At 41.1% G+C, this 138,445-nt stretch overlaps 13 protein-coding genes and 2 non-coding genes across 20 annotated transcripts in view; 7 read left to right on the top strand and 8 right to left on the bottom strand.

The window, feature by feature from the left end:
• The window catches only part of zgc:64106 (uncharacterized protein LOC393348 homolog), a 12,729-nt gene extending 11,982 nt beyond the window's left edge, over nt 1-747 (top strand). Inside the window, exon 6 of the mRNA XM_055022125.1 lies at nt 175-747. Within this exon, the coding sequence (XP_054878100.1) occupies nt 175-354 (180 nt within the window). The 3' untranslated portion in view covers nt 355-747. The remainder of the gene's footprint in view (nt 1-174) is intronic.
• On the bottom strand, nt 575-4,020 carry mlnl (motilin-like). 2 transcript variants are annotated; one of them, XM_055022140.1, is made up of 5 exons: nt 3,788-4,020; nt 3,108-3,238; nt 989-1,087; nt 796-901; nt 575-704 (listed from the first exon to the last, which is right to left on the bottom strand). In XM_055022140.1, exons 2-5 carry the CDS (start codon nt 3,225-3,227, stop codon nt 697-699), a joined length of 333 nt encoding a protein of 110 aa, XP_054878115.1. In that variant the 5' UTR covers nt 3,228-3,238; nt 3,788-4,020; the 3' UTR covers nt 575-696. The 2 variants fall into 2 exon arrangements, with proteins under 2 accessions (XP_054878115.1, XP_054878109.1); XM_055022134.1 differs by having other exon boundaries at nt 575-901; nt 3,788-4,004.
• A 1,391-nt stretch (nt 4,021-5,411) lies between these two features.
• Nucleotides 5,412-13,065, top strand: nop56 (NOP56 ribonucleoprotein homolog). Its single transcript, XM_055022113.1, has 12 exons — nt 5,412-5,511; nt 6,124-6,213; nt 6,304-6,418; nt 7,460-7,624; nt 7,819-8,017; nt 9,027-9,214; nt 9,931-10,082; nt 10,285-10,385; nt 11,159-11,307; nt 11,500-11,621; nt 11,950-12,069; nt 12,327-13,065. The coding sequence occupies exons 1-12, from the start codon at nt 5,509-5,511 to the stop codon at nt 12,522-12,524; spliced, it is 1,602 nt and encodes a 533-aa protein (XP_054878088.1). The 5' UTR covers nt 5,412-5,508; the 3' UTR covers nt 12,525-13,065.
• Nucleotides 9,730-9,849, top strand: LOC129358560 (small nucleolar RNA SNORA26). Its single transcript, XR_008605816.1, has one exon. It is a non-coding gene; the product is annotated as a small nucleolar RNA SNORA26 (small nucleolar RNA).
• Nucleotides 11,804-11,872, top strand: LOC129358558 (small nucleolar RNA SNORD57). The gene has a single exon (XR_008605815.1). It is a non-coding gene; the product is annotated as a small nucleolar RNA SNORD57 (small nucleolar RNA).
• A 1,274-nt stretch (nt 13,066-14,339) lies between the features above and the next one.
• On the bottom strand, nt 14,340-30,568 carry ubap2a (ubiquitin associated protein 2a). Of its 3 annotated transcripts, none has more exons than XM_055022087.1 (27): nt 30,481-30,568; nt 27,757-27,894; nt 27,437-27,514; nt 26,486-26,596; nt 25,332-25,494; nt 25,147-25,227; nt 25,003-25,066; nt 24,743-24,852; nt 24,505-24,563; nt 23,794-23,864; nt 23,265-23,427; nt 22,869-23,139; nt 21,949-22,253; nt 21,624-21,850; nt 20,987-21,272; nt 20,851-20,890; nt 20,585-20,756; nt 20,396-20,447; nt 19,216-19,528; nt 19,041-19,132; nt 17,790-17,840; nt 17,349-17,442; nt 16,836-17,246; nt 16,636-16,740; nt 16,495-16,562; nt 16,212-16,403; nt 14,340-15,182 (listed from the first exon to the last, which is right to left on the bottom strand). In XM_055022087.1, the coding sequence occupies exons 2-27, from the start codon at nt 27,850-27,852 to the stop codon at nt 15,087-15,089; spliced, it is 3,771 nt and encodes a 1,256-aa protein (XP_054878062.1). In that variant the 5' UTR covers nt 27,853-27,894; nt 30,481-30,568; the 3' UTR covers nt 14,340-15,086. The 3 variants fall into 3 exon arrangements, with proteins under 3 accessions (XP_054878062.1, XP_054878079.1, XP_054878070.1); XM_055022104.1 differs by having other exon boundaries at nt 17,790-17,837; XM_055022095.1 differs by having other exon boundaries at nt 27,757-27,871; nt 30,481-30,526.
• Nucleotides 30,569-32,144: 1,576 nt separating this feature from the next.
• dcaf12 (DDB1 and CUL4 associated factor 12) lies at nt 32,145-41,501 on the bottom strand. Its single transcript, XM_055027596.1, has 9 exons — nt 41,091-41,501; nt 39,483-39,773; nt 39,107-39,385; nt 37,621-37,681; nt 37,280-37,473; nt 35,736-35,801; nt 35,356-35,518; nt 34,067-34,245; nt 32,145-33,960 (listed from the first exon to the last, which is right to left on the bottom strand). Exons 1-9 carry the CDS (start codon nt 41,148-41,150, stop codon nt 33,802-33,804), a joined length of 1,452 nt encoding a protein of 483 aa, XP_054883571.1. The 5' UTR covers nt 41,151-41,501; the 3' UTR covers nt 32,145-33,801.
• A 1,406-nt stretch (nt 41,502-42,907) lies between these two features.
• ubap1 (ubiquitin associated protein 1) lies at nt 42,908-53,426 on the bottom strand. 3 transcript variants are annotated; one of them, XM_055027599.1, is made up of 8 exons: nt 53,338-53,426; nt 52,445-52,549; nt 50,754-50,800; nt 49,558-49,682; nt 48,554-49,330; nt 48,312-48,470; nt 47,168-47,269; nt 42,908-47,051 (listed from the first exon to the last, which is right to left on the bottom strand). In XM_055027599.1, the coding sequence occupies exons 3-8, from the start codon at nt 50,791-50,793 to the stop codon at nt 46,911-46,913; spliced, it is 1,344 nt and encodes a 447-aa protein (XP_054883574.1). In that variant the 5' UTR covers nt 50,794-50,800; nt 52,445-52,549; nt 53,338-53,426; the 3' UTR covers nt 42,908-46,910. The 3 variants fall into 3 exon arrangements, with proteins under 3 accessions (XP_054883574.1, XP_054883572.1, XP_054883573.1); XM_055027597.1 differs by having other exon boundaries at nt 52,341-52,549; nt 53,338-53,425; XM_055027598.1 differs by lacking the exons at nt 52,445-52,549; nt 53,338-53,426 and adding an exon at nt 51,151-51,485 and having other exon boundaries at nt 50,754-50,803.
• ube2r2 (ubiquitin-conjugating enzyme E2R 2) lies at nt 51,585-65,200 on the top strand. Its single transcript, XM_055027600.1, is given in 7 exon segments — nt 51,585-51,730; nt 54,243-54,462; nt 57,452-57,538; nt 58,720-58,747; nt 58,750-58,816; nt 59,312-59,446; nt 60,381-65,200. Coding segments are annotated over 7 exon segments (885 nt in total). The 5' UTR covers nt 51,585-51,668; the 3' UTR covers nt 60,667-65,200.
• Nucleotides 64,832-66,850, bottom strand: nudt2 (nudix (nucleoside diphosphate linked moiety X)-type motif 2). Its single transcript, XM_055027602.1, has one exon. It carries the CDS (start codon nt 66,711-66,713, stop codon nt 66,270-66,272), a length of 444 nt encoding a protein of 147 aa, XP_054883577.1. The 5' UTR covers nt 66,714-66,850; the 3' UTR covers nt 64,832-66,269.
• A 1,298-nt stretch (nt 66,851-68,148) lies between these two features.
• On the top strand, nt 68,149-71,917 carry rfesd (Rieske (Fe-S) domain containing). The gene is made up of 4 exons (XM_055027601.1): nt 68,149-68,282; nt 69,612-69,781; nt 70,528-70,562; nt 70,813-71,917. The coding sequence occupies exons 2-4, from the start codon at nt 69,628-69,630 to the stop codon at nt 71,125-71,127; spliced, it is 504 nt and encodes a 167-aa protein (XP_054883576.1). The 5' UTR covers nt 68,149-68,282; nt 69,612-69,627; the 3' UTR covers nt 71,128-71,917.
• A 1,550-nt stretch (nt 71,918-73,467) lies between these two features.
• Nucleotides 73,468-108,148, top strand: rhobtb3 (Rho related BTB domain containing 3). The gene is made up of 13 exons (XM_055027111.1): nt 73,468-74,361; nt 74,645-74,876; nt 76,286-76,478; nt 80,159-80,316; nt 80,473-80,581; nt 83,631-83,826; nt 83,935-84,131; nt 94,869-94,978; nt 98,047-98,152; nt 98,699-98,872; nt 103,166-103,332; nt 103,419-103,515; nt 105,348-108,148. Coding segments are annotated over exons 1-13 (1,860 nt in total). The 5' UTR covers nt 73,468-74,359; the 3' UTR covers nt 105,467-108,148.
• Nucleotides 105,074-110,243, bottom strand: glrx (glutaredoxin (thioltransferase)). Its single transcript, XM_055027112.1, has 3 exons — nt 109,962-110,243; nt 109,173-109,297; nt 105,074-105,487 (listed from the first exon to the last, which is right to left on the bottom strand). The coding sequence occupies exons 1-2, from the start codon at nt 110,166-110,168 to the stop codon at nt 109,184-109,186; spliced, it is 321 nt and encodes a 106-aa protein (XP_054883087.1). The 5' UTR covers nt 110,169-110,243; the 3' UTR covers nt 105,074-105,487; nt 109,173-109,183.
• A 2,831-nt stretch (nt 110,244-113,074) lies between these two features.
• On the bottom strand, nt 113,075-127,808 carry ell2 (elongation factor for RNA polymerase II 2). Its single transcript, XM_055027318.1, has 12 exons — nt 127,611-127,808; nt 123,743-123,790; nt 123,134-123,255; nt 122,857-123,020; nt 120,017-120,276; nt 119,478-119,602; nt 118,798-118,870; nt 118,052-118,700; nt 116,687-116,750; nt 116,286-116,457; nt 115,983-116,027; nt 113,075-115,403 (listed from the first exon to the last, which is right to left on the bottom strand). Exons 1-12 carry the CDS (start codon nt 127,782-127,784, stop codon nt 115,287-115,289), a joined length of 2,013 nt encoding a protein of 670 aa, XP_054883293.1. The 5' UTR covers nt 127,785-127,808; the 3' UTR covers nt 113,075-115,286.
• A 6,075-nt stretch (nt 127,809-133,883) lies between these two features.
• Nucleotides 133,884-138,201, bottom strand: LOC129352540 (globoside alpha-1,3-N-acetylgalactosaminyltransferase 1-like). Its single transcript, XM_055021584.1, has 3 exons — nt 137,953-138,201; nt 136,077-136,139; nt 133,884-135,770 (listed from the first exon to the last, which is right to left on the bottom strand). The coding sequence occupies exons 1-3, from the start codon at nt 137,984-137,986 to the stop codon at nt 134,812-134,814; spliced, it is 1,056 nt and encodes a 351-aa protein (XP_054877559.1). The 5' UTR covers nt 137,987-138,201; the 3' UTR covers nt 133,884-134,811.
• Between the last annotated feature and the right edge of the window lie 244 nt (nt 138,202-138,445).

Raw genomic sequence — 138,445 nt, 5'->3', positions numbered from 1 at the left:
TTCAACAAGCTAAACCTCCTGCTCCTCGGTCTGTCGAATTGCAACATGGCGAAAATTTCACACCTAGCTCCACATTCACACCTGTGGCTCCTCAGAAGTCTACCTGCCCTGAGGGTTTGGGGGAGATTATTTGCTGCACACATAACTCTCTTCCTTCATTGTCTCCCTCCACAGTCACCAGAAGAGGGCGCTGTCAGCCCGATCTACTGCGCAGTGTCCGAGGAGCTGGAAGGGGTGACCGGGAAGTACTTTGACAGCGACTGCTCCCTGGTGCTTCCTGCGCCTTTAGCTCGAGACGCCGCGCTCGCCGTCAAGGACTTTGACTTCTGCGAGAAGCTGACCTCGAAGCTCTAAAGCAGCAGCCTGACCGGGACTGAAAGCCAGACAAACTAAAAGTGAACTTTTTTGTTTTCCATCAGTTTGTCCACCACTTCCTGCCAAATGAACCGCCATGTTTGTTTTATTGAGACGTTAAGTGGCCCAGGTTTTCCACGAGGTCACCTTCTCGTGCCGTGACACCTTTTGGCACATTTTTAAAACACATCTCTCAAGAATGACTCCAGAACCTCTAAGGCACGATACAATCACTTCCCTTTATTCTTTTGATTCATTTAGACACAATGAAACATCGACAGCATTCAGTGCTTTCCTTGACAATTTACACGACTTTTCCTCCCTGCGGCGCCCGAGGCCTCGCTATTTGTCTGCAGAGACACGGATGTAAGAGAGGAAAGGTGGTCACACACACACACACACTTTTCTAAATCGAGGACAATTCAAGATGGCGCCAGTCACCTCTCCGACTCTGCTCCACTATTTCATGGATGATCTCCTCGAGCACCGGGGCCACGTGATCCACCTGTCTGGGTAAAAGGCGGGCAGCTACCTCCAACTTCTCGTCCTGGAAACGACGCACACACACAAAGCGTTAGAAAATAACTGACGTTGGTCACACGGACTTTGAGGATGAGGCGGGCCGCGTGCTCACAGGAAGTCCGTCGTGTTCCATCAGAGGGGCGTGCTGGACGGTGACCTCTTCCAACTGGCCGTTCTCTGACCGAGTCTCCATGTCTTTCTTACCGTTCTGCTGCTGACGCACAAGTGCACACAAAAATAATAATAAATAAAACAAATGAAGATTAAAAGTGGTGTTGGAATAAAAAAAAAAGAGAGAGTGAAATCTTAATTTGTTTTACGAATAAATTCTTCACTTTGTTTATTTAGTTAACCAAACAGTTAAAAATACAAGTTCCAAGTGGGACACATATTTGTACCAAGGTTTTAAAACCAATAGATGTTTCCTTTCAAATAAAAGGTCACCCGACGACATCAAATCGGCTGCAACACAGCTAATAAGAGTTTGTCTTGGTAGTTGAACACAAATTCTTAAGAATCCTGCTCACACCCCAGGTGTAGCAGAAACGTTACTTTCCACATTTTGAACACACTGACTCCATTCTGAGGCCTGGTGGTGGCAGCATCATCCTGTGGGGATACTTTTCTTACAGCGTAAACAGAGATGCTTGTTAGATGGAGCAAAAAAGTTAGTTTATTTTTTAAAATAAATAACTGTGAGAGGTTGAAGTACATATCTGACTGAGGCAGAGGTTCACCTTCCAGGCTGACAAAATATCTTCATGTGTTAGAATAGCCTAGTCAAAGTTCAGAGCATGGACATCCACAGATAGACACTAAGAGGTTGCTAAAGCACCTGATTTTTTTTACTTCAAAAAAAGTGCCCTTCTGAATTTTTGTTGGGTTTTTTTTTCTGCAGTGTATACAGAAACAAAAACGTGTTTTTACGCCGGGCTGAACCAGAATTTTAACGTATCAATACAAATTTTACCGTATTCAAAAGTTCTGGCAACTACTGCTGTCTGTATTTCACTATAAGTTAAAGTTTTTTTTCGTTTTTTTTTTTTTTTACAGTGTAGAATATTAAAAATTAGCTTAAAGCCAATATTACCAATGTCACATGCAAACCCTCACACACAAATAGATGCTACGCCAATGTGTATCAATTACTTAAAGAAAAATATTAATTCAAATGTGTCTTGTAGTCATGACATTTGTTAAAATGGTCCTTGATGAATTCTGCTTGCCCTCATGTCTTATTTTACTGCAAATACAGGAAACAAGTCACCTCTGTCTCACAATACACGACTAAGGCAAAATGAGCTGGGTAACATCATAATTTTGACACTACAAAAATAGCTTTCATCAAGCTGTGTTCAGTTAAAGTGGGCTGCGTTGATTAAGTCGGATTGTCTATGCGTAAAGATGATGATGATGATGATGATGATGATGTGATCATCAGCAGAAAAATCTTTTCAACAGCACTCAGGGCTTGTGGTTAATCTCACTAATCCTCATTCTCTAAGAATAATATCTGCCAGCACCTGCCCTCCCAAAATGTCTGGGAGGTACCAATGGTTCAGAACTAAATCCATTTGAGAAGTGACAGCTACTTTCACACACTCTTTCACACACTGCACTCTATGTTAGAGTGCAGTTGACACTAAATACATCTTGTAATAACTCTGTGTGCTATTCAATGATGCCGTGTTTGTTATTGTCCACATGTTGTCTGTTGTTGTGGTTTCTCGGTTCGGTTCTGCTTTTTTCCCTCTGTAGAAACAGACGGGGTTGTTCTCTGGTTTTCTCTCTATCTATCCTCTCCACTATTCTTGCCTCTTTTTAACACTCAATTTTTTTCTGCCACATTTCTCCATGTCTGTTTCATCTTTTTTTTTCATCCATTACATTTGGAATAAACCAAAAACAATTTCTGGGAAAGTTTTTGTTTTCCTGTTACTTTTTCTTTTGAACTACTTTGTATATGTTTGTACTGTCTGTCGCTTCTTTCTCTACATTTGCAATAAGAGTAAATCAGTTTACAAAATGGCACTGGATAACATATAAACAGAAAGAAATGAGTGGCGTGTGGGAAAAAGAAAGTGTTACATTAAATCCCTTGAAAATGTTCTGTTTCGAACCTAAATGTACACATTTCCAGACCATTTTGTCAGAAATTGTAGCAGTCAGTAGCTTTTATAAAAAAAGCTACTGACTGACGTTCTGTAATCAGTTTGACCCGAGCTGAGTACCTTCATCTTCAATATCTCCTTGGGACTGAAGAAGGTGATGTGTCCCTCTGTCCTCTCCACCACCAGAGCCAGGAGGCACACCAGCACCACGCAACCCGCCACCGCTCCACGCATGCTCATCCTCCTCTCGCCTGCACACATGTACACGCGCACACCTTTATGCTGCGCATCGATTCGCTCGTTGGCGCACAGCGCATCGCCAGGGACTGACAAAAGAGCCGGAGCCCGGGTGGCCCCTGGAGGGGGAGGGTGCCAGCCAGGCTGCAAGCAGAACTTGGTGAGTGCTTGAGAGAACGATGTGACAGCAAAAGCAGGTCAGCAATTGACAAGAGGTGCAAGGAAAACTAAAACTGATAAAAGCAGGGAGAAGGACGCAAGAGGATCCCCCTGCTTATGTAAGGGAAACGTTGGCCGACAGATAAAGGAGATAAAAGGCAGGGAGAGCGGACAGAGATGAGAAGGTCTTTCTGTGGGGGCAGAACAACAAATGGCTCAGCAGATAAGACGGACAAGAAGCAGAAGGGAGTAACGGATACTCACAACAGCGACGGAGATATCTGCACTGAACATGAGCGGACGAGAAGGGGCCAAAGAGCAAAAGAGCCAGGTGTCAGAAGAAAGGAGCGTGAGGGGAAGCCCTTAGAGAGAGAGGGAAGCAGAGGAAGCCATAAGTTACTCACGTGCCGTGTCAAACTTGGTCAGTTGTTTGGGGAAGTGTTGGTTAAGATGAGCAGGGCTCCACCAGTCTGAGCCTCAACCTGTCCCGGTCAGCCTTTATATCCAGACTTCTCCAGATCCCAAACGCTTTGCTGCTGTCCTCCCTCACATCCGCTCCTCAACGAGCTTCTTCAAGGACTCTCCTCCTGGCTCCTGGAAACACAGACATTGCTCGAGGATCTGGCTTTTTGTTTTATTAGGGTAATAACTTCACCGGGCTGTTTGTCAGAATGACAAATCAGCACATGGATATTATCAGCACGGGCTTAAGATTGGTTTACGTCCCTCTCCACTGTGCATTATTTCACTTGAAACACACAAACAAGTTCAAGATTTCTCAAATTCATTTATTATCGCTTGTCCATTACATCAATGAACCACATACTAATGTGTCTTACAGTTTCTTTTGGGTCAAATAGCTGAAAGAAATTGAAAGCCACGGGACAATCTGTCCAAGGAGGTCAGTCATAAATTATCTTCTCCAAGTTATTATCAGACACCGAGTGGCATTTATAACCCTCCTGCACCCGGTGCTTGCGCACATACAGACCCCGGTATATCCGTTGCTGGGGAGTTTCAGGACTCTGGAGAGCTTTATTGATGTTTTCCGAAATATGATACTCGACTGTTTTCCTGCATGGCTGCAAAATGGTACTGAGGGTCTGCAGGAAGGAGGAACGTCCAGTTGAAAATAGTTTTGTTGTTGCATTTGGCGAGTCAAGAGCACAGCTTTATGCGTCTTCTTTTGTTCTTTTTATGACGGCGGCAACAGGACTGAGAAATCATTGTGACATTCCTGCATCTCTCGGCATCAGAATTTTGTGTTATTTTGTGTTTATTTGTGTTTTCCTGACAGTATTTTTTCATTTTGAATTAATTTCAAATTTGTAAACATTTGAAAATATTGTTAAATTCAGTTACTGTGAGCAGTTTGGCCCTGATGCCCTGAAGAAACCTATTTCAAAATGGATGTTTTTTCAGGAGGACAATTTGTGTTGTACCTTTTTTTTATTAACAGTTTTATTGTTATCATAATAAATAAAACCTTATATGTTGTGATAAGATTTTAAGATCATATCGTCCATCACTTCTGCCAGATGTAAAAAAGTTCCAGAAACTCAGCAGAAATGATTAGCTGGAGAAGCAGAAGAGTTTATTTTTTGACAGTCTTCAGTCTTTTAAACCCAAGAGCACGGTATCAGTTATTTACACACAGGTTGATGTTTTCAAGCCTTTATTACTGTTAACTGTGATTATTTTTCTTATCTAAAAAAAAAGAAAGAAAATTATATATATAGAATATCACATCAAACCAAAAAATCAAAATATAATGCAGAAATGAGACCCCAAATAAGATTCTGCCTTTGTCCTCATATAGTATTGGACCAGGTCTGCCTCTAAGGCATGAACAATTTTATTTTATTGAAATTTATGAAACAATATTGTTTTACCCCAAAAAGAAAATATCCATGATTAGATTAAAAAATATCCATGATCATCTTGTTTTTACAGTACTATTACTGTTGAATCTTGCAGAAGATGCGGGGATCTCGCGGTGCTGTGCAGATCTCGCGGTGTTTCGTGCACGTTGCAGCGTGCTGAAACTTCTCCGCTGTCTCTTTCCTCAGAGGTGAACAAGCAGAGCGGACGCGCACTGCGTGGTTCTGCCAAGACCGTGATAAAAATGGTAGGTTCAGGGTGATAAATCTGCTGGCAGTCAGACAACAGCTAAATCAATCGTTGGATATCTTCAATTGTTTATGTTTCGCGGGAATGTTTGCCTATTTTTGTGCGTTTATCGCAGCGCAGTTGTAGGCCTTTAGTAGCGGTGAGGCGCGGTTAGCCACCGCTGTTTAATATTAGCTACTGAACTTATTTCCTCGTTACCAAGACATGTCTGAGAAATATATGTGTAACTTTATTAGTAGCACCGCTTCAGACAAAAGTAAGTATGTGCTCTCAACTTAACATTTTGAGCTTTAGTTGGGTTGTTAGCAGAAGCTAGCAAGTAGCATCTTCCAGAGGGCCGAGACCAGCACGTGGGTTGGTGATGAGAAGTATTGGGTTACATAGATCGATATGCTGTTCAGTCTATTAGACATTTAAAGTGTGCATAAGTTAATCGGCGTTCTGTTAAGAGTTATTCTTTAATTATTAAATTGAATATACCCAAACTAAGTCTTTTCATATCAGCATGTTAACCACGTGTGGACACCATGCTGATATGGTGTCCACACGTGTCAACTCAATTGTCGAAGTCGGGTTTAGTCGTTCAGTCTCGTGAATTTCCGATCTACAGGTTTTGCTCCATGTGTTGTTCGAGCATGCGGCCGGCTACGCTCTGTTCGCCGTCAAAGAGGCGGAGGAGATCGGCATGCTGCTGCCTCAGGTGAGTGAGTGTCTGTGTGTGTTTTTCTGTGGCGCCACGTTGCTTCTATACTAGCTGGACTCACTCAGTGTGTGTGTGTGTGTTTGACAGGTGGAGGAGAGCGTGTTGAGTCTGGCGAAGTTCAACAGCATGGTGAGCCTGGCCGCCTTCTTCCCCTTCAAGTCTGCTCAGGCTGCCCTGGAGAACATGAACGCCATCTCTGAAGGTTTGTGTGTTGCAGCTGCTGCCGGAGAACGAAGGATGCCCTCTGCAGAGCTGCACCAATTAGGCTCTGATCGCAGCTGATTTTTGTCAGTTGGACCTGCCGAGGCAGTTTCCCTTTAAAAACTCACCCACATCTGACCTTTTATTCGCTGATGTTTTCCTGCGAGTTCCATAATAAACTGAATTCTTTAAAGATGAAGCGAGAAGCTTAATTATGAAATGGATTCCCTCATTTCTGAAATCTCACCCCTGCTAGCAGTTTGATGTAAAATGTACTTTTTTCTTAGCTCTATATCTTATGTTATTCCCTCATAATATAAAACATCTCAAATGTTGCCTTGTTTGAGAAATCCTTTAATCTCCCTCGGCAAACATTCAGCTGTGCAAGATGTTTGTTGGACCTAGCGCCGCCTTTGAGACTCGGGTCTAATTTAGAGGTGTGGTTTCCAAGCTTCTCATCTAATTGGAAGCTCCTTCAGACTATCCAGCAACAATCAGCAGATACCTGGTGGAACGGCACATCTTCTGTGCTCATATAAGCAACTTGTCAGTGTAATGCTGGTTGATAACATTGTTAAAGGGTTAATAGAAGAGCCATGTTGTGTCTTTCTGAAGGTGAAGTTTCATAAAGAGCATTAGTGTTTAGAGAGACTAAGGGTCAATTTTAAGGCGTTAATTCACAAAGTAAAATTTCTCATGTCACGTTTGATATATGCAACATTTTTATAACAATTGAAAGTAACATAGTTACTTGAGTATGGTATAAAATGGCACCTGGAAAAAAACAATAAAAAAGCAGCAGCATGGTCTGCTGGTGTAAAAATGTGTCAATAACAAGTCTGTCTTGGTTCATCTCTGCTCCTCAGCTGTAATGATGCTCTTTAATCTGTCAATCCACTGAATTGTGATGACAGCCAAATGTTAACACTGAACATCTGAGGAAAGCAGCTCTGTTCTTTTTTTTTTTTTTTTTTTTGTTATGTGGGTAATGTTTGTCGGGATTCGATTGGCTCAAGAATCTTATGTTTTTGTTCGTGTACAGGTGTGGTTCACGCAGACCTCAAGCTGTTCTTGGAGACAAACCTTCCTCTGTCTGGAAAGAAGAAGGTAGTTTTGGGGGTTTCCGATGCCAAAATCGGAGCTGCTCTTCAGGAGGAATTCAGTATTTCCTTACAGACTGGAGGTGTAGTGGCTGAGATAATCAGAGGTGAGAACGCAACCAAAAAATGGCAAGTTTGGAACAAAGGTGAAAGAAGATTTTTATTTTTGTGTGGCCTGTTGTGATGCATCCTTATCCTGAAACTCATGAAGGTTTATACTGAAAATCTGAACAGCCACAAGACCATATCACTTTGTCTTAGCTGCCAGTGAAACGTCTCAACTCGTCCTTCATCCCGACAGGTGTGCGCCTGCACTTCCACTCCCTGGTGAAGGGTCTGACGGCGCAGGCCGCCTCCAAGGCCCAGCTGGGTCTGGGTCACAGCTACTCCAGAGCCAAGGTCAAGTTTAACGTCAATCGGGCCGACAACATGATCATCCAGTCCATCGCTCTGCTGGACCAGCTCGACAAAGACATCAACACGTTCTCCATGCGAGTCCGGTGGGTGAAAACCCACCAATCGATTAATCACGATGAAGTGGTTGTTGAAATAATTCGTCAACTATTTTAGTAATTGGTTAATTGTTTACTGGAGAGACTCAGAAAAAGTAATTTCTAAAAGAAAAACACACACCAGTAATTAAACCCAAACTGTACAAGCAAAATATACAGTCAAGTTTTCCCTTAGAAACTTTCTAAGCCTGGTGGTTGGGCGCCAGCAGCCCGTCGTGTTTTTGAGTTAAAAAATGTTTAAAGTTGACAGGAAATTTTAAAATGTCATTTGATGATTATATGCTATTGAAATATTTGGATTAATACCTGAACGCCAACTATAAAGTCTTTTAAAAATGCAGACATTTAAAAAAGATTTGAATAACTAAGCAATGCTTAGCCTGGTGTCCCGCCAGGCTTATAGTACACTGGGAAAAGCCTGTACATTTTTACATATAAGATGAAAAAAATATATATTTTGGAAATATGTTCTACTCAGAACTCTTCCAGTTTCATAGAAAGTGTTTTGCATTTTGGGAAATTAAAAATGCAATAACACATTTACTTTTTAAAAAGTAAATTTTTACATTTAATGGAATTTTACTGTATAAAAAAGGCTTAAGTAGTTAAAGAGAAAAAACTACAGTGTAACTTCACTTCATAACTTCACATTAATCGTTGGAATAACTGATTCATTAAAATCATGCTTAGTCGCAGCCCTGGTTTTGATCAAGTTTGTGTTTCCTGAGCTTTTCACAGAACTGCATAATCGTGATCTTTTGTTGGATTCAATGATCAGCTTTCACACCTAGTCCTCCTCACACTTACCACAGACTGTGCATTAAAGGACCGTCTGTATTAACAGGAGGTACATAAATCTCTTCCAACATTGCTGCAGTGCTGGCTAAGGTCTTTGTTGGTCGAGACATTGTGCATGAAGGTGTAGCTGGTTACTCATAGGTTTATTTATACTGTGGTACTGGATGCTTTTTGCTTATATTTGTTTGTTTTTTGGCAGTGAGTGGTACGGCTACCACTTCCCGGAGCTCATCAAAATCGTGACGGAGAACTCGATGTACTGCCGCCTGGCCCAGCTCATCGGCAACAGGAAGGAGCTGTCGGAGGAGAGCCTGGAGAGTCTGGAGGAGGTGGTGATGGACAGCGCCAAGGCTCAGGCCATCCTGGACGCATCCCGCTCCTCAATGGGTGAGCGAACTGCCCCCCCGAATCTGAGGCTTGAACCTCTAATCTCCCGGTGAGGCTGTAGCAACAAATGGTGCGCGGTTTGCGACTTTCCCAAAATTCTTACATTTAAAAAAATAATAATTTCAAAATGGAAATGCATAAATAAAATTAGTATCTGAGGGATTTTAGTTACCTTCTGGTAACGAAGTACCAGGTAATCAGTTTTTTTCTTTTGTTTGTTTAAGAATTTGAAATAAGTAAAGATTAAACTCCACAACTTGAGGAATTTACTCTCATTTCCAGACAGATGATTGTTTCAATAATTGTCAGCCCAGAGCCAAGACTGGAGACACAACCTTATGAGGATGAGCTGAAAGCTCAGCTTCTAGTATTGAGTGTGGGGTCTGAGTAAATGTGCATGCCGCACCTTTCAGTTTCGAAAAAGGTTAAAAAATGTTTACCTTTTTTATTTTTAGTATGGTGTGTAAGATTCGAGTAGACGGGACAAAACGTGTTCAAGTTATCAAGCCCCTTTTTTGCCCACCTTGGACCCCCAGTCGTCCTTGGTGCCGAACACAGGGGGGCAGAGAGAGTCTCTCATAAACCTGTAGTGAAGGCTCCAGTCCTCACTGCGGATCCTGTCGGGAGAAACAACCTCAGCGTAAAGACGGTATTACTGCTGAAAACGTCGTTTTTCCTCTTCCCATCTCCTGACCGCCTTCCCTCATCCTCCTCAGGTATGGACATTTCACCCATCGACCTGATCAACATCGAGAGGTTCTCAAACCGCGTGGTGTCCCTGGCCGCCTACAGGCTGGAGCTGCAGGAGTACCTCCGCTCTAAGATGAGCCAGGTGGCGCCTAACCTGGCCGCCCTGATCGGAGAAGTGGTGAGCACGAGACGAAATCCGCCCCCAGTGGCGCGTTGGGACCGATGATGTTCTACCAAAATCTGTCAATCCCCTGAATCTGTATGATTAGAAATAAATCTGGTGCTGATGGTCCTAAAAATAAAAGCAGAGCTTGACTTCACTCTCAAACTTTTAGCTTTTCAGCAAAGTCAAAATCTTCTCGCCTTTCTGTTTTCTCTAGGTTGGAGCCCGGCTGATCTCCCACGCCGGGAGTTTAACCAACCTGGCCAAGTACCCGGCCTCCACCGTTCAGATCCTGGGAGCGGAGAAGGCCCTGTTCAGGTACTGGGGCGCCCCCTCCCTGCTGGGGGAAGACGTGGCTGCGGTGATGGCAGGGTGGGGCTGCAGCAGAGCAGGGTGACCGGAGGAGCTCGTCCCCCCCGGAGTGATCCCGCTCCCTCTAACGCAGCCCCGCAGTCTGAGCAGCCACCGCAGCGCCGAGGTAGAACCCCGACCAGCTCTGAAGAAGATAGTTGCTTCTGCTGTAAAGAGCGTTATAAAAAACAGATGCTCACAGAAAATGTCATTTTGTAGCTTCTACTCTTTAAATGCAGTTTAAAGGTCTCATCTCGTCACAGTTAACTATTCAAAGACGAACACTTGGCTGAGTCAAAAGATTCATGTTTTACTTTATCATATTTTTAGACATTTAAAATGTTAAAATCAAACCAATTAATATAAATTAATTGCACAGGAAGTTCTGGAAGTCTAATTTTACCTGAATGTTATGGCAGATTTGTCCAATTGCTGATCATTAATAAGGACCGGTTGATAAAACTTTTTGGAGCCGTTATAAAACCTTTGAGAGGTTATTATTTTATAATGTGTTGACTGTCCACAAGAGGGCGTTGCTCAGCTGCTGAGAAGCTTTTTCATTTTAGCTCTAAAGTGATCTCTGCTCTGAGTAGGCAGAACATTGAAAGGGTTAAACTCCAGAGAGCTCCTAATAGCAATACCAGAGTTTTTTTCTTTCTTTCTCATATTGCATATTTTCCAGTAAGCAGCTCACATGGTTTCTGCCAGTCGTGTCAAAAAGCGCCTGCGTCTTCCCACAGAGCTCTGAAGACACGAGGCAACACGCCCAAATACGGCCTCATCTTCCACTCCACCTTCATCGGCCGCGCCGCTGCCAAGAACAAAGGCCGCATCTCCAGATACCTGGCCAACAAATGCACCATCGCTTCGCGCATCGACTGCTTCTCCGGTGAGCGACTGCGCCGCGCCGCCCTGCCGTCAACGCAGCGGCGACCGCAATGATGCTTTCATTTTTCGTCAACAGCATTCATCCGTCAGGTTGATGTTGAGATGTGACTTTCTGAGCTGGGCTGCGTGCGCTCTGCAGAAAGTTGGACCTGCTTCTCTCCCTGCGCTGACTGTTTCTCTTGCTGCCTCCCAGAGCTCCCGACCAGCGTGTTTGGAGACAAACTGCGCGAGCAGGTGGAGGAACGTCTGTCCTTCTACGAGACCGGAGAGGTTCCGCGGAAAAACGTGGACGTCATGAAGGAGGCTGTGAAGGAGGTGGGTTTCCTCCTGTGAAGGAGGTGGGTTTCCTCCTGTGAAGGAGGTGGGTTTGGTGAGAACCCACCTCCTTCTCACCAAGTTTATAAATCTCACCAAGTTTATAAATCTCACCAAGTTTATAAATCCTTGGAGACTAGCGTAGCTTTGATTTTGAAGCTGCCTTCACATCTAAACGATGCTGTAAATGATGATCAATTGTTCCCCTGACATCACGGTGAGGGCGAAAACTGATTTAATGAGCCTGATGCAGCGTTTCAAACGCATTCGGAGACGAGCCGAAGCGGCGTTGCTGATTTGAACAGTTCCTGTTCCTCCCCCTCCTCAGGCCACCGACGTAGCGGCTGAAATCAAGCGGAAACTGGAGAAGAAGGAAAAGAAACGGAAGAAGCGTGAAAAGAAGCTGCAGGAAGTCGGAGAAAACGGGGAAACGAACGGCGAAGCTGAGGTGAGCCGTTTTTAGCCTTCTCTCTCCCTTGCTGCATGTTTCGATTTGAGACTCGACCCGCGTTTGTGGTCCGTTCTCAGTGTACGACATGCAACATCAAGTTGTGACTCCGAACCATTGGCTGGTCCTCATTAATGGGCTCGATCACTGAAGAGAGTCAAACAATTGCAATTAATCAGAACAGAAAATAGAGTAACATCAGAACGAAAAGTGCATTTTCACAATCACTAAAACTTTGCATTTTCTTTCCTTTTAAGGAGGAGAATGGAGACATTGACACGCCTGTAGCAAAGAAGAAAAAGAAAAGACAAGCCGAAGAGGCTGAGGCCGTGGAGACTGCAGTCAAGAAAAAGAAACGAAAGAGCGAAACGTTGGCGGCGGAGGAAACTGAAGAACTTCCAGAAGCAGTAATGACAGAGAAGAAGAAAAAGAAGAAGAAGAAAGAGGCGGATTAGTGACAAAGACTTTCTATTGTTGTGTACAGTTTTATTTTGTACTTAACCGAGGTTAGTTTATGGAGAAAAAATGCTTATGAATGTCATAATTCCATGTGTAAATATATTTTGTATCAAAGTGAGGAAACATTTGGCGCCCCAGCCTTAAGAACCAAGATATACCTGCTGATTTGTGAGGTTGTGCGACTCTTAGGATTTTGAACTTGAGCTATGTGGAATATCCCGATGCCATGTAATCCAACAGCACTCATCCAAACATTTCCAGTAAAGCACATGCCCGACACGTAAAGCTTTCACCGGTTTACTCTGTACGACGACGTAACAGAATCAGTAGCTTTTGTAGTTTTGTTTCCAGAAAGTTGTCTGATTTCTGATTAATTGCCAGCAAATGAACTACCAGTATTGTGTCCAGGAATTCCCTGATCTGTGCCGTTATGAGCAACTTTTCAGAGAATCTGGTTTGAAAATCCCTCCAAGTTGCGCTTTGTCAAGATGCCTTGAATTTTTGTGATATTTTTGTAATAAAATGTACGTCAAAGCCCGTGTGTGTTAAAGTGTCACTGAGAATATAAGGATCACTTATATTTAAAATAACCCACAGCCTGGTGGGAGGAAAATAAAGCCTGGAGGCCCGCCAGGCTGATAAAGCTCTGGGAGAAACTGATTTCTGTCTCGGGCTCTCGTTGCAAGCAGGAACTACATCGCCATCTCTGAATAGGAACGTTCAGTGTTTATATGTAGGCAAATCAAAATCAAATAAACAAATATGTTACTTTCAAACTCCAAATGCACCTTTCGCTTTACGCTGACCCAGCAGACGGGATGTTGAATATAGTCATTCATTTTGCAACATTTCTCTGTTGGATAAATTAAGGAACAAAATAAAATAAAAAAAAATCTGAAGAGTTGTTTTAGAGCCGAAAGAGCCGACTCTTCTTAGTGATCCGAGCCAAAGAGTCGGTTCTCTAAAACGAGCCAGAATTCCCACTCGGACAGGTGGTCAGTCCCACAGTGACCTGATTCAGAAAAGCTCACCTGCACAGAGACCCCAACCTTCAGGGACAAAAACTGAAACCGATCTTAAGAGCTTCCGATTCCCAGACGAAAGACTGATTTATACTGACCTCCATTGTTATGGACAGTTGGTTTTCCCTGATGTGCATTTTTATGTAGTTTTTTCTGTCTAGTCCCAGAAATTCAAGGTTGATACCTGTGTGCGCGACAGCATCGTTAACGTTTGGCATTACTGTCTTTAAATAAAGGTACAGCCAAGAAAATAATTCGATGCATAGGTCAGACAATAGTTTCGCAGTTTTCCCGCGTGTAGTTTTGCTCACCGTGCTGATTAAAGAAATCTGAACTGAACTGAATCACGCATGCGCAAAGCTGCTTCTCGTCAGACGTTCCTACCGCAGCACGGATGGACAGAGCACTATCGGTGTTAGTGCGCAGGTAGGATGTTTTGATAAGAAATCTGCTGAGTAAGCAGTATAACATCTATGTAACTATTTGAACTATTTAAAAACAAAACAAACAACAACAAAAATCTGTTGAAATCGATTGCAGTCACGAATATGACAACGCTGATGAACGAGCCTTCCACCAGCGCCTGAACGCACCACAACAGCTGCGCTTGCAGTTTTTGAGGCCTTTTCGAGAAAGCCTTAAAACAAAATGGACCCAAGATGCGATGTCGCGTCATTTTACGTCTTTTGCAATAAATGTCCCCGTTTTTCCACGAACGCCATTTGAACCCAGTGTGCGTGAAGGTCCAGTTCAACGAAGCTCGTAAATATTAATGCCAGATCACTAAAGAACTGTTAATAACTTTTAATTTGGACAACAAGGATTAAAATGACATCAAATCCAAGGCTTGGCCGACCAAACCAGCCAACAAGTGAGAAGTCAGGAATGAGAGACAAATGGAAAGAAACTGGGAGAAAGAAGAGAAGTCAAGCTATTAAAAGTCGCCCTCAGTATGAGGATTCACAGATGCGGGCGACCAAATGTTACAAAAACATAGTTTTTTTTGTTTCCCCAAAATAATAATAATAATAATAATGATAATAAAAAAAGGCCTTTTGCTTTGAAAATGATGCGTATAATCTATGTACACCATTCTCAGTTTATGGTTGCAAACAAAGAAAAATCACATCACAAGATGCTTGTGTTCAAGTATATTCACCAACTTTATCTCCATGGTTTAGCATTCTCATCGTTCCACTTTCTTTTTTCTCTTTTTTTTTTTTTGAAATAAAATGTCCTTCAAAATAAAAACAATGCAGAAAACCACATTTTATGTCCTACCAATACATATATACTGTATAAATACATAAATATATTTTACATACAACAGCCATAAATTTGAAAAGGGGGATATACAGAGCAAAGGGGGGGAGGACGGGGGGATGGTAGTGTGTGTGTGTGTGTTTTAGCTTGTGTTGTAAAAACGCTTCTGTCCCTCTACGATTGCGCGGCATCGACCCGTGTGTGTGTGTATGTCCGCACACACACACACACGCACACACACACACACACTCTCTCTCTACAGAAGCAACCGTCTCAGTTGGCCCAGTAAGGGGAGCTGCCGTAGCTCGACTTGTTGACTTGGCTCTTCTGCTGCAGGCTGCTGGACTGACCACGCTGGCTCGGCCCGCCCTGGGAACGAAACGTCTGACCGTTAACCCAAACAATAATAACCTAAAAGGACATTTTTCTGTTTGTTTCGCTGGAATATCTATATCAATTTGACAGCAAAAATACTTCTTTTTTTTTTTTCTTTAAGTGGTTTGAATGTATTTGAACATTTTCTGATTCTACTGTGTGTGTGTTTGGTGCTTTTTCCAACGACCCAGGATTTATTTTATTTGTTTTTTCCCTCTCCACAAATCCCAATCAAGTTGAATCTTTACAGGCCAAGGAGCCTTTTTTTTTTTTTTTTTTTTTTTGCTTTAACTTCTGGTATTTTTCTTTTTTATCCCCTCACAAATTATGCCCTTATATTTGTTAATACCTGCCATATAAAATTAGTTGTTTTATGTTCAAATTAAAGAAGCGACATTTTAATGACTATAGTAAAACTAATTGCAGAAAATAGAATAGAATGTTAAAAATTTGTGGAATATTTAAGGTGAAAAATAAAAAAACAAACTCCAACCAGTTTTTACACTGCATGTATACAGTATTGTGATATAATGTGTCAACATGAAGTTGTGCCATCTCGACTCCTGTGTGAAAATTAACCACTTTAATATTATTACTAATTCTACTACAACATTAGAGATTTGTATATTTTTTAACTTTTTCATCACTGCTTTTGTAACCGTCACACAGTGTAAAACATTATCTGGCCAATCTGAACTGTAGAAACACAAGTAGTGCATTGGTGGGAAAAAAAAAAAATCCACATTTTCCAAAAGTTAAGTCTACAAAACCTAAAAATTCAGTCGATCTATATTGATTTTTGAGCTCAACCCTGATTATTGCCTTGTGTGACATCACCAGAGGTTTGTGGGCCTGAAAACTCGCTGGGAGAGCAGAATACAACTGAATTCAATTATTATTTGCAACAGAATGACAAAATAAATAGCAAAACAAGGTCTATATTTCATCTGGAGTGAGGTTAGTCGATTTTACAGAAAGCTTGTAAAACCTTAATGATTGGAAAATCGCCCATCAAAAGCTCACCTGTCCGTCCTGAGCGAGGTGGTGGTGCAGCAGTTGTGAGTGTGGTTGCTGGTGAGGCAGGATGTGGAGGAACGGGGGGGGTGCATAGCCTCCAGGAGCTGCTCCGGGGTTCAGCGGTCCGGGACCCCCGAGGGCCGACGGCAAGCTGAACGGAGGGGGGGTCCCTGCATGGAAAGCCTGCTTATCGAAAGACTGCGGACGGATTAAAGGAAGGCGGTGGTTAGGAAAATTTTTTTTTAAAAACTGGGTGACGGCAAAATGATGATGATTCATGCGGCCTGACCTGGGTCTTATTGTAAACACTTCCACTGATGTCTGGCACGCCGGAGTTACTGGATGTCACTGAGACTCCTGGAGTGAACACAGGAGAGGCACTCGCATCTCAGGAACTGAATGGAGGTGATCGCTTTTCATTCCATCTTACCTTTTCCAGGCCCTGCAGCAGCAGATTTGGCTTGTGCCTGTGAAGAGGAGTTGTAACCTTTACTGTACTCTACTCCCGCTGGCCCTGCTGTCAGCTCCTCATAACCTGTAGACGAAGACGTGCGTCGAGAATGACAAAAACGGTCCGGCTTCAAAGTTCTTCCTGTAGGACGGGGGAACTCTGTGAAACGCGACACGAACCTGAGCTGAAGGCGTGCTGGCCGTAACCGCTGGGCTGCTGCTGCGCCTGCTGCTGAAAGGGGCTGGCCGAGGGGTTGCCCAGGCCCAGGCTCATGCTGTGCTGCTTCGCCGAGGCCGGCCCGGGGCCTCCGGGCGGGACGAACATGGTGGGGCCGTACTGGAAGGCGGCGGCGCTGGGCACGGCGCCGGGCACGCCGGGGTAGTACGGCAGGCCCGTGTAGCTGTAGCCCGGCGGCAGAAAGGCCTGCTGGCTGCTGTGGTGCTGTGGCTGGGCAGGGGGCTGCGCCTGGGGGGGCTGAGGCTGCGCCTGGCTCTGACCTTGGCTTTGGGCCTGGGGAGGCTGGGGGGCTGCCAGGCTGGTAGGGGGCGCTGGGGAGGTGGAGTCGTTCCGGGGAAACTTTGTGATGTCACCTGACCACGGGGGGAGGGAGGAGAGATTTTACGTGAGCAGACATAAAATCGGTTTGAGCGATTATGGAAGAAATCAAACAAGAGAACCAGGAGGAGCTTCACCTGAATAGGGGTTGTTGGTTAGACTCCCGTCTCTGCCAGAGAGAGCTGCTGTGGGTCCAGGGAATGTGATTCCATAGTAATCCTGCAGAGAGGGCTAAAGGAGCAGGGGACACACACACACACACACACACACACACACACACACACACACACACACACACACACACACACACACACACAGTTGTGGAACTGTCAAAAAAACATTAGTTGACTATTGACCACATGCTTCTTTAAAAGCCCAGCACTGGATTGTTTAATTGATGTTCGCTTAAATTATTACAAGCAGTTACATCTTACAACTTATGCTAAAGTCAAATGAGTTTCCATTCTGGAAAACACACTAAAATGGACCTCTGATTGTACACACTGAGTTTTTATAACAGTCAACATCATATGTTCTGTCTCCAATCGCAAACCGTCACTTTAAGATGCGTGTCTTACCATTGGCAGTCTAGACTGGAGCATATGGAGGTCTTCATAGCCGTAAATCTGCTGTGAAAAGAAAAAAAAACAAACAAACACTGTCAGTTCCACGACCTACAAAACGGACGACAAAACTTCTGAAAATATGAATTATTTCTATGTAAGCACTATCAAACTCGAGGTTGCGGCGCAAAATTTGATCGATGGTTTGAAATTGAGTGTGTTCATTTCTGAAATTATACCATCATTGTTGATGCAATGTGAAAATATCCGGTTGTACCTACATTATTGAACCCAGACATCTAATTTGTTTTACCTGTATGATATAAAATCTAACAAATGGTTGTAAAAAAAAAAAAGCCACCTTTTGAGTAGCTCAACAGAGCTAATATGGTGAATGTAGGGCGGCGTCTCCAAATTAAATCCAAAATGCCACTTTCAGTGACTGCCAGGCCTTTTAGCTTTTACAACCTGCTGAAAACATGTTTACTACCCAGAGCCCAACTTCTCGCCACAGCCCTCCAATAATATCCTCAGAGTTTCACAAGACTTCCTGGCTGTTGATTTAATCCACCAGCTTCAGGTTTCCAAAGCGAAGCTGACAGAGCATCAGCAAGAGAGCGCCATGCTTCACTACAGCCGTGGGGCTCTTTTATGTTTTATTCCTCCTAATCCACAGGCAACAGAATTTCAAAGCTGCTTTGGCTTGTTTATGTAGGTGTGAACTGTTTTGGCCTTCGCTTCAGAAGAGCCCTTCAGGGAAACTGAAACATTTCCCACCAAGACTTCCTGCAGCTGTTTTCCCTTCAGTCGAGAGTATCTGACCACCTGCCTCAGCAGGAAGCTGTTGGCAGTTGATGGCTTCCTGTTTTTGCCGCCAGGTGAGGAACGCACTCTTCATTTAACTTTAAACTTTAGAAGTACACTTCCAAATGCAGGCCCACTCTTCTCATTTTTTATAATCCTCCTCTTTTCTCTTCTGTGGAAGTTTGGATTGACCAAGAGGTGTTTAACATGAGATTTTTATACAAAAGATGAACTTTGTAAAGCTAAAAATATGCCTCTTGTGGAGTTTTAGGTTGAACATATTTACAGATGAAGCCTTTTCTCTTTGCTACAAAATGTGATATTTTGCGCAGTGGTGACTTAATTACTTCTCTGACTCCATTCCTCTCCAGGCAATTGGCCTTTTTTGGGTCTGTACGCTCCAGTTAACGATTAATCAATGATACCCGTTCATTTCAGCCCGACTTCTGATGATCCACTTACCGGGTAAGCGGGCAGCAGGCCTCCTGGTCCCATTATATACTGGTTTGGTAGTAGAGGAGGCACTCCCTGGGAAAGGTTGGGAGGAGTTTTGCCTGTCAACACACAGACACAGAAATGACGCGTCCAGCTGGAAAGCGACTCAAAATTTCCCGCCGTTTCAGCGGCGTCCGTCTACCGGTGGAGGAGAGCAGCGCCGTGGTCCTCGGTGCGGAGAGGTTGGACGCGGCTGTGGCTCCGTTGGAGCCGAGTCCCAGCGCCGTGCTGGTGGCGATGGCGGCGGCCGAGTGGAACCCGCTGGTGCCTGTGATGCCGCCGACCGTGCTGCTCATGTTGCTGCCCATGCTGGGCATGTTGGCCAGGTGGCTGATGCTGCTACTGTTGCTGCTGTTGTGGGCCGAGTGGAGCGATGAGTTTGTGGGCTGCGAAGATGTGTAGGAGCTGGACGAGGGAGTGAGGGAGCTCACGTTGCTGCTGTCCACACTCGTATACTGTCCAACATAAAAAAAAAATTAAAAAAAGCACAGAGAACATTTAAAGTGAGGCAAGTGATCCATCCTGTGTGTGAACGTCATCCATGTTGTGTTCCACGGCTTTGTGAGATTTTATATGTATGTTTCTTCATTCAGTTTGGCTTGTTTTTAAAGTATAAATTAAAAAGTTCCCAATGACTTTAGAGGAGTGGTCTGGCTTGGAATGTGGAATTACTAGAAAGAGATTGATGGATTAAAGAAAAGATGGAGGGAAGCTGGAAAAATAGACGTTAGGAACGAACAGATTAATGGATAAACAGATGTGAAGACATAGAAAGATGGAGGGTAGGCCCATCACAATAATGTGTCGTCTCAAGGATCAATAAACGTTTATTTTGTACAGAGCACTTAACTCTGGAACTGGAAGATGTTTTAAATATCCAAAATGAAAACACGACAACCCAAAACAATAATTAAAACGGAAGTATTAATAATAACCACTTAGAAGCAAAACCATAAATAAAATGGATTATGATGTCACTCTGAACCAAAATGCCTGTCAAAACATGTTCATAATCAGAATGGAAATTGCTGAGCTCATTTGAACTTTATTATGTGATTAGTTGCGAAAGGCTCACTGGAGGAATGAAACAGAAACACAGACAGAGGAATGGAGCAATAACTGGATGAAAGGACACGACCTTCAGACTATGAAACATATAAAATGAAGAGACTTTTTTTCCCCCTTTCCTCCTTCCACAAATGTCTTCTTCCATCGTGATCCAGATCTGGAAAATATCTAAATCTAATTCCCGTCAGGGCCGGAACCCTGACGGGTCATTTTGCGCTGATATTAGCGTCGATGCAGCCCCAGCAGGTACTCACAGTGAGAGAACTTGATCCCAGAGCTGAAACCGAGGAATGGCTGCTGACATGGCTGTTGGGAGTAAAAAAAAAAAAAAAAAAAGTTGAACTCAGGATGCGATTATGCAACGTCCACAAGTCTATAACAAAAAACACAAAGTTGGCAGAGCTCTTCTAAAGTTACGACACTTCAGGCGAGACTTGAACGACCTGTTGAGCGAGTTCAGCTGGTTGGCTGACGCCAGGTCCTGTGTCAGGCTGGAGAGCGTGGTGGAGCTGTGAGGCGGCAGCGTGGGGGTTAGGTGGGAGGACGCTGAGGGACCGTTGGCGTTGATGTTCACAGACGGCGACTCTGGCTTTGGTGTGGAAGAAGCCGATGACGCTGAGAAACACAGAAAGAACTTGTGTGCCGCTAACTGATAAATGCACCTCTTCTACCCAAACAGCTAAAAATAAAGCAGTGGTGAGTAACTCACTGTCTAGAGCAGCTGAAGTTCTCACACCATTCAGACCATTCTGACAAAAAAATTGCAGTTTTAGGTTAGTTGATAGTTAATTGGTAAGAACAATGACGGCATCCTTTAAAAAGGGAAGATAAGCTGGCCTGCTTACCATCACCGGCCCCGTTGGCTCCTTGCTCTGGGAAAAAGCGAGCCGTGTGTGAGGGGGCATTGTGCCTTCGTAACTCCCCCCTACTGAGGAGAAGTGGGAGGAGGTAGGAGGTGCAGAAGATGAGGTGGTTGAGGTCGCTGAGGTGGACGACGGAGGGTTAGCGGGGCTGTTTGTCCCCAACGATGGCGTGAGGCTGGGCATGGCCGCGCTGGAGGAGTGATACACCGGTTCCGACGACGAGAGGGGCGAAGGGAGGGCGACTGAGAGAGAGCTGCCCAGCGACTCACTGAAAAACACACACATGGCAAGATTGAGAAACGGGGAGGGGAGAAAAGAAATGCTTGATTAAAACAGTAAATGCTTCTCTGGCAGTATATTTGCATCCAATACTTCTGATATTGTGTAAAAGGCTTATGTGGCTACATTAAAAAACTAGCAGAATGTGCCAATTTTTTTCTTTAATAGTCAGAATAATCAGTTGTTAAAATAATCATAACCATCACAACTCTTCAACTTGCCAATCTCAGCAGTAATACACCTAATCAACATCAAGAACGAAGATCGCCTCTTGTACAAAATGTGAACTATTTTGAAAAATGATTTTAAAAAGATGCATTTAGTCAGAAGGCAGCAGTACCTGAGAGGTTTTGAGTACAGACTTGTGTGGCTTTGGGTCCCTGGTCCTGATGCAGGTGATGCTGGGGCGGGCGCCGGCGTGGACTCCCGGGACACTGCGCTCACACAGTTGTCCACGACCCCAAACTCTGGCAGTGCCGACTCTGAACCAAAGTCCAGAGCTCCAAACTGGAGGTTTAACCCTGGAACATCAGCTGAGCCCGGCATTTCTACTGCTGTGGATGGGATCTGCCAGAAAGGAGCCAACACATTCATACATGTCACCGCCTCCTTCGAGCTTTAACTGCAGGCCCTTTTGTCTCCCGGTGCATCACCGTCACTCCTACCTTCGATGTAGGAGGTATCCTTCGTTTCGGGCCTTTGAGTTGCCCCCGCTGTTGCTGCGGCGTGCTGCTCCCGTGGGAGTCCAGCCCCGGACTGGGAGCGCCAGGCTTAGTGCCAGCAGCAGCCGTCACCGGGCCGACCTGTGCTGGCGTGCTGATGTGTTGGGGAGCAGGCGAGGCTGAAGCAGGGGCTGCTTGCTGCTGCATGGGTGGACTGGACTGGCGCGCCAGAGGCAGGGAGGGCCCACTGTGCCTCTGAACCAGCTGGCTCAGAACAAGAGAAGGCTCCGGCTGCAGCCCAAATTCACCTGCAAACAAAAGCAGGGAAGAAGGAACAACAAAAGGCATATTTACTTTAGGACTGAAACAATCATTTGTGATTAATCGATTATTTAATTAATCGTTAATGACTTTGACGATTGTTTAATTGTTAACTGGAGAATACAGATTAAAAAAAAGGCCAAAAGCTGGAATAACAACACATTCAGGACAATAAATATATGCATTATCGCTTTATATTTATATATAGATAGATATATATAGATATATATTTTAGGCAATAAAATTTATTGTTCTTATTTTAAAAAAAGAACTTAAAGTATTATATGCATCTCTAAATATATTTCTGACATTTTATATCAAAGGCTTAAATGGAAAATCCGCAGAATGTTGCAACAATCTCATCGATTAATCGTTAGATTGACTGTCTGAATAGTCTGTAACTAAAATAATCCGATTAATCGATTACTTGTCAGAATAAGGAATAATTAAAATAATCGTTTTCAGATTAACTGATTAATCGACAAAAAATCATTAGTTGCAGCCATAGTTTACACACAGACTGCGAAACTGTCCGGGGCGTACGCCACCTCTCGCGCAGCATCGGTAGATGTATACGCCACGAAAACATCTCGACCACTTACGACTGAACTGCGAGGACAAGGATGTGCTGTTGGACTCTGAAGCTTTCATGTCCCAGCTCGAGGATGATGGCGGCGGTACCGGGGCTCCCAGACCCGGCAGTCGACCTGTGGAGGTGTTGCTTCCTTGGGTGCTGACAGGAGGGGCAGCCTGGGATGAGGGCAGCTGGCCCAAACCGGGACCCTTGAGCTGTTCCAGGATCTGAGCACCAGGACTCGGCTGAGGCTTCTTGGCTTGGCCCAAGTCCCCAAAACCAGCCCCCAGAACCGAAGACTAGTGAAAAAAACAACAACAGTGAAGTTCTGAATGATTATTTTTGGTTTCATAATGACTGTGAACAACAAACAAAAGGAAAACACGAATAAGAACGCAGTGTTCTTTTTTATTTTCAGTTTTACCAGCGCAGCGTGGGCGTAGCTCGTGCTGCTGGTCGTGCTGCGGCTGGGTGGCGGTTGCTGATGGTGGTGGGAGTTGGTGAACACCAGACTCGGTGTGGAAGAAGAGGAAGGTGGCTCTCTTCCTCCTACTCCAGGCTTTTGCAGCAGAGAAGCCAGGTCCAGACTAACACACACACACGCACAAGTTTTTGTAAATACATATATTTTTCCACTACATAGATCCAATCTCTAAGAGGTATTAGGACTGCTCAAAAAAGAAACATTTTTCAAATACGTCACATTATAGCTCTTGCTACGTGTCTGTATTTGTTTCCCTGCTAGAAGCTGAGCCTCCACTTCAGTCCAATAATTCCCAGAGTCTCAACAGGTCAGAAGTTGCACTTGATTTTTTTGGGTGGAGTATTAGAGTGAAGGGAACTGAATTAAAATGTGCAACATTTTTCAGATTTTCATGTGTTAAAAAAGGCTTCAATTTGAAATCGTGGCATCACAGATGTTCCAGAGGTGGGACTAATTTTGCTAGACTAACCTTTGCCCAGGGGTGATATGGTTCTCAACATCAGGTGCACTTGAGGAGGTGAAAACCTTGGTCTCTGAAAGCTGTATGGACACAGAAACACACAGTGTGTATTTTATATATATATATATATATATATATATATATATATATATATATATATATATATATATATATATATATATATATATATATATATATATATAATCAATACATAAAATCCTACTTTGAGTTTTATGTCAAATCAACACAAATTAAATGACAGCTATCACACATGACATTTTGTACCTTTAAAATGACATGCAATGTCACAACCAGTTACAATAAATTAAATAATGAAATAGATAAATTACATTATCTAATATAAATGAATAAGACAAAAAAATGTTCCTTTTCTGCAAAACCAAATATAGAAAGCCACACAATTAACATTTAAACAAAGCAGATGTATAACAAAAACAAAATTTATTGCAGCAGTATTACACCATTAGTTCAATTGATTCAAGCCAAGTCAATGGAACAGTCACAAAATGTCACCAGAATCTCCCTGTCCCACTACAGTATTTCAGAAAATTTTACAAATGTACTGAATCGTAGCAAAGAGTGTCGTTTGCTAAATATCGTATTGTGAGCGAAATATTGTGTATTGTGAGATTAGTGTATCGCTGCAGCCCTAATAAATAAATACACACACAGACAGAGACAATCAAACTTTTTACTCACACTGACATCTTCATTCCACTCCTCGGCTGTCCAGTCTTCCATGGTATTTCTCCAGGCAACTGGAAGAACGAAGACACACACACACATATATATATTTTATTTTTATATATATATATATATATATATATATATATATATATATATATATATATATATATATATATATATATATATATATATTGCTTTCCCACACTGACAGATCACAGTGAAACTGCAACACACTCTCTCCAGGGCTCACCTGTCCCATCTGTGCTGCTGCTGTTGTTGTTGCTGTTGGCTGTGTCCCAAACCTCGGTCTGTGTGGTCCCGGTCCCAGACTCTGAGGTGTAGTCCGCTGGGTTGAAAGTCCTGATCAAAAAGATGAGCAAAGTCCGACAAAGGTTAAAACTCGCCTTGGTCGGTTCTTTCTCAAATCTCGCAAGTTAACTTCACATGTTAAAAACAGAACAGTAGGCAATGGTCTGAAGCAATAAACGTAGTTGTGTGTTGCCACTGTACCCCATTCCCTGTGCTGAGAACCTGCTTCCAGGCGGCGCTCTGCCTCGACCCCGACCTCCTGACCCTGCAGAACATCCAAACAAAAGTCAGACCCATTCACTTATTACGCATCATTCTTACAGTGCTACAATTTCATCCTCCTACCTCTGCTTCCCCTGGCTCTTCGACCTCGATCCGAACCTTTGTCCAGTGGAGTCGCCTCCACACCGTTCTCCTCTGGACGTGCTGTTAACAAAATAAATAAAAATCTATCAGCAACAACTACAGGATTCAACAGGAATCCTGCTCTGAACTAGATTTAACCTCATTGTTAAGCCCTGGGTCCTCACCCTGCCGGTTCCGACTGGCCCCCTTCCCTTTGCGGTTGGCTGAGGCGCGGCCCTTGCTGGCCTCCCGCTCCCCTTTCTTCTCCCGGTTCTCCTTGTTCTCTTTGCTCTCTGATGGGCTCTCCTTCACCAGAGGCTTCTTCTTCCCCACCGTCTCCCATGAGGTCTGAATGCAAAAGAGGAGAAGACACAAAAACAAAATAAATTAAAACATTTTTAAAAGTCAATATGCATCACAATACATAGAGGACCGCTTAGAAAACTGCAGTATTTGGTAGGTGAATATGTTTCAAGTGAAATAAATTAATGCTCTGTGTCAGGGGTGTGCGAACTCTTTGTCACGTGGGCCAAAATGTTCAGCTCAAAAGGACTCGCAGGGCAAAAGTTAAAAACTAAAATCACCAAAAATAATATCTTTTTACCTGCTCAATAACAAACTGAACATTTTGATGAAAAAAAATTATATTTTTTTGTAGGAACAGAATTGTAGATTCAAATCCTCAAATGCTATTTTTGCCCGTTTCTCTTGTTAAATGAAAGACAACCAGTTTGCTTTTTAGTAATTTGGGCCTGATTGAGAAAAAAAAAGAAAAAAGAATTAATTTGTTAACATTTTTTTCTCCAGCAATTAAAAGTAAATTTAGGTGCATAAATGTACTATATGGTAGAAACCATGACAGTAGAATGAAACCAGAAAGCTTGACACTTCACATTTGTTTACTAAAATTTTACTTAAAAGTTGTAGTTTTGTCCCAATTTAATTTAATTTAATCTTGAACTGTGGTCTAAGTGATGCACAAAAATTGTCTGGGGACCACAATTGGCCCCCGAACCGCACTTTGCACACCCTCTATCGCTATACATACACTATGTTTGGCCTGTTGAATAGTCTCCAACTATCGTTAATGCCCAAACCTGACACAGATTTCATCTGATGAAATGCTAAAGCTCACAGTAACATCTTCTGTGCAAATGAATAACAGCACAAGTTTAAAGATACGGTACTAATCCAGAAACTGATGTTAGTTATCAAGGATTTAACGCATTTTTCTACAACCAGCCACTCGGTTCCCAGGTATTCTGAGCATTTATTGAATTGAAACGAAACCCTTGAATAAGCAAATCCCCATTACCAGATGAAAGGAGCTTCCACTTACCATGTCCGAAGTGCTCTCCAGGAGGAAGTTGATGGCTCTGCTAACGTCCTCATTGCAGTCATGAAGAGCTACCATGCACTCGTCTTGATTCTTCCCAGTCACCTCCATCAGCTGGAAAAAGAACAACACACACTTTACGCATGTCTGCTTGTGACAGAGATGAAAAAACACAGCACTCCCACTGGGCACCAACTTAAGACTCTGTCAACAAAAATGTTGACAGAGTTGCAGCATCTTCCACACCAACTGGCACCCCAGATAAAGATGTGTAGAAGAAAATTCAACTGTTGATTGCGACGCATTTATTGTACTGACGGGAGAAAATATACTATTAGACGCTACCTACACGCTAAGCAGTTGTTCAGAAAAGCTTTGCTATGGAAGAGAAAGCCTTTTTTGCCCTACCATTACAAACAAATATCTAGAGCATGCTAGACTCCACTGCAACTGTGTCCCATTTTTATGTATAGTGGTCAATTTTTGATTATGGGAGCCTGTTTCTCTTCGAAAGTCTCTAGGAATCTCGTTGAATGCATGTCACACAAACTCTTTGAAATACCAGGAAATTTTTACAACAAACCTCTTAGAATCTTCCAGGAAAACTAAAAATGATCAATTATTCCCGGGTATTCCAATAGGAAACTGGTCACAATGTGTGGTCCAGTCGGAAATAAATGGCTCACCTACACACAAAATCAATATTTATTATCGGTAATCTCCAATATATGCGGAAATCTATTCAACATCTATGTGGCGAGTTAAAAAGTTTCCCCAAAAGAAAATTTGCACTTGGATAGATTTTTTTTTCCCCCTTAAACATTTAGTGAGCATCTGATGCTAACGTTCAAGAAATGTTTGCTTTTGTTCTGACAAGTCCTACACATCTTTACCAGGGGTGCCAATAAGTGTGGAGGGCACCTTAAGCCACCGAAACGTCCAAGTGTTTCACACCTGGTTAACTTTGTCCTCAAAGTCAGCATCATTCTTGTCGTAGATCATCTGAGCAAGCCGGATCTGCTCAGCAGTAGCCTGTATCGCAGACACATTAGACATTGAAAAGGGATGCAGTTCTTTTGTGGTAGCTGTTAAATTGGTTGGCGTGTTTTTAAAAATTAATGACGAAGAAATAAATGGGAAATAACCACTTCCTATTGACCCATTAGGATAATGTCTACTTTGCAGATGCAATCAAACCAAATTCAAACTTTAGTGCTTCTTATCTAGTGCTCAGAGGAGAGCGCTTCCACACTTTGGCGTTCGGGGACGCTCACCTGTATTTGCTTCTGTGGCTGTGGTGTGTGAGGGGCCGCTGGCAGCGCTTTTTCCCGAGGACCCCGGGCCTTGTCGCCGCCCAGCAAGCTCATCATATACAGTATATACAAAACTCTGTATGTACAAAATAGAAAAACCTGCAGAAATCAAAAAGTAAAACCCACATAAGAGAATGAGCAAAAGCTACCAGCAGTAATGCTAACTAATAACTCCCGCAAGGCAGTTTACGACCCAGCTGCAGCGTTCCCCTTGTTTGATGCCACAGAACTTCCTGAGCATCCAACGCCAGAAGATGCTTTGAGCACAGTAAAGCCTCACTCTCGAGTAATGAATAGTGGCCTTGTGAAGGCTGTAAGACGCACAGTTGGCCTGGTGACGCAACAGCTTTGCTGAAAATCTGGGTCAAGGAGGAAGAGCGACCCAGTGTCCTTTTACAAACACCAGACTACACAACGTGGACAAACAACACACCCCAGACTCCATATCCTGTCTCATTGTGGAAAAAAAGAGTTTTTATTTAGACCCTAAACACAAAACTGATGCACTGAAATGATCTAATCGACACGAGGATCCTAATCAGTATTGCAGAAATCTGCAAAGTCAGTGTGATCCTTTATCACACCGCTGTTATTAGTTCCATAATAGTCTTGATATGCACTCAGAATTGGCAGACATTAAGATTCATTTCTGCTCTCATTGTGGACTGACTGGTCAATAACTGAAAATATGACTTGTTTTCTGATCAGTAAGGATGCAGGTTGCGATGACAACACTCTTCTGTGTGGAAGTCGTCACTGAGAAAAGATGACTCAAAGGCTTTCACACGGGGAAAAAAAATAAAAACAAGTGTAACATATGACTCTAAAGTTACTTTGCTTTACCTTTTTATAAGAGCTGAACTATATCTTTCATTTCACGTTGATTACAAAATCTTGGCAGTCGAGGGAATCCCACGATGAGATTCTACTTCTCGATGGAGAATGCAGTCAGATTGTTGTTGGGCAATTCTAAGAACTAGAATAGGCTGCTATGTCAAATCGTACGATGTTGTTTTTGTTTTAAAATGACACTGAGATTCTGTTCCAAGTGCTGAGCAGTACTTCCTCTGCTTTTAACACAATAAATTAATTATTACTCTGGTCAGAGAAGGCTTTCTAAAGCTCTTTTACACCTGCAATAAATTAATGAATCATTAAATCTAACAACAGCACATCTGTTTCTTTCCTCCTCAGACCTTAAGTTGAACGTAGCTGATTAATCTGAGTAGCTCTTAGTTTTTCACCGGAAAATAAATCAGGTAAAAAAGTAAAAATAAACATATATACAAGCTCTAATTTTTTCCCCCCTTGTTTTATTTATGCAGATACCCCCTATAGCAGAACCTGGGAGAATTCACTATGCATATATATGAGGCTTTAAATTTGGAATGAGTTGAGAAACTAGTGTTTTGCAACAAATACTTTTAAAACTAGCATATCCAAAAAGCAGAAAAATAACATTTGTAATCTACAAGCTCTACAAAAAAAAATCAGTGAATTGGAATTCAGCCACTAGATCTCAGATCTGTGCAACTTTAAAAAAACAACAACACGTAACTAGATGTGTAAACTGAAAACAAAACATAGTGTACAAGCTTAGATTTCCCTTCTGACCCATTTGTTTTGTGTCAGAGAACAATGGCAGTCCGGCTATACGTGCTGTGCGTGACGGTGGCAAACACACAGCTTCTCATTGGCTGCACCATTGAACAAAGCTAAAACAAGAGCAGGCTTTTTTCCCCCACAATTTCAGCAGATTTGAGTCTCTTTAGAACAATTCAAAAAAATTTGTCACGGACAATTTAGTATGCAACGCCACCGATATCGCAATGAGGATAAATTACTTAATGCCTCTTTAAAGCAAGAGTTTAAATATTCATTAGGATATGCAAAAATTAAAAAATAAAAAACAACGACAAATGTCTGAAATTGCACAAAGATGTTTACTGTTTTTTGTGGCCTGTTTTTTTTTTTTTTTCCAGCCAGGGAGACAATTAACTCTGTAGCATTGTATTTGTTTTGAGTCAACGCCGATTTTCGCTGGCTGCCGCCGTGCTGCTCGTTTCTAACATCTAAAACGTGGACGCGTTCAGCGTCCTCTGCGAACGCAAAAGACTTCGAGACGCAACCATCAGCTCGACAAAGACTGCTGTGCTGTTGACACCGCCGTCCCCTTTGTCCTCGCTAGCTCGCCGTTAGCCGCTTCGCGCTACCGTTGACACTAGCATCGAGCAAACGCCGCGGCTAACGATGCTATCGAAACCTCGTACAAGTTGAGCCGTCAAGCTGCCGTGGGGGAGTCCTGCGCGTGTTTCTGGGGCCGCACAACGACACGCACGGAGACGGTTAAAAAAAAAATGTTCCCGTCACACAACCAAGACGAAGCCGAAAGCCTGGCAGCGACAAAGGTGTATCGAATCTACAGGAGGAGAGAGTAGAGGAAAGAAAAGAAAGAAAGGGGAAAAAAGGCCTCGCAGAGCACAATCCAATCCCGACATTGCTCGCCGGGATTCAAGACAACAGGAAAAATAGCGAGGAGACATCCTCTCAAAGCCCGGCGACCGCGCACAAAGGAGCCGGCCACTCGCCGCTCCGACGAGCCACGAATTAAGTTCGACGCGAACCGAGCGCGAAACGTTAACGGCGAAGTTGAATAGGACGAAGAAAAATGTGTGTTTTTATTACCTGCTAACACGCTTCACTCGGCCAGCAGCAGACAAGGTGGTCACGTGACGCGCGCTGCCGAGGTGGATGCTCCCCTCTGATCCAGCTCTCCCCACGGCGCTCGCTGTTACCACCAACCAGCGTCCACGGACCAGACGGGTTTATCGCACTTGCACAGATTCATTTAGCGCATTTTGTTGCTTCGCTCCCGATTCACGCATTTGTTGCGGCGCTGCGCTGAATGGTCAGAGGGTTATTTGTGTTGACTTAAGTTCAAATGAACTTAATAGGCCCTTCGATTGGAAAATATGCAAACTATTACCATATAATCAACATAAAACACTGTTTATGATTATACATATATATATATATATATAAATGTTTGCTCTCAAACATTTATAATAGTGACATCACAATAGTGATAACTGTTGGGTTATCACTACCTTACAGCAAAATGGCTTCAACTTGCTGCAACTAAAGAACCTGACTTCCGGGTTATCAAGAACTTCAAGGTGAAAGGTTGACATGTAGAGAGGAAGTCCACAGGCTATTCAGGAAAACCGGGGAACGCCTAAACGGTTTCCTGTAAAGGATGTCGAGATGCACAGTGTTGCCACCAGCGCAGAGCTTGCGCAACGATGGCGGCAGAAGAGGCCTGGGAGCCTCTGCACTGCATGCAGAGAAAGCGGCCGGGAATTACTTGAACTCAGAAATCCCATTTTCAGATTCCAGTTGACAAAAATTATTTGGAGAAACAACTCCCAAATAAGTCATAATTTAACACTTGTGATCATTTTAAGTCAATAGCAGAGACGACAAAGAGAACATTTCCCTACTCTTTATTAACCCTTACAACAGAAAGCTTTATCATCCACCTGTATTTCTTCTAGCAGTTTGCAAATCTCACTAGTTTCCCAACTTGAAGAGCACGCTCAGTGGGGCGTGACATGGGTCACCGGCAGACTTTTGATTATCAGACACATGACACGAAGCGCAACAAAGAAGACGTACTCTGTCCAAGAAAGACATTAGCTGCAGTTCTGCAGAAAGGATGGGCTTAAGGCTGATGCCAAGTTATTTTATACGATGAATCCTGGTTCCATTTTGAACACGGACGAGATTGCTTCCTATGGTCAAAATGTGTACCCGAAACAACTTTATCCAACAAATGTGCATAATGGACGATGGGGCGTCGTGTTACAAAGGCCAAAGCAGCTACAAAGTTATTCTAAGGTCATAAAAATTGGGAACCAATACAAACTGGATCCCAATTTGTATTGGGATACAAAGAAAAGTGGATCGCTTTTCTCTGAAAAGTTACAAAATCAAGAGTAACTAATGAGACCAGAGGTTCCTAAAACATTTCATCTTCTGAGCCCCAACGTAGTGAAAGAGCCTTGAGTAGCTCCAAGTTAAGTATACAGGCATTATTTTGTAAGTCAAACGTGAAAGAAAACATTAATTTTGATAACTTTTAGCTGTACTTTTACATTTTTTTTGTGAGATTAAAGGCATAAACAGGGTCTTCCAAAAAATAAGAGGTGGGAGTTAAATTGGGGGTCCTGACCACAACATTGACAACCTCTGGACTATCACATTTCTGTTGAAAGAACTGCTTACATAATTTCTATCAAGTTGACGCCTCAAAACCAAAAAAAAAAAAAAAAGCCAAACAACAAAACAGATACATTAATATACATTTTATTGTATTATTTACTCCTTTTTAAAGAATTAGATTTATATCCCCAAGTGTTTATATCTTACAATATCCTGTTTCAGTCATTTGTAAAAACATTCACGAGGCTTGTATATAAAAAAAGTGTCACCAAGGAGACGGATCAATCCACACAATTTCTCAGGCGTACAACAGAAAATGTCCGCAACTGTCCTTAATGCATTTTTTTCTTTTTCTTTTACGAACACACATATACACATTTATATATTTATATAAAATACACCTTAAAGTGTTGGATGTTTAGTCAGTACTTGGTCAGAATTGTTTTATTTCATGTAGAAAAGGAAACTGATGATTAACTCTGTGGCTGTCTTTCACAGAAAGATTTCAGGAAGGCAAAGACGTAGCTGAAGCCAACCCTGATTCTACCTATAACAAGGGGAAGCACAGCCACTCACGGCTTGTTAAAAGAGAGGGCGAGTGGCTATGAGAGAAAATATACATTTATAAATATGTATGCGCCAGGAGAATTTCCAAACATAATGAGCTTTCTTTGCATCGCTTCTGAGAAACTGTTCCCGATGGACCATATGTGATCATGCAATCAAAACCATCATCCTTTAGAAGAAGCAAGATGAACAAAACGAAGACGACAAGGTAAAAAGGTGGTAAAATAAATACAAATGAAGTAAATCAGATCATCAGCATGGGATCGATCGCCCGTTGGATCAAAGTGGAGAAAAACAAAACAAAAAAAAAAATTTCTATATTACGTCCTAGCAGAGCAATAACACTGCGCTTATCAATTCTAACACAATTTTTCTCCTTTACATCATCTCGGTGAAGATAAGAGGAAGAGGAAGAAAAAAAATAATAAATCTCTCACTTGATCCGGTTCTTTGTTTTACTTCTGAGAGCAGAGGGAAGAAGTACTTTGCGAGTGTTGATCGTTCTCAGATGTCAACCTGCACTCGTGCTCGGTCCATCTACAGGAATGGCATCAGTAATCCTTCAGTCATTATTGCTGTCCATTTATGCGAAAGAAGGAAAAACTATTTCGAGTGAATGCTGTTCTTTTTGTTTTGTTATTTTTTTGTTGTCGTTTTTTTTTACAAATGCACTTATTTATCACAGAGAAAGCAGCAGTTAACACTATCCTTGAGTACAAAAATAAGCGAGCAAAAGACCACAGCGTAATCCCTGCAGGTTGGATGTGAATGTATTAATGATGCTAAAATGAATATTTTTATTCTTAATGTTTTTCAAAACTCTGAGTTTCTCAGTGGCAGACTTAGTAGCTTTTTAAATTATTAGTTAATTGTACATTTTATATACATATCTATATTTATATATATATAACTACATATATATATATATATAAATAAAATAAAAAAAGGAGGGGTGGGCAGGGTCAAAACAAATAAAAGGTGAAAGGGGTTATTTGGGGAAGATGAGAACATAAAAGTGGATACAAATATACACAGCAACAACATTAAATTATGAAACACCATGCTCCTGAGTCCAAGTGTGAGCAAAACAGATGATCGGCTGATCAAAACAGATCCCAATGAAGGTGATGTGGATGAACTTAAGCGAGTAAGATGGAGGGACTTCTGTAGAACGATGGAGACGTAGGGAAGGAGCTGATTGACGAGGAGAGGAAGAGGCTAACTCCACAGTCCTGCGTAGTTTCCGTGCAGGCCAGAGCAGAGCGGTCCGCCGGCTACAAACAGCTTGGTACCAGAGTCGTCATAGCAGTGGGTGTACACAGCGTTGGGGAAGGAGTGAATGTCTGAGAAGTAACTCCTCCATGTTTCATCATGATTCTGAAAGCAGCCCAGAACAGGAAGGCAAGGTTTGGAGATTAAACATCCTATTTCTGTCATCTTTCGGTAAAGAAGTTCTAAAAGAAAAACAAAGAAAAACGCTTACCAGCCAGCCTTTCCCTGTGGTTAGCTTAAGGATGCCATCTGGGGCACTTTTCCGATACCCACTGGATGGATTGAACGGGTTCTCCAGGAACCTATGAGCCCGGATGTCGTAGAAGAGAAGAGAACCTTGACCGGTACCCACAGTCACAATGTGCTCATAGAAACTCACGGATCGGATCCCTGCACAAAGACATAGCTAAGCATTAATGACAGGAAGACAAAAGATACAGAGTAGGGATGCAAAGCATTAATCGACTTACAATTGTCAATTAATAGTTTATTACATTAAAATTAGTTTAAATTCTTTAACTAATAATGTCCGCTTACACCTTCTTTCGGTATTGTAGTTTGGCCGCCATGCAGCAGAAGGCGCCGCTGGTCATCCTTAAGCGGAGCCAGATACAGAAATAAAGACGGCGGAGCCACAACATAACAAGAAAGAGTCCAAACAGAATCCGGTTCGGGACGTTAAATGCACTTCACGCGGTTCTGTTTTGAAATACAAACACTTAACAAGCTCTAGCAGCCATCTTTTTCATAGTGCTCATTCGGTTGTGCTGGATGTCACCGCATTGTACGATGATGGAAAAAAAAAACAACCTTTGCTTCAATTAAACAGGTTTATTTTGAGGGCCGTCGCCATCGAGGGAAGGTCTCACTTTCCTTCGAGAGCAACCACCAACGGTACCTCCGTATGAATATTAAGTCATTTATTCTTTTCGTCTTTTCAGCAATATGATAAGTTCATGTTTGGTTATATTTTATAAATATGTTTAATAATGTGACGGGAAAAAGCTTTGTCGGTCAATTCAGATAGTATTTAATACAGCTGACAAAATAATTTATAAATGCAGTTTTTTCTCTATTAAGCATATAATGAAAAATCTAGTCCTTCATGTTATAAAAGACAGTTGGCCAAGAAAAAAACGTAAGATTTTTTTTTTAAGAAAATGGTCGCTTAACAGATAATGTAAATCAACTTTAGATCGACTAATTGATGACTACTATAAAGGATATAAAGTTTAAAGTATCAAACGCCAAACCATGAACTTAGTCAAGCTAAAATATTTTTAAACAATATGTAGCTAATATTAAAATAAATGTAATTGTAAGAGTTAATCTCGTCAAAAAACGAGCTTGAGTTCCTCCAGGATGATGTGACTTCATCATTTAGTCACACAAAATCTTTTTTTTTTTTTTTTAAGTTTATTAGTGAGCACTAAGTATTTCACAAGAGTCAAATCCAACGATGTAAAATCTCTGGATTTTACATCTTCTTTGGAAACTTACCGCTTCCTCTCTCTCGAGAACTAACAGACTTGATGTTGTGGGTAGGCTGGCGTGGATCCAGAAAGGAAACATGGGCCTGAGAACCCACAGCGTACACGGACCAGTCCTGTCCATATGCTAAACACACATTCTCTTTGCAGTGAGGCAGCTTGGTGGACAGTATCTGTAGAGACGATGCGGAAATGGCAAGAATTTTAAGTTAAATTTGATATGAAAAGCACATATTTTCTACAAAATTATATTCTCATGCTCCATAGATGTAGAAAACTGCAGCAGAAAATAAAAGACACGTGCAATCTCAGTCTACTTCCTGCAAAGGTGAGCACATAGAAACGCACGATAAATCACAGAATAGACCAAATGATCATTTAGTCATGTACCTTGCACAAATTATGCTCTGCTTTCCAGAGGTGAAAATAACCATCCAAGGACACAGCGCCCAGCTCCTGAAAAAAGAAAAACCGCACAGAAAGTCAAGACATAAACCACTAAAATATGGGGCATGAGAAATGAAAAAAAAAAAAAAAAGTTTCTGCTGTTTCCAAGTATCTTTTTGGTCTCTTTTTAACAGAATGAGAATTGACTGCACCAGGTTTAACCGCAGAGACAGGAAGGACGAAGAAGTAATTATTAGTGAAACTGTGAAGTATTCAGACAGTTTTCCATTTAAAAATAAGTTCTTAATCCCAAAAGAAAGCTTACATTATCTCCAAAGTGTCATTATAGATCGGTCTATGGTTTATGTTATTGGTCAAATTAGATGTGATAAATTCTACATATAAAATTAAAGCAAGATTACAAAAAAGTTGCAGCTTTAAAATGAACAAAAATGTCCATCAGAGCATCTCTGTGGATTAAAGTGGTTTTGATAACATGGAAAGTGACAGCGATCTAAAGACATTAGAACGACGCACTTCTGTCCCTCCCCCGTCTGTTTCTGTCCAACGTTAATCAGTTGGTCTGTTAAATCTTTTCAAGGTTACTCTAATTATGACACCACTGCTGAAGGTTACAGTAGAGATATAGATCAGGATCACTCCACATTTTCCTGATTTCCTCATGTTTTTCATGACTATGTCCCAAACTTTGAGAATCTCAACCAATTAAAAATAATCAACTTTTGTACACAATGAAAATTGTGTACAATAGTTCTGACACACCTTGTTCTGACACACAGAAAAGGTTCATGCAACAAGCCGAAAATATTACATGCATGGTGATTTTCCATCATACAAAAATTGTAGCATAAAAAAAAATGTCTTAATGTTTATAGCTAAATTAATTGGATCACATTTTAAAGTGTCATTTGTAACATGTGGTTATTATACCAACTTGTGCCTAGTTTCATGAAAGACTAACCAGTTAAAAACAATTTCATTCCATTAAAGTTTTTATTCAACAACCCTTAATGCAAATGTTTACTAAGTCCATTAATCCATCCACTCCTAAAGTTGCTACATAAAGATGTATTCCATTGTATTCCCACATGAACAAAAAGCAGCATCTCAAGATGAGCTTACTAATTCAACAAATACAAACAGATTTTTTGAGGAAATTTAAATTTAAAAAAATCTTTTAAAAAAAGTTAAAAGTTCAGACAACAAATTTTGGGGGGATTTTGTTCAACAGTCATAACTAGCACAAGGGAACATTAATCATGACAAAGAAATGGGAAAGTTTCTTCACATTAATTTAGTTGTGTGATAGATCAGAGTTAATTACAAATTTTATGAGCTTGACTGCTCATTTTCATCAACGGTTTTTTCTATTATGACTTACGTAATAACTTAAGCTGTTTTATACAGAGTTATAGAAACAAGTATCAGCATTTATCTCTTAAAGATGAAAAATTCGTCTCATCTGTGCTACTAAAAACAGAAAAAAACTAAGGGGATTCAAACTGCGGGAGATCCAGAGGTCTTACTTTATGGGTGTTATTGAAGGCCAGAGCACGAACTTTACAGTTGTATGGGTTGGTATACTCCTTGGGAATGTCCTTCAGGGCACGGTGGGAGATGTGCGCGTAAGATGGAACCGTGTCGTCACTCGGACTCCTCTCAGACTGACCGATTACTTCCTCTGTGATCTCCCACAGACCCATGGAGCCGTCCCTGGACCCTGCAGATGAAAGCCCGCACAGCGGATAAACAGCCAAACCAGTAAGTAGGTGAAAGGTGAGGATTTTGTAAAACGGTCACAGAAATAATTGCTAAACCTGCTGGTTTTACCGACTGGCCAGAGGCCACACAATTCATGCTTACTCACCAGAAACAGCCATGGTGTCATTGATCCACGCTATGGAGAAAATCCAGTCATTGTGACCATTCTGGAAAACAAAATGGTTTTGATGTGAAACATCATAATATCCAAAAGTTACAGAATATTTTTTTAGTTTAGTTGCTCCTATTTAACAACTTAAGAACCTTGACGTGTGGATTTAGAATAAAACTCCCAAACTGACTCACTGTCTCATGAAACGCTGTAGGAAACAATTCATTTTTCACAGAATCCAAAACTCATCTTTTGTATTTTCCTAATTTATCCTGTTTAAATGGGTTGAGCGGTTTTAAAAGACCTATCACTACCAAAATAAATCTGTGAACTTTTAAGTGATAGAAAATTGAATTTTCTCATTGTACTGAAACACATTATCTAGCCTGTTCTACTAGATAATGTGCTGCAGCATTCCAGGAGTTACTGCACAGTGCTGCAGAATATTCCACTGTACTCGACACAATAGACGGGGCAAGCTGCACACGTTTACTGTGGACTGCTTTGACCCCTTTAATTGACCGTGCTCTAGACAATATGGCATTTTGAACGCTTTTGTGTGTGTGTGTGTGTGGGGGGGGGGGGGGGAGGGGGTTCGGCAAAGCCCACGTGAAAACAACGGCTTTAACTATAACAGAATGAGAACTCCACTTTCATTTGTTAAAATAAAATATAAAAACAGGGTTTCTCTGACTTTTAAGATCATATATAGAGTATCTTATCAACTGCAAGCTTTATTGTATATTAATGGAATTTTAATGTATAACACTAACACGAAGTAATGCATCAAATCTTCTACCAAAACACACCAAGCTACCCAAACTATAAGGCTGGGAAATGAAAGCATTAATAAGAGCAGCAGCAAAGAGGCCCATAGAAGCTACGGAGAAGCTGCAGAAATCCACAGCTCAGAAATCCACAGCTCAGGTGGGAGAATCACATGTTTCGGCAAAGCCCACGTGATTCAGCCAATCAGTTGGCTGAATCTGACCTGGTTAGAAGTGTTTAGAAGAGGCCAGGGAGGTGTTTCACTTTTAGATGGAAGGTAAAAAATTTTGCCAAAGGGAGGAGGTGTTTCCCCAAACCAGGGAGAACCTGTATAAGTTGCAGTGTGCAAACATATTAATTACTTTCACCTGACTTATGTTTTGAATTTCCTTATATTAATTGGCGTAGTTGAAGTATTGATTGATTGTAACAATTATGTGCAAGTCTAAGTGCTTTAGATCAAATAAACTAAAAAAGATAAATCAAACTGACTCGTGAAAAGGTTATGACGATTCCCTTTAGCAAATTCTCGGCGAACAACAACAAAACGTTTTTAGAAATAAAATTTAAACCTTTGAATTTTGACTTTTATTTTAAATCAGGTTCTGGCCCATACATTATTAGCAAATTACAGAAAGTCGAGGCACTATTTCACTAATTATGCTTGCATGTCTGAACAACATATAAAAATGACCACACAAGAAACACTTACATCTCCAACACAAACAGGGTCCAGTGTTGGCAGCTGGTAGATGGCTAAGCTATTGGGGTTATCTCCTCCAGTGGCAAGCAGAGTTTTTGAGGGGTTGAGTTCAATTGCATGTATGCCACAGCCCTGCTGGTCCAACCGGGCATGAGAGCCCCCTGTTGGGAGATATTGCCGCCCTGTCGTCATAGCACCCACTGTCCCAGCGCCTGCGTCACTACACTCCCTGTCCTTCAGCATTGGAATGCGTGTTATTTTCCCCGTCAGGACATCAACGACAAAAAGCTGCAAACAAAAGAAGAATACGTAGCCGGTTAAGTACAACATATGCACGAGGAACATCAAAACACAAAGACGGGCGCCAAAAACTGGATTAGCTCACCGTGTTGCACTTGGTCCCACACACCACCTGTCTGTGGTTGAGCCACTGCGAAGCAAACACCTTGTTCAGCCGTCCCAGAGAGAACTCCCTCTCCTTGAGGATCCCAGGGAGCCTGCCGGCCGCGAAGCCACGCAGGCTCCGTTGGAGCCGCAACTCATGCTGCTGCTGGGGCCTGAACTCGCGTCCACGGAGAGCGCACACGACGGAGCGCCGACTGCCGCACCACTGCTGGGCATGCCGCGACGAACAAGAAATACGGATCCGCTTCTGTGGCGCTTGACACCAGCCTAGCTGTGGAAGAAGGCAGAGGAAAAGGGAGAGTTTTTATTACAAGCGAGAAAAGGCTACCCTGCATTCTCAGGAGTAATAAAGTCGTTAAGCAATATTTATTTCCGCTAAGAATCAAAACTGATAAGAGCATAACGAAACGGTTCAAACTGTAAAAAGAAATTGTAAAAATAAAGACATTCTTAGTGTTTGACTCAACTAAAATGAAAACTTATTTAAAGTACAAAAAAACTCAAAGGTGCAAAACAGCGACCTGTGGAGACGATACAGTGCAGTTCTCATACCTGTTGAAATGTTTCAAATGTGATGAAATCGCAGTTTATTGCTGGGATTGATGAGATAGACTTTATCTAAGTTATTTGTAATCAGAAGAAAGAAAATCATTCATGAGTTCAAATGCCTTTACAAACGAGACAAGCATTTTATTGATGCCAATGCTTTGTAGAACCTTTGAGATGGCAAGGTTGGAATATGTCTGCATCTGCTTTTTAAATGCAAATTATGGGACTTTTTAGGGCGTCCTGTTGCCCCTTTATTTAGGGGCATCAGAGTCAAGGAGACTCAATAGAAATGCATGCTATCCTTTGCGGATTTTCCTACAAAGAATGTACAAAAAGTAACATATAATCAAAAAGGCATACATTGGAGTTTGTGATTATAAACAAAACGTGAAAAATTATACACTTTTGCAAGGCACATTATCAAACAAATATTATTTCGACTTATTGCTCACAAATTACCACTACCAATAATGTGTATCTTCTCCCCAGGTGACCCATTTTTATGAATGTACACCCATTCCGATGACAAACTTAAGCCAGCACACGAGCACGTATGACGTCTCAGCTAACGCTGACGTTGGTAAAATGCTTCTCAGTCAGATTCCAAAATGGAAATCTCGTTCCCAGTCGAAATTCAGTTCAGTTCTTGCTGGGGACGAAAAGTTGGTTTGACCCGCAGGGTCACGCTACGGGGTGTGGCCTTTAAAAGAGCACCTGCGACCACGTAATTGCAAAGCTACGCAGCAGCTGAAACGTCAGCCTTTATCGGAGCCGAGCAAACACTGAGCTAACGTTAGCCCTTGTATTGTAACGGACTGCCGTTGGCGAACGTCGGGCTAACATTAGCGGATGTTGATCCTCGAATGGAAACAATGTCGAACCCTTCTTTTGAAAAGTCTCCCGTGTGTGCGTTCCGGCTCCTTGTGCGGCCGTATAGAGCGGTAGTTACTCGGGTGAGCTGCCGCACGGACGCACCTGTCAGCTAACACTGGCTAGCACATATTTAGTTAGCATGCTAACACAACCGGTTTCCGCCTACCTGTTGTTGGTCCTTCGGCTCTCCTGCCTTCCTTTTCCTGCTAACTGTTTTTCTCGCCATAATCTGACACACACAGTTCCTTCACCCACATGGAGGGTACAAGTAACACTGGATACTGGGTCATATAATGGCGATATGCTATTTTGTTCCTCGGCCCTCGCTGGCAGTGCCCGTCGATGAGGTAGGGCGATCACATAAGGGTAAGGTTGGTCAGAGCGAAGCTAAGATTAAGGTAAATATGCAGCTCCGCCTCCTGAATAATATGACCGTGAGGCCGCAGAAACTATCCCGTTTCCACTCAGTCTTTTCCAGTCCGTGTTTCTTTGTTGTTTTTTTTCTTTCCCCTGCCTAGCTGTGTGCGAAGCGGCGGCAACGGCGAAAGCGTTGGGCAGTGCGCAGCCGCACTCAAATTAAACAACAACAACAATTTCGTACGGAACCGAGAGCGTAATACGTACTCACTGACGTCACTGGCGTCCAGGAGACGCTTTTTTTTGTCTGTTTATCCGCTAGAAAGACATAGACACACTCACACATGTCAGTTAGTCAAGTATTTTTGAATTCAAATTAATTTAATAAGCAGACAGATGATTACAAGGATTTAGAAGCTTTGCAAAAATCCGCCCAAGCTTTTCTGCGTGAAAGATTGGTCTGACGTCAGACCAATCTTCTGATGTCATTAAATACTTTAATTCAAAACATATCAAGTTTGAATTCATAACTATTTTGGCCATTATTCTGGAAGCAATTGTGTTGAACTCCCAGCCTTAAATGTGGTTCCTTGACAGTGAGATGTAAACATGTTCATGATTTGAACATGTTTGCAACAGGCTTTTGATTTCATAAATATAATTTTTTTTTTGACTTGAAACAATTTGGTTGACTGTTGTGATGAAAATAAAACCTTTCTTTTTTTTCTTTACACAATGATTTTTCTTGTACATTGTTTTTTTGTTGTAATATCTAATATCTTATTTCAGAAACAAAATTGTTTCTTTTCCAAATCTACTAGTTATTAAGATTTATCACTTTTTAGGAGTAGCACAATTGTCTGTCGTGTGCCACGGGGCAGGAAAATCTCTCAGTGAAGCAAAACGGTGCTTTGTTCCCACGATATTTTTTCTGAATTTAGCACGAGAAATCAGAATTTTTATTTTTGCATTTGAGAACTGGCAGTGTTGAAAGATCCTACTGAACGTAGGTTTTTGCAAAGCCGTATTTGCATTTTCTGGTTGTCTCCTTTATTCCTGAATGGTCGCACAAGTCAGTGTGACTCAACAAACGTTTTGTTTCCATGTCTCAAAACATCCAACCTCTGAAAATGCGACCAGCATCCATAGAATAACTTTTTACATCTAAAGGTGAAAGTCACCTCTCCTTTGTTGAAAGGTAAATATGAAAAAATCAAGATGACTCCAGACGGCTGTTCAGGATTGCATTAAGATTGTGCTTTATGAGGACCAAATGTGTATAATCTTAAAACAAGAAAATCACACGTCTTGAAAATCATTTCTTATAACAGCAGGTCAGTTGGACTGAAACAACTATTGCTTTCTCTGATTTTTAGTTGCAGGCAAGTTGCATGGGCCCCTGAACTACTGCATGCTGCTCTTCTTTATATTTTTTCTGCTGACCAACAGGTCACAGTTGGATTTTTCCAGTTATTGTACACAATAACTTGTCTTTTCAGCCGGACATTTAAAAAGAGAGGCACAAAACCAGGAAAAGGATGTGTTGTTCTTTGAAAGGTCAATATCTCACATTTAAAAACCTGGGCTGAAACATGAAGCTCTAGGATTAAAAAACAAACAGAGAAATGCAATGCCGAAAAGATGAGCATGTTTAATTAGTTGGATTTTCTAAATAATCTCACAGAAAATTAAACATTTTGTCGAAACGCATCAATGAATCTGTAAAACGACACTGAGCTCACCAACCTTACCGTTAACGTTAAATCTAATCAGAACTGATTAGATTTGCTTTGTGGTAATGCGGAAACTGACATTTTATTTATTTATTTTTTTTACACAAATATGTTTTTACCCAAAACCTATAATCCAAATAAAACAAACAAACAAAAATATCTGAACAGGAACAGCCAAAGATGCACAGCTTTAATTAATATCTGTGTGGATAACAAAAATTTAACAAGTCAAGTGTGAAGACAATAATACCACTTATGTGTTTTCTGTTCTTTTTTAAATCATAGAAACTTAAATAATAAAAAAAAATTAAAAAAAGGAAGAAGCAGCTGTCAGTCATGTCAAACCTATTTAACTTAAAGTGCTTCCTATAGGAACTCGAATGAATTATTACGACATGGAAATTCCAACTCTGCAAGGAATTACGAGTCAGGGAGCGATCCATGTGTTGTAAAAAGTCTCAAGTCTTGTCGTCTGGAAGGTATTTTAGACTCGACAAATATGTTGTCATATCCCAAAAGTGTGATTGCAAGCATAATTTCACTGGTTTTAGTGTCTGGATAAGGCATGGGCCAGTCACGCGTCTCAAGAAACACTCAAGTGTTTAGAGTTACGGTCTCAAAAAACCGCAACACTTTTCATTCGTCCTTTTAATGAGAGGCCAGAGTGAGGGTCGCCGGTTGTATTGGTGAAGTAACAGTGCTGCAAATAAGCACCGGTGTTTATTCTTTATTTCTCCAAGTTTACAGTGCTGAGAAAAATTATTAGCCCTTACAGTTTATTCTAGGGTTTTCTTGTTTTTACATTTTAACGTTCCAGATCATCAAATTGCAACACAGGACAAACATAACCTTCGTAAATACAAAATATTTCTCTTTTCATTTATTAAGTGAATTACAAGTTATCAAAATAACCTAACCCTGTGGTGAAAAATGAATAGCCCCCTTTATAGTTTGTTGTATCACCGTTGTATCGTCGCTTACTGCAAATGTTACGTTTTTGCAGTAACTTGAAGTGAGTCTTCGACTGAAATGGAGGAATTTTAGCTCAATCTCCTTTGCAGAACCATTTTTATGCAACCTCGCTGGTAAACGTTTGACGCCACACCATCGATTTAAATCCATCCAAACTTCAGTCCAAAATCTTTTTTTTTTTAGAGTTATTGCTGCGGTTTGAGTCCAAGTGTGCTTGGGCCCAAGGTCACAAGTTAATGGTTGAACGTTCTCTTGCAAGATTTCCAGATAGAGGGCGAAATGAATGGTTTCATCAAGCACAACGTGTCCAGTTACTTAGACCACCGCACACTACCCCATTATGTTTGACTGTGGGTATAATTTTCTTTCTCTGGATGCTATTAGCTTGACGCACTTATAAGTTTACAGAACATTTCCCAACAGCTCTTGGAACTCATCAGTATTTATAGTGGAAAATGAAAGACAACCTTCAGGGTCTTTTTGGTCAGCAGTGGCTCAGACACTGACCCCTTCCCATTGATCACTGTGGACGTCTTCATTGTTTTTCACCCCAACCTCTTCAAATCTAACAAAACTGGTGCGAAACGTTACACAAATGAAAATCTTTGCAGTACAAACCGGCACAAACGTAGTCGAGTTGATTAATCCCATTTTTGTCTGATTTGAAGAAGGTGGGAGGTCTGGATGACATTTCAGGCTCTGTGGAAACATTTATTGATATCTTTAAGATGATAGTGGCACAATTTTTGCTGCACTAACCAATTTTGTTAGATAATGATTTGTTAGGGAGCCAATTTCACTCAGGTCTTTCCTACTGCTTAAATCAAGAACACTGACTTTAACTGAGGGAAATGGGGCCCGTAGTGCATTAGATGTTTGTTTTTTTTTCGCAACTTCCTGGATGACTCATCACTTTGCTATTTGAATTATTTTTGTTGGCATGTGTTTTATGGGAAGGTTCACCACTGTTCCGTGTTTTAATAGTGGTTCTCAGTGATGGTCCAAAACCCTGAGCAAGGGCTTTTTTAACCCTTCCCAATGTCGAACTCTCATTTCCTCTAAGATTTCTTCAGATTAGAGCATGATGTGCTGTTTTAGCCTACTTCATGTTGAATGACGGGTTCTATTTAAGTAATCCAATGAGTCTACAAGTCTGGCAGGAGTTGGACCTTGTTGTGGCTGATGAAACTAGAACCCAAAAGAAAAAGTTAACAATGGCCAATTTATTATTTAACAGTCGGGGCAGGTTGGTTTGTATCTCATGAGAACTGCATTTTCTAAATCACCTTATAATTTTGGCAAAAATATTTTGTTACTTTTCAGAGTGGGTCAATATAAAATGTTTTAGTCTAGTAACATGAATAACTATTGCTCATCTTTTGTTTTTAATAAAAGCAATTAGATTGTTATACACATCTGCTACATTTCTTGGCAGGGAAAAATGGTAGTATCTTTTTTTTTTTTTGAAGATTATCACAATCTCATACCGGCCCATGCCTTGTCAGGGCTTGCCTTTGAATAATACATGAAAATACTCAACCTGCCTGAGGTATGGAGAAAAAAAAAAAAAGTACATAGGGATCAGGGGAGGAAAACAAGAGTCCAACCTCAGCCTTGATTAAATTTTGTCATATTAAATTCAGTGACAGAAAACAAATGACAGAACTCAATAAAACAGAAACTTTCATCCACATTTCCAGTAAGGCTTTAAAGACCATTCCTTTTAACATTTATGGAGGCTCAAAGTGCAAGTCAACAGCCATACAACATGAAATGTGTCTATTGCACTGTAATTTGGCTGCAGAAAAACAAACAACCCTCACTTATATTATTATTTTTTTGTTGTTGTTGCCTCTCACTGCTTCAGTCTGCAAACAAACGCTCAGGACAGTTCTATAGAGTTGCATTTGTACGTTAACATATCTTACATAATCCCACCGAGCTCCAAATAAATCTTAAATCAAAGTGTCAGTGTACTCTTTTAAATAACATCTGAATAAATGAAACGTGTGTGCGCCTGTGCGTTGTATGATCAGTGACAATTGGGGCAAGAGACATATTATGTTTCTTTTAGGGAGAAAAAAAGTTTCCCACTGAAGCAGGTTTCTTTCCAGTGCAGGTGGAAGAGTGCAACAGGGCACTCTTTCATTTTCAGAGTTTTCATGACTAATGATCTATAATGCAATTCCTAAAACAGAAAGCAAATAAATGCAACCTTTAAACAGACAAAAATGATGTCCAAAATGAACAGAAAAACAAACAAACAAAAAAAAAAAAGACATGAATGTAAGAAAAGCATAAAGAAGAACAGAAATAGGTCCTGGGCACGACAGCTCAGAGGGCACTTCTTGAGAGTCAGCTCTGTTCTGTGATTGTGCCTTTCACTGTAAGCTGGTTCAATTAGAAAAGAGGGCCGTCTCTCGACCTCTCCACTCCCATCACCTTTTTAAAAAGTCTGCAGCAAGCAGGAGAACATGGCAGCTGTCTTATCAAAGAGTTTAAGTTCCCACAAGTCTTCCCATGAGGTGCACACCGCTAGCTCCTCCTCCCCCCGTTTAATTGCGCAGTTTCTCCTGCATTCATCGAAAGACTTCCAAGAGGAAGCAAATTAGAGTGGCATCGAGATGCCACAGCCCACGTTTCCCAGCATCAAGTCATTTACTCCAATAACACAGCAGTACCTGAAATGAGCATTTAGTATAGGTACATGTTAACTCAATCCAATCTAGGCACACAAACTTTCAGAAGTGCTGAGGCATGGTATGTTTTAGCACAGACAGAAATCGCCTCCGGGGTGTCCTTTCCACAGCCAAGGCAAAAAGGGCAGGGCGTAGTGAGATAAGGTAGGCAGAGGGAAAGGGGCTTCAGGTTGGGAGTGGAGACAGATGCCTGGAGTAGAGCTTTGGCTTCCCCGCCGGCTTGGCTCAGCTCGCAGCGGCGCGCGCCATCAGATCCTCCAGAGCCTTGTCCTGATCGTTGTTGTGGACTAGCAGGACCTCTTTGATCGCGTCTCTCTCGAACCCCATTTCACCAAATCTGGACATGAGTTCAAGATACTGCAAGGCCTGGAAACAAACGGTGAAAAGAAAATGCTCAGTCAGTGTAATCTGCAATGAAATCTTTATTAAAGAGGCCAATAGAGTGTTTTCCTTTCTATTAAGAGCAAGAGGAAAGTACAAACCTTTTCTTCTGAGCACTGGTACATTTCTAAGCACTCTTCCACAGCGCTGGCATCAAAGCCTCTCTCGCACAGACGACCATGAAGAAACAGATAGTCCAATACCTTGGACAGAAGATAGATGAAGGTCAACCATTGTTTCTACTAACTTCCCTTTTGTAGAATCAACAAAAACTTGCTTCCTCTTTGACATACACTTCTTTTAAAGTCTAAATGGGAGCAATGAAGTAAAACGTCATATTAGAAGGTCTTAAAAACTCTATTAGTGCAAAAAAGTTTGAGGTTCATACCAAAGCATGGTGGCATTTCTAAATTGATAGTTCATTCTTATTTTTTAAAGTTGATCACAGTCTCTGAGAACTTTAGATCATTTATCCATAGTTTCCTGCTTTTCTAGACTCTCAATGACATGATACATATGAGCAATGCTCTTAAAGTTGGGAAAGAGAGGAGAACATGTATCTCCAGTATAGCTGGGTTCATGCTGTTCCAATTACTGGAGGTCTTGGACAAGATGTTCTGGTTGGAAGAATTGGAAGAAAATCTCTATCTCCCAACTTGAATTATTGCTCTGTGGCCAACACCAAAGACAACCAACCACAAACATCAAGCAGCGACAGAAATGTTCTGGAATAATTGTGCAATGGAATTTCTCTCAAAACAGATAAGCATTTATTCTCTCTTTCTTTCTAGTAAGCGACTGCCTGTTGTTCATTTTACCCTTGAGCACCCCATTCTCCTCCTGTAACTTGCATTTATTATTGGACCAATAAAGAGAATTTGCCAGCACCAGCAAATTCTGGTTCTTCCACAGCACAATGTAACAGGAGCTACAACCAAGAATTGATAATATCTAGCTTGCATAGTGTTAAAAGTGTGTTGCAGGCTAAATGGAAAGAGCTGCTTGCCTAAAACATATCCTTATACAAGACAAAGCAACAATTAAAATGTTTACAATAAGTAGAAATGTGACAAGAGTGGAGATTCTTTAGCAGTGTACCCTTTCTGCACAGCAAGCTCACTTAACTGTCATATTTTTAGTCACTTGCGTGTTAGGAGCCTCCGTTTTGTATTAATGCTCAGCAATTCAAAGTAAGTTATTTAATTGGCTGCATGTAGATATGCATTCAATGTTTGGGTAACCAACCTGCTCCACATTCTGGCCCTGTCTCTGCATGGCCCGTAAAACTTCCTCATAAGAGTAACCCATTCCCACAAGCGTCTCCACACACTGACGTTCACTGGGCGTCATGCTGAGGAGAGCGCCACCGCACGGTAAACCAGTAGGTCCTGTTCCAGGGTTGGCCTAGTTAAAGGACAAAAACAGAGTGAATATCAAAGAGTTGCCTGAACCTCAAGCAGACGTGCAGAGTGCTCTTTAACACTCACCGGCTTTGGTGTTCCACTCTTGTGGTTGGGTGACTCGGGGGCAACAATGACTTGTGTTTTTGGTAATGCTGGCGGGCTTCCGTTGGTTAGGGTCCGTCTGGGAGAAGGAACGGGAACGGGTGCAGCACTGTACTTTATCGACTCCGGTTCACCAGAATCGGAGAGCTTGGGGAACGTCAGAGAGCGGATGTTACAAGGCCGATCGTCCGTGTCAAAGCCCGCTCTGCCGGGATGCCCCACTTTGTCCATGTCCAGCAAAGCAACCAAGCCGTTTGGCTTGTGGGCAAAGCCTGGCTTAGAGGAGATGCTGGTGTTGGTGCTGGGTGGAGAAGGGCTATCTCCACGAGATACTGAACCTTGCTGAGGTGGAGACACAGAGGGCGGAGGCTGAGGTTGGCTCTGCAGAATGTTCCTCAGCTCTTCCTTATCATCCAGGGTTTTCAGTTCCAGCTTGTCAAACGGGTCTTCCTCCCGCTCGAAGTCGGCTAGGTTGAGGTTTTGCGGCTGTGGAGTGCTGTCCTGGGATTTTCTGGGGCCGAGTCTGGGGGCCGGCAGTGGAGTGAGGATGGCGTTGTGACTGAGTCCAGCAAGGACCGGGTTCATGGCTGGTGGTAGAAGGTCCTGGTCGTCCGCTGCTCCATCAGCATCCCGAGACAGAGACTCTATGCTCTCAGCCTCCTGCTTGGCTGCTGCCTCCTCCGCTCTGGCTGCTGCTGCTCTGGCGTCAGCAAGTTCTATCCCCCAGCGAACACTTCGCCTCTCCAATGTAAAATCATACTGTTCAGAAGAGAAAAGGAAGGAGAAGGAAGATGGAAAAGTAATTACATCAGTCACAATAGCCAGGTGGTGTTAAAATTCCAGTTACGGAAATATCTTTTGCTTGGCTACACCTTAAATATTTACTTACGTAGATCTGAATGTATTGAAATCCTCTTTCTCAATTATCATTTTACACAACTTGTAACTGAAAAATAGAAAAAAATATATCTCTATGCCCTCTGTACCTTTGTGTCTGCAAGTACAGCTCCATAATCTGGCAAAAGGAAACCAACAGGTAACCCCACTTTAGCTGGACGCCGGAATTTGTCGTTGATCTTGAAGGGAACATCATCAAGGTAGCTGATGGGTCCTGTGCAGAGGAAAGAAAGGATACAGTCAAGGTTGCACAAAATATTTCAAATATATCATCATCACTATATCTGTATGCAATAGTGTTGTGAACTTGCATTTTTTATGCTAATGTAATACTTAGCCAGTTGAACAGAGGCCAAAATGACATTACAACAAAATGATAAGAGTGATGGAAGCACAGATGAGAAAGCGGGGACAGAAGATAAAAGGCATAAATTGCATGTGATATTGTTATTGCGATATATATATATATATAAATGTTATCTTCATTGCAAGATTTTATATAGTGCAGCCCTAAATACTTAAAGCACAGACATAGACACCATATGTCTATGTGTCTATGTCTCCTGCTTGGCTGCTGCTGCTGCTGCTCTGGCGTCAGCAAGTTCCATCTCCCAGCGAACATTTCGCTGGGGGATAGAAAAATACGACCTTAAAGTAGAAATGAATCAAAAAATTGGCCCGTCAGAAATTCTAACTTTTTTCTGATTGGTGATCACATTATAACTATGCAAACAAGTCACCACACAAACTCTCTGGTGAGGAAGTTGCAACTGAAATGAGAGAATAGAAAACAGAATTGAATATCCTTTATTCTTCCTCAACGCAGCGACTCAGGTCGGGGTAACAGCAGTGAAGATACAGGCAAATGGAAGCACACAGATTTACAGAGGTGAAAAAAAGGACTGCAAATACATGTACATATCATACCTTAATCATTATTCAAATCCTGTTAATGTTTATCTATTTACACTAAATATTATGTGTGAGCGCGAATAAACCGAAGTCAAGACCCTTGCTTGTGAACACAATCTTGGCCCTTAAAGCTGTACTGATTGCTTAAAAGTATAGGAACAAAACATACAGAGTTGAGGCCGTACAGTAAGAGCAAATTTATAGTATGTGAAAAATACTGTACAGTTAAAATAGCATACTCTAATTAAAAGAAATAAATAGATTCAACTAACTTTGTAAAGAAGCTATTTAAGTGAAAGGTTTACAAAAACTGATGAACATTAAGCATCTGTGCTACACATTCTTTAACCCTCTGAGCAAAATAAGGTCTTACCATTGTTATACACGTCTGATCCAGACTTCCTCGCAGCCATTTAGTCCCTGAAAAAAGAAAGAAAAAACAGTGCACGAGTTCAATGTTTTTAGTGAGATTGTAGTTTAAAATAAAGCAGGAAAACTGGCAAGTCATTAATCCTTGCAAACACACACAGAATGACGCAAACTTAATTACTAGAATAAGATACTAAGATAATACTTTAATTTATTTATTGGGTTTAAATGTATAAATGACTGTGGCATTAGGTTCAAAAACTACTTAAATTAGACCACAGGTGTGTAAAGCCACAAACCATACACTCCACATTATTATTGCGCATAAACTAAATACAAAGTGAAATAGAAACGTTTCAGAGACTATACTGCACACAGCCACCAAAAAAAGGCCTTTCCTGGTTAATGCAGATGTTTGTTTTTCTTTGAGGTTTGATTTTTATCGAAGTCCAAAGGCAGCTTCAAAGAGCTCTGATGAATCCTTTTCTGGTTTAAAAATGGGATTAATCCTTAGTTTAGAAAGCCTCCCTGGCCCCATCCTGCCTCAAAGATTGACAGGATTTCATTGATCAGAACTCCCCTACTTCTCCAAAACAGACGCATAAAAACTAGTTTGAATCTGAGATTAATTCCATTTTTTTTTTTTGTCACATAGCAACAGAGCCTGGTTGTAACGAAAACAAGAACCTCTGGAGCAAATCCGTCACCGCACAGAACTTTGAACCGATGAGACAAAGTAATCACCAAATTATTGACGCAGTTAATCAAGTACTAATCACAGACATAAAGTACGTATTTGCCAGCAAAAACTGCGACTTTAAATGAAACCCTAATGTTCCTTTGGTGTGCATAGATGTCAATCCGCCATGGTCCACTCATGACCCGCTGGATCTGGTGATCAAGGCAGCGCTGCGTGTCCATGTCGGATTTCCCATGTATTAACTTCAAGCATGAAGTCCTCAACAGAGCAGTCATCCCACAGTGAGTCGCTTAATAGTACTCGGGGATAAAGTTATATAATACAATGCCTTCAAAAGTTGCTGTTCCGCTTTGCTGTTCAACAGCTTAGCATGTCACGGAAACAGGGTGCGTTGAGACAGTTCAGAGATAAGTGATAACTGCAAGGATATTTTAGCTAACTTACACGACAGGAGTCGAGTGAGTGAAATTCCCTACATCCTAATGCTAACGTGACTAAAACTGGGCCATTGTAAGCCGTCAAGAGTCAAATGCAGCTCATAGTAAGCTGTCAGACCGTTAAGTTGTACACATTTGAGTACATTTGGAGTCTTTTAGCCACAGCTGGAATAACACGTACTTCTAGGATAACGCGATGGCCGCTGTCAAAATGCTTAAGTTTCAAAGCTCGACGTAGCTTACTTTAGTCGCCATTTGGAAAAAGAAGAGGCAAACTGAGAGTGCACACTGCCAAACACAGCCAGAGCGAGCGTCATGGTCCTCGGCGTACGCCACAGTTCATGCTAATACGCTTAGCTTCGGCTGTGGCCTGACTTGTAAACGTTACGTGCTGCCACCGCCCCTCACACAGCTCAACAACTGCCCCGCAAATTTAAAATCAGCGCTTTCTCACCGGTATTGACTCCGTCTCTTCCTTACGAAATCCAAACGACGCCCAATCACGTTGGCACTCCGTTAAAAACTGCTTTGAAAAATCAGTTTTACTTCAAGTCGAACCTCTTTCCTGCTTCGCCGTAGGTCGCCATCTTGGTTTGTCAAGCTCCCTCTGCTGGTTCCTGTATGACGTCACTCGGCTCCACGACGTCAGACCCAGATGACCAGCTGAACAAGGACAGTCCAGAAGTGCATCTGAGTGACTAACATTATGATCGGGAAATTGATTTGTTTCATTTATTCGATCTAGTTGAATTCAAGTGAAACTCATAAGACGTGAATTCATTACACATATTGGACATATTTCAAGAATAGTTTTTTACAGTTCTATCACAAACTCAATTAAAAACCAATAACCTGGAGCAATGCAATTATTCACTATACTCATTTGAATCATATTTGATCATTCAGACAAAAAACATTTTTTGGTTCTGATCCCTGAAGTGTACTGAAGTTTTTGGGATGTAACTAAAAACAGATTTTTAAAGATTATTCTAAAACTTTTTTCCAGGGTGACATATAGAAGGTGCAAAAAAAAAAAAAAAAAAAAAAAAAATTACAGCAAGTTTTTTAATCTAAGGGCTTGAAATTAATCGTAAAGCTCATGGTAGATGAAATGTAAAATACTTTATTTAACATCACCTGGATATTCTATTCACTTTCTTAAGCTTGTAGATAGTGTGCATTAATTATTTAAGACCAATACACATTTCCTAGCTATAAGATGCTGAAAAACATGTTTTTCAAAAATAAATACAACCTCGTTTAAAGATAAAAAAACTGCTTTATGATTTAAAAACGGCCACGTGAACAAGCTCTTGTTCCTAAGAGCTCATGTTTTCAGTTTTATTACGATATTTATTATTATTATTATTATATATAAAAAATAATAATTAGCGCTTTCTGAAACTTCATGAAATTTAGAACAAGCTGTCATTGTTTTTTTGATACATTACCTTGGGTGCGCGCACGTCACCGTGTACGCGCGTTACGTACTGCAGACACGCGCAATGATAGCCGGAAGCATCGATGGGAGGAAAATAAAAAATCGATAAAAGCCAGTGTAATTCGCGAGTGTTAGAAAAAAAAAAAAAAAAAAAAAAAAAAACTCCTACTTGCTGTCCTCTCTCTGACCACGGGCTCGAGTTCCTGCGTGTTTTTATCTCGCCGCGGCGCCGGAGGGGACGACAGTACGGCGGAAAACCCGCTCGGTTTGTACGAAGTTGCTCGGTGGGGGTTTATAGCTGACGTGTGGAGAAGTTGAGACTGCTGGAGCGCGGATAAACAAACATAAACAAGCGGGGGTCAGTTGAGAGCCTGTTCGAACCGAACCAGTAGCTCGGGGAGATGGCAGGGACGGCCAAACCCCGGTTCTGAGCCCGGGAATGATCCGCAGGAGACGGTGACTTCCAACCGAGACTCGCGTCTTCATGTCAACTGTCAACACTGGCAACACAAAAGAATTTGGAAAAACACGAGGAGCAGCCACGGGCTTCAGGAGGAAATCCACCGCTCCGCTTACTGTTGTGCTCGCACGGCGACGTTAGCATGGCCGGCCAATGAGTTCACCTTTCAGGTTTCTGCTGCGAGCAAACACAAACGTTTAGTTCAAGGAGGCAGAGGTAAACACTTTTTTTTTTTTTTAAAGAAACTTTGCAGTTCTACCTTTAAGGGCCTCAGAGGAAGCCTAGCTTGACAGGCCACATAGCATGTTTGTATTTTAAATCTTGATGTAGCACTTTGGTTTCTCTGTCTGTTTACACCAAGTTAAGAGAGACTGAGATGTCTCCAAGCTGTTGACTCGGTTTGGTGCCTTCAAATGGATCCGTCCGTCTCATGATCTCTCTTGTCTTGTCTCCAGGTTTGCTGATCTGTGGCCCCTGGGTGTCACAAGTGGAATGAACATGGCCCACCAGGCAACCCCTAGTTCTCAGAAGGCCCTGATGATGGAGCTGAAGTCCCTGCAGGAGCAGCCAGTGGAGGGCTTCCGCATCACCCTGGTAGAAGAGTCTGACCTCTACAACTGGGAAGTGGCCATCTTCGGACCGCCCAATACGCTGTATGAAGGAGGCTATTTCAAGGTGGGAGAAATCTGCACAAATGGTCACATTGCACTCATGGTTGCTAAGAACTGCTTGGATGCATTCAGTGTTAACTTATTATGCTGTAGGGTACAGAAGCGGTGGAAACATCTTGATGATAACGAGTGAAAAGAGGAGAAGTTTGGTTTATCGCAAGCAATATTGCCTTTCGAGTGTTGAACAAAAGCGCAACTGCAAGAATTGTCCAAAGGATGTATTCAGAAACGCCAAAGTTTTGTATGATCCCCCAAATTAACGTTTACATTAAATAAAGGTGTCCCGAAAATGTCTCTGTGACATTAGGAAAACAATAAAATTTGAACTCATTGCTCAGTTTTGCGGTAACGATATTGGTTGCGTTAGACCTCAATTTCTTTGCTTTCCTTTTTCTCTTCCATCATCTCGATGTCCTTAAAACTTGAGCTCAGCATCTTGATGGCAATAGAACACATTTGCATGCAGAGCAGGAATGCAAGGCTCTTAAAATATATTCATCCAAGTTAATATCGCGTTGACCATTTGAATTTATTTGCTCAAACCCAGAGAGTCCCACCATCCTACAGATCTAAAAAGTATTTACGTCTTCATGCTGCTTCCGACCTCTTCTGCGAGTCGTTTTTGTTTTGTTTTTTTCACTCATTAATTCTGACTCCATTCTCAGTCTCCGCTCCTCATCACTGTACGGTGGTTGTAATTCAGAAAGCTATTTTTGGCTTGGTGACCGCTATAAATGGCACTTCAGCACAGAGAGCGAGCGGGAGGCGAGGGCAAGATTAGACTCCTCATCTGTCTTTCTCCAAAAAAAAAAAAAAAAGACAGATGAAAGACAGAAGATGCAGGTCAGACACGGGTTTGTGTGAGGTTGTGTTCTTGCAGGTGTAGCTGGAGTTTACGACGGGTGTACAAAATAGGTCAAATAATTAGTTGGGTTTTTTTTTGCTCTGCCTTTTTTTTAAACTTCGTACAATACTTCCTCATCCTCATATATAGCTCACATGCAGACAAAAATAAGAGAAGTGTTAGAAAAAGGCTCAGGGTCCAGATTTATAGAAGCTAAATATGGATACTGTGGTCGAAAGTAAATATTTCAGTAAGTAGAAGGCTAGCAAATATATTTACTTGCTATTTAGAGCTCTCGCTATGCAGTAGAATTATTGTTCTATAATAACAAATATCAATAACCTCAAGTCAAAATACAATTCGGACATATTCCAGTAAAGATTCGTCTTTGTTTAAACAAATTGAAATTAATCTTCCTTTGGGTTCAGTAAGGTATTTTTGATATGAAAATGTGTTGCTTGATTTAATTTAATGCTTGAACTCGGGGCACTCAAGCTCTTTGTCTGGCATCTCGTTTCTGGATTTTAAAGTGTGGGAGGGGTGTGATGGAAAATCTTAGGGGCTTTATGACCCTAAACCTTGATGTCTGCTGATGCAGGCCGCTTGCTCGTGTTTGCTTACATCTTTTGTGGTTGGATGACCCCTTCACACATAAAAACATGTGGAACCTCAGAAAAAGAAGTGGCAAGCCACTCACATGTCGACAAAGGTGTAATTCTGTTACTGTTTGAGGTATTCTTAGGTCCTGATATACCTGACTTGATATTTTCCTGATCTTTTAAATTGAATCATGACTAACGTGTCTCTGCAGAATGTGATGGCAGGCTGTTGAGGTAATGTGCTGGAACAGGGACACATCTAAAACATGCAGGGCAATGTACTCCCAAGATCAAGGTTAGGAAACACTTATCCTACCTGCATATTTATTTTATTTTCATTGACATATTTATTTAACTAACACAAATAAAAACATTTTTCCCCCCCTCATGAATGTCCTTCATTGCAAATAATTTCGGCGGTTCCTGAACAATTAGAAGTTTAATCAAGTTTTTTTTTTTTTTTTGTCAAATATGTACTAAATGCAAATACATGGGGTTGTAAAAAGGACATACAGATCGTCGTTTTAAAATAAGATAAAAACGTGGTTTTTATTTTAATGCTTTGTGCTCGTCTTCAGTTTTCAAGCAAATAAAATAACCCAACTCTAGCTGTAAAACTCATACTAATCTCGGGCAATATTTATATTCATGCTAAAACATGGCCATTCAGTGATTGGCTGTGGATTGACGATAGTCTTATCTGACTGGCATGCAGCTAATTTGAGGCTGCTGGGTGCACACCCAGGCTCCCCTGCATAATACTTAATAACTTGACAGTGATAAACTGAGGGGGAAAAAAACTGAACTAGAATTACAGTGAATAGCAAAACTATTTGTAACCCTTGAACTTTTCTACGTTTTGCCGACACTCCTATGTATGTTATTGGTATTTTTTGTGGTAAACTAGGACCAGGAAGTGCATCACCGTTCAGAGGAAGAAAAGCAATATGAGCTTTTTTTTTAAATAATTTTTTACAAATCCTGAAAAGCACTTTACTGTGATACCCTTACATAAATAAAAAACAAATTGACTTGAAGATGACTTATTTAGTAAACAGCACATTTATTGCAGCACTAAAGAAAGTCATTATTGAAGAGCAAGCCAAACACTGCACATCATCCTCAAAGTTAGGCACGGTAGTGGCAGCGCTGTGCTGCGGGGATGTTTTTCTTCGGTAGGGACAGAATTGATGAAAACGGGACAGAAAGGGATCTATTTTGTGAAGTTTACTCCAAGTCAACATTTGAAGTATAAGATTTTACTCAAAAATTACCGTCTTGTAAAGAAGCATTTTAGTTCAACTTGCAACGTGAACAGTTTGCTGAATTGTCACAATTCAGTTGTATTAAAGTCTTCCTTTATTCTACATTTTTTATACTGTAGAATAAAGTAGTTACTTTACCAATAGAAGTGATTTTATTTTTTACTCCGCTGGACTACATTTAGTTTAAGGATAAAGTCGCCTGTCATTTGACTCTGTACAGCTGAGGTCCCAGCAAAGGCTCAAAAGTACATATTCTACATGAACTCTCTCTGTTTATTCTTCCAGGCTCACATCAAGTTCCCAGTTGACTACCCATACTCCCCTCCCACGTTTCGCTTCCTCACCAAAATGTGGCACCCAAATATTTACGAGGTGAGAGCTTTCAGCTGATCTGGATGTAATGCTCACTTTTGATGCTCATATGGCTTTTAAAGTTTCTATTGCACTGAACTTGTTGTTTACTTCATGAGTAGCGTTTCAGTGACAGCCTGTACACGCGTTAGGCAACGAGAGTGTTTTGGTTCATAACATTTGTTTCAATAAATATCTGATTTTTTTTTGTCTTACTGTTTCTCCTCAAACAGATTTCAGATGGGATAAATAAGAGGGTTGCATTTATGTCTGATTCACGTTTTGGGCTCCAAATATGTGACTCAAGCCGTCAAAAATGAAGACTTATTCCAGCTTACACTCGTCATTTGCGGCAAAAACAAGGTTCATGCTAAGTGCTTAAGGACTCAAATTGATGAGATTTTGTTTTCTTGCTCCACAAAAGGTGCATGCAAACTTTGCAACGACCTAGGATAGAAAGAGATTTTGTTGTTCAAATTTTGCTACTTTGGTTTTGTTCCAGTCCGTTGCATTACGTTCAATGCAAGTTTATATTCCTTTCTGAGAAGTATATTGGGTGAAAAAACTGTGTCCCACAGAAGACCATCACACAGCCAGGCTGAAACACTAACTCACACCTGTGCTTCAGTAAAATGGTTGTTGTCATCGGCCCTCAGAGCGCAGATTGAATTTTTTATCGTAAAAAGAGAGTAAAATAAAACCTTCTTTCTTTTTTCCTAAGCACACCTCATTCATCTTGTCGGGAAACACCATGAGGATAATCCCGCAGCCTCACTCGAATTTACTAAGGACTTAGGAAAAGTAAACTGTGCTGCAATGAAAATCCAATAATCACGTAACAGAAACAGGTTGTACGTTGAGCTTCAAAATGCAAAACAAAGAAGCAGGAGCAAGAGAGAAAGACAAAAAAAAAAAAAGAAGGTAAAAGATTAAGACTTGTATTTGAACTCAAACAGCCTGCTCACTGAATCAAAACCTAAAGACGTCTGCCTTTAAAAAGTCGAAATAAGCACACAAATGTGACTTTGGTGCCATTTTTGCGCCAATCATTAACACCGCCGTGAGCCCAAGAGGGATTAAGAGGAAGGCAAGAACAATGAAGCAATATCTGTCCTATTTTGATGACATGTCAGTAAAATCTCTTACTGATTTTATTTTTTTAAGCATTTCTCGTGTGTGTGTGCCGTTTGTTGCTTCTCCAGAACGGAGATGTGTGCATCTCCATTTTGCACCCCCGGTCGACGACCCCCAGAGCGGGGAGCTTCCGTCTGAGAGGTGGAACCCCACCCAGAACGTCAGGTACTCCCTCTGCAACACGCCTCGTTCTGCAACACTGGACGACTGGTGTTTTTTTTTTTTTTTTTTGTTGCCTTGGATCACAACTTGAAAGCAGCGTAATCCCTAAAGAAATACCTGTTTATTTTGTACATCTTATAAAGAGCAAAAATGAAACAGAGGCCCCACTTGTCTCTTCAATCTCTCATGGATTTTGTTACAGTTTGATGCTAATTTAGAAAACATAAGGTTTTGTTCTAAATAAAAAAAGGAGGTGGGGTGGAGGGGGAACACACTGAGAGCGCAGCTTTGTTGAATAACTGCTAAATTTAGCCCGTCAGCAGGATTCACATCACTGAGGGAAACTGCTGAGTCCGTGTTTGGGAACTTGAGCAGAGTGGAGGTAGCGTGTAATTGAGCCACCTGGGGGACGCGGGCTGAGCATAATGTTTCTGACCGCGCCGATGCGATCCAATATCTGACTGTGTGTACATGTTGCTGTGCTCTCTCCGCCGTCAGGACGATCCTGCTCAGTGTGATCTCTCTGCTCAACGAGCCCAACACCTTCTCTCCGGCCAATGTAGACGCCTCGGTCATGTTTCGCAAGTGGAGGGACAGCAAAGGCAAAGATAAAGAGTATGCAGAGATTATAAGGTAACGCAGCGCAGTGGCTGTGAACGGGCGCCTCTGCTGCATGCAGTTAATTTACTTTAGTGATTCATTTCGAAACATTGACCTCAGGTGTTATTTAGATTCATTACACACAGAATGATCTATTTAAGGTGGGCTTTTTTCCCTGTTTATTTAGAAAAAAAACAAGCTTTACCCTCCGGAAAATGCAAATGTTGCATCAGGCCAATAAATGAAAAGCCAGTAGTGTCCAAGCTTTTCGCCACCTGGGCCAAAATAAAAAGTCAAGTAAATAAAGTAATTTGATTTCTTTTTTTGTAGGAAAAGGTTATTTTTCATTGTAGATCCAAAACGTAAAGAGGATTTTACATAATTGTTTTGGAGTTTCAAGGCTGTGTTAAAGGAAAGACGTGGAGTTTACTAATTCTAATTTAGAAATTTGTTCTGTTCTAAGACCAGGACTTGGTCACTTTCCTTCAAATGCGTGGTATGTTTAGCCAGGTTTAATAAATCAAATAAAAGCTGATTTAGACACACCAAGTCATATTAAATGAGCTTGGTTGTGAAAAGTCAAATACTTTGTGTTGTACTTAACAGTTTTCATTGTAAGAAAATGATGTTGGTAGTTTTATCCTGATAAAGAAATAGTCTCCATTCACATCAGTCGCCTGTGCTGGACCGACCAGATTTACATCATTCTTGAACAGCGACTGGATGAAACATTATATCTGCATCTCCAAAGTTTCACCTTTTTGTCACGTTTCTCCAGAAGGAAACATTTTTGAAGTCTGCCATATTTAGTGATGTCCTGTTTCAGTGAGATGCAGTTTAAACCTAACAGTTTTAAGAGAAGCGGTTTTTTAAGCCTAACACTAAGCTCCACATTTTTTCAAATTCTTAGTTGTTTATTTTTTTTTGGTCTTTTTTTCTCCCCTCCCCCCCGCCATCTTGGCTGCAGGAAGCAGGTGTTGTCAACGGCGGCGGAGGCTGAGCGGGACGGTGTGAAGGTGCCGACCACGCTGGCCGAGTACTGCGTTCAGACCCGGGTCCCCTCTCAGGACAGCAGCTCCGACCTGCTCTACGACGACCTCTACGACGACGACATGGAGGAGGAGGACGAGGACGAAGACGAGAGCGAGATGGAGTCCGTGGGCGAGGCCGGGGCCATCAGCTGCCTGGAGGACGGTGGGACATCCACCAGGCACTATGACAACCAGGACGACTCTGGCAACGAAGACTCATGATGATCTGGAAGATAAATCCTCCCTGCCAATTTAGTCCTGCAGTCGTCTTTCATTTTTCAGAGTATGTGGATGTGTGTGTGTGTGTGTGTGTGCGCGTGTGCATGTGTTTGCACAAACAGTGGGGTCAAAAGTCTACTGCCAAAACGTTTAATGATTTGTTAAACTGATACAAGTTTGATTGAGTCAATGTTTTCACATGCTGTCAAAAAAAAAAGAAAAAAAAGAAACAACAACTTTGCAACAGATGGTTGTTGGAACTCTTTCCACTTAAAGTCAGAGTTTGGTGTTCTCACCGTTTGCCTTAACAACACCTTGCACTCTGTCTAATGTTTAGTAAACAAATTATTCCAGCCCGGTGTAGGAGATTCTTAAAAATATTACTAAAACCCATATTTTAGATTTATCAAGCATTCAGTCATTTTTCAGCATGCGAACGTCAAACTGGACGACCGTCCTCTTGAATATTTACATCACCAATCCAGTTTAATTTCTATGTTATACCAGTCCCTGTCATATTTTTATTACACTCACGAAACTTTGATTACTCTTCATCCTTGCTGTGTCGCTTGGCTTTGTGTCAGCGTGCTTCCTGGACGCCATCTGGAGTCTGACTGGCCCAGGTTTGAAATGACAGAAGAAACTTTGTGCAATCTTTGTCTTGACAATGCCACTATTGTTGAAAAACTAATGAATAGGTTTATTTTAGTACATGAGTACTTCGTTAGTGAAAATGTGCTCATTAAAAAAATGAAACGAAGCGCTGTCGTTTGAGTTTGACAGGCTGCTGTTGCTGATAAATGATGACAATAAGTTGCGTTTTCTGCCTGGAGTTGAGAGAGATTGGATTCATGGTGCGTTTTCTTGCAGCCGTTTTCCCATTTACCCAGTTGAGACTATGTGTTCTCTGACTCGTCTCTTATATTTCCTGCTGCGTCTCAGGCGGTCTGGTGAGTGGGACCCTTGGCCCTTTGGCTCATTAGGCGATCAATGAGCTGGGCAGCTTGTCCTCTCAACTCTCAAAGTTCTCCGTTTGACTTTCACTTGATTGTCTTCCAGTGTTTTGGAAAAATGTCCGATGCCCCATCGCCGATACCACACTGCAACCATAAACCCCAGTAATGTATTGGGATCTAATGTGATGGAGCAAAACAGTCCAGCGTCATCTTGCAAAGAATCTTAACGTATGTCTGAACTTTGTCTGTCATTCGAACACGTGTATTTTATGGATGCAAAGTGATTTTGTTGGGTTTTTTTGTTTTGTTTTTTTAAAAAAAAAAAAGATTCAAGGGGCGTTGAATACTTTTTTCAAGGTATTGTAACTCAATTTCTCTGTCGTATCTCAACCATTCAAACTTGTTTCCTTTTTGGAGAACAGACGATCGGTGACGATCCTCGGAACCAAACGACTCCTCTTTACGTTCTTTTCTTGCTCATTGTCAGACCACGTTGCTCTGTTGGCTTCCGATCCACATGTGAGCGTTCACACACCTCCGAATGTTGCATTCGGTCCAGGTCGGGCTGCTTTGTCTTGGGTTTTCTTCTCGCTTTGTGAAGAGAATCAGAATTACTCTATAGGGACTTCTCCTTTAGACAAGCCAGACATTGAGATGCAGTTGATGAGAAGAAGTTAAAAAAAATAATAAATGTTGCTGTGACTCAAACTTGTGCTTTAATGCTACTTCATTAGTATTGAAAATGTATTTCTGTTTTAAACAACAGAAAAAAATTGTTTAAATAAGACACTGATTGTCTGTTACCTGCGCGTGTGTGTGAGAGCATTTACTTTTAGCATTTTTTTTTTTGTTCTTTATGATGTCAAGTTTTTAATCTTCACCCAAACGTCCCTTCATTGGAATACAGTCAGACTCTCGTCACCTGAGCAATGAATGAAACTTCCACCCCGAGAGAGAGAAAGAGAAAGAGAGAGAGAGAGAGAGAGAACTCGTCTCTTATTTCCTGCTTGTCCGCCGGCCTGGATTGGCTGGAGATTTGAGGGATTGAGGAAAAATAACAGACCTTCTTAGTATTAAGCTTTATGAACATGCTGACCAGCACAACGTGACCGACTCAAAACACAGGAATCTCACACAAACTTTGCGTTCTAAGAGTCTCTCGTCCCGTTGAGCGCTCGCTTCAAACGGATGGATCTTTACGCCACGGACACAAACAACCCCACGAGGCCTCATCTGAAAAGCATGCTGAGGATTTACATGTTTTGTTTGGGTTTTTTTTTTCACACTCATTATAGGATACCCATTGAATTTTAATGTGAAGCTGAAGGAGTTTTCAGCTGTTTCTCCTGGGCCTGTTCTTTGGGGAAGAAAGTGGACCTGTAACATAATTCGGAAAGATGCCCACAGATCTCTGGTTGTCTCTAAATATTGCCTCCTTCTGCTCCCCCCACACCCACTCAGTCCCAATCATGCACAAACGTAAACCCCTGCTAACGATTCGAAAGCACCAACCTTGTCTATCTCCGAGATGAATTGTTAAACATGATGTGATGTGCACAGATCAGCTATAATATCATGAAGTGAAAATCACCCTAGCCATTCTGACCCCCTTTCAGGCAGTAATTAATTTCTTTAACATTTAAGGAGTCACTTTAAGTGGGTTTAATTGGACTGCTGGGTCATGGCATCTCCACTAAAGTGATGCGGCTATCAGGTTTTCGCTGGCCAAACCTAATTTCTAGTTTTCTTCCCGTTCAGACTTGCCAAATCCCAATTTTCATTTTATTCCTAAGCATTATTAGTGCAGATGGAACAATAAGAATGAACAACTTCTGGATTTCTATAAGGACCGCTCTGATAATTCAAATTTTGACAGATTCCATGTTTTTTTTTGTTTTATTTTTTTCCCCAACAAGCTTTTAACATTAAAAAAACAAAATTGTGGAAGTGTTATGCCAGATGTAGTTTCGAGTCCGACATAAAAAAATAAGATATTCTACTTTCCCCCCTAGTTATGCATCACAGCATATAAATTAGTTTATTTATTATTATTAAACTCAAAAACAACAATGCACGCTCTCAGTTAATTTGACCGAGGTCTGAAAATGTTCTTAATCTTAATGCATTTTCTAAACTTGCAGATATAACAGCCACTCAAATGTAAATTTGAGTGAAAAATTCAAACTAACATGCACCTACCAAAAAAAAAATCAACAAAAAACTGGAAAACGTGCTGCACAGTCATTGATGGAGGTCGTGGTTTTGAATCCAACAAAAAGTGAATAATTACTATTGTTCATTCATCATAGACCTGTGTGTCTTTATAACATTCAGTGTGGAATGAAGGGTTGAAATGTTTTTGGCTTATCAGTGATTCTGTGGTTCTGCTGCTGAGTTTGAATTGATTTTGAAAAAGGGAAAACAACTGTCTGCATTATGATCCGCAACCTTTACAGACCCACAGAGCTTCCCTGTGCCTCCTTGCAACATAAAAACGTGCCCATTAGAAAAAAGTGACATTTCTTCGCTGCTGTATGGTACAGCTGAAGGATCAGAGTTACCATTTCCTGGAAAATCCTCCCATGCGACTGAAAAACGCACTAGTGAACTTCCAAGAGTCCAAACTTTAAAATCTAAATCCAAGTAACCAAAGCAAAGAAATTGGGGGAAATCCTGTATATTTAGCTGTAGCTGGTTAGCTTATTTAGCATTTAGAGAAAAAAAACAACAAGTCTGGCTCAGGGGCTCTGTCCAGCAGTAATAAGGGGTACTAATGAGCACCTTTGGGGAAATAAAAACACAGTTTGTGCTTTTACTTGGACTCGGTTTCTGTGCTGGACTACACTCTGAGCAGGAGACGTGACCTCAGACGTGACCTCACACTGAAATGGGTTAATTGTGCCCCTGATTTCCACTTGTACTAAGCGAGCTAACTTGGTGAAGTAGCTCGTGTATTTACCACACATACCAAAGAGCTGTATCGGTTTTCTCGAGGATGTGAAATAAATTTCCACATCTGCTCAAGAGCCCAGTGTCAGTTCCTGGCAAAGCTTCAGATCTGAGGTTCAGGCCCGGTAGGAGCGACAGCATCACCCAGTTACAAACCAAATGTTGGCCTTGGTTTTTATAAGGCAGAACGGAGGAAGGCAAGAGCTATTATTAAAAAAAACAACTGCAAAATCCCTACATATAGCCCCACAAAAAAAACCTGAAATCTTTTAGTTAATTTAATGTGTCTTGTGTAAACAAATCCCTTCCAAAAACTCCACAATGTCACTACTGAAAGATAGACGCATCCACAATGTCCATCCTGTTGATGCTGATCCATGTTTGGTATCATTCGATTTATTTATTTTTTCTTCTGTTGCAAGGGTGCAGATTTTTCCGTTTTTGCAAACCCCCCTTCGGTGTTGGGTTTGATTGTAAAATGACTGGCTATCCCTCGCCGAGCCTAAATATCATCAAACACGAAACCTTGAAGAAAGCAGGTCTTCAGGCTAAAGCTGAAAAGTATGCAGGAGTAAAATTAATTGTGTTCAAGTTGTAAAGTCATTAAGAAATAAATAAAAGTTGGTCCTTGATCGGTGACTGTCGCTTCTTTCCGCCACGTTTGTACTTTGGCTTTTGTGGTTGGTGTATGGCTCCAAAGCACTCAATCATTTTTACAGCTTTTGTTTCATGCTGTCCATCAGCTAAAGAGCATTTCAAGAAGAAAAAGTGCCAACGAAGAAATCTATTTTCACCTCATTCAGTTGCAGGGAAGAACAGAAGGAAGCATTACTCCTTCAGGTCCAGTTTTACTAATCTACACTCAGGAATAGTTTTAAAGCTATTCAACAGAAAACTGTTGTTTTTATCTGAGCCGTCCAGCCTGAATATATAAAAAAAATGTTTTTGATGAGATGAAACCCCTGTGTGAAATAAAAACACGCGTGCTTTCAACGAGGCCACCATTTCTTACATGTTCATAGTAATGAAGCTGCACGCTCATCTTCTGTGCAGCATTAATTTTTTTAATCGTCAACAATATTCTTTAAGCTTCGTGGCGTTGTGTTTGTCTCCCCCTGGTGGTACAGTCTAGTGTCTACAAATGACAATGCAGTCGGATGAAGAGCCTGAGCTGTTCCAACAATCATCAAAGGTCAAAGGGTGAGCATGAGGCGATGTCATAACATAAAAAGTTTCTTCTTTCATTAAAATGTCTTTATTTAAGGATCTTCATGTGACTGAAGCCAATTGAGTACCTGTCCATAAAGTATATCATCACAGACGCATAAACGTGTTTCCAAAGGCAACCCGGATAGGTCAGATCAAAGGAACTTTTGTTCCAGATTAAGAGATGATTTTTAACAGTAAACATACGAATTATTTTTTAAGACAGTTTAACTTATGAAAAGAAAGAAAAGTTGGCGTTAAAACTCATCGCCGGTCACCCGAAGTGTTTCATTTCAGCTGCTTGTTTAGTTCAAAGATGCTTGAAATCATTTGACATCTGCGTCTTATATTCATTCCTTTCGTTTTCACTTCTCGGTAGATTGAAGTGCAGAATCTATAGATGCAGAGGGAGAAGAATATTTAACTTAACCCCCCCCCCCCCCCAAAAAAAAAAACAACCACAAAAAAATGTATTTGAACGCTCCTCGCTCAGTTTCAGTCCAGCTGAGCCTCCAAGTGTCTCTGAGCGGCCCTCAGTGTCTCCTGCAGGTCTCTGTACCCCGCCAGCCCGCAGGCTTCCTCCAGCCGGGCCCAGCGGTAGTCCCGGTGCTCGTCGGACAGCGTCACCGCCGCCTCCGGGTTCCTCAGCTCGGCCAGCCAGTACAGCACCTCCTTGGGTCTGCCGCGGACCTCGTAGCGCAGCTCCTGCACGAAGCCGTCGATGACCTTCAGATGCTCCGCCCCCAGCCCTGCTTCCTCCTGGGTCTCCCGCAGAGCCGTGGTGAGGTCATCCTCACCCGGGTCAACGTGACCTTTGGGTGGGGTCCAGTGGTGCTCCCCGTAGGAAGTCTGCAAGAGGAGATACTCGATGTCCCCCGCAGGGGAGTTGAGGCCGGCGAGGCGACGGAACACTATAAACCCACAAGCCCGCAGAGCCATCTTCTCTTATGTTTTGGAAAGTTTCATCCACAGAGACTGCTAGGAATGATAAAGTAGACGCCTTACTGTTTTGTTTTCAGAGATATTTCCACTCAGAGCCCCAGTGAGCCAGATGCGCTTCAGGTAAATTCGTCCGACTGCAGATCAAGACCGACACATTAGTTCCGCTCAAGGTTTGCGCTGTTGTTGCACTGGGCTCCAGTGGGAAACAGTCTGTCTCACCTCACCTGCTAATGTTAATAACCAGAAGGTCTAAATACATTTCCCGGCTATGAAAAGGTTCAATACGAGGCTAAATAAAAAGAGTAGAGGGAAAAAAAAAAAAAAAAAAAAAAAGAACAAAATTAATATTTTTGCAGAAGAGGGACATTGTGTATTATTGAACAATTTGAACAATAGGCTGAATAAACTAAAATTAATAAGGCAAAAAGAAGAAAACAAAGAAAGAATAACATCGAGATAAAATACATCAACAAACACGACATGGAAACACTTTAACACTACATCTTTTCCCCAGCTTTCACTGCAATTTAAGCTCAAAAAGACACAACAGAGCAAGTTTGACATAATCTGATCAGTGTTTTTATTATCCGATTGTTCTCTATCAGATTAAAGATGCTGGACTTGAAAATGCTGGCAGCTGTTAAGGGGAGAACCAACAGCCTTGTTGGAATAGACAAAGATTGTTCTAGTATGATGACTGTATAAAGCAATTGTATCAATTGCAGTTTAAAATGTTAACTTCATAATCATTTTGTTTTTGTAAAAAAAAAAAAATCAATAAAATCAATTTCAGGGCTACTGCTTTGTTACACTCTCAGTGTGACTTAGTCTCTACCAACATAAACAGTGAAATCTTTTTGAAAAAGGTTTTCCAAAATGTTGTTATGGCTTCTTATATTGTAGAACTTAAAGTTTTTTTTTTTTAAATACACATTAAAATGTATGACTTGTTTGTGAAAGTATACACACCACTGGATAGTGTCTTCAACAATGGTTTCCAGTCTTAGAAGCCTGCATAGCCATCAAACCTTCCAACAGACCCATCCCTCCATGACAAATTCAGAACCTGGAAAAGAAGACGCCTTAGCCATGCAAAGCTCTCCTTCTGGACCGCTCTTTCACAAATAATCACAGACCGCAAAGAACCACCCAGAGTCAAATCACTTCTCAAAGCAAGAGCTTTAGACATTTCACAATTTTACATCCCCGTTTATCCCATTTCTTGTCCGCACTCGACATGTCTACGAGTGTCTCGTGAAGCGGCTGATGATTCTCTGCAATAAATGTAAAACAAATGGGCTAAATAATTAAGAAGAAGCACTTCTGCTCCATCAAACAGACTGTGTGGGAGAGGCAGAAGGCTAAGACCCTCAGATGTCATCAGAATTAATAGAGTGTGCTTCATGTGTGAGGCTGGTTAGATAAGGAACAGACCCAGAGGAGGCTGGACCAACTGAAGGCAGCCTGTGCAAGGAGATAATAGAAACGAGCCCTCCCTTCACCCCTGAGCTGTCAGCAGAGCAGTCCTTCATTTTGACGAAGGAGTCACAGCTGCTGGGTTTCAAGGTAAGTCAGAGTGAGAGCTAAATCGTCTTTTGTCATTTTTAAGAAAAAAAAAACAAAACAGTAGATATATATATATTTTTCATGTTTACATCTCTTTAAATCAAAGTGACATTGAAAAGTTCACTCAGTTCAAGACTGGGAACTTGTATGCGCTGCTGGTTTTGGTACGCGCTCGACGTATTTGGAGTATTTGTTTTTGTCAAGCTTGATGACTTTGGCTTATGGATAGTGACAATCTACAGTTTTCAGTTAAAACGATACTTGAAATACAGAAATGCGGACCTGTGCAAATGTCTGATCGTCGTTTGCCTGAGTTGATTCGTCTGCGCTGCGTTGGCTCTTTGAGTGAGTTAGGATCACTTTTAACTTTGACTTTAACCTCGTTGGCTCAGATGATTGTCATCTTTCACTTGAGAAGACATTGTTGATTCTCTAGAGATTTCAGGAGGCCCAACCTCAGCAGAAGATGGCACGCTTGTCTTAAGTCATCACTAACTTTGGAAAGTTCATGCTGGACTTCAAGTAATTTTAGTTCTGGGTCTATTCCTTCCTCCAGCAGGCTTTGGGATGATCATCCAAATGTGAAGCAATTCATTTTTCATAACACAACATTTCAGTGTTATGAAATTATCATTGTATAATAGTTTCTTTTCTTTTTTTCGACTTTCTTCCTCTTCTTTATTTTGGCCAGGGGCTACAAGAGATGTTACTTTTGATGCTAATAAAGAGCTTTTTTCAGCCTGTGACACAGCAGAGCTCATTATTCCACTTTTCTGTACATGGAGCAGATTTTTATCTAACATTTCTGAAATGTGCTGCCTCTTTGGGGGTTGCACATGTTCACGATGCAGCACCGTGGCCTCTGGAGGCAGTAATATTGGAAAATCTAGCTGGATCCGTCGTTTCATAGATCCCATTTCTATATAGGTCGTTTATTTAATGCGGTTTCGCATCAGGACCTGTTCTTTTTATTTCTTTTTTTAAAAAAGGCTTTCTCTTCCTATTTCTGACAAAGACATCTGGTGGATGTTTAGTAAACGATGACGAGGCAGATATTAGGGATTAATGGTTTTCAAAGTGCGGGGAGAAAAGATGATCAGTGCTGAGGACGTTCTCGCTTAAATGTTCTGGAGGTGTTGTGGGCTTAATCTAAGCTGACAACTGAGACGTGAGGTGCCAACACAATAATCCCACTGACAATTTATTATAAAAATAAAATTAAAAACAACATTAAAAAAAATCACCAAATCTTTCCACAAGTCGCTCAGGATGTAGTGAAAGTTCTCAAATTAACACAAATCAGAGAAACTTTGTTGCATCTTGAAACAGACTCACCCAGGGAGCCATGGAGGAGAAGGAGCAGTCTGGACGACTTCACTTCGTCGGCAAGAAGGAGGAACTGATTAAAGCAAAGCGCTCTTTCCGGACTTTGGAGGGTCGAGATGTTCTGATTATCTACCATCAGGGAGTCTTCTATGCTTTGGACTGCTACTGTTACCGTGAGTAGCAGTTTTCTAGTGGCAATTCAGAAATTTGTTTCTTGCATATCAGAGAATTTCATTACCAGGCATCAGACTTTAATGAGCAGAACAATTTGTTCTGTCCTGTGATGGAAGATTGTCATTACTTGATCAGTTAAAGCAAATAAGAATCAAACTTTCTGGAAGATTTGTCACTATTAATGTTGATTTGACTTATAGATAATAATGATAATTACTGTCATGGCACTCTGGGAACCCTACTGGCCTCCACAGAGAATCGCGTTCATGTCAAAGGAAGGCATACAGAGTCAACTTCTTCAATACAGGGATAAAACCTGATAAATTAATAAGTAAATAAATACAACATATATTAATATGTAAATAAATAAAATTAATTGTATTTACTTTTTACAATTTTTCTTTGCTGTTCCCGACTGATTTTTTTTTTTCCTGGCCTGATTTGGCCAGCCTTATGAACATTGCCACCACTGACCCTATAGGGTCGTATTTTTAAGATTTGATGTTTACAATGTATTGAAACACATTTTCAACTCCCTACAGTCTTAATAATTTGCATTAAATAGCAAGTAAATTTTCAGAAAACTGGGTTTATGTTGGATTACAGGATTCCTTTTTGCAGAACAGTGTATAAAAGTCTGCATTTATCCATGTGCAGAACGTCAGTTCTCAATGCATGTAGAAGGATACAGCCATATTGTTTGTCTTCTGTTAAAAAAAAAGGAAAACTTGTGTTCTTCATGCAGATGCCGGAGGAACATTGGAGAATGGAGACATAGAGGTGAGTTTCCATTTGACTTCGCGTCAGATTAGCCTATAATATTGTGTAGGTCAGGTCGGAGCGCTGCATTTTAAGTCTTTATTTTCACCCAGAGTTTGCTCTCACATGTTAATCCATCTGTACCCTAATCACCTACCAGCTCCTGCTGGGCCGAGACGCAGAGAATTACTGTAATTACCATGTCAAATTTGCATTGCATTAACATATTACCCACCTGCTTTGTTTCCAAACAAACACGCTTTACACACAGGACATCAACGGCAAGCTGTGCATAATTTGTCCAAAGCACAAGTACAAGATCACTCTGGCCGAGGGCGAGGGCTTGTACAGGGGCCGTAACCCCCAGGAGAAGCCGCCGGTGTTCAGATGGTACTCCAAGGGGGTGAAGCAGAGGGTCCACACTGTCACAGAGGAAAACGGGGAAGTCTTTGTCAAGCTCGTCATGATCCCAAACTGGGTCGATTCGGACTACTACCAGGGAGAAAAAGGCAAGGTGGAAAGAGCCAGGGCCGAGGAGTCTGAGGGGGACATGCCTGTGATGAAAGACGATGAGGAGGATGAGTGAAGTTTCTCCCGCTGATCTCAGAATGAACTGTGACTTTTGCAAGGATGTTCATTGATACAAGCCAAGATACAACCTCCTTTAGTGTAGAAGTTTAAAATATATATGTTTGATAAATTAATCATTTCAGTCCCACGAGGTAGCCGCATGTTTCCATACTCTCTTTGCCTCCATCTCTCCCTCATGAATTATGCAGCTGGATCGATGTGATAAAAAAGCTTTATAGTGATCAATACAGTCCTGGTGTGGAGAATCATTTGCATTAAAAAATAACAGCATCATGCAACATAAGTGGCTAGTTTTTTTAATTATTAAAGTAGTAGGTGACACAAAACAAACATTTTGTGGAATTAATTGCCTTATGTTGTACCATCACATGCCTTTCAATCATACTCATGCTCCTTGAATTGTTTTTTTTCTTTCATTTTTCTTCACTATAAAACCACAAAGTAGCAACATATTTCACTGGATATTTCTGCTAATGGCCACTGTGTTTGCAACACTAACATTCTCCCAGACAGCTGTGGGTTCCTCAAGCTTCTGAGGAGCTTGAGGAAGCTTGAGGAACTTGTTCTCCTTGCTGGCTCTGTGAGTTTAGTTGGAAAGCAATGCCTTAGTTGGGTTGCAGAGCTGTTATGCATTATTCTTTCCATTTTGCACAGAGTAAAGGGCCAAGGCACACTTTTCAGATTTTTATTTGTAAGAAATTTTGATTGTCATAGGTCATTGTTCTTCCTCTTCACAATAAAGGTCAGGTTCATCTGTTTTGACACATAAAAATCCCCACAAAATACATTGATGTTTATGGTTTTCATTTGTCAGAATGGGGGAAAAGTGAATATTTTTGCAAGTGACTGTATTGTGGCCTTTCAACCTTTGTGGCTGTAATTAACGCCAGGATAGTGTAGTGTTTTAAATTTTTTTGGTAAAAAAAAAGCATTACTTAACAGCTTACTGTACACACAGCGCAGAACAACGTGGCTTCGAAGACAACTGTAAGCCTCAAACACGACCTCTGTTACTATCTCACAGGCTTTTTCCATTCTATTGACACTTCAAATACGATTGATAAGTGAGATGGGGCTGCGAAGTTGCAAAGGATTAAATATTAACATATTATTATGCTGTCAAACTGACACAATCCTGGAGCTACTATCTGCTGAAGGTCATTTCTAATGGGTCAGCTGAGAGTTGTTTGTCAAGATAAAGAGCCCAGAGTGTGAGAAAACTGCTAAGCAGGGGTTACCTGAGGGACGGCAGCGGCCTGCAAGCGGCATGGTTTGCAGGGAATTTAAAATCTAAAGCTTGATCACATTACACGGCTGTGAATGAGACAAGATGCTCTGATTAAAAATGTATATGTCCTCAGGCTTGTCTACCTCTACAAAACAGCAGTAGAAGACCTTGAGTTTGTCCAACAGAGATGGCCAGATCTAATTTATCTCCTGTTATAGACCCCCACAACAAAACAGCCTTGAAGACCGTTCGGTATCTTGCAGTCGTGCTTCTGAAAAGAAAAAAAAAAAAACATCGAGTAGCTTAATTTAATGTATGATTGACAAGTAAAAAGAAAAACTCAATAAGATAGTAAAGGGGTTGTTTATTTTTCACACATAGTCGCTGATTACAGGGTTTCCTGCATCGTTTTCAGGTCCATATGCATCAATGCTCCATCTGCAATTCACAGATTAAAACTATAGGTGCACCAAGTAGAGGACAATTCAGACCCAGGACCTTCTTGCTGCAGAGTAAAAGTGCAAGACAAAGCACCACACATATTTCACAACAAGCACACACAAAAACGTCAGCTGTCTAAAACAAAAAAGAAATAAAGGAAAAAAGGAAAGCTACGCCCGAAACCATTCAGCCAAATATTATTCACATCATTAGCACATTAGTGTAGCCTTTTAATTTTACCTGATTAGTTAATCTAACAGAAAATGCTATTAGTTTTCTTTGAAAGTGGCTCATCTGGAGACATAACTTGAATCTGATGGAGAATCTGTGAAAGTAGTTAGAGATTAAGGTGATGGCAAAGAGGCCTTCTGATATGGAAGATGTGAAATTCACAAGTAGGAAGCTGGTCGGGTTTTTTTAAAATTTTTTATTAAATGCAGTTTTTCAAAACGGGTGCTCCTTTTCCATTGTCACATTATTCCAAAACTTCTTGTAGTAAGAATAACTTAGAAGACTTTAGCTGTACATGGACAAACTGTTCAGTAAATGTGGTTTTCTGGTTAAGACCTAAATTTTATGGTTTTATGGAAATGATCTGAACTGTAATGTGTGTGTCAGATTAACATGAAGAGCTTTTTCAACTGAACACTGGCTTGACATTCTAGATTTGTTGACATTTTTCTAATGCAATGAAACTTGAAAACATCGCTGCCCTCGTGTTGGATAGGGGGCTAAAGATGATGCCGGATTACAAATCACAGTTTTTCCCTTTATTCATCAGGACCAACTCTGGAATTTTCCCGAACATTTCGGTGTCCAATGTTTAATTCTCTGCGAGGACAAGCAGGACAGCAGCAATTGGTCCACTGAAGACAAAGCTCACCTTCGTTAAGGAATAGAAAAAGGAGAACATATGAAGCAAACTACAGCGAAGCAGTAGCTCTGCGTCCTGGACGTCGGCAGCCTCGTTGTGCTAGTGTGAGTTGGCGCGCGCTTTGGCGTATGTGTCCGCGTGCGCGTTGCTGAGTCAGGCGCGGACCCTCTCGTCTCGGTTCCCCTCCGCCGCTCCTCTCTCCCCGCCTCTCCGAACATCTGCCCGTGACTTTCTGCTCCCGCCGCCGAGGGGATTCTCATGTCTGGACTCTGCGCCGCGGAGCTGCTGCCCCTCTCGCCGCCGTGAATCTGCTCGGCAACTTGTTCGCCTGGCCGCCCATGGGCGCTGCTGCTGCTCTCACCCACTCCGCTGCTCCACCGGCTCGGGGCTGTCCGGTGCGCCTCTGCGGTCGCTCGCTCGGTTGGTTCGGGACGGTGCCGAGCTCCGCTTTTATGAATGACTAAAGAGACGGAGGTGGAGGTGGAGGTGGGGCAGAGGGGGGGAGGAAATGCGAGTAAGCGCTAAACCCCCGTGCAGCAGCCCGGGCTCCCGGGGGGCCAGCCACCGATGAGAGACGGATTATCGGCGGCTCATTGCGGAAAAGCGAGCCTGACTGCAGACTGGCGTGGAAACGCGCCGTGACCACATAGCGTAGAACATCGGAACACAGCCGCGGCGACCACAATGTAAGTTCATCTGCAACTCACTGGCACACACACACAGAGAAACGATGCTCCTGTTTGCATGCCTTATTTATTCCGAATCCATTCATCACTGCACGGTGAGCACTGAAAGCAGTTGTCCGACTCTTTGATTCGCTGAACCACATGCCCTCTCAGGTGTCGGAAAGGCCTCGGTGAGCTCCATCTCTTGTCATTTTCAGTGACATAACAGGTGACGCGCTGTCTCCGTGATGCACATGAGTAATAAGCTCCCACTTAGTCTTTTACCCAGCTGTCTTGCCGGCAGGTCCATCCACATTGTTGCTTTGGGCAGTGAGTGTCCCGGAGGAGTCGGGCCCGGGGAGGAGCTCATGGGCCAGGGCCAGCTGCAGGGAGGCTTGCTGTGGAGCTACCTGGGTCACGGAGCGCTGGTGGGACCCTGCGACCTGGAGGGCAGCTTGCACAACCCGGCCTTCATGGAGTACACCTCACGCGTGTTTGGAGACGTCACGGTGGTGGTTCGGGATTGCCCCAGTTGGGTAAGAAAACAACCGCGCTAAGAGACAGAGCGATCAGCTCCTTGATAGATTATTTCTTCGTTAAACTGCTTGCAGTTTGGGACAAGGTGAAGCTTTGAGCATCTCACAGAGCTCCGGACAGTCCGATGCTCCCACATGGGAAGAGTACGACTCAAATGCAAGCCTGCCAAGACGTTGCCTTCCACCTACACCAGAGCCAGTAGACCCTTTGTACCAATGGTGGAGCGCCACCAACCTTGAAGAGTACACAGAAAACATAAAGCATATCAGTAGAGATTCTCTGACACAAAATACCAAAATGAAACCTAGAGCTAAATATCGGGTAATACTGGGAGATAACCTTTTAGAGGCTGCGTTGGTTGGTCCAGTCAAAGTCCGGTTCGACTTGAAAGTTGGTTTTTAACCGACTTTCTTCGTTCATTGTGATTAAGCTTTAGATATTGCAAAGAAGAATAGGAAAACATTTTATCATCTAGAAGTGGAAAGCTGGCAATGACATACCCTAAAAGACCTGCAGTGCAGCTTCAGTGAGAAGTGGTTCTGCAAAGTGTTGACTCGGGGGAGCTAAATAGGAAATCCCATATGACTAAAACGTTTTTAAAACCTTTCTTCTCCTTCTTCACACAAAATAGTCAACAAGTGTGTTGACTTTTGTCTCGCAACAGACCCACCTGAGTCATTATCGCAGCTTCTAAATCACAACTTATTGAAGGCGGGACGTTTAACGATGCCAAACATGTCGTAAAATAGTGGTGCACATTTTCATTCTGAGCATTGTCTTTATGACAGAGTGTGTGTTTCTTCGCTGACATGCTGTTTTGCCTACTGTTCCATCTTCTTCAGCTTCTCAGAAGACGTGCAGCACATTATTTTCATATTCCCAGACCTCCCTAACACTGATTGCAGGTTTTATAAAACATCCCTATTCTTGGAGGACACTATTTTAACATGCAATTCACAAGAAAACCCAGATGAAAGACCTTTTGTTCTAAGTAGCACATGAATTTGAAATGAAAGCTCTGCTGTTGTGGTTTTGTAGCGACTCGGCACACGTCCTATTGTAATTCTGTCAGTCCAAATCAGGAGTAATTGTGTCGGTTTAATTTTCTGCGTCCTTTAGTCCAAATTATGTTCCAATGGGCCGCAGCTCTGTGTGTGTGTGTTTTCGCCTGTTTATTAAGTTGAATCAGGTTGGTTTAGAGCTGCTAGATTTATGCGGGTCCTTTGGGGGTAAAGTCCCAGGAGCTAACCACACAGAGGCATTTAGACTTTAGAGGGGAAAGGTTGATGCTCTCTGAGGGGAGATTTATATTGCCTGTTGAGTACACACATATAACTCTTTGCTGCTTTTAATGTGTCAGCTTTTAATCTCCTTCTTATCCTTGTTGTCCATTTTTCTGACTGTCCAGGACTTGTTGGACAGCGACTGGTCCAGTGTGCGGAAAGTTCTCGAGCAGGCCGACATCCTCGTCATTAAATACGCCGTCACGGACAAGCTCGCCTTCCAGCAGGTCAGGAATGGCTACGCCCCGAGGCTCCGCCCTCTCCTGAGGCACTGGGGTGTGCCAGTCATCCTTGTTGCTGTTGGAGCACGACTGAATGGTGAGCATGCGCTTTGCCTTTTTTTTGTGCTTTTTGTCCGGATAGGATCAAGTTCAGATTTTTCGCCATCATTGTATGCATCACTGGTGCGTAGGAATTTGAGAGGACCCAAACACAAAGTCCTCTGCTCTCTCAGTGATTTGGTATTGCTGCACAGGGTCTTAATAAACACTTGGTGGTTCAACTTTAAGAAAACAACCCTAAACATGTTGCAAGAACAACAATTGAATGGTTTATATTAGAGGTAATTACTCGACATGCAAATAATTGTCATTTAATGGTTTATTAGATTAAAATGAGTTCCAATCAACTGATTAATTACTTCAGCTCAGACCTGCTTTCAGTGTGGCAGTTTGACCTCCAGCCAGAAGAGGATGCTGCTGGTCATCCTCAAGCGGAGTCAGCTGATACAGAAACAAAGATGGCGGAGACAGGAAAGAGAAAGGACCAAACGGATATAGATACTTGAGATGTTCATGAAGTTCTCACGTTAATGCAGCTGACTTAAAATTTTTTTAAAATATATTGGTTTGTTTCTTAAAAAAAAAATTATAGTATGAAAAACGTAGCCCTTTACATCATGTAAAGATGGAACTACTCGTTAGTCGATTGATGAGGTCAGTCACCTTTAGATGAACTCATTAACGGATAACATGCATCCCTTGTTTACATCAAAACACGTTCATGTTAAAATGGCCCAGTCAAAGTCACAATCAAAACAAGACGAAACTCCCAAAACAATACATTTAAGTTTGGAGTGTTTAGCGCATCAGAACGGGAAACATTTGATGTAACACGAATACTTTCACAAGGCATTGTAGTACTTTGGGGTCAGCTTGCTTCTGCTTCAGCGCTTGATTTTGTTTTCAGGACAATATCAGGCTTTTCTGGACGGGTGAATGCACTCGCCGTCTGAGTCTCGTGTCCTCCAGCGTGTCCTCCCCGCAACGAGGAGGATGCTCATGATTAAGCCTGCTCTCCGTTGCCTTCAGGCAGTTGGCTCACATGTCTCCCCGAAGGAAAGTCTCCAAAGCAAAACATCCAGTTTGTAGTTTCTTTTTTCTTTCTTTCTCTCTTTTTTTTTTTTTTTTGGTCGAGGTTTTGCAAGCAAGGCAAGAATACATATTCACAGCTCAAAAGTGCAACAGCAGCCAAGTGTTCCTCACAGTAAGGAGATTAAAGCCTTTGGGTGCAGCCTGACCGGATGCCATTCGATACATTAGGCATTAATATTAAGTGAACTCCGGCCACGTTAGCGGGTCTGCGTGTGGTTTTTCCCGCAGACACACCGACCCACTGTTGAATCCAGATCCCATAAACAAGCGCATCAAACACAGCAGGTTGTATTTTTAGCTCGTCTGCTCGAAGACAAGAGAACTGCTATCTGTCAGAGAGCTGCTGGAGAAAGAGGCAGAGGAGAGGAGGCAGCTTTGAACCGGAGCCTTGGTGTTTTTGTTTGTGGCTGCTGTGAGTTTCCACCCTATCCCCTCAAGACTGCAGAGAATGACAGCCTGAGCTCGGAGCGTTCCCCCCCCCAACTCGACTCTGGACCACCTAAGGTGCAGCTGTGGCAAAAGAGAGCTGCTGCACCTACATTAAGGCATCTATTAGGCGGTAATGAACAGAGAACCACATAGAGATTTATCCCCTCCCAACCTCCATTCTAACGCACGCACACACACACACACACACACACACACACACACACACACACACACACACACACACACACACACACACACACACACACACACACACACACACACACTCGTAACAGCGATATGCCAAGTCATTTCATGTCAGAGATTCACTCGTACCTCGCTTGGCCCTCACTCGTGGACACACACACACGCACTCGACCCAGCTCCATCTCCGTGTCATGCCTCCAGGTTATTAGGAGTATGATTTATCAAAAGCTCGCCCCCTGGCTGTATGTCCAGCTCATTCTGTCTTGCTTGCTCCTCCTTTAGTGCAGTGCGCTTCTGTCGTTTTCTTCTTCAGGACACTCCATCCCATTTTCTGTCTTGTTCTGTCTAAGCGGTTTCCATCTAGGCACGCCACGGTGCAAAGGTGGTCATTGCTCCTGAAGCTTCTGCTGATTTCATCTTTTTGATGTTTCATGTCAAGCAGCCTGAACAACCCGTTTGTTTACATGACGTCTTAGCGCTCTGTTGTGATGGAGCTTTTCTGATTTTTCTCATTTCTTCTTCTTTTTTTTAGACCTATGCATCGTAATGACTTTTTTTCTCCTGATATTTTTTTGTAATTTATTGTTGCAGGCAGTGCAAAATGTCAAACTATGTATAAATTGACTACTGCTTGTACAGCCATTTGTTGAATTATTGAGGCGCCTTAAACTTTTTTATTCTTTTTCCACGTTAGAAGTGTGTTTCACAAGGATTTATTATGATGGAACAACAAAAAGCAGAGAGATGCTGAATGAAAATGATTGGTGGCTTTCACAATGTTTTACAAACACAAATCTGAAAAGTGTGTTTGGGCTGCGACAATTGAATATTTTAGATATCGGTTAATCTGCCGATTGTTCTGATGATTAATAAATTTATAAGAAATTTTATTTAAAAAATGGCACATTCTGCAGATTTTTCATTTGAGGCTTTTTACATACATTAGAAATACATCAAAAAATGAAAACAAATAGTCCAAATCCTTTTTGAGATAAGAAAATAAACACTTTATTGCATAAAAACACAATAACGTAGCAAAACAAATTTCTCAAAAGCTCAACTCTTTCTGTTTGACTTAACATCAAAACACTGTAGGACTAATCTGTTGATTACTTTTGGATTATCTGATTAATTATTGGACATTCTACTTAATTGAAGATTTAATTTGGGTGAACTGTCATTTGAATAGTTTTGGTGGAACATATTTAAACACATTTTTTCCCCTTAAATGCTAAATTCATATTTATTTTTGCACAATTTTGGCTGAACTTCTGCTATGAGTATGTTGTTCTTTCAGCCTTTTATTAAATCAACATAACTATCGATTAATAAATTAATTGATTATTATTTTTCATACTTGACTCATCAGCATTAATCTGATTAATCGGCCCGTTTGAGACGCGTCTCTGCTCCAACACGGCCGATTCAAACGCTGTGACGACTTCTTCATCCCATCAGAAGTTCTGCAGAAGTTCTGCCGCTGAACCATCATGTCACGTGGCGTGTTGAACCAAACATGCCGGATATCCGCCACTGAAGACTGACTTTGGACGTCACTGATTTAGCTCAAACTAAATTCATGGGTTTTTTGTTGCCTCATAAAAGTTCAGAACAGGATCTAATTAAGCGGTGATATTCGGAGATGCTCTTTGCGCAGTCTTGCTGAGCGAAGAAGAAAGCTGGGAAAAACGCACCAAAAAATGCCTTCAGAGTGTTGACTAAAGGGTCTTGAATAAATGAACACCACATTATTAAAACTTACAAATACATGTATTATTTTCCTTCCCTTCAACAATTACGCTTTGTCTCCCTTTGTCACCCCAAGTCCCAGTAAATGCATTTGCATCTGGATGCGAAAAAGTCGATATCTGTGCATGCGAACTGCAAGTCATTGCACAGTTTGAATACTTCAAGTTCTCAAGCACGCTCTCCTGCATGGCTTTAAAAGCGTAATGTAATATTGATGACGTGCGTCTTCTTTTCTGCATTGAGATGAAGGACCTCCGTGTACGTGTCCACTGTGTGCGTCTGACTGGAGCAGCTGTGTGCCGCACAGTGAAGGTCTGCAGCTCTCCCGGGACCTGGGTGCCACTTATTTGGAGCTGCCCTCTCTCAACCACGTCTTCGTCGGCCGCTACTTTGGCAGCGTGGTAAGCGGCGATGCGGATCTTTAGAACGGTCCACCAATCGCCACGGCTTTTAAATGTTCCTATTTAACCCTTATGTCCACTTCTGTTTGCAAAGAGGAATTTTTAAGGATAAGGATCGATGACTTAACAGTTTTATTTTCTGTCTGTTTTGTGCAGCTGGAGTACTTCATGATTCAGTGCCTGAAACACAAAGCCAAAGAGAGGCCAGACAAGAGGCGAGGGAACAAAGTGAACGAGCTGCGTCCTCCTCACTTAGAGCAACCAGGTCAGAGAAACACTACATCACTTCATGAAGGAGGCTCTCCATGTTCTAACTAGCTTGTACTTGTGCATTGCTGTCCTCCCTTTATGTTTTCAGTCTCTTATTGGCGGGTTTAGGGAACATTCAGTGGACTGACTGGATTGTTTCTTCGGGAGCTAACGTAGCCGTGAAAAGAGCTGAGCACAAAGGTTTCATGTGGATCAATATTCCTCTGGTCAAACTGGAAAAAGGGAAAGAGACAAAAGAGCTAGGTGGACTGCTTTTTGTTCTTTCTTTTTGTTTTTGCAGACATTTGAATCAGTTGAACTGAGTCGAGTCCCCGGAGTTAACGCCGAGTTGACTGAGAGACGAATATGTGGGTCTGACACATCTTTAATTGAAATGACTGGTTTTACTCATAGTGTTTAAAAAATCTTGCTTGGCTAGTCTGTAGGGTTGTTTTTATTGCTATACATTTATGCTATAAATTTGAAAACATGAAATGCAACAACAAATTCTCGCTATCACTTTGATTTGGTCTTTTCCTTGTTGCAAAATGGTTTTAATTCGTTTGTTGAGACGGTTGAGGTTAGTGTCGTTTTCCATCATACATGTATTTGTTTTAAGTTTTTCTTATGCATCAATGTATGTGTTGTAAGTTGATGTGTCAATGGACCAAAAATGGAGGGAATTCTTAGTTTTAATGCATTTAATAACTAGAAAAAAAATGTTAGTATTAAACATGCTAATCCCTTCTCTGACCTGATCAATTGAAAATTTACAGTTCCAGGTATTTAATTATTTTTGTTAATAAATGACAACGTGCATTGATGTTTGAAAATCCAGAAATTAGATTTAAGTAAATCAATCAATCAATCCGTCCGTCCATTTCATTTACTACTCTGGCAGCAACATTTTCTCACTTGCAGATCTATGGCAGCCTTAATCAAACTGCCTCCAATCCAATAAAACTCCAAAATACCGTAACTGTAGGGGATAAATGGCTGTGCTGATCAAAAGAGGCTACAACTCTGAGATTTACGTACATTAATATGCAGTGAGCAGCTTTCAGACAGCGAGTTTGATTACTGTGGCAAAGCATCAAAGTAATAAGCCAGGCTCTGTAGCTCGACAGTCGGATTTCCCCACTTCGCTCTTATCTTAATGTTAATTTTTCTCCTCTGTTTGGATCTGTGTTGTTGCAGCCGGATGAAAGATGTCCGATTAAATCTGAAACTGGGGTTTTTAAGCAGCTTCTCTTTTTCACATTATGGATGTTGCTACAATGTGATATTTTTTCAGTGATGAAAGTAAAATGATTGAGCTTTTGACTGACGTGACGCTATTAGCTGTACCTTGTTTTCTTTTTGAGGCTTTTTCTCTGTGCTTCTGTAAGAAGACACCTGCAGCTCTTCGGCATAAACCACGCTGTAAAACTCGAGCTGAGCATTGATCCGGCCGCTCTTTTCTGTGCCGTCTCTTTGAATCTGACATGGTAACGAGAGCTGAACGTCCTGCCAGGAACGGCAGCTAGTGCTGCTGGATTTATTGGTCGCTGTCTGACTCCACTTAGCTCAACTTATGGCCCAGCTTACATTAAATATGACAAGCGCTGATTCAGAAACTGCACAGTTTTCATGGCTAAATCACAGCAGCAATAAAACAAGGTACAAATTAGTGAGTGTGCAGCACGAATAGGATTGTAATGGGACTCTGATTTGTGAGGCGTCCGTACTTCTTTCGCTCCACCACCTCCTTTTTTCTCATATTTTTATCTATCTGACTTTATGATATAACATTTGAAAGCACTGAGTTATCATGCGTTATTTACAGCAGGCCATCCTTTTGTTTTTTTTCCCTTTTCTTTGGTCGTTTTGGTCTTTTTTGTCAGTGTATTTCTGATGTGCAGTTTTATTAATGCCGGTTTACAATTATTTTCTGTGCTGGTGTAATCTTTTTGTATTCTTTGCGCTACAACCTCAAACTTTATTGTATTTTATTGAGTTTTTTGATAATAAATTATACACATTTTAGTCCTCAGTTCAAGTGGATGGAGTCGTCCTACGAAAATCTAATTTCTGGTCTTAGCTCAGATTCCTAATTGCTCATGAGGTGAGACTTTCACTTTGTCGTTCCAACAAATGAATATGAATAAATCTTTATCTCTGTTCTTGGGGTATCATTTACAACTTAATCTGCTTGGTTTTTATGATGCCATTTGTCCAATACTGCGCTCTGATTCACTAGACACGGGTCAACTTGAATTACTTACTAGAGGCATTTGGGAGGCAGTTGGTTTAAATGGTTTTCAAATTAAAAAATAAAAATACTTTATTACTTTATTGATCCCAAAGTGACACTAAATGTTGTATATTAACATATTATTCAAGGATCTCCTGTAGCAGTCTGTGTTGCTGGGAATTTGAAGACGCCTCTGACTGAAGACATGTGTTTTTATATGGCAGTCTCTTGAAGAGCATGCTCTCTGGGTTGTCCAGGTTTCATTTTTGGAGTAAACGGGTCTCAATACAAAATTCACAACAAGCATCAGATTTTTAGATGTAAAACATTTGGAAACAATGTAATTTTTTCACTTTTCAGCTACTTACAACTTTGTATTGATTTACCACACTAAAGAAAAAAGTAGGCTTATAACCTAACATAACACAAAAAGTTTTTTTTTATGGGTATGAATACTACTGCAAGACACTGTTTGTTTTGTGTCCATTCCTAAAGGTCGTACATATTTTAGTTCGGCAATCTGAGTCGGGATCTTCTTAAAACTGTCAATAATCCAAAGAGTAAAACACTTTTCTTTCGTCCTTTGAACATGACTTTGGCCTCCCATCACACTTCTATGTTCTGTTGGCGTTGAAAGCTATTTGTCCACACACACCCCGACTCCCTCAGGCCAAAGGTTTGTGCCGAAAGAAGCAGGAATCACTAGTGGAGATAGACAAGACTGTCTGTTCTGCATCATCCCTGCTGCACACTTTTTGTTGTTTAGGGAAGTCTGAATTGTTTATTATCTTGCAGTTTTCTTTCTTTGACACATCTTCCTCTGTCCTTTCAGCTCGTCTTCCTCCTATCCGAGTGGAGGAGTCCAGCTTCTCCCAGGACATGCAGTGGCTGTTGGAGCGCGGCGTGCAGTTTGCCGACGTAGCCTTCTACTCCGGGGATTCTGGGAAAGAACTGGGGTGGGCCCACGCGGCCGTGCTGTGTGCCGTCAGCCCGTACTTCCGACAGCTGCTTCTGGGCCCCAAAGCCAGGTAGAAGACATGTTTACACGCTCGCGGTAACTTAAAGAGCTCTAGTGTAGCTGCGCTTCCTGTCTGTAGAGTCGCTGTAAAACGTCTTGTCTGACTCTCGTGGGACAGGGAACGTCCACAGTCACGGTGTGTCTGCAGGGAGCGAGAAGGAGGCCCCCATTCGCTGCTCTCCACCTGGGACGGCAGCATTATTGACGACTTGCCCCGGTCGGATGGACACGTGACGGGACGGCTCACTCGGCTGGTGGTGAAGGACCCCCTGCTGTGCATGTGCCTGTGGGAGACGCTCATGTTTATTTACAGAGGTAAACCCACCCACAGTCATCCAAAGCTCTTCATTTTTGGCTCTGTTGGGGAAATTCATCCTCATTTAGAGGTCAAATCTGCAATAAGAGATGTGCATTTTCTTAACAATTATCAGTAATAATAAAAAAAAAAACCCAGAACAAGTCAAAATGTCCAAATTTATTACTGCCGAATAAAATTTAACCAATACACTTACTGGGGCATCCTAATGGAGAAAATAATTGTTAATTGATCAATATTTCCATGTCAATCACAAGGCCTTTTGTGAATCTGTGAAATGAAAATAGAGCAAATAAATCTCTGCTCTCTTGAGAAAAGGAAAGAACACCCTCTTTCCACGACAAGCCAATTTAATATGACGTTGTGAAAATGATTTCATATTTAGCGAAATAAATCTGCCCTCAAGTCTACAGAAACACTTATCGGATTTCAAACTGTCATTGTTCATTATATCAAAATGAAGCCAAAGCATAAAAGCTGTTTGTTGTGGATCCTTGACGTACCACTGGGTTTAGGAGGAAAAGTAATAACCTGGCACTGCTAATTAAATGTGTTTTATTATTATCCGATGACTGGAGAATGTGGCCATCAATAAGTTTCAGCAGTTTTAGAAAATACAGGTGCGTTTTAACTGTGTGCCAACAATCTGAGACGCACTATATGTTATTTCCAAAACTTTTGAAGTCTGCTTTACAGCGTAAACCATTATTCAAGAGTTTCAAAGATTAATTCCAAAATCACTGTTTAATCTTTCAGGATCGTCATCTCAAACACAGCAGAAAATCCACAACAAAAAGACTGAAAAAAGAAAAGAAACAAATGATTGGATCAATAAATGCCCAGCATTAGAGAGACTGGACAGAATTTATGCAGAAAACAACTCCAGCGGTGGTCCACCGCGTTTTTGTATTAAAAGATTTTATGTTGACGGGAAATGTAAAAATATAACTCTGTAATTAGATATTACAGGAAAATATTGCCAGCGTTTCTAGCCCAGTTTTATGGGTGCTTTACCCCTAAAATGACATCCCAATGTCCGTGCTGTAGATCCTGGTGGTGTGGTTCAGTGAGTCGATGTCTCACTCACTCTTGGCGTACAGCTTGATGTCATCCATATATAGAAGGTGACTGATGTTGGCCCCATTTTTGAGTCGGTATCCGTAGCCAGTCTTGTTGATAATTTGGCTGAGGGGGTTCAGGCCTATGCAGAACAGTAGCGGGGACAGAGCATCTCCTTGGTATATATCACATTCGATGGACACTTGTGCAACTGTGTGGTCTACGAGGAGTTGGTGTTTGGCTCCTCTACTATTTACACCGATACCTTTCTGTGCCATGCTCATGTGTTTATCCATGTGTTTGCTTATCTTGGCCACTATGATGCCTGACATGAGCTTCCAGGTTGTGGAGAGGCAGGTTATTGGTCGGTAGTTGGGTGGGACTGGACCCTTTGATGGATCCTTCTGGATTAGGATTGTCCGCCCTTCAGTTAACCATTCAGGGTGAGTCCCACTTTGTAGCAGCTGGTTCATTTGGGCTGCCAGTCGCTCATGGAGAGCAGTGAGTTTCTTTAGCCAGTAGGCATGGATCATGTCAGGCCCTGGTGCTGTCCAGTTTTCATACCTGAGACTCTTTCTTGAACATCTGTCGCAGTGATGGTTACCGGGGCTTGCTCAGGGAGGTTGCTGTGGTCCTCTCGTAGAGAGATCAACCACTGTGCATTGCTGTTGTGGGACGCCTCCCTTTCCCATATGCCTTTCCAGTATTGTTCAGTCTCCAGCCTTGGTGGGTCTGCTCTGTTGTTATTACCCTGCCATTGAGAGTACACCTTAGCTGGTTGAGTGGAGAAGAGCCGGTTAATCCTTCTGGATTCATTCTCCCTTGTGTATCTCTTTAGGCGGCTGGCCCCCATTGCAGTTAAGTCCCCACAGTTCTGACATCCAGGTTCCTCCTTTTTGCCATAGCATTTGTTTTGTACCTCATCAATCTCAAGTTGTGACAGCAGTTGTCGTTTGCGGATGTTGGAACACTGAGCTACTAGTTGTTTAGCACTGGGGATGTCGAAGTAACCATTCCTTCCCCAGTCTTTGCATGTAACCCTCTGATTAGGGTTACCTGAGTAGTAACATTCCAACAGATCCACATTTTCATCTCTCGCCCATTTCCGTCTTGTTCCAGTAGCCCGTTTGTCATCAAGGTGCTCTGGTTCCCCAACACCTGATGCAGACCTTGTTTGGCCGGGCGACGTCTGAGCCGGCATGTTACGCAACTTAGTATCTCTCATGGTATGAGGTAGGCAGTAGCTTGAAGGGTCTTGCCTAAGGACTACATATATGTTTGTAGTCTTTATAATCAAGACTAAAATCAAGCACCTTGATTTTAAACTGTGGCAGGAAGCCAGAGTGCCCGGAGAGAAACCTGCAGAAAATTTCTTTTTGATATTTTCTTTAAGAAATGTAATTAAAAAATTTGTTTCTGCCATTTTGTAATTAAATGTCAGAAATAAATGTATTTCTGAGCCTTTATTCTTAAATAAAGGCTCCAGTAAAGAGGGTTATGAAAGAGGGGATTAAAACCCAGGACTTTAATGTTTTATGCACACCTAAAGAAAATTTTGAGGCCAATCATCCAAACAGTCGTGATTTTAGATTATGGCAGGAAGCCGGAGCGCCCGGAGAGAAACCTGCAAACAAGAAACCTGTCTAATCTTTTCACCCTTTCATCCCATAAATTTTTGTGAATGTTTAAGTCGCAGTCACTTACATTCTCCAGCCTCAAAATGCTCGATTATTTTATGATGTTGAATATTATCTTCAACAAAAATAGATATTACTAGCTCCTCTCCGAAAGCACTTTTATCATCTTCGGGAGGAGGGACTGGAGAAATTAGGTGTGTTTTTCTCTCAGTTTGTTCTCTTTTCGTACATAAACATGAAGCCCCTTCTGAACATGTCTTCACTGCCGCTGCAGTGAAGACATGAACAGCCTTCATCCTTCATCCATGTATTAAGTACGTATAAAAATGTGCAGGGTCTGATCCACGGCAGATGACAGTGGTTTTCCGACGATCCACATTCTCCAGAAACATCCATGGTTGCGTTGGGAAGGATTCTGAGTCTCTCGTTACATCTGGCCGACTGTGGTAGGAAAAAGACCAGGACGTTGTTTTCAGTGAGGCAGTGTTTGTGTGTTACTTTTGAGCCTCATTCTGAGCAAATAGTTGTGACCCCCAACTCTACCCAGTGTCTAAAAAGAGATGTTGGATTATCTATGGCTGTGGAACGAGGGGGCCATTACTGAGCCGCACTAAGTAGTCCATTCCACATGTTGTACAGCTGCCTGCACTGTACAACTCCCTGTCCGATTTCCAGACAAGAGAGTCGAGCCAGACGAGCAAAGACCTCAATAAACCTCAAAATCTCTTCCCAAGACCAGTCTTCTCTCCCTCAGCTCCTTGAGAACTGGGGAGATTTCTTCTGGAGAAATGTGTTTCCCAGGATGACGGACGACAGAGTGGAGAAGATCCGCACAGCAGGGGATGGATGATGCCTCAATGAACACCCTTTCCCGAGCGAGACACCTCCTTGTCACGCTCAGGTTTAGGATGGTTTGAAATGAGGTATTCATCCAACTGTTTGAGAAGACGCTGGAGAACTTAAAGAAGTTCTCCGGGTCTTCCATGACAGCTAGACCCTGCTGTGCGGACTTCACCACAACCAGGACGTCTAAGCCAGCTTGCTGCTCCAAAAGGTCAACGTCCCCAGCCGGGTTGGTTATCCCTTTAGTAGCAGAGAGAAAGCTGTCCCCAAAGACTTTGCTCTCGTTCCCAGAGAGAATTACCCCAGCCGGGGTAGCCTTGTCTTTGGGAACGGTCACAAACACGTCACACGTCTCTGGGTCTCAGAGTTGTTTGTTAATTGAGCTTCCCTGTTCGGGGAACAGTTAAGCTCAATAACAACAGAGACTTCACAATCCAAGGTTTTTGACAAACCAAAGTCTGTGATGTCTCTCTCGACTCTGTTTCCCACTGAGACCCGTTGAGAACTCGGTAATTCAAAGACACCGGTGAAAGTGCCTTTGAGCGACGACATGTCTGGCTTTGCCGGAATTGCTGAAGCCAAAACTTCAGCAAAACCTTTGGCTTCGAGGTCAACCTTAGAAAAATCTTCCCCTGTCGGGTCAGTTTTTGCTATGACTGTCCTCTCACGCCTAAGATCATCGTCTACCGTCATAGCTCTCAAACCAGTGACATTGCTGTGACTGGCAACTGTATGACTTAAAGGACAAACTTCCCCAGCCGGGTTAGTTTGTCCAAAGACAGTACGCTCGTCCGAGGTACTGTCCTTCAAAGCCTCAGTTGAGTCAAAGTCCTTGGATTCATAGACATCCATCGCTCGTTTGAAGCAAACCTCCCCAAACGGGTCAGTTTGTTCAGAGCTGCTTTCGTCCAAATCCTTCCCGGGAAAGTAAGGATCGAATACTTTCTTCATCCCTGTCGTCACCGCGTATCCAAGCCTCCAGCCGAGAGGGATTAGAAAAGGGACTAAAGCCTTAGAAATACCAAACATTCTTCAAAAGCACAAAAGAGAATCTCAATAAACTGTCTGGATGCCAAATGCTTGAGCGTTTGGAGATTCACACATTCAAAGCCTCACTAACTATCCTTATCATGCTAGATTCTCTAGAAATGCCTGATAATTATTTAAAAAAATAATAGTTGCTCTGATCCATTTACTGAATATGGGCCGAGTTGTATTGGAACAGATCAAGAACCAAGTTGGGACTTTGTACAATCACTCTCAATATTGAGAAATTCTTCATGATTTCATCTCCCTACAGGATTGTTCTGGATTTTTTCTATTATTTATCTCAAAGTTATGCCTTCAACTTGGTTTTCAACAAACTCAGTGTGCTGAGTAATTGATAACAGGCTGATCTTCAAGTCAAGTATAAATACATTACTGCAGTACGACAACACTGCCAGGGTGACTGAGATTTGTTTCTCTAAACATTTTAACCTCTCATTTAATTTGAAATTAGTCTGAACTTTTGGAGCTATGCCATTATTAAAACATACAGTCTTATAATAAATAATTTACATAAAAACAACAACAATATAAAGAGCAGTGAGTTTTCAAATTTTAATGAATACTGCCAGGTTACTCGTGTTAAAATTTGAGAGCTGCAGCAACAGAGCTGTGCCACAGAAGAGCCTGCCATCCGTTCTGAATAAAAACCCTCTGATTGGCCAATGATGAAAATTACCCAAACTGAAACCCTGGCAGGGGGATCATACAGTATGTGCAGGAAGTGCCAAACAGAGAGTGGAAATCAGAAAAGATAAAAGGATCTCTACAACAGCAGCTATCGTGTTCTTTGTCCAAACAAATCCAAGCTCAGTGGCTACACCTATTGCACAGTGTGTAGGTCACACATTTCCTGCTTCTCAATTCGCTGTCATGTGTAAGATATGCATGTTTTTCAGCCCTGCTGTGGTGATGTAAACACGTTGGTCAGCTGGAGCTGAAACAGGGCTGGGAGAGCTGGACTGATGTCCACAAGATGGAAACTCTATTCCTCAAGAGCCCTTAGTCGTTTCCTAATAATTCAGACGTGACGATAAACGCTGCCTGGCAGTAGGAGGCCGTTGGTTGTCTATTGGGCGTCGTCCAATGGCCCATTACACCGAGGAGCAGAAATCTGTCAAACTGAAAGTGCTTCATGGTAAAGCTCTATAGAGGAGTCATCTGGGAGTCGATAGATCACGTTAGAAGTTTGATCTTCTTCCCTCGTTTGACAGCTGCGTCTTCTTCGTCTCACTCCAGTTTATCATTATAGAAATTACTTCAAAAACCGGGACACTGAGGAAAGCCTTTGAAGAAACGTTCAAGAAAAATCTAAGGGCTATCTCTGACTCTAATCTCTTTCAGAGACTTTGTGCCAAAATCATAATCTATCTTTGTGATGAAGCAGGGTTTGAATTATTACTGAGCCTTATGTCAGAGACAAGGATGTAAACAAGTGCGTGGAGTTGCATGCATTTGAAATTAAGGCACGAATATCCAAAATGTGTTCCTAAGTTAGTTAAAGGTTTCTTCTATATCGTGACATTACGCTTCATCTGGAATGTGTGTGGCCTCTGCAGGGTCTTTGAGATTTCCTACTGAAGCGCATAAGGAATGCTGTAGAGTTACTCAACTGATTTGAGTATGCAAAAATCAGTCAATTAACGTAGTGAGACGGCAGTGATTATGATAGCGGCATCATATTTGGGTTCTGGATGTTGCATGGAGCAGCCTGGATGTAGCAGTGTTGTTTTTTTTTCTTTTTATCAATGCTTGTACCTGCCTGGATTGATCTCTTGTGTGCTACGTAGTTTACTGTAAGTCACAGGTGTAAAAGTCCAGTCCTTAAGGGCCAGTGTCCTGCAGTGTTTAGATGTGCCACAGGTACAAAACACTGGAATGAAATGGCTTAATTACCTCCTCCTTATGTAAATCAGTTCTCAAGAGCCTTGCTAATGACCTGATTATTCTATGCAGATGTGGTGCAGCAGAGCCACATCTAAAAGTTGCAGGAGTTTGACACCTCTGCGTTCTACATTGCGGCTCCAACGCACGCGGTATACGACTCTGGCTTCAACAAAAATGAGCACACTAAGCAAATAGATTCATTCTGTCTAGGTCAAAATCGAGAGAAAAACTTTGCACACAAGGAGATTTCTGTGTGCTGCACTCCCCATGGAAGGACGTTTTGCTCACACACGCCTCCATATTGCGCATATAGACTGAAGTCTCAGAGGAGAAAAGATGTTGCTGGTTTCTAGAGCTGTTTGCCAGGCTTTCAAAGGGAAGTCATAGCAAAAACCAGGGATTTTGCATTTGTGCCAATGACTTCTATTGGCACAGAGAATTGTTCCAGGTTAGAAATGACGAGGCACAGAGTGCAACGCTCTGCCCAGAAAACACCACTCTGCAGAATACTATAATGCTTGATTAGTTGATGACAGTGCTGATGGTGTATCCTTGCTGACAGTAGCTGCTTCTCCACTGACCTTAAAATTGTGCAAATCGGAAAATAAAAAAATTCATTTGCTTAACTGAAATGTGCCAATTTCGAAGTAACTCTTTTCAATAAAAAGCCCTGGCGCTAAGATGAGGTGGTTTTTCTGCTGTATCAGAGTTAGTGTATTTTGCAAAACTGCAATGGAAAAACTTTTTTGCATCACACAAAAAAGACAAAGAAGGTGACAGGAAGTGGTAGGAGGATGAGGGAGGGGCATGTTTTATAATGATTTATCATGTGATTTTATTTAATGGAAACTTAAATTACAACATTTGCGGAATTTTGACAAAGTTTTGCGCACATTTGTAATGGAAACATAGCTGTGCAGCAAGTACTGCGGCCCAAGTACTTGCTGGACATTAGGGTCGTGCTTGTCTTCACTTTGAGGTTTGGAAAATTTGCAGCAGTCCAGCATAGCTTAAACAGTCTCGGCTCTCCAAAATGAGCGACCACAGGGAAGTCTAACTCTGATGTGAAGTGACCTTATCAAAATCTGGAAAGAAAACCTTACACACAGTGCAACAAGCTTTTTTTGAAGGCTCTGATTCACGACACGCAATAATAAACATGTAATAAAGCAGCTCTGATGCTCTGACACATAAGCCCAAGAGGAAGGTGCACACAACATCTGAGCTGGAGAAGGCTGAGTAGAGGGGGAAGAGATTATAGAGTGAGCGCAATTCTCTGTGAGTGACTATATGAATAAGAATAAGCGAGCCAGCAGCTGAAATTGGGAGCAGTGTGGGCTTTTGTGCACCTCTATATGGTGCACAGCCCTGCGTGTGTGTGTGTGTGATTTCATAAGAAAAAAGTGAAAGCAGCGTGCAGGGTGAAAAACGAAGGTGGCAGAATGTGAGGATGAAACGGGAGTCAGAGAGTTGAAGGTGGAGAGAGTAAGGCGCTACTTTTCCTGGGATTGTGTAAGAAGACGTGTTGGCAGCGAGCCGAGCAGCTCAGCATACCGTCAGGTGTGTTGATGTTCGATTTGGAGCGAGTAGGAAAAAAGAAAAATAAAGGGTTGATGCGCTAAGTGGAATGTGAACGCTTTTCACAAGCCCTGTGAAAACAGAGCAGAACGTGTTCTGTGGAGATAGAGCACGTTGAGCCATGTGGAAAAACACCCCAGTTAACCTTCAACGCCAACGGTCCGAACGGGCCGACATCGTATACGGCGCACGTAGCCATGCGTCATCTTGAGTCGGCTAATTAGATGTGAACGGGCGCCTTCTTAGCCTGCAGAAACATTTTGAGCTCAGTGGGAGAAAAACGCTCTTTTTCTTCAGCCCATTTCACTACGTCACAAAAGCAGTTTCCCAGCATCCCGTTTGAGCATCACACCCACAGTGGGAGCTGCATGCTGCGAGGTTTTTGCCACTTGACTGTGTGAGGACAGTCACAGAGGCCATGACTTTGTGTGTGTGATGCTAACACTCTGAGACTCTGTCTCCTTTTGTAGTGAGCGGCTGAATTATTGAAATTGTCGTTTGTGTGCAGTTGTGTGGATGTGCGTTTTCTGTGCATCTGCATGTGTTTGTCTCTGGACACAGATTTATGGGTCCAGTTAGAGTAAAGCAGCCATGTTTGCAGGAGAAAAAGTATTTCCTCCCTTATGGATTTCTTGTATTATTGCTTTTTTACACCTAAATTTAGATAATCAAAAAAAATATTTTAGACTATAATCGCATGAGTTAATACAAAAATAAGTTTTCAGATAACAGTTTGTCAAAACTAATCTGCACCTCTTTAAAAATTTAATTTTGCCCCTTTAGTAAATCTTAAATGAATTGAGAGCAATCATTGTTTTGTTTTCTTTTGGAAAGCTGAGTTCACACCCAGATCTGGCTCCTTCCAGATCTAAAGAGTCAATGAATTGTTTAATTACAACTTTTGCAACAAAATGGAAGAGAATAAACTTTAAAAGCAGCATGTCTTCCTGAAAAAATTCAAGTACCAGAAACATGGTCAGAGTGAGGAACAAAGATTCAAGTGACTTTGATCACTTAGCCAAGGTCGTTGATGTTTGATGATTTCCCAAGGCACGTAGTTTAAATTTCTTCAGACCTTGTTATTTGAAAGTCACACAGTGGGGGATAAAAGACAAAAAGCTCCATGTAAGAGAACTTGAAAGTTGTGGCATTATTGCTGTGTATCTCAAATATGACGCTGGCTGAAACTGAGCCAAAACTCCCGCTCAATAAAATCTTCCAGCATTAAAAATAAATTACGCGCATGCACATTAAGTTGCACGGCACTTGAAATATAATCTACCAAATCACTGCATCTGAGCAGCTTTTTTTGTGAGAGGATGACTGTGGTTCAGCCTTTTTTGCAGCTACAGTTTTGATCTATAAATTATTGATTTACTGTCCAAAGTGTGGCAGCAGAAATAATTTGCTTGTGCGACGTAGGAGATCAGAAGAACAGGCGGTGATGTCGCCATACGAGGAAAAAAAGCAAAAACTTGATGAAACTTAAACTGCGACGTCACAGAAGAAATAAATAACTGATTTAGTTTTTGCTCAAAGACTTCCAGCATGTTTGGAGTTGGACTGACATTTCTCTCTGGTCAGTCTATCAGTAGATAATGATTATAAACCTGGGTTATTTTCTAAAAGAAAGTATAAAAATGATGATTATAGCAAACATCTGTTGAATAAAATAGCACAGCGTATTCAGAAGGAGTCAGTGATCAAAGAGTCACCACTTGATGGCTGCAAAACTTTGGGAGACGGCTTGATGACACCACAAATCATAAACATACAGTTTATGATTTTTATGTGTCGGAGTCTTTATTGGAAAAATATGGAGCCAAAGATGTCAATTATGTATTTTTTTTTCATGGGATTAATGAATAGAACATTCATTTTGCTTTTGAGAATCATTCATGACAAACAAACTTTTGCTGAATTAATAATAATACAATAATTAAATATAATAATTATAATAGAATAATATAATTAATTAACGTTATTTGGACAGTTTAAAAAATTTGCCTACCGGAGTAACTTGATTTTATTTGGACGTTAATTATTTTCTATTAGCGTCTGCAACGTTATTGCTGAATGTCTTTGAAAGCCCTGATGCGTCGTTCGGCCTTCTTGCATTCTTAAAAAAAGTGTTTGTTTTTTTGTTTCTGGACTCGTCCCTGTAACTAACGGCAGCTCTCAGCTCCATTGGAAGCTGAAGAAATGAGGGTGAAATGATTTCACCATCATCTAAAATATTTCTCCCGCCTTGTCCACATCAATTATTTACACATTTTAAGGGGTGAGCTGCTGCAGGGATGAGCCAATCTGTTGCTGATTGGACGGCGTTGTTACAGTTAAGATAACGATGGCATTATCGCCCGAGAAGAAAACTGGGTTCAAATTGTTTGAACGTTGCCAAAAATAATTTTCATCTGTCTTGATGTGGGATAATAGCTTGTGACCTGATGAAAAAAGCAAATCTGATATTTTCTATTATTGATATTTGTAGATATTTGTGGATCTTACCAACCAAGATTACAGTTCATAAAAAGCTTTGACTGCAAGAGAAAATAGAGAGTTTGGTGTTGAAAGCATGTGGGCGGTCGGATCTGTGTTTTTCTCAAAACCGCACCCTTACAGAACCAAAAGGTGTGACTGTGGATGTATGTGTTTTGTTTTGTTTTTTGTTTGTTTTGTTTTTAGGAGCGTGGGAGTGGGAGCATCTCCAGGAGGCCCTGGAGGAGAAGCTGAAGAACTCGCTGGCCGTGGCTCAACTTATGGAGCGCATACGATCTCTTCTCAGCAGAGACAGGGTCAGCTCTGCTAAACATCACATCACAGCACACAGAAAAACATTCCTTAACCCTCCAACTCTTCCTGTGTTGTTTTTAGGCAAAAAAAGGTCAACGTACTATATTGGTTTGGGGCATAAGGGTTGTTTCACTCAAGTTAAAGGGAAATATGTGTGTTTAAAAATATTTTAAGCCATTGAAAATGCAGTCAGTATCCTGTAGTTATCCTACAGCACAAGTATTACAGAGCACCAGATTTTGCACTGCAGGTTTTGTCCGTTTCTCTAAAAATTCTTCAAGTTTTGCTATAGCTTCTCAGTTGGATTGAAATCTTGACTTTGACTGGGTCACTTTCCCAGCTGTTTGGATAGAAAATGTAGTTTTTTCACCTATTCGCAGCAACCGCAATAGAAAATAGATCATCTAAACACTTAATCTAGTGATGACAAAGAAATGCAGCAAAGTTTGCTTTTGAGAAAAAGTTACTGAAGGTTTTTTGTCCTAATTGGTTAATAAATAAACCGATGTTTTTTTTTTATAACTAATATTTTCTATTCTGAAAAGCAGAACAACCTGGCTCAGGGACTGTGATAAAAAAGAGGGAAAATTACATAAATACATTATTTACAAATGTTTATTTGTTTGAACATTTAGTCGTTGAATAAAAATTTCACTCTAAAGATTTTAAGAGTCCATTTGCATCCAGTATATAAACTGGACACCCCTGATTTCGCCCAGTCCGTACCTGTTCTTGCTGTATCTTTAAGGTTGCTGTCTTTCTATAAATGTTGACCAGCTTTTCCCGTCTCTGCTGAGTAAAAGTGTCCCCCACAGCATGATGCTGCCTTTCTTTCAAAATCCTGACACTCCTCCATAGAGCTCAAATTTGTGCATTTAATAAGAATGTAACCCGCCTGTGATTCATTCTAAAATGTATTTCCAAAGCAGTGTGTTCTGTATGAACATAAAAACAACAGCTGCCTAATGGGATGCATGAAATCCATAACAGAGGTTAAACAGCTGAATTAAATTTTTTTTTGAATGCATAAAAATATGTGTTTACCATTGCAGATTAAGAGGGCCTTCATTAGCGAGATCATATCAGTAATAATGCGTTTGTGATTATCATATTTACATAATCAGTGCCTCTAATCACCTCCCAGATACTGTGGGGATCAGCGCAACATAAACACGAGATGTTTTCCAAGAAGCAGAACGCAAGATCTGGAAGGGAGTCGCACTCGCATGGATGCTGTTTTCTTGCGGCCGCATCGTGTTTAGGTTGTCTATCTTTAGAGGAGGACACAATGCAGCAGACTTTTAACATTTTGTTGGGGAGTGAGAACGTGTGGCGCGGGGAAGAACTGACCAGCCTTTCTGGCACACCAAATGCTCCTACCTGAGGCAGCGGCTGACGCAGAGCGGCGGAAGCGGTCATTTAATGTGGCGAGGCACCACGATGTCCGGCCCTGATTCAATTCCTTCCTCTGCCAACCTCCTCCTGGTCATCGGCACGCTCAGGAAATTCAGTTTTAAAACAAGCCTCTCTGTGGATTATGAAATCAAAGGCCTGGTTTCTGTTGCCCTCGAATAATGTGCTCATCTCTCTGCAGCGTGAGAGCCAGAGATCTTTGTGCTCCAGCAGGCTGATAAAGGTCACGCAGTGGTAAAAGGATGCTTTATAACTCTCAGCCATGAACAAGCTTTGCACCATGCAAATGTTGACAAAAAGTTTTTTTTTTCTCTAATGTTTCATGTTTCATTTGCAGAGCACTAAACATGTTCTGTTTTTGTACAAATCTGAAAAGTTTTCTCTTTTCAAAATCTCACATTTTGAAAAGAGAAGAAGAAATCTGCATGAAACTCCAGATAATGTTTGCCACAACCCATGTAGGGAACACAACAAACATATGGAAGAACGGGAGGAAAAAATGAATTTTTGATCTGTGAGGACGTTTTTCTTTGAGCAGGGACAAAGACACTGATCAGAAATGATCGCATGAAACTGAATATTGGACAAAACTAGAAGAAAACCTGAAGAACGGTACGAAGGACAGAAGTAAAGCAGAGGATCACCTTTCAGTAGGACTTTTTTAAAGCTGCTCTTATAATGAAAGATCCATCCATTTTCTGACAGCCTTGTCCGTTGTGGGGCCGGGAGGTGCTGGTGCCTATCTTAGGCTGAAGTTTGGGTTGAGAGGCGGGTTCACCCTGGTCAGGTCACCAGTCTGTCGCAGGGCAACACAGAGACAGACAGGACACACAACCACGCACACACACACACACACACACACCACACACACACACACACCACACACACACACACACACACACCACACACACACACACACACACACACACACTCACCCACTCACACCTAAGGAGAGACCAGATTTTTATCTGTAAAGCAATTGGAAAACATGCATCTCTTTCTTCCTTGTTAAGCATTATCAACTAGTTTGTTGCTCTGGTACACAGTTTCAATAAAATACGTTAAAGTTTGCATTACTCTTATAGGGCTGAAGCGCTTCATTGGATTAATCACAATTATTGAAATATTCATCAACTGATTCAGTAATAGATCACTTGTTAACTGCAAATTGCCTTTCAGCTTTTTGCATATAAATCTTGCCTTTAAGATATAAAAAAAAAAACCTCTGCAGTTGTCACCGGTTTAATTCCTGGCCTCAGGCCATTTGCTGCATGTCTTCCCTTTCTCTCTCTCTTTCTTTCTCTCTCTGCCTTTCTTCCTGTCAAGCGACTAGAGCCATAAAGAAAACTAAAAAAAAAAACAACCTTAAATGTTTTATTAATAGGTGGTCGGACAACCGTCTGGTCTCCAATTTTCATTCGCTGTCGGCCACTTGCCGTCCCGTCGGTCTTGGCTCTGCAGTTTGAGTGTGTTTTATTGTAGCGCTGAGTAAAACTGGCAGGAGGGGCCATCTGTATTCTATGAGGGAGGCACAAAAGATGCTCAGCATGACAATTTTTCCTAGTAACAAGAAAACTGACACACAGCAGAGGAATGCTAACCACTTATGGCTTTCTGCTCCCTTTGTGTGTGTGTGCGTGTGTGTGTGTGTGTGTAGAGCTCCAGGGACACGCCGAGTGCACGGGCAGCTCAACTCGGACCCCAGACCCTCGTCAACCTCTTTAATTCCCCTCTTTACTCGGACGTCATTTTCATGGTTCAAGGTGGGCGCAGTCAAACACACTGACTGACAAATGCACACAGCAGCGTGAAGTGAATTATTAGCTCAGGTCGTCCATTAAGAGACAAATGAAGGTAAAAGAGCTGAAATCAAAAGGCTCTTTCCCACTTCTGTCATGTTTCATCTCCACAAAGAGCTTCTCCTCTCTATTAAACACAGAAATACAAGCAAAAGGGCCCAAAGCATCCCATAATCAATATTTATCTCATAAAGAATGCAGTGAGCTCCTCCTAGCCATGCACCCCTGAGCCAAGTTAAAATTTTAGAGGTCAAAGTATATTTCATAACAGTATATTTCTGTTGTGTAAAATGGAAACTCGCCACTGGCTGTAAAGTGGAGTTAATGAAGTGAATTTGCCCATGATGACTTTAGACCCCGTTTGTGATCATTTATTCCTGTGCTGCTGCAGGCGAAACACGTTTATTGTCAGCGCTAATGGTTTGTCCTCTCCAGTTCTTTACATTTCAGGGATTTTTTTTTTTTTTGCCGAGCGAAACTGTAAACCCTGCCGATTAATGTGCAATTCAGGAAGCGTGTTGCCCGCCCACCGAGCGGTGCTGGTGGCCCGCTGCGACGTGATGGCGGCCATGTTCAGCGGAAAGTACGCCGAGGCCCGGAGCAGAGTGGTTCCCATCCACGGCGTCTCCTCGGACACCTTTCTGTCTTTTCTGGAGTACCTCTACACTGACTCCTGCTGTCCTGGTGAGGCCACTGCACACAGCCAACCCACAGGTGGAACCCGCATTGCTGTTTTTGCTTGATATAAAGAAATAATGACAGCGTGGGAGAAGTGTTTCGCAGAGCCTCTAGGGCTGCTTTTAGCTAACTTTTAGACTAGATAAGGCCTAGATGTCCTGAAATAGAGAATATTCTAAATCTGTATACAGCAGAGCATCCTTCACAGACTCATCTTTTATTTTAGTTGCAAAATTTCACTGAGAAACAGTGTGATAAATCTATCTTTTAATTTTATCGTATTTATCCAGGAATAAAAAAAGATTAAGTTCAGAATGTTCATTTTCTTTTTAATATAATCATAAGAGTTTTTAGCAACTGCTGCTAAAACTTTGTGTAGCCAACCTTTACCAGTGGGACAGCATTTAGTCTCCTGTGACATTTCACAAACATACTGTTGAGCTTAGAGAGAGAGAAGAATCTCTGACCATTCATCCATTCATCTTTGGGCCATTTTTCTAGACCTTCCAGAGCTCTTGATTTCTTTTCTGTTAGGTATGGCTCAGACAATTAATGGTGATGAATTGATTATTGAAATAATCGTCAACTAAGTTAGTAATCAACTGATCGCCAAGTCAGAAAAAGGTCATTTGCTGAATATGACCCCCACATATCCAGTGTAGTAATTAAGCCAAAACTGTCCTCTATATATATATATATATATATATGTACATTTTGCATTTAAGACAAAAATACCTTTGTCTGTAAACGTGTTTTACCCAGAACTCCTTAAGTGGTGTAGTTTTAGTTTCACCCGGTTCTCTAAAAGAATGCTATGTTGTTGCATTTTAGGCAATGAAATGTCTATTTTCTTTCTTCATAAGGAGGATTTGCACCACTGATCTATTTCTAATATTGAAAAAGGCTTAAGAGGTTAAATGAAAAATCTGTAGAATGTGCCCATTTTTTTCTCGATTAATTGATGAATCATTGATCAATTAATCGATAGTAATCGTTAGCTGCGGACCTTGTTTAAGGTTTGCTTGTCACGGTTCCAGCTGTTAGCTTCATCGCTCTTTCTCTGATTGTAGACACGTGGAGATCAGGATGATCATCTGTTTCCTTGACAGCATTTACTGACCGATCAGAACGAACGCACATCTGCCTTTACTTTCATGAGATCTTCCCTTGTCTTTCCCATTTTGAAGAGTGACGTGCGTCTCTGTCACCTTATGTTCATAGGTGGCTGTCAATGAGGGATTTTACTAGAGCAATTATTTGATAACGTGTCATTTGCTCTGAATAAATGTTCTCAAATTAAAGGTTGGATTGCTCCCAAGTTTCACCGTGGGATCATGTTGCTGCAGCTTTTACACAGCCGTATGCAGCGCGGGATCTAATAATGAGGAATTTCCCAGTGAGCAACTTGTCAATAGACGCTTGATTGGTTCGTAGCAGATACCGGGGTCTCTCCGCATGCTGTGGAAACGAGCCCCACGAAGAAATCGGCAAACGACACAGGCGTGTGTCAGCGTTCCCACCCGGCCCTCAGTCACAAACCTAAGCCTTAAACAAAGACACAGACGACTGGTCTTATCATCCATCTGTGAGAGCGTGACGTGTTGCCAGTGTTGGACTCTGGAGACACTAGGAAAACAGCACTGAGCTTAAAATTCAATTAGATTTAGAGGGAAGCTTGAAATCGGACCGTGGCACTGCTGCTTCTGCTGCCAAGTCACAGCTCCACACATGTTGTTGTTTTCCACTGTCACACATTTCACTTTGAGATAAGTCCCTTGTTGTGACAATGCGGTGCTGTGATATTTATGTATCTGATTACAACCCTTATGACACTCGCTTCAACTGAACAGAATTTACTTCTAAAAGTATTTCAGCTTCCTTAGCCTTCATTTTAAACTCGCCACTGATAATTACTGCTTTTGACTCTTCTTGATCCGGTGACAGTTTCCACAGGGTCTCTGCAGTCCAAGCTTTTTCACATTTGGGGCTAAATTATCAAGTTGAGAGCACTCCAGGGCCAACTTTAGATTTTTTGTGAGTCTTAGTGGCTTTTATTTGAGAGGAATTAAGACAGGAAAGTATGTAATGAGAGAGGGGAAGACATGGGGCAAAGGTCATGAGGCCGGGAGTCGACCCTGTGACGTTCGCGTCAAGGACTAAGGCCTTCATACGTGGGTTGGGCTTGAACGCTGCGCCACCACAGCATCCCCACATTTTGTTTTTCTAAATTAAAACTGAACTGAAAGATTGGCTTCTTAAGACATTTGTCCCACAGAGACCTGTCATTTCTGCCCTCAGTCCAGCTAAATGAAACTCATTTAGAAACAAATAAGTTACAAAGTTTGGAAAGAGAAGACATTTTTTTTTTTTTACATAATTTTACAGTTTTACGATAAAGAGAAGCACAAAGCTTTAGTCAAGAGAGAATGGATGTATCTTCTTCATATTGGATGCTGATGTTTGTGGAAAATAATGTAAAACAACCAGATAGTTTTTTACAACATGAGGACAAAAATCTGTTGAGAGAAATTTCTCTCGTACTTTTAGCGTCATCATGTTGTTGAGCCTGAAAGCAATTATCCCTTGAAAAAACAGAAAAAAAAACTCCACTAAAATGTTAATCACATCACATTATTAATAATAAAAGAGCCATTATGGAAGGCTGCACTCCTCTGGGACAGAAAAACAGCAACGAACATCATGTTTTCTAAACTTTCTGTCTTCCTGAAAGCTTGAGTTTGAAAAAAAAAAAAAAAAAAAAAACAGAACAAATGTGCAAACTCCAACTCAGCCTTACTGTTATCTGCTGTGAGCTTTGCTCTCTCACAGCCTGAATATTTTGACATGCTGAGAGACATGCTGGATCTTCTTTTAAACACCCCACTGATACAGACAGCTGCTAACGTTGAGCGTTTTTCCAGCTTTAATCATTTCCACAACACAACAGATGTTGTTATTCGCTCCATCCTGGGAATGTTTATGGATTAAAAATTATTGGATTGTTCTTTTTCTTTCATTTCTCAGTGCATCTCTAGTGGTAAGAGCTTGATAGATACAAAGGCTTTTAGAGCGACACCACTTGGCACTAGTGTCTGGAAATGAACACATTTCTCTCTTTCAGTGACGTTATGAAAAGTAATATTGCAGTTTGAAGGACTCCTATAATTATTGCTCGTCTGCAGGATATCGCAACGCATTCATATTGTAGTGGCAATTAAAAAACCCAAAAAAACCCTACATTTATTCCTTAATATCCTGCTTAAATACCCCCAGGACGAGCATCTCTGTTTTCGCGGCGCTACAGCTTTATATCCACTCATGACTTCAGGAACATTGAGACCAAGAAGCTGCAGCTCCTGAAGCTGCAGCAAACCCTTCAATTACATAAGACCCCCGGCGCTCAAGGTCAGCACAAGGTAACTCCACAAGTATCGGTGACAAACGGAGCGCTATCAAAGCAGCGGGGCTAGCACGGCGCTTCACCCAGATAATGCGGTCTGAACATATGAAAGGAGACGTTCGTAACGCTCGTTTGAGCAATTGTGCGGCCAGACATAACAAAGCCTTCTGCGTTTGCTGCTGCTGCTGAGCTGATGGTGCAGCAGCGCGTCTGAGGCGCGCAGGAGGAGGGAGAGACGGGCAGTGAGAGCAGGATGAGGCAAACGGTGCCAAACATGGGGCTGGACATGAGTAACAGGAAATATTGAATTCAAGATTTTAATTGAATTCAAGAATGTAATCATAGACGTCATAGCCGAAGCTTATGCGTTATGCAATTACACTTTTGGATGTAATCATGATTGGATAATATCACCAGTTATAACGAAAGATGCTTGTTTTTCGCTCATTTCGGAAATCTTTATCAAGCTGCTGTTTTTGCCGAGTAATCTTTAGCATAAGGAGCCCTAATTTATATTTTGTTGATTGAGACGACCCATAAATAATAGGCATATGTATTGTTTCTATGACATAAAATCTAAATATGAGCGTTCCCGGCTTTAGAAGACGTCAATGACGGCAGATGAAACTGACGTTCATTTGGTAGTAAAACTTTAATAAGGGTCTGCATTAATAAAATGGCATAAATACAATCATATGTTAGGCTCTGATGCTGCCAAACAAGGCAATACCTCTAATAAAGAAACTGTGTGGTATCGTTCGTTTTGGATTTCAGGTCACAACTCTCAGTTCAAGCAAAAATAAAGGCCTTATAATACCTTGTCTATTATAATTGCCGCCTTTACCCGGCTCATTTTGAACTCGTTTTAAATCTATGGGTGTGCGTTTCTGTGTGTGCAGCCAGTGTGCTGCAGGCCATGGCGGTGCTGGTCTGCGCCGAGATGTACCAGGTGAAACGGCTCCAGCACCTGTGCGAGGTGTGCGTGTGCGCCTACCTGCAGAGCATGCCCAGTAGAGAGCTGTCGTCGACGGGGATCAGCGTGGTTCGACTTCTGCGTCGAGCGAAGGTGGGTGCCGCTGAAGCCGCCGTGTGGCTTGAAAAGCGACAGACTTTCAGAGTGAAACGCCCTGTTGATTTGCTTTGAATTGCCAGTGCCACAACGCAGAGCAGCTGTACGTCTGGCTCCTCCACTTCATCGCCAACAACTACCTGATCTTTAGTCATAAACCCGACTTCCTGGAGCTGTCAGGTCAGTGGGAAAGCTCATGTTTTCATCCCGGCACGACGCTTAGAAATGGCATCTATGATGTATTTCTTTCTTAATGTTTAATGCAGCAGAGTACGTCCACGCTGCCTCCATGTTGTGAGTGGGCTTTTTACTGAAATACACAAAAATCAGCGTGAGGCATTTCCTGTTTTAAGTGTTTGATTTCTCTGAGATATTAGCAGAACGACGATGTTCTGTTTCCCTTCAGATAATGATCAATGAATGTAATTTAGAAATGAGTCAATAAAGTTAATAAATCACCCAAAGCTAAGCAGCATAAAGATTTGCTCTCATGTGTTGCGGTTGCCAGTAGCAAAATGCACTAATTAAAAGGTAATTTACATTTCAATACAAACACAGTTAACCTCTGAAATGAGCCCTTTATTACAACAATGCAAATTGGTTTAATAGTGATTATTTGTTTGGAAAAATTTGAATAATAATTAGGATTCAAAATGTTTATCATTTATTGATGGTTCCAGAATTAACCGGTACAATCAATATCGGAATCGAACATTTCTTTGGTATATTTTCAGAGATGAATATGAATAACTTTTTTTAGTTAAGAGACATTTATCTACACAATCAAATCTATTAATACCGAAATTAAAATATGACTCATTTTCAGAATTATTTGTCAATTCTGAAATCACTTACGATGCGAGTCATTTCCAATGCGCCTCAGCAGCATCTTCATTTAGTTTCAATTTAAATTAGCTGAACTCGGATGACGAGGCTAAGGAGTCTCAAATCGAACTTCTACAGGCTTAAAACGCACAAATAATAGAGCTGCTCATGCAAATTACACTTTACAAAAAAGACGTCCATTTCTCCCCCCCACTGTGAATCTAGGCGGAAGGTGGAGCGACATTAATAACCTTCCTGTGTGAAACGGGCGTGAAAAGCTTTTCCTGCCCGCTGATTTGCATCAGTCGAAGTTCAAGACGATGACTTCGTCGCGTTTCACTCACCTCAGCATAACACGTTCATGTTTTGGACCTCAGTCCTGTAATTTAACTGGGTTCCTACATAGTCTTAACAAGTATGGGAAATTAGCTTTTATCATTTTGCAACTTTGCATAAAGATGAAAAAGAACGTGGAGGATGAAAAAACGTTTCAGCTTCGAGACAGTTTTGTGTTTATTAATATATGAACAAATGGAAACAAAATAAACATACAAAATAATATCTTTATAATGTTAAAGAATCTGTATTTAATAATTTGGAGATTTGACGACTCTTAACTGTAACACAGTTTGAAATCAGGATAATGTGACTTGGTTCGGATGCCAATGAGATAACATAGAAAACAAACTGAATCTGTTTGTTTAATAATTTGTAAAATATACAGACAATAAAACCAATTAGATACTGTTTCTCAAAAAAATCTGGAAGAAACATTAAGAAAAATAAGTCACATTCTATGAATAACTGGGAAATGCGTAGGAAACCTAAATGAAACCAAACACAAATAAATGTCCACTGATTAATTGGTGGAGTTTAAAGCTCTTGTAAATTTACCAGGCAACGACAAAGTGGATAAATCCAGCAAAGCAGAAACTGTTTTATTGTGTTCATCAATCGCACAGGACTCAATATGCTACTGGACGGATACTTAAGGGCACAAACTGGCTGGGGACAAACTTTTAGATATTTCATGCTCTTTGGCTTCGAACATTGCTCCTAATGTGTGTAGGAGCAATGTAAACAGTTCCTGATGGGCCTGCAGTCACATATTTGTTCTTGCAGCCGTAACCGATTCATGCTCTTCGTGTCGTCTTTTTTTTTTTTTTTTGTATTTTTTTTATTTCCAGAGGAGGAGCGTGAGCAGGTGGAGAGGCTCCGCTGGCCGTCCAGAGGATACCTGCAGGAGCTCAGCGAGTATCAGCAGCGGCGGCGCAAACTTCGCAAGTCCCGCTGCTTGGTCATGTGACCGCACCTGGAGGCCCCCGCCCTGCAGGAAGGGAACAGGGGGTGGGACGGAGGAAAGGAATCAAGGGAGGGAATGACCCGAGCGAGGAGAGGATTGTTGACTGAAACAAAAGTTTGACTTTGTGGAGCAACACTGGAAAGGACGAGTTGAGAGACAGCAACAGAAATAAACCGATCGTTTGGGACACGAGTCTCCACTTTTTCCTCCCTCCTTGCCTACAGACTGTTGCAACACGGGCAATACAAAACGACTGATCCTTAAAAACCCAAGAGGATTTTAAAAACGACCGTCTGACCTCTGGTCGGAGGCTCTGTGATAGATTATATTTTCTACTGGCAATACAGCTTCAAGGACAAAACGACACTCATCGGAAAACAAACCAGCATTAATTATATGCAGATTGTTTGAAGCTTGTTCCTAATGTAACTTCAGGTTGAAAACAAACAAACAAACAAACAAACAAAAAAAAAAGAAAACAAAAGAAGAAGAAAAGAAAATCAGGAAGTGGCCGATCTGTGTGGTACAACGTCCGGACGTCGTTATTAATTCAGCGCCTTGCGAAAGAAGTCGAACCCCTTAAACTTTTTACACGTTGTCACATTAAAACTATAAACCTTCTGTGTTTTAATGGTATTTTATGTGATAGACCAACAAAATAAAATGAAATAATCTCTTTGTGGTGGAAAGTAGACGGGAAACAATACAGATTTGTCTTTAAAATCTAATAAAGCGCGGCATGTGTTTGTATTCACACCCTGGAGGTAATACCACGTGACTTCAAGCTACGGCTTGTTCTTTCATATGGTGAAAGATCGACACACTCAGAGCGCTATCTAAGCCAAAACTGTACAAAAAAAATAAACATATTTTGGATTTAAGATAAAAAAACCAAACAAAAAACACCTTCTTTGTCTGTAAATATGATCGACCCAGAACTCCTAAAGTGTTACAGCTTTTGCTTCACGCGATTCAAATTCTGTAGCATAAATAAATGAAAAAAAATAAAAATCTCTTATTAAGCACCTTTTGGACTCATATATGAAGGAGTTAATTCAAAATACATCAGCGGATTAGTCCAACACTAAATGAGCTTTTCACATATTGATGTTAGGATTGTATTTTCAGCACTAAAATGTTTATTTTCTTATTTAAATAAGTATTTTATTTGCATCACTTAATGTATCCCTGTTATTTTATAAAAAGACCAAAGCAGTTGAGTAAAAAAAATCTGCACAAGATGCCAATTTTTTTAATCGATTAATCATCAGAATAACTGATTAGTAAAACAATCATTAGCTGTGAATGCAAAATAATTTGAGTTTCTTCTGCTAGTGTTCGATGACTGACAGTTGTCCTTCTTATGAAGAACTTTTTGTTGATGTGAATCAGAATAAAGGGGTGGAACAAATACAAATCCATGCCATTGCTTTTCAAACTCTCGCACCATTTTGTGTTGGTCCATCGCATAAAAACCCCGACAAAACTCAATCAAGTTTTGTGGTTGTGACGAGTCGGGACGCGAACAGATCCAGTGTGTTTCCATGTCCTGATGGATCAATAATGGTCACGGCGCGCGCACACGCACACACACACACACACACACACACAACACACCAGGCGTTTCTTAAAAGCGGAAACATCCGACATCCCTTTCGCCTGCTCCGGTTCCTGTCTGTACTATATCAGGAGCTCAGATCAGCGTTTGAGCAGAACCAATTTAATTGCTATTTCAAATTTTATTGCCTGATCACTAAAACATCTCGTTTGGGGGCGAAGGGGGCAAATTGGTTTAAACAAGGGCATTTTTCACTTGCACTGACAATACTAATAATAAGTCTGAATTTAAATCCTTTAAACAGATGGTGTGAAGGTTGTAAGATGACTTAAAAGTTTTATGCACCAAATGTAAACATTACTCACTATGTTTTTGTTACAGTATTATTCTAATCTGTTTAGCTTTAGTTTTTTTACAATGGTTTTGGTGCATTGGAAACATATTGAATAGTCCATATTGGGAGCATTTTGACGTATCAGATTTGTCAAAGGTGGAATAGAAAAGAACATGAATTAATACAGGAAAAACCTTGCTGCCTCTGAGTTACCACAATATTTATTTTATCCTGTTTAATTTGTTGCTATCGTTTCTTTTTAAGCAAGATTATTTTCAATCATAATGGGATTTATGATTTATGGTGCTGCAATTATTTTTGTAAAATCTATATAACCTGTGGGCGTTTCCTTAAACGTGACGTAGAGACAACGCGGCGGCTCTGATTTACAGTCGGACTTTTCGCTGCTATTTACAAGAGAAGTGTGTAAGTGAAACTCATCAGTGACCAGTTTTTACAGCTCTTTGTGTATCCCATTGATTACTATCAATGTATTATAATTAATCGCGCCATCTGTGGCACAGTCGGAACGACTAGCTGAGTAGTTGTGCAGAAACGTAGCCGAGATCCGCGTGTCGCCGTCGGTCCGTTTCACCGGAAGGCCGCCAAATTCGGCGTCCGACAAGAAGTCCTCGTATGGATCTGAACTCGTGAGCGAAGGCAGTAAATGGCAGGTGAAACTCTGGACTGTGGAACAAAAGTGGGACCCGGTGAGAACCGGGCTGAGCCTGAGCTGTACAGACTGTAGATAAAACAGTGTCTGACTTTAAATAAAGACTTGTTTTAGAACGAACACGCCGCTGCTCTTCACGTGGACGGTTCGCTTTTCATTTCCTCCAATTAATCCTGCTGATTATTGTTCCTGTTTTGGACAGTAATGGACGGTTTTACCTACATGGCGCTTGTCGGGCTTCCTAAGAAGTCTGGAAATGTATTTCCCAGGTCTGGTTTGGTATGCAGGAAGAAAACAGTGTGAAATGCAAAATGTTCTACAGTTGAATGGAACGATTTCATTGTCGGGGCTCAAGAGTTCCTTCACGTGCTTCTGGGAGAATCTTAAACTGCTTAGTGGCATTAAAGTTTCAGTTTAGCTGGAGATAGGAGTTACTCAAACTGCTGCTTATTTTTTTATTTTAGCAGTAAGTTAACAGAGGAAGAATTTGTGAAATTCAAGGGACCGAAATGGGCAAAAAAAGATGAATATTGCCAGTGGAAACGAGAGAGCAAGTGTCGGTAAACTGCTGAAAATGTTTTTTCTTTTTCAAATGAAGTCGGCTGACCGACCTTCTTCAAATCGGTGTCAAACGTTTGTGCAGCAAAAATCTTTTGTCTGTGCTGCTCTGGTTTTGAAGATATCGATGAAAGTTTAAAGGTCAAAAAGGTCAACCAGCCCCTGCCACTTTTGCTAAATCAAAATGACCTTTAAACTTTCAGTAATACCTTCAAAGCCAAAGCTGCACAAACAAAAACTGTTTGCTGCACAATCGTAGTCGAAGGTGATGGCTGGGGTTGCGGGTTGACCTTTCATGACCCCTGGAAACATTTCTCAATATCTTTAAAACGATAGCGGCACAAACAAAAACACTTTGCTGCACAAACGTTTGACACCAATTTTGTCTGATTTGAAGAACATTTAAATAATGGATGAAAAACCTGACATAATAGTAGAATAAATGCATAAAAGCATTCACAATTCAAACAAAAAGTGCCTACAAAACATATTCAAGTTGGGAAAAGTGTTGCTTTTGGACAAGACAAAAGTCATAGGAGCCATGTGAAGGCAGCAGGACGATGCAAACAAATGCAGAGTTTGGTACCTGGAAGCAGATCACTGAAGGGCCCCGATAGACTCCAGCATTTCCTTCAGCTCGCCGTTCTTGTCCAGCTCTTGCACGTCACTTCCTCCTCCCACACACTTCTCACCAATAAACACTCGGGGGACCTGCATTTTTTTTTTTTAAACCATGGTGGGAAAGAATAAAGACTGGTTAACTGATGAACAGTCTGACAATCACCCACACCCCTTCTCAGTAAAGATCTGTAAAAAAAAAAAAACCCAAAGTAATTAAATGCAGTTATAGCAAAGAAAAATACAACCAAGAAACAAGAATGGCTTCTAAGCCATTACTGAAAACGATCTGGAGCGTAAACATTGTTTGAGCTTTTATTGTAGGATTATTCAGTGGATCATGAGTCCTGGTGTAACATGAACCCTCCTCAGAAAGGAGGAAACATGTCAGTGGGTGGAGTCCACTCAGTGTGGACATTAGGGCAAATAATGCATACAAACAGATTCACACCTTTTAATAATTAAAAAAAAAAAAGATTTTATTACAACGTTAAATAGAATAAAATAGTCTTTCAGTACTTCCCCTGTTCTTGCAGATTTTTTTTTAGGAGAAAACGACTCAAGAATAATTTAAAATAGTGATTATTATTATATAAAAAGTTTTACAACGAAAAAAATAGCATCTAGTGCATCTAAAAAATAAACTTGGAATTTAAATAGTGTAATAATAACAATGAAAAAAAACGATGAAGAAGGAGATGATAATAATAATAATAATAATACATTTAAAAAACGGTGAAGAAGGAGATGAGTTTACCGATCGGGCCCCGGTGGTTTCCAGGAAGTAGTCCTGGAGGCTGTCCATGTCGCTGCGTCCGCTGATGTTAACGCACTCCAAATGGCCGGGCTTGAACTGGTACTTGGAGAACACCTCCTGAGCCATGACGCAGTAGGGACACGACGGCTTCAGGAAGACCACCACTTTGTCCCCTTTAATCTGAGCCTTCACGAACTGCTGCGCCATCTTTCTTCTCTTTCAAGACTTCTGGGTTGGTTCTGACGAGGCGTTCAATGTCGTCACTGAGAGGGCGATTCCGTTTGAACGTTCAAATAACGGGTGACGTTGAAGGCGTGTGAAGACCACCTTAAAGGCACATGACTTATTTATGTTCTCAAAGCGCAGGTATCGTTCACGTTTATATAAATACATGTAAAATACAGTATGAACTAGCTAAAATATCCATTTCTAGCTAATTATTAGAAATAAAAATGGAGAGTCATTGTAAGTCACCGGTGGTGGGAAATAACGAAGTACAAATACTTCGTTACTGTACTTAAGTACAATTTGCGCGTATCTGTACTTGACTTAAGTAGATTTATTAATGAATACTTTCGACTTTTACTCCACTACATGTTACAGTAAGTGTCTGTACTTTCTACTTCGCTACATTTCTATAAAACCGTCGCGTTACTCGTTATATCTGAGTCGCATTGCGCTTTTTTTCCGTTAGAATGTGACGTTCAGGGACTTAACGTGGCGCCGTAAAATCGAACGTACTAATTACGTGTGTCTGTCGTCGCCCGTCGCTTCCCCCCTTTCACTCAAATCCAAGTTTTTTCCAAGCGGGAGAAGATGTCTGATGTTTTACTTTTAATACTTATTTTTAAAAGCGAGTACTTTTGTTCTTTTACTCAAGTAAAAATGTTAATGTGGTACTTTTACATTGTTGTCTGTGTATTTGTACTTTTACTTCACCCTTTAACAACCACACCAAGAAAAAAAACCTGTGAAAAGTACATGACGTAATAAAAATACCAAGTACAGTAGCTAAATTAAAATAAAATGCAAATTTATAAAGAATTAAACAACAAAAAATGTCTAGGGCATTGGATACAGTTTATTCGTGTCAAAATGCTACACAACACTGGTTTTAATTTCAACCAAGGAAAACATTGCATGAACAAGGAAATATTGCATTTTTAGTTTTCCCATCTTGACTGTATCTGTACTAAAGTGCAACAGCACAAAATTCTCACATTCAATCCACATCTGATTATAGGTAACAGTGCAAAACATTCACTTTGACATTCAAAAAGGAAAAGAAAATACTGCAGAACAATAGAAACATTTGTCGCTTTTATATCTCAGCACACCTTTCCTGTTTTGGTGCAACAGCATGTATTTTGGGACAGAAGTGTCACATATCTGGAGGATTGATTGAATTAGTGCTTCTTGTTTTCATTTAAACTTTGAAAAAACTTGGCAAACACAGAAAATCATGACCAAACATTAAAACATCACATTTCCAACCTCATCTATGTGTTTGCAAAACAGCATTCTTTTTGTGCATTAGTTGCACTTTACCTCTGGTGATATAAAGCATTCCTGGTTTGCATTCAAACACAGGAAGACGTTGCATTTCTCACGTTTCCACCTGGACACTCCCTTTGGACACAAATTGCATCTCCCTCGCTTTTGAACCAAGGCCTTTTAGGTCCAAGGCCAGTGTCCCACGTTGTCATAGCGCACATCTGTTTGTGGTTTTGGTCATGATGGTCTTGGGATGTAGCCTGTCTTCAATGGTGGTGGACAGCTGGAAGATAGTCGGCCAACTTTGGATGCTGGCTTATTGAACTGTTTCAAACTGTGGGCAACTGCGTGGCGGAACCGTTTGAGAGACATGGGTTTCTCATTCAGGAGGCCACTGTCCATTTTTTAAGGTAGCCAGGAATTTGCAACGCAGAGGTCCAGGATGTATCCGAACAGAGGAAGATAGCATCTCCTTGAATTGGCCGGGGTCTTGTAAAGGCGTACTAGCATGTCAGACAGATCGATTCCTCCCATATGCTCATTGTAGGCAGAGATGAGTGATGGGCATGGGATGGTGATCTTTGCGTGGGATTCTTTGCTCCAGCGTTTCGCAGTTGAAAAGCGCATGATCCCACAGGCTTTACTAAGCAAGTTGACACATTTGTTATCCAACCACTTCACTGCAAGAACCCCTTCAGCAGCCCTAAAGTCACAAGACCCACGCCCCCTTTTAATCAGGTCTTTGTCATCAATGGAGCTCCACCAGTGCGGTTCGGTCGTACTGTGCCAATGATGCACTTGACGCCAAGGGCAGGTACTGAACCAAGTTGAAACTTGTAAAGAAGTTGTCACAAAAGACAACAGAGATCTGGGGCTTTTTTTTTTATCGTTTTGCTCCCAAAGGAAGAAATTATTACAAAAATTATTTTGTAAGATGATGTTATATTTATTCTTAGTGTATAACACTGTAATAACACTTATTGTTTCCTATTTACACCAATAGATGAAAATGACTTGATTTTATAGCAAAAATAAATAAATGTTAACTACATTACCTTGATTTTCTACAGTTATCATCAAGTGACAAATCAACCGTTTGGTCAAGTATATTTTCCTGGTTGGAGAGGGGAAGAAGAAGAATACTATTTAAAGAAACAGTGCCCTCTAGTTGATTTCTTTAGCATATCGTACCTCAACCAAGCGGCAGAGATAGCTCAATCAGGTTAAGCTAAGTTAGCCACTCCTCATGCTGAGATATAGACACAACATGTGCTAAACCATATGGTTGAGTGGGCAGTTGTCTGTTGAGATTTCTTGAAATCACTTTTGGTCACTTTTTTGAAGAAATTAAATTTAATACAGGTATTTTTTTTTTCAAAGGTTCCTCTACTTACCGTAAATGTAACCCGAGACGTTTTATACACTTAAGCCAGCATGAATTTTAGCAGATGTCCTTCCCGGTCAGTTTCCTAAAGTTTGAGGAAAGGACACATCTTTGAGAAAATGTTTTCCATATGCAAAGCTATTGGAGTTCCTTCAGAGTAACTTAACAAGCCCAGAAGTTAAGTTAGGAATGTCAGAAAGAGCATCTGACATTCTAAAAAACGACAAGAGACAGATTTCCACGTAAACCAAGTAGATTTTTATTGAAATGTCTTTTACATTTTCAGGAGAGTAAGATGACATTTCTTGTTTTGCTTGGGTAATTTTTAATTTTATTTTGCTCATTAAGACTGGTCAAACCCCTTTATTACATGAAGTCACATTAGGCCATTTCATGTTGTTCAAACCAAACTCAAGAAAATTTCTGATTAGGACAGAAACCCTCGGAATGATGAAGAGGACGACTCAGTCGATGGGACAACACCGGGGAGACTTTCAGGGGGGATAAAAAATAAAATAATAATAAAAAAAAAAGCATGCTTTAAACTCAAGGAATTCACCTTCTTTAAAAAAAATTAATTTATGTGATGCAAATTGGTGTGAGATGTTATGATATCTACACATATCATAACAAAAATAACCAAAAAGGGAAACAGAAGTTTTTTTTTCACTGATTCTGGCAGAAAACCAAAACAGCCAGTCTGCTGCAGAGACTGACCCTAAGGAAGAATGCCACAAACAACATATTTAAATCACCCAGTGGAAATGATATGGGACAAACTCTTAGTAGCCCAATATCAGATTTGAGAAAGAGGCTGATCCTCTTCACATTTCTGAACTTTTTTTTTTTAAACAGAAAACTCATTCTGTAAATCTGTTGTCTCAATATGTCCTTAACTTGTTCTCCTACCAGAACCTTCACTCCATGGACGCGGTACCGGAAAGGCATTTCATCTTTGGCAAACGTTCCAACAAGTCTGTAAACATTTCTTTTCCCTTGTTGGAAAAACAAAAACAAAGAACAGAAGCCAGCCATTCAATCCATGAAAACAAACCTGCGTCAATGCAGAGGAATTTACAAAACTGAAATCTTTTTTAACCAACGATTAAATACAAGGAACCCCCAAAGAACAGATGGGCCCTCTGTTGGATGAGGTGGCTTCTTTCAAAAACTCAAATGTACACTGTTTCCACTGGATAAACACGGGGTGGAGGTGACCCTTTCCATGGTTGAGAAAGGAAATGCTGAAGGGGGGAGAAAAAATAAAATAAAATAAAAAAATAAAGGATGTTTTGCATCACTACTTCTAGGATCAGGTACTGAGTCTCCGGCCGGGATGATCCTGAGTGCACCGGCTGGTAAACAGACTATAGCAGCTTCTTTTTTGGGGGGGCGGGGCTTTTCACGTTTCTAACTTTTATTCTCCATGTAATTCACAACCGTACGCTCACACGCTCATTCTGGACTCCGTATCCCTTCCTATCATCGTCATACACTCATTCACACACACGCACGCTCAAGTTTCAGGCAGTTGTAGTTCCTTTGCATAGCCTGTGGACCCGAGTCCACTTTCCCAAATGCAAACGCCGTAAGGCATTGTGAATTTTGTTTGGTGCAAAGAATACTGCCCCTCCCCAAGCCCCCCAGCACCCACCCAGAGGTGTCAGGATCACAAGCCTTTGGTTTCCCCAACCTCTCCCCTCTTTCACAACTAATTATCCACCACCCATGCACACGTTTTGCTACTTCTCATAAAGCTCATGTGATTCCTCCCCACTGCCTCGTTTCCTTCCCGTTTCGCTCAGCTTCGGCAGCAGTCTTTCCAGTACAGTTTTTGTTTGAGGGGAGCGGAAAACGAGGCAGCAGAAGAAGAAAAAAAATCTCAGCTAAATGAGAAGCATGGATCTTGCGTGCAAAAATGGCTTCACAAATTCAACACATAAGGCTCGTGGTATACACTTTTTTTTTCTCCTTTTTTTGCATTGCTCAAGAAAAAAAAATTAAACAATATATCATCTGCTAAATCTCGTTTTCAATACGACTCTCAAAATAAATAGATCTCCCTCTTTTTTTTTTCTTTTTACTAAAATACAAGTAAATATTTTCTCTCTTTTGCTCAAAAATACTTTCAGTCTGAAGAGAGTCCTTCACAAGTTAGAGCTGAAGATTTCACACAAGCAGACTGCTCCTTTCTGCTGATCCAGTGGCATCAATTCCACAAGACCAAATTCATCACAGGGGGGGGGAGATTTTCAATATTGCAGACTATTAATGAGCCTGTGGAATCAAAGAAAAGAGGGAGGGAATGAAGGATGAAAGGAATAGGGAGAGAGAGAGAGAAGGACGCAGAGGCAGGAAATGAAGAGGCGTTAAATAAATAAGAGCGGGTTTGGTCACTCCCACCCTGGTTTGACACTCCGTTCACAATACTGATTGGTGCTGGCTTCTCAACACCAGGCCTGGGCTCTGCGCTGGTCAAAATCAGCTATTAGTCGCTTGATGTGGGCCAGCTTGTTGTGCAGGTATTCACAGCGCTGTTTCTCTTCATGGTAGTTGGGGTTGTGCTGTAAGAAACGCAAAGCCATGAGGTCAGACTCGGCTTTCGTCCCTGTGAGGCCGTGGCAGCCTGAGGCCAAGTAATGTTTAACTCATCTCTGAAATTAGGGCCGCACACGAAGTCAATAATCTGTGCCACACCAGACATGTTCAGTATCAACAGGTAATACGTCTGAGTAGAATATTCAATAATTTCATTGAACTCAGATCGAGACCCACTAACAGACGGGACAAACAACCATGCACACACGGGAGAATTTGGAGAGACCAATTAACCTGACAGTCATGTTTTTGGACTGTCGGAGGAACAGTGCCACCAACTGTGCAGCCCTGTTTGGATGCATCTCTTCTCCAAAACATCTGAATGAAAAGCCTGAATTCCCTCATCACCACATTACTGAGCTCTGCAGAGGCCTGCTGATGAGCCATTCATGTGCTGTGTTAGAAAAGGGATGCATCGAAACGTGGTAGGCTTGGTGTTTAAGATCTACAGAAATGTAGAGTAAGGCAAGTGGTCAACATCAAAGAACACACCGCCTGTCAGAGTCAGAACAGCAAAAATTACAGCAGCCGGTTGAGCTACTCACTTGTTTCATCTTTTTGTACTCTTTCAAGACCTCTTCTTGCACTTTCTGTTAAGAAAAAATATTTCATGTCAGAAAAAACTTTAAGCTACATCAACAAATGTTTAAGTAAAAACAAGCATTAAAAAACAAACAAACAAAAAAAAAGATTATTTCTTTGTCTAAACTGAATGAGTTTCCTGTCAGAAACTAATCCAAAACCTCATTATCAGACAAGATGTATGAAACTTTCTGATACATCTTAGGCTCATTAGTAAATATGACGTGCTGTTATTGCTCAAAGATGGAGGCAGTGTTTGGATCGACCTGGTGCTCCTTGGTGCCGGGAACCAGCTTCCTACACTGAGCGTCGAGCTGAGTGAAGCGTCTGGTGATGCTCTCCACGCGGGCGTGCAGCTGGCGGTACTCGTCGTATTCTGCGTTGAAGTCGTCTTTGTAGCTTTGTCTCTGGTCGAGAGACGCCAGCGTGGCGTACTTCCTGCGAAAGTGCGGTCAGCAGAAAACCGTCCGTCAGTCCACCTCTCCAAGCAGTTCTCATTTTTACAGATTCACCCAGGAAGCTTTGCACCTGCTGGGCTTCTCAGTAATCTGATAGAGCAGGAAAAAACAAAGCTCCAAAGGACACACGAGCGTGCTCCAGGCCATTTCTGCATCCTCTTCAAATAAAGTTGTTTTCTTTATTTGTCAAATTGAAAATTAAAACTCACACTACATAGTCGGGCGCATCAGTTTTGGAAGAAGATTCAGAGGACTGGACTGGCTTCTGTTTGACTGAAAAGACAAGAAGGAAAAAAGAAAAGTCAACACTGAACTGGAAGCCCATTCAACATGATGAATGCTCACTAAGAAACAATGGCCCAAAGTGCTGAACTTAAAAACGGCTAAAATCCAAACCATAATGAAAAAAATGTGGATGGCATAATTATTACCGCCAGCCTATTTGAGTTTTAGTTCATTATTTCTGAACGTGTCCTGTGAAACTAAACATCAGATATCAAGAAAATAAAAACTAGAGATATTTTCTCAAAAAGGCTTGCTGACAGAATCAGGTTTCACAACACATCTAGAAAGCATCATACCAGCAAGTCGCTTATACACCGAATTCAATTTTTAAAAAAAAAAAAGTGGAATTTTGTTTTTTTTTAAATTCTTTTGAATTTCCACATGACAAGTGAAGACAGTAAAACAAAACAGAAAACAAGAGGAGACCATAAGAATCTTTCTCGTTTTGGGTTGTAAATACTTCTAATTAGCCCATAGAGGGCAGAAGAGGGTAGCTCTACAGATTATGGCATTCATGCGTTTTCTAGTGAATGGTGCTGAATTAAGTTCAGACTTCCTGTTCAGGAAGGTTGCTCTGTTTTATCGTGTAGTTTTTGATCTCTGCTACGTAACAAGCTGGAAGTTGACTTGGTTTGCTGAGAGCCTGTAGGAATCTGACTCAAGTAAGGATCATCATTCTGTAAGGATGATGGACTGACTGCTGTTTCAGTATTACTAACTAACAATGGCCATGAATATCTGATGCCAATGATAAGAAAATATACCAACTTGGCAATGAATTGTTTTGCTTAACATTAGTAAAATCCTGTTTTACAGTAGTTGCTTCTCCTAATGTGGTGCAATACAAATTACTACGGAGCTCCAGAAAAAAAAAAAAAAAAAAAAAAAAATTTAATACTGTTAACTGTTGTTCTAACGCACCAAAATGAGAAAACCCCGACTGGTCCAGAAAAACTTTATGCAGCTGTCAAAAGTATAATATATTTCCCAAGTCTAAGTTTAGTCAGACCTGATCGTTCATGTGGATGAACTGGCTTTTCGGATGTGCTCCAGCTGAGTGAAGCAAAGTGAGACGTGTTTAGCAATAATAAAGAAACTCCTGCTGGTAGTGAAAGTGTTTCCAAGTCAATCTGACAACAGTGTCAAAAATTCTTAAAGTCACACTCAAACCTGATGTCCAACTGGACTTACAGGAAATGCACTAGGTAGGAATCACTTATTACTCAGAATATTACATTTACTGTCTGCTCTGTGCTTAAGTTATGCAAACAATGCGTCTGCTGTCATACCTTGAGATTTGTAAGAATTTTTCTCAACAGCTTCCTCGATGACTTCCTCAGCGCTGCGCCTCTTTCTCCCGGTGTGACTCTCCTCCGCCGCCGCAACAGGAGGACTGCTGCTGGAGGCTCTTTCTGTTTGTTTCCCTTTGACGCTCTCACGGTCCTTGTCTTTGTGCTTCTTAGATTTCTTCTTGAATTTCTTACTTGTACTGCTAGACAAAGGAGGGCTGGTGACAACAGTGGAGGTAACTGTGAGGGAGGTGCAGGGCGGCGGGCTGGGAGAGGCGGCTGCTCTGGGGGCCGGGTGCTGACAGCGCTCCTGCAGGGAGCGGGAGAAGGGGCTCGGTGAGGGGTCTCTGCAGGAAGAGCTCTGGTCCATGGGCAGGTCCTGAGTGCCGCAGCCTTCCGGGGTGCTAGGGGAGTTGGAGTTAGAAGCTGGACTGAGCTGCTGATGCGCCGGCGGGTGGGAAGATATGGGGAGATGGGTGGGAGGGCCTGAGGTCACGCTGGGGGGCAGGGACGAGTGTTTGGAGCGGGGGCTGCTCTCGTCCTCGCGGTGGTCTGAGGACGAGGCTGCGGGCCCTCGGCTGCTGAGGTGAGAGATGCGAGCTTTCTTGGGAACCAGAGGGTCGATGAAGTCGAAGTCTGCCTGGTGCTTCTGCGAGAGCACAAGAAAAAAAAAAAAGGATATCAATTAAAATTAATATCCTCTTGTGTGGATGTCTGTGTGTTCATTGTACTTTTTTTCCCCATACCTGCGGGGATGAAGGGAAACCGTCTTTAGGCAAACTGTTTGATGAGACTCTCTCAGTAGGGAGACCCAATTTGCTATTAAGAACAAAGAAATAAATCAGTGTGGCACAAATATCACACTACCACTAGGAGAGAAAACAGTTTCTTTTCTACAGCCATCACATCTTCATATACACACACTCTTTATATATCCATATTCTCTATTTACATTTTATTTATTTAGTAGGCTTCTGAAACTGGGACCTGAGTCTGAATTTCATGCAGATGTGGGCTGGGATGACAATGAAAATCTTTGAGAAGATACACTTATTGAAGCTAATGCAAGGTTTTTAAAAAAAAAAAAAAAAAAAAAAAAAGATTCAACTTTCAATGATCTTATTATAATTTATCAACTCCAATAAAATGGTTAAACAAAAACAACAAATTAAATTGTAATAAAGAGTTGTAGTGTCACACATTGTGCATATTGTGAAGTTCAAGACAACTGTGTTTACTTTTATGACTCTTACCAAAATGCCAATGCAAGCCTCTGCTTGAGTCATGTCATGCATCACCTGCAGTATGCATGCTTTTACAACACGTGAGGCTCTGCGGCCTTGTGATTCTCCTCTTATATAAAAATAGACTTAGAAAGTTTTTTTAAAAACAAGAGAGACAAAAGGATAACAGGTTATTCCAGTACCGGGCTAGAATCCGGTCAGCTTGGATCTTCTCATCCTCAGAATAGCCAGGCCAGTCTCGCTGCACATCACGATATATAGACTCCCTCAGCGAGTAAGTGTTATCTTTGGGATTCAGGTTTGCCACCTGTTGAACAAAGACACAGTGATCAAGTTTCAAAGTTCAAACTTCAGTTGCATGAGATCTTTTCTTACATGTATTGAAACCTGCGAATTTCCTGTATGGGCCACCTGTGCATGCAAATGGCGTGCAACAATTGAGTGATTGGTTTCTAATCAATGTAGACTTTTTTTTTTCCTTTTGCAGAAGACAGAACTTCCTCGGGCAAATGTGGAAACTTTAATCATATGCTGAACAAGAGCAAAGAGGATCTCTGGGATTAATGTCGACTCAGAGGCCTTATGAAAGTTGCGCAGCACACTCTGTATCTCAAAATTAGCTGCACTGGATTTTCTGTGTTGCCCAACATGCGACTCGGGCTGAATCCAATTTAATTGCTGCAAATAATCCAAAATGTGGGTAAACAAAATGTCTGATTACTTGTTGCAAGGTGGTCCCCAGTGAATTTCGGTCCTTCTGGTTGATACCGTCCCGCTGCAGACGGCCCAGCACTTCCAGCTTCTTGTAGGACTTGAGCACCAGCAGGTGGATGATGCGATCCCGGAGGGGCCTCTGAGATACGGGGTTGTTGGAAAGGCACTTGCGTATAGTGTTGGCTGGGTTGATAGGTGTGGAGCGTTTGCGCTCTGGGACTACATCTGGAGCCGACAGGGCTGGCTTACGAGTGTGCACCTGCTTTCCTAAACACAGAACGTAAAAACGGCGTGAAACATTTTCTCCATAGGGGGTTTGATCTGCACATCGTATGGGTTAATTTATGTATTTAAAAAACAGCACAGATCTAAACAAATATTTTATATCTACATATATATGTATATATCCACACACACATTTGTATTATGTGGGAGAATGGCCATCAAATTGAACGCTGCATTTCTTGGAATAATATTTATGTTATTAGTGGACAAATTAGCCAGAAGCAAAGAATAACCTAGTTTATCATTAATGTAAATAAAGCCAGATCTACGGACAGGCGAACACTAACTTTGATATTTTAAAGGACACACAACATGTGTATTCTTCGTTAGCTAAAAAAGGCATTGAAACAACTGTTTTATTTCTGGGCCATGTGTTTTACAACAGACACGGCACATTATCATGCTTCCTAACACTTGTTATGAAATTCTAAAGCTCTTTAAGAGATTAAGGTTAGTGACGGAGAAGAGAAAGGAAACCAGTTTTTTCCAGGCAAGATGATCTGTACTTTATCTAAAGGGTTTAAATCTTTTTCACACAGAAATGCCAAGCATTAATAATAAAAATATAATATAATCTGGTTCTCCAAAGAACCAGATGATTAAAGATAAGAAGTAGTTTTGGATTAAATAAATGGTTTAAAATTGCTTTTGCGTAGAGAAGGCGCTGACAGTAAACCAGCTGCACCAGGTTTCAGACCCACCGCTTTTCTATGCAGCTCCTCTCGTTTCCCAGTTTCTGTCTAAATCAGTTTCTGTCTCAATTTGTTTATGTAAATTGATTCTTACAATTATGTCACAGAGGACAGAGGTCATATTATACAGATAATAAAGTTCATATTTTAAATTCTTCTGCAATACCTCCATAATCTTTGGATATGCATCTGCTACAAATGTAACAGATAAAAGATTCCTTTTTCTCATCTCATTTTGAAATGCGATTAATTAACTCCACTTTAGCTTGTCTATGCAGAGAAGAACTTTAAGGACAAGTTAGAGTACGGTAAAATAAAGCTCACAATTTTATTTTTATGTCAAAGACATTCAAGCTGTATAAATTAAATTAAAAAAAAAATTTAGGCATTAAGGGAAATAGTCTTTCCAAGCCATCGATGTTCTTTGAGAAAAAGTAATTGCCTCAAAACTGGTTGTGGCAACCTTTGAAGCCAAAACTGCCAACAAACATTTATAATAACTAGCAATTAGTCTTTCACATTACTGAGGAATTTTGTCTCATCATTTTTTTTTATTGTATTAATTGAACCACTTTGGGGGGTTTTGAGCATAAAGACCTTAAGGTCTTATTTTAAATGATTTATTTTAATCTAGAACCCTTTGATTTTTTTTTCTTTTTTTTGTTACTGTCATTGATGTGCTTTAGCAAGCTGACCTGCTGCATAACACGCGTGTCCTCGGGCCTTTGTGCCCTCTTTGGACAGCAATTGGCCTCGACTTGGAACTCTCTGACGGATGCCATTTATGCCAGCTTGTTTCAGACTGTTAGGTCATGAACACTGACTTTCACTGAGGTAAGGGAGGCTTTAGATATTGTTCTGGGTTATTTTATGACATTGTGGACGGGTCGAAGCACTCTGGAGTAATATTGGTAGACTGCCCACTCCTGTGAGGGTTCACCAGTGTTTCATAGCTTTTCATTTTGTGGACAATGGCTCTCGTTGGGGATTGTGGAGACTCAAACCTTGGAAATGGCTTTGTAAACTTTCCAGACTTACAGATGCAATTCATTTTGCTCTTCATCTGTTTTTGAGTTTCTTTGTACTGGGGCACCATATATTGCTCTCTGGGATCTTTTTGCCTATGTTGTGCTGTCAGACGGGTCCTGCTTGAGTGACTGATTTTACAGGAAGTTATCAAACCCTATATGTTATTAAACAGAAGTCATTTTCCTCAAAATTTGGTTAATTACAGCTTATATACGATTAAGCAAACTGTCAGATTGATTGACTTTTTTCACAATGGCAAAATATTTGAAAGATCTTCATGTCTGATTCCTCAATAAAACAGTTTGACAACAAAATATTTGAAAGATACAGTGTGAATTTTCAAACTTTAGAAAAATTACTAAAGAACATATCTAAATTTTAAGTTTGACTCTTTTTTTCCCTAATAATACCAACTCTAATGCATAATCCTTATGGGCAATAATTTGACATGTCAGCTATGATGTCCACAAATGGAAAAGTTTGCTAAAATTCAGGAATACTAATGCAAAAAATATTTAGTAAAGACCTTCAGTTGGAGAAACACCTAAGACATTGTTTGTCCTAGTTAAAAATAAAGACAACTAGAGTTTTAGAAGACACAATTTTACTTCTTCCCAAAATGTAATTTCACTTTTTTGTTCATATTGTAAGCATTAAGACATAACTACATCATAAAAAGGTTTTAATAAACTACATCAAAAATAGAGGGACACTATTTATCAAATTGAATTTCTGTTTAAATTAAAACAAAGTGCTGGAGACTGCGTCAAAATGGTCCAAAACAAATAAACATTAATAAAAAGACAGTGGCAGACAAACAAAGCTGGGCTGAGGGCCTTACCTCGGTATTGCCCCCCCGGCTTGATGACTTTGGTCCCCCGTTCACGCGTGTCCTCTGCGGCCTGGGTCATACGTTCCCGGGTCACCTGGTAGGAGTCATTGGTGGCGCACACTGTGACCTTGTCCTGAACGGTCGCCAACAATGCCAGGTGTGAGGCCCCTGAGCTGGAGACAAAGATGCAGTGCGAGAGAGAAATGCGAGGCAGAGAGGGATTACCTTCCAGCAGCGTGTAGTAAGACAGCAACAGTTGATTCAGCTGAACAGCGATTACCATTACCTGGACACATACTGGTGGATGCACTCAAAGCTTCCCTGAGGGTTGTCCTTGCCCACATTGGACAGGTAGAAATCAAAGTTGTGGAAGGCGTCCGAGGAATCAGTCCTGGGAATTTTAATGTGCTGTAAAAGAAAGCAAAAAAAAAACTGCCTAAATTTCAGACTTTAAATTTCTAAAACAGAATGGTGACCCAGGTTTAATTTACTAGTTTGTAAGTGATATTTTCACAGTCAATAAGAGAGACTAATGATGAGTATCTCTTTAGCTAATTGACTAAAAAACAATGGGATAGGACAATGGTTTTTATTGTGGTTCAAGACATCCATATTTAAGTAGCGCTGCGTTCACAAGTGCAGGACCTCGTGTCCCTCAGTGCAGCTCGTCTTATGTTTCAATGTCCCAACACACACTGGTCCTCAAAGAAAAGTCAGATTGATAGTTTACAGTCTGTTGAAATCTCATAATGCCCCGTTTGACAGAAATAGATGTTTTCCTTGAAGACATGGCAGAAAAACCAACACACTGCTACCAAAGCATGAAGTGTGCAACACTGAACCTCACACTATGATGTTATTTTAAGACAAACTATGTAAATAAAATAAAAATTACCCCTTGAAGTCCCTTGAATTGTACTGTTGGCCTTGAAGATGGTACATTCTGAAAAAGGAAGGAAAGAACATAGTTAAATCTGCTCACAATTACTGACAAAGAGGGAATGTAATCAAGATAATAGATTTCAGAGTTCATCAAAAAAAAAAAAAAAATACACATTAAATTTAAACTGTCAAAATTCAACAAAAATCAAATATCAGGTCAATTCTCTCTGGGTTGTGTCTGATGGGTTTCTTCAGGTCAAATGAAGAAAAATCTTGTTTTTATTCATTTATCTTCTATTCAGCAAGGGTATCAAAACTAACCTTTAGTCTACAAAAGCATCAAGCAAAAACAAAAATACCTGCAGCACAGTTTTTGTCTTATGTGCTATAAAAAAAGAAATCCAGAAATGGATATGAGCCAGGAAAAGAAAATGTATTTAAATGATTCATCTGAACCTAAAATGTAGCATGGCAGGAGTGTCCAACGTTTTTAAGTTCTCTCCCTGGTGACAATCATCGCATTTAATTGTTCTACAGACGCCTACGAATGAGCCATCATCTGATTCAAATGAATTGAACATGTTCAGAATATTTCATATTTTATCTAGAGGACATTACTTTATGCTGTCTTAATTTATCATTATTCCAGATTAAGAGGTTATATAGGCTGAAGCAAACATCTAATACCAAAGCCACCTTAAAAGTCTCCAATCTCAAGAGAAATTTATTTTTATGTAGTTTTGTTCAATTTCCTGTTACATTTCAGAAAACAGATCCAATACGCAGTTCCAACATTTGCTTGTTTGGGGGCGCTGTCACAAGACGCAGAGAGCTGTCCAGCAGGTTCATCTAAGTGTTGGGATAAATGCAGCAGTACCATGAATGAAGCTGTAGTTATACCAAGAAATACAAGGATTTAGGAATTTTCAAACATATTCCCATAAATCATATCTCATTTACTCTCTTTGGTTCGCTGGACATTCAGGTTACATGGTCATATAAAGGTAGTTTTCACACTGCTTAAAACAAACTGGTTCCTTCCCAGTCTTGATCCAGTTTGTTAGTGGAGAAGTGAACACCAAAATCGCAGAAATGGGTGTACATTCGTACACTAACCATTTGGAGGACGTGGTTCCAAATGCAATCCGTCAAACTCATAAAGAGATTTGGACCAAAGTTACCCAACTGTAGGTGTGAAAATGTCCATAAGGAAACCTCTACCAGGGTTCATTTGCAACTGAACTGACACCCATGTTACCAGACAGACCGGAGCGCAATGAGCTTTTCACACCTGATCAACCAAAGCAACCTGAACAACATGAACTCTGGCCCATTTAAAGTGGACTAAACAGCTGTGAAAGGGCAATAATCTGCTGGAGGCAAGATATTAACTACTTATTTAACTTTTGAAATCCTGGCCCATTTATTCAAATACAGAAACTGAAGCCTTCATTAGTGTAAAGTCATGGAAGAGGAAAACGTTTTATCAAGCAGGAACATGGAAACATTTCAGACACAAACAACTACATTTCGCATAAAAAAGGCAGGATAAACAAAGTCAAAGGTGATGTTTGAAGCGTTCACTTGATATACCACTTTGATAATAAAATGTGTAGTAAAGCTGTAGTGTTTTAGAGCTGTAAAATTGTATGGCAGGTATGCATGTGTGTCAGTGCCTAAGTTAAATAAAGCTGGTAGCCACAAATCTACAGTGGCTGCAGCAGATAATAGGTTAGGACAGGAAAGCGCAAAACTCAGTTTCTTCACAAAGCCTTAGCGCACACACACACAAAAATACTTGGCTAGTCATTAAACATTGCAATCAACTAGCCGGAGAGGAAAGAAGTTTTTTATTTAAATCCACCTATCTCCCTTCAATGGTAAATGTAACACATGCTTTTAAACTTACACGGTGAAGGAAGGACCGTCGTTTTGATAAAATACTTTAAGATTGAGAGAATCGTGTCGCATTTGTGCCACAGACTCCACAGACTCCCTCCCCCACTCGCTCACACAGTTCTGATCACATTTCACGTCGCCACAGAACGACAAAGATAGCCGGCTTCCATAGTTCGATGACTGGTTCAACAACAGCACACATTACTGGGAGGGAGAGAAACAAAAAGCAGGCAGTTTTGGGCTGCTCAGTCAGCAAGAGATGGCAGGCTTCCCTTCACCAGACAGAACGCACTAACACAACCAATGGACCCTTACAAAAGAATTTTTGACTTTGTGATAATTCCTGACGTTTGTAATCCAAGTTAATAAAAAGAAAAAATATTGAGCTTAACGGAGTTTCATTGCTGATGTGGAATAATTTTGCATGAGACATCATAAAAAAAAAAAAATTTCCTTTAATTTTGTCAAAAGTCAGCAGACAAACATCAAAGAAACAACAAAAACTGAACTATCAAATGAAAACTGACCTATCACCATGTCTGTATCAACTGTTTGCTTGAGAACCTTTAAATGTATTAATACAAAAGTGTTTTAATATGCTGGCATTTAAAGCAGATTTATGTGCATGGTGTAATCCTCCTTTTGTAAAGGCAATCCCAAATGTCTGACTGGTCTATATGGCTATATATAGATATATATAGGAAAGAAAAGAAAAATCTGACAACCAGAAAAAGCCTGATCGCCACATCTCTCAAAAACAAAACGAAACACAAGAGATTTCTGGACACTAATACCCTGCTCTAAGCTGTAGTTTATCAACGTGAAAAGAACTAGTCAGAGTCCTGACATTACGTAACTTTTTAGTTGTTGGCAGATTGACAGAAGTTAAGGCCAGATAAATTGGCTTCAGGCATCTGCAACTCAAGTGCACAGAGGTTTCTTCAGGTGAGTTTACCTGCAGTCATCTCAACATGCTTACATCACCTCAACACTTAAAGATTACAGAAGTTATATTTAATGTGTTGCATTTACTCAGATCCCAGTGTAAATCATCTATTTGTGATGAAACAGTAAATATGCTCAGGTCAGCTGTATATGAAATATATACTTATTAAAATATTATTATGTGATTTCCTCCAGCTACAAACACGACTGCAGTCACATATTAACAGTTGTCTCCTATGAGAGGGACTGTGAGGAAAAACATATAAAACATTGAGCTATTAAAATAGCTTGTACGCCATTCTCCAGGAACAATTAAAGTTATTTGATTGCCACATTGTATAATAGGTTAGAGCTATAAAAAGGTGGCTTTAGTCTAGCAGAACGTGCATATCCCTAGCAGGCTGCGGTGTTGGGTTTTCCAGCCAGTTGAAACCATATGGTAACCTGACCAAACACCGACGAGCTTTGAAAGCCTGCAAAGCTAAACTAAAAAACCCAAAGTTCAATTTGTTTTGTTTTTTTTAGTACATACTACTACATATTGCTGGCGCTGACACAGTTACAATTTACAGGTATTAAAGTTAAAGTTTGCTAATGGGCTCGTTCGCAGCTAAAAAAAAAACCCTCAAATGTTGATAACGTACGATATTGAAACTATTTCCTAATAACAATGTTAGGTCGGTTGAGAGAAGAGGGGAAAAGGACTAGGTTGACCAGCAAAGGGGGATTCTGACTGAAGCTGAGCTAACGCTAATCAGACTGTCAGTAAGTTAACAAAGAGGATTTATAGTTTATTAAATGCGTGTCAGCTCCTAAAACGTGGCCAGAACAAAAGATGTGGCCTTCGTTAATTAATATCAGCCCATAAGCCGGCCGACACAAAACTAATTTAATCACAAACAGGAGCCGAAAGTCGCACTGTCAACAGTTTAGCTAACCTCCTAGCTTTAGCTGTGCGTGGCAGTTGGGAGCAGCGGCTTCAGCTCGAGACAAACCAGCTGCCCTATTTACAGGAATTAATGTCTTCTTCAACTCACCGAACTACTTTGGTAGTTTTCTATAGCTCTCAGGGCCGTCTCGGTCAACTTCACGTGGAGTACGGATACTCTTTCGGCGCCCTGTTGGCCACAATTTAATCCGTACCTCCCATCCTCGGAGAGAGCCGCCATCTTTACCAGCCCTCCACCATCGTCCCTCTGAAGCCGGAGCATTTAGCAGCCCAGGCTCCCTGAGCGCACTCTGCTCCTGGGAGGGATTACACTGCTGGCCACAGGGCTGGAGTTGGATTGGTCTTCATTTTTCTGTCTTTCTAAACTGACATAACCTAAAATGTTCTACAGTGAAGAAAGAGAGCACTGCTTTACTTAAACATTTTAGTTCATATGTACTTTTTCTGGAGGGGCTATATGTAAAGGAGCAGCTTTGTCTTTTTAAAATCTTTTATTTGACTTCTAGCTTCGAGTTCCTCTTTCTCTGTACACACAGACCCACTTCTGAGTTATGCTGACATGGTGGAACTAATTATAACCTTCTGAAAATGTCAGAGTTAGCTTCTGAGACAATAATTCATCTATTTCACACACAGTCGGCATGCATTTTGATGATGCGAATCAATTTTTGTATTTCCAAGTACCACCATACTGGATAGAGATCTTTGAACAATGTTATAAGCAGACTTAATTTATTTATTTTGTTTTCAGCTTTTGTACATTTTTTGGTTGTGTGAGATTATGAAAACCAGGAAGAAGAAATTAGCAGAAAGGTCCAATAAAGCGGATATTCCAAGTGGTAAAATCATAGGTTTACCACAAACCTCAAAGTCTAATATGGCTGCCTTGTGTAGACTAATAGAAACCGTATAATAGTTTATACTTTATAAAAGTACAAATATTTGCTTGTACGTTTGGCTTCTCTTTGATCCACAGTGTATTCCAAGCTTCAGCAAAGATGTTGCTTGTATTCAAAATACCAAAATTGCAGAAAATTGCATTGGATGGTATTGCTTTTAATACAGTGACATGGCAAATACTTTAGAAAATATTATTGTTTTATTTATTTTTTTATTTTTTTACTGCAACACAGTTTTCAGAGTAAATTTTAACATTGTGAAAAAATTTCGCAATACTATTTTCTAGTCATAGAAAGTTGAGTGGAAGGAACAAATGTAAGGGAAAAAGCTTGCACCAGGAACAGGGTTATTGACTGCCTTTAGAGCCTTAAGCACAATATATTTAAGATTTATAGGTTGGAGAGTGTAATTAACGCATCAAGATCCATTACGCTGAGACGAATCCTACACATAGGTTACAAATGTTTTATTTCTAGTATCAAGTGTGGTATGTCTGTGTAAAATATTCTTTTTTTTTTATTCAGCTTATGAAAAATTGTGTTTATAAACATTTAACATACCCTGAAAACCAATACCTCCCATGTTTGAAATTATTTACCTCACAGGACCATTCAGTGTAGAACTGAAAATGAAGCATAAACAATTTTAACTTTCACAACCACGCCCAAGTCCTCCGCTTTGCCTAGTTTATTTACTTTTTTTTACAATATGTGTTTTCCTCGTCAACGAGACTATCTGGCAGTGTCAGTCCCCTTGTCATGGTGATTAACGGCGTAGCTATGGGCAGGGTGGGGAAAGGCTTGTGTGAATCCAGCAGATTACCGTGTCTCTTCGCCCCACCCATCCCCCTGACTAGTCAGCCAATTACACACACTAATGCAAAATGCTCACATGTTTAAAAATATCTTAGCTGTGACAAATCAGGATTTTCCTTTGTTCGTTTTTGTAATCCGTTAACGTGCCTAACTTCAACTGAGTCAGAGAAACTCTGACAGTTTTGGTCTGCATTACACCCCTCCTTTTGTTGAGTCTATGCAGATTTCAGTGAACCGCTCCAGTTTGTCTGACAGATTGCCTGCTGTGCAAGCAGTTAAGTAAAGCCTTCGAGGTGTATATGACCCGTTGATTTTAGAAGTCTTGTATTTACAGAGGCCCTGAAGGTGTCACCTGATAGAAGCCTAAAGAGCACCTTATATTTACACTCCCTTTGTTTCTAGTTAAATTTTAAAGACTTGAAATACTGTTGAACCATGCGGCTAAACTAATTGCATGCTGCTTTACTGTGTCGTCAGTGTTTTTGTTGATTACTTTTTTCCAACTAGAGTCAATGTTTGGGGGTTTAGATCTAATCGATCTAATCTCATGTTTTAGCATGAGATTAAATTTATTCTGCTCTGCTTCAAGTTCAAACGGACAGCACAAGAAGGGACTGTTCGGATGTCTCCTTTACATAAGTCTGTCTAGGTTAAAGTAAACCATACCAAGAATTACCAACATCCACTAAAACCTTTTCACAAATGAGTCATTATCATCAGTGTAAACATTCAAAGAATTCTTAGCAAACTAATGTAATTAAAGTACTTGAAATAAAGAACAACATATTATTTTTCAGCTTCATTCAGCACAGTCTATGCGAAAAGGTTTTGGATACATAAATACCTTTTAGCAATTTTATTAAGATCCAAAAATTCAAGTGGCATAACCAAAATAAATTAATTCAAACTGAAAAACAGACTTTATAAAACTTTTTGTTTGATTAAAATGTTCTCTTGAGGAATAAATTAGGATACCCCACTTTTATTTCCCCATTGAAATAGATAAAGATAGACACCACTGGATCGCATTGGGGTTCACGTGATGAAAACATCGTAATTTGGCATTTTGAAGGAATGTGGTTAGACCTGAGACATTTACTGTATGTTTCAGAAACAGTTTTTTTTAGGTCTTCAGAAAGTTGAGAAAATTAGTAATTTCCCTGTCTTGAAAACACAGGAACATCCAGAACAGCTGCTGACACATGTAGGCTTGGCTGTCTGCAAAAGGCTAAAAGAAGACTCCAAAAATCCTTAAGTCAGACAAAGACCAGGAATTCTGGAGTTATGTTCTTGTAACAAATAAGTCTAACATTGAATAATTTGGGCACGTTTGGTAACCATTTTTTTCCACATTAGATTCTCCTTCAGCGCCACAACAGCTGACCTCCTTGTGCCCCGTTTGCTGTTTTCTGCTTTGGGTTATGCTGTTGTCAGTAATCTGTCATTTTACTGCCAGTAAAACACATTAAAAGGTCTGAACCAATAAATCTTTATTTTCAGCAGGGAAGTTCAGCTAAACTGAACACAGAGTTAAAGTATTCCAGTAAGCTAAATGTCAATGTTATTTGTAATAGCAAAACTGTGCAAATGATAAAACATTTAGATAAAAGGAGTCATGAATTGCTTAGGGTAAGAAATTAACCATTGTAAGATAATTTAGACACAAATAAGAAAACCTTTAAAAAAAGCTTTTTGCATTTAAAAGTTTGGAAGATGTTTCATTATTAGGACCGTCTCAGGTACGAGTCCATTGTACTGGGGTCATCTAATTATTCAGTCATAGATCGAAATCATATACAGAGTTGACAAAAATTACTATTATTCAGCAAAATTGATGAACAAACAAAAATATGTTTAATTTAGTTACAATGTATTTAGAATACGACTACCGTTTTTTAAATTTTATTTTAAAGTGAAGTTCCTTTCAAAATTATACATGCAAATTTTAAATGCATCATTTGATGTATTTGTGAGGTACATCAGATTTAAACTACTAGGGAGAAACAAGGTTACAGTGAAAGAAAAGGATTTCTCTTCGACAAAAAGCCCCAAGATAAAGCGTGGCTAAAAAAAAAAATGCATTAATCTTCTCTGGATTTGTGACAGAAAAAAGTAGCATGACATTAAAAGACCAGAAAAATATTCCAGTTTAACGATGATCACATGAATGAAAACCACAGCCTTTCCCAGTATGTTGACTGACCTGAAGCAAGAGAACAAGTCTGAGGTGTTCAGAAAGAATGAGGCCGTGCTACAGCAACAAAAGCACTACGGTAGTTGAAAACTACAGAGGAAAAAGTTTGTATCTGCTGCTCAAATATTCCTAAATTCTGATAGGTTGATATTGTTTTACATACAGACATGAAGTATAACATAGTACTAGAAAAAGAGTAGCCTAAAAGAGACAAAAACAAGACAGAAGCCAGAGATCTGGCAGTGGCAGATGCTTCTAACTTAGAGTTGATGTGAATGTCTTTGGATATTTTTATTTAATAAAGATAATTGTGAATATATTTGCCTAAGTTGCTTTCACTCTGTGCAGAGTGTACTATTGCAGACCATGTCTTAACCTCTGTTGAGTATCACAGTAACCACCAGGATAATTCACCTTGCAATACTTGCATTCATCGTTTAGATATGAATTTCTATTGTTCTATGAGAAAAAAACTTGAATAGTACTAATAATTTTTCCCCCACTTTTAATTTATTTCTCCATGTAAAAGTGACAACTGCGCTGGGCTTAAAGTTCATGTACTTGCAATTTTAACGTCATTAAAACCCTTTAGTACTTGCAGTCAGTGAAAACATATCGGTAAAATTGGCACACTCATAGGAATTGCACAGCAGTTTTTGCCATGTGAGAGATATAGGGTTGACGTTGACTGTCTGGAGAACTTTTATTAATTGTTTGGTCAAATCCAAAAACTTTAAAAAGACGACTTTTTCATGTGAAGCACAGAACTGTTTGAAGTTCACCTCCCACTCCACTCCACGTGGCGATCTGGCCCTAAGGACAGATTCTGCTGGCGGTGAGAAGAAAACATCTGCTCCTGTTTAACCCACCCAATAAAAAAAACAAAACGCAGCGCAAAAGACAGCAAGGTCTATGTGTGAACGTGGGAGCATGTTTGTGTTTGTGGGCGAGAGGGAGGGAGGAAGACAAAAGCATACACAACCAAGTTAGTCAAGTATACTGAGGTGTCTGATGTTGTTCCTGGGATCTGTTGTAGGATCTGTTGTAGCTATTGATCCAGTTTGGGGGTTACTGCCCCGAGGGCCCCGATGACCACAGGCACCACTGTGGTCTTCACCTTCCAGGCCCTCTCCAGTTCTTCCCTGACCCTGGTATTTCTCCAGTTTCTCGTGTTCCTTTTCCTGATGTTGCAGTCGCCTGGTATTGCTACATCTACCACAACGGCTTTCCTCTGTTGTTTATCCACTACGACAATTTCTGGTTGGTTCGCCCTTACCATTTTGTCTGTCTGGATCTGGAAGTCCCACAGGATCTTAGCTCTGGCGTTCTCCACCACCTTTGGGGGTGTTTCCCACTTTGATCTCGGGGTTTCCAGTCCATATTCTGCACAGATGTTTCTGTACACTATGCCTGCCACTTGGTTATGTCGTTCCATGTACGCTTTCCCTGCCAGTATCTTGCACCCTGCTGTGATGTGCTGGACTGTCTCAGGGGCCTCCTTGCACAACCTACACCTTGGGTCTTGTCTGGTGTGGTAGATCTGGGCCTCTATTGCTCTGGTGTTCAGGGCCTGTTCCTGGGCGGCCAGGATGAGGGCCTCTGTGCTGTCCTTGAGTCCAGCTTTTTCCAGCCATTGGTAGGATTTGCTGATATCAGCTACTTCGGTTATTTGCTGGCATAGCTGTTTATCGCATGGATTTTGTTCCTGCCATTGAGCTGGCTTCTCAGGACTTGCCTTATTCGTTGGAGGTATTGCGCTGTGGCTCCTTTCCTTGTGGCATCATCGAGGTTGCCATTTGCTTGTGGTATACCTAGGTACTTGTAACTGTCCTCTATGTCTGCTATTGTTCCTTCTGGGAGTGGGACCCTTTCTGTGTGGATGACCTTCCCTCTCTTTGTGACCAGCCAACCACACTTCTCTAGTATATATATATATATATATATATATATATATATATATATATATATATATATATATATATATATATATATATATATATTATATATATATAATATATATATATATATATGATATACATAATATTCTGTACATGCTGTATATGTTTTCCTTCCACGTGCAACATGGAAAAACAACTCCCAATTTGAGTTTATTTTCACCCACCTGGTCTTTAAAGACCTTGGGACTGCGGCTCTTTCAGTTAATGATTGGCCACTGTGGGGAAAGTGTGCACTTACTGTTGTCTCTTATCACTGCCGACCACAAAGCCACTGGAGCAGTATCTCTGAGGCTGACATTAATGGAGAGGACAGTGCTTTGTTTACAGAGACAGGTCAGTTTCTCTCTTTGTCTGCTGGGGGAAGAGAGAGTGTGCATGCAAAGGCTCTATTGACACCACTGGACCTTTAATTCAGTGCAGGTTGTGCAGCTAGCTTGAACTCGATTGCTTGCGTCATTTATCTCACAAAACAAACCATAAAAAAAACAACTATCTGAATCTTTTATGGAGATTTTATTAATATTTGCATTGTCATTACATTGATTTTTACCAGTTGTCTTGTGAAACGCCACGAATTCCACCTTCAAGGAATGGCATGAGATACAGAACCTTGCAAAAGTACTGATGTTTTCTTTCCTCGTCCCTCTCACTTGAGAACATTACCACCACAAATGAAGCAGAATTTAATTTCAGTATAAGCCCAGCTGTTTGTTGGAGACCTTGGAGGTTTGTTGAAGTAAATCAATAAGTAAATAGCATCATGAAAACCAAGGAAAACAAAAGACATGTTAGTGATAAAGTTTAGGTGATTTTTAACTGATACGCCTGACACAGCATCAATGGAAGAAGCAGCCATGGAGACTGTGCAGATCAACAACTTAGGTCAGAATATCTGTTGACAGGACAACTGTTAGTTATCTACTCCTTCTTGGAAGAGAGGCAAGAGGAAGTCTGGAGTGCTGAAGAAATCCCATTTGCAGTTTGTCACCAACTGTGCCATTAACAAATCACTTACCATTACACCATGTGTAATGGAAAACTAACATTGGAGTTCAACTGCATTGAAACATGGTGGAAGCAGAATCATGGTGTGGGGATGCTTTTCTTTATGAACGAAAAGATAGCTTGTCAAAGATGATGGATGGATTTAAAGACAGGGCAATACTGGAAGAAAACTTGTAAGAGAGAAGACTTGAGAGTGGCATGGAGGTCCACCTTACACCATGACAACGACATTACAATTACAGCCAGAACTACGACAGAGTGGTTTAGATCAGACCTCTTAGCAATTCCCCCATGGGGACCAATAAAACACACTGGGGTTTGTTTTGATTTCGAAAAGCACAAAGGGCATTTTGCACACCACTGCGTACATAAATGAGTGCAAATCACATAACTCTCTTGTCTTTCCTTTTTAAAATTTCAACACCTCTGTAGTTCTCTCTTCTCTATGTCGTAAGCCTCACACTGCCTTCCCAATGAGACCAGTCTTTTTTTAGGCACATGGGCAGTAAGGGGCGAATCCCACCAGCTGTACTCTGGTGAGAGCACACTGGTAGGCCTGTGGTCGATAAGGTAGCGGTTTAAGTAGCTCTCCTCCAGTCCTTTGGCCATCATGTTGTTCGCCTGGTCCTGAAGTATAAGCAAAGAACACTCCCGAGCAAGTCTGCGCATCTGAGAAACAACCCCGCCATAAAACTCTGATGTGTAATAGTAGTCTCCCTCGTCCTCCTCTACGCAGGCGGATGACTCTTCTTGGTCTTCGTAAGGGAAATTGTTTCGTGGCATTTCAAAAAACTCTGGGTGTAGCGTAGCCACCAGATCCCCAAGAATTTCTTCCCCTACTGGGCCCACAAACTTCTGGTCAACGTCAGCGCAGAAGACGTAGTCTACCTCTTTGCCAATGGAGCCCCAGATGGCTTCGGCGAACAGCACCATGCGACGGTAAGCCAACCTGTCCCAGCCAGGCAGCTCCGCAGCCGGAAGCACCTTCATCTGTCGTCCAGGGCCCAGCTCAACCGGAGGATCCAGAGTGCGGGGATTGTCTGTAAGAATGTAATACGTGACCATCTGACCAGGGAGAAAGTGGTTTTCGGCTGAGTGGAGGAAATGACGGACAAACCGGGCGTAGGTTCCGACCACAAGGGTCAACAGGCCGACGCGAATTCCTCGTTCTGACAGTTTCGCCCTGCGCCACACCGAATTGTGGCTGTCACCCCAAACCATGGGGGCTCCCCATGATGTCTCCTGTGGGGTTTTTGAGTCCACTGTCTTCATTGAAGACATGTCTTTCAGTATCATTCCATCCTTCATTCCCACCACCCGAGACAAGGGATGGGCTGACTCCAAACTGGGAGCAGCTTTACGTCCATTAAAGAAGTCTGGAGAGACAAAAAGCTGTCATTTAAGAACAAAAACCAAACTGTACTTGGACATGGAAAGTAATCACGCCTATTAATATTTAACATTAACTTTCTGTCAACACTGAGACAGAAAAGGTTAAAACTCTGCCAGAAATGTAGCAAAATACAGAAATTATCTTTATAAAAAAATGATCAGAAGCAACAGTTATAACTATTTGGTTGGCCCACAACTCATTTAATGTCAAAGTAGGTCTGTTTACATATTTCTGAGTGCATGCATTGTCCTGATACAAAGTGATTGAACATATTGCTCTGTATACTTACATATGATAAGAGACAGTAAAAAGCAGCACAGAAGGAGCTGTGTTCTGTTCATTCTGACTGGGCCTGCATGACGACAAACACACAGTGCTTCATGAAACAGTGGCAGCTTGTCCTCATCCACTCTAATGCAGTGATGGGTTTTCTTTTCATCCTCTTTGAGATTTCGTCCGTGTTAACTGTTTCCATGCAACTTAAATGGTTCAGTTCAACCAACACTTTAAAAATTAAGACAAAGATAACCCGGGCAAAAGCAGTTTTAATCTGCACAAGCCTTTTACATCCCTGTGAAGAAATGTTCTTCCACTCCTCTTTGCAGGATTGCATTAATTCACTCACGCTGAGGGGTTTTAACCCTCTCCAGGCAGATGTTGCAGATTTGCAACAGCTTAATGCTACTTTGATAGTCTTTGCAAGTAATTTGAGCCTGAGAGGGTTAAACATGACCGGCCTGTTTAAGGTCAAGCTACTGCATCTGAATTTATTTCAACGTCAGACGTAGATGAGGCCACTCCTAAAGGTATATTCATTTTGATCCATCCAGAGGTGGACTGGCTACCTAAGGGTGCTTGAGTTTCAGACCACAAATTCATGGCCTGAGCTTCTCCTTCAAGATTTTCTTTAGACTTTCTTCCTGGTCTGTTCTTGGATTTCTTGAAATAGGAACATGATGTTTTTTTTTATTTGTTTTTTTTAATTTTTAAACATTTTTTTTTTAGATATTCTTGTCAACTTCATGTTGTCAGGTAGGTTCTAGTGTGATTTCATAGCATAATCAAGTAACTATGTTACCTTCAGTTACTATAAAAATCCTGAATTTATCAAACATAACTCAAAAGCAATCTGATTTTGCAATTTAACATCTTGAAATTGACCTCTATGTCTTTAAGAAGCTCCTGCTCTTTCTGGTATTCCTCTTTCAGCAAGTCATCACAACAATGCTCCTCCATTATACTGCCTAAAACCATTATTATGAGAGTTGAACTGCAAAGTAGTCAGCATGATAAACTCAGCAGATGTCCAGTTCCATCATGTTTGATCATTTCTGCTGCTGCTGCTAGTCTGCAAGAGTAGAGTGGAGACGAATTGCACTGCTCCACGGTGAAGCCCTGTGGAAATAGGCGATGCTTGTAGAGAGCAAACGTTTAGGCATCATGGATTTCTCAAACATGCATTAAAGAATCAAAGCAACACACCAGGTATGTTTTTGGGTGATGGAATAACAGTAGAACATGATGTAATGCTCAAGAAGTTGAATTTACAGTACATAATGCCCCCCTTTAAGTATAGTTTTCGATCTCTGGTTAATAGGTAAGAAATTTCTGCTCCACACAACCAGATAAGTTGCTTTTTTCATTGAATTAATTAAATAATTAAAAGCCTTTTTGTTTTTTTGTTTTTCATAATGTGATTTTTGTCTGATGGGCAGATTTGTTTCGTCCTCTAAAATGTTTAAGTGTGGTCAAATAAAAGCAAAAAAGAAAAGGAATCTGTAAGGGGCAGCGACTTTATCACACTGCTGTTTTTTGCTGTAGTTTGAAACCTAAAGTTTTCTGCTGTGGTCGTCTGTTTTGACTTGGAGGAAGGAAAATAAGAAGATAAAGAATGACATTTAGATGAATAAAAGCGTGTAATCTGCAAGACCTCATGTGATACTTTAGGCAAAAAATAGAAAACAAATGAGACAGTTAGATGTCAAACATCTTTGAAGCCACGCAAGTCCCTCAGGTTTTTTTTTTTCTGTTTTACTTGACAAATTTCTGGAAATAGTTTGAATTTCAGCTACATCATTCAGAACAAAAGCAACTTTAACCCACATGCGACACACATTCACAGCTGCCAATGATGAAAAAATTAGGAGAACAAAAAGTCTACTAACCTGCAGGAGACTTGCAGAACAGGAAAAGGGCCATGCTGCTATCAGTCGTTGGTTTAAACTCTCAAAGCCTAATCTAATCTAACAGTGCAAGAAACTATTTCTCTGGGTAGCTCAGCCAGCCTCTTCCTGAACGTTGGCCATTAAAACTGCAGTGTTCGGCCACTGGTTTTCCAAAGCTTCAGATTCTCTCTCCTCCTCATGGCTTTCAGTTTATTTTCCTCTCCTCTTGCTTCACATACTGAATCTTCTTTCCAGCAGCCCCCCCCGTACACCCAACCCTCTTACATTCCTCTTAACATTTTATTATTTTTTTTTCTGCAGCTTTGACTCTAGGAGCAAAATCCAGACAGCCAGATGTGTGGGGAGGAGTTGAGGGAAACAAAACCAGGAAAGTGCAACTGTTGAAAACATACACACAACCAAGAAACAGCAGAGATAAACAATTTAGCTTCCTTCCCACACTGTGGGTAGAAACTCAGGGTAGAGAATCACT

The sequence above is a fragment of the Poeciliopsis prolifica genome, unplaced genomic scaffold (genome assembly GCF_027474105.1).
Source record: "Poeciliopsis prolifica strain line A6 unplaced genomic scaffold, Auburn_PproV2 SCAFFOLD003, whole genome shotgun sequence".
Lineage (NCBI taxonomy): Eukaryota > Metazoa > Chordata > Actinopteri > Cyprinodontiformes > Poeciliidae > Poeciliopsis > Poeciliopsis prolifica.
The sequence above is the reverse complement of the archived record's forward strand: the minus strand, read 5'-3'. Positions and strand labels throughout refer to the sequence as shown.

What these genes read in the sequence shown, in the direction of transcription:
- LOC129352540 (XM_055021584.1), bottom strand. Translation starts at nt 137,986, where the DNA reads ATGGCCCTTTTCCTGTTCTGCAAGTCTCCTGCAG. An exon ending in GTTCTGCAAGTCTCCTGCAG is followed by an intron (nt 136,140 to 137,952) that starts GTTAGTAGACTT and finishes GTCGTCATGCAG; the next exon opens with GCCCAGTCAGAATGAACAGA. An exon ending in TTTACTGTCTCTTATCATAT is followed by an intron (nt 135,771 to 136,076) that starts GTAAGTATACAG and finishes TTGTCTCTCCAG; the next exon opens with ACTTCTTTAATGGACGTAAA.
- ubap1 (XM_055027599.1), bottom strand. Translation starts at nt 50,793, where the DNA reads ATGGCTGCGAGGAAGTCTGGATCAGACGTGTATAACAATG. An exon ending in AGAGTGGAACACCAAAGCCG is followed by an intron (nt 48,471 to 48,553) that starts GTGAGTGTTAAA and finishes TCCTTTAACTAG; the next exon opens with GCCAACCCTGGAACAGGACC. An exon ending in ACCAGTGCTCAGAAGAAAAG is followed by an intron (nt 47,052 to 47,167) that starts GTTTGTACTTTC and finishes GTTTGTTTCCAG; the next exon opens with GCCTTGCAGTATCTTGAACT.
- nop56 (XM_055022113.1), top strand. An exon ending in GCGGAGAAGGCCCTGTTCAG is followed by an intron (nt 10,386 to 11,158) that starts GTACTGGGGCGC and finishes GTCTTCCCACAG; the next exon opens with AGCTCTGAAGACACGAGGCA. An exon ending in GCGCATCGACTGCTTCTCCG is followed by an intron (nt 11,308 to 11,499) that starts GTGAGCGACTGC and finishes GCTGCCTCCCAG; the next exon opens with AGCTCCCGACCAGCGTGTTT.
- ubap2a (XM_055022087.1), bottom strand. Translation starts at nt 27,852, where the DNA reads ATGATGAGCTTGCTGGGCGGCGACAAGGCCCGGGGTCCTCGGGAAAAA. An exon ending in CTTGTCCTCGCAGTTCAGTC is followed by an intron (nt 22,254 to 22,868) that starts GTAAGTGGTCGA and finishes TTTTGTTTGCAG; the next exon opens with GTGAATTTGGGCTGCAGCCG. An exon ending in CCAGCACGCCTTCAGCTCAG is followed by an intron (nt 16,741 to 16,835) that starts GTTCGTGTCGCG and finishes CTTCGTCTACAG; the next exon opens with GTTATGAGGAGCTGACAGCA.
- mlnl (XM_055022134.1), bottom strand. Translation starts at nt 3,227, where the DNA reads ATGAGCATGCGTGGAGCGGTGGCGGGTTGCGTGGTGCTGGTGTGCCTC. An exon ending in AGGAGATATTGAAGATGAAG is followed by an intron (nt 1,088 to 3,107) that starts GTACTCAGCTCG and finishes GTGCGTCAGCAG; the next exon opens with CAGAACGGTAAGAAAGACAT. An exon ending in TGGAACACGACGGACTTCCT is followed by an intron (nt 902 to 988) that starts GTGAGCACGCGG and finishes CGTCGTTTCCAG; the next exon opens with GACGAGAAGTTGGAGGTAGC.
- rhobtb3 (XM_055027111.1), top strand. An exon ending in TGTTGGAGCACGACTGAATG is followed by an intron (nt 76,479 to 80,158) that starts GTGAGCATGCGC and finishes TTCTGCATTGAG; the next exon opens with ATGAAGGACCTCCGTGTACG. An exon ending in CGACTTCCTGGAGCTGTCAG is followed by an intron (nt 103,516 to 105,347) that starts GTCAGTGGGAAA and finishes TTTTATTTCCAG; the next exon opens with AGGAGGAGCGTGAGCAGGTG.
- ell2 (XM_055027318.1), bottom strand. Translation starts at nt 127,784, where the DNA reads ATGCTCCGGCTTCAGAGGGACGATGGTGGAGGGCTGGTAAAGATGGCG. An exon ending in AAAACTACCAAAGTAGTTCG is followed by an intron (nt 123,791 to 127,610) that starts GTGAGTTGAAGA and finishes TTCCTTTTTCAG; the next exon opens with AATGTACCATCTTCAAGGCC. An exon ending in GCTGACCGGATTCTAGCCCG is followed by an intron (nt 118,871 to 119,477) that starts GTACTGGAATAA and finishes TGTTCTTAATAG; the next exon opens with CAAATTGGGTCTCCCTACTG.
- nudt2 (XM_055027602.1), bottom strand. Translation starts at nt 66,713, where the DNA reads ATGGCTCTGCGGGCTTGTGGGTTTATAGTGTTCCGTCGCCTCGCCGGC.
- dcaf12 (XM_055027596.1), bottom strand. Translation starts at nt 41,150, where the DNA reads ATGGCGAGAAAAACAGTTAGCAGGAAAAGGAAGGCAGGAGAGCCGAAG. An exon ending in TGACACCATGGCTGTTTCTG is followed by an intron (nt 37,474 to 37,620) that starts GTGAGTAAGCAT and finishes TTTCATCTGCAG; the next exon opens with GGTCCAGGGACGGCTCCATG. An exon ending in CAGAGCATAATTTGTGCAAG is followed by an intron (nt 35,519 to 35,735) that starts GTACATGACTAA and finishes TCGTCTCTACAG; the next exon opens with ATACTGTCCACCAAGCTGCC.
- rfesd (XM_055027601.1), top strand. Translation starts at nt 69,628, where the DNA reads ATGGAGGAGAAGGAGCAGTCTGGACGACTTCACTTCGTCGGCAAGAAG. An exon ending in TTTGGACTGCTACTGTTACC is followed by an intron (nt 69,782 to 70,527) that starts GTGAGTAGCAGT and finishes TTCTTCATGCAG; the next exon opens with ATGCCGGAGGAACATTGGAG. An exon ending in TGGAGAATGGAGACATAGAG is followed by an intron (nt 70,563 to 70,812) that starts GTGAGTTTCCAT and finishes CTTTACACACAG; the next exon opens with GACATCAACGGCAAGCTGTG.
- glrx (XM_055027112.1), bottom strand. Translation starts at nt 110,168, where the DNA reads ATGGCGCAGCAGTTCGTGAAGGCTCAGATTAAAGGGGACAAAGTGGTG. An exon ending in AAACCACCGGGGCCCGATCG is followed by an intron (nt 109,298 to 109,961) that starts GTAAACTCATCT and finishes AAAAAAATGCAG; the next exon opens with GTCCCCCGAGTGTTTATTGG.